General features: G+C 44.9%; 4 protein-coding genes across 8 annotated transcripts; 1 reads left to right on the top strand and 3 right to left on the bottom strand.

Moving 5' to 3' along the window:
• Positions 1–5,939: 5,939 nt before the first annotated feature.
• On the top strand, positions 5,940–59,723 carry MACROH2A2 (macroH2A.2 histone). Its single transcript, XM_066243516.1, has 9 exons — positions 5,940–6,252; positions 27,737–27,967; positions 41,225–41,331; positions 42,589–42,786; positions 44,633–44,743; positions 46,614–46,713; positions 51,714–51,803; positions 57,174–57,348; positions 59,288–59,723. The coding sequence occupies exons 2-9, from the start codon at positions 27,796–27,798 to the stop codon at positions 59,451–59,453; spliced, it is 1,119 nt and encodes a 372-aa protein (XP_066099613.1). The 5' UTR covers positions 5,940–6,252; positions 27,737–27,795; the 3' UTR covers positions 59,454–59,723.
• Positions 59,724–61,372: 1,649 nt separating this feature from the next.
• Positions 61,373–81,328, bottom strand: AIFM2 (apoptosis inducing factor mitochondria associated 2). 2 transcript variants are annotated; one of them, XM_066243515.1, is made up of 9 exons: positions 79,005–81,328; positions 69,424–69,614; positions 68,946–69,061; positions 66,994–67,113; positions 66,146–66,238; positions 64,400–64,508; positions 63,264–63,416; positions 61,898–62,098; positions 61,373–61,690 (listed from the first exon to the last, which is right to left on the bottom strand). In XM_066243515.1, exons 2-9 carry the CDS (start codon positions 69,599–69,601, stop codon positions 61,539–61,541), a joined length of 1,122 nt encoding a protein of 373 aa, XP_066099612.1. In that variant the 5' UTR covers positions 69,602–69,614; positions 79,005–81,328; the 3' UTR covers positions 61,373–61,538. The 2 variants fall into 2 exon arrangements, with proteins under 2 accessions (XP_066099612.1, XP_066099611.1); XM_066243514.1 differs by having other exon boundaries at positions 78,868–81,328.
• A 149-nt stretch (positions 81,329–81,477) lies between these two features.
• On the bottom strand, positions 81,478–92,002 carry TYSND1 (trypsin like peroxisomal matrix peptidase 1). Of its 3 annotated transcripts, none has more exons than XM_066243512.1 (4): positions 90,715–92,002; positions 88,561–88,691; positions 87,313–87,420; positions 81,478–83,572 (listed from the first exon to the last, which is right to left on the bottom strand). In XM_066243512.1, the coding sequence occupies exons 1-4, from the start codon at positions 91,878–91,880 to the stop codon at positions 83,355–83,357; spliced, it is 1,623 nt and encodes a 540-aa protein (XP_066099609.1). In that variant the 5' UTR covers positions 91,881–92,002; the 3' UTR covers positions 81,478–83,354. The 3 variants fall into 3 exon arrangements, with proteins under 3 accessions (XP_066099609.1, XP_066099608.1, XP_066099610.1); XM_066243511.1 differs by having other exon boundaries at positions 87,313–87,498; XM_066243513.1 differs by lacking the exon at positions 87,313–87,420.
• A 4,186-nt stretch (positions 92,003–96,188) lies between these two features.
• Positions 96,189–117,687, bottom strand: SAR1A (secretion associated Ras related GTPase 1A). 2 transcript variants are annotated; one of them, XM_066242753.1, is made up of 7 exons: positions 117,536–117,687; positions 110,208–110,281; positions 109,963–110,082; positions 109,470–109,535; positions 105,194–105,297; positions 100,207–100,338; positions 96,189–98,608 (listed from the first exon to the last, which is right to left on the bottom strand). In XM_066242753.1, the coding sequence occupies exons 2-7, from the start codon at positions 110,263–110,265 to the stop codon at positions 98,492–98,494; spliced, it is 597 nt and encodes a 198-aa protein (XP_066098850.1). In that variant the 5' UTR covers positions 110,266–110,281; positions 117,536–117,687; the 3' UTR covers positions 96,189–98,491. The 2 variants fall into 2 exon arrangements, with proteins under 2 accessions (XP_066098850.1, XP_066098851.1); XM_066242754.1 differs by lacking the exon at positions 117,536–117,687 and adding an exon at positions 117,216–117,286.
• Positions 117,688–143,042: the final 25,355 nt, after the last annotated feature.

Raw genomic sequence — 143,042 nt, forward strand, 5'->3', positions numbered from 1 at the left:
GTACCAGGAATTTCATCAGTAAATGAGTGACGATGCAATATAACAGTCATAAATAGCAAATATATCTTGAGATTCTAGATAGGTCTATTTAATATGCCTCTTTAAAGAGCATCTTTGTATGAAAATAAACATGTGTAAATAAAAAGACTGGGCAATTTTTATCTCTCCACATAAAACCAATTCCAAAAATTCTTATGATGAATATAATAAAATACTTGGGAGTCATTCCAGCTTAGGATATGATGATATGATATGATATGATATGATATAATATGTATATATACACACACACACAGTGATGGTGAGATCAACTGGGGCAGTGAGGTGGAATGAAAAGAACCTTAGTCTCTCTATCACAAAGCCCCAGTTCTGATGCCTGCCAGGCCACAAACTGGCTGTGTCACTTGGGCCCACAAGACAAGGTTAGAAGACTAGTCTCTCTGAGGCTGTGAAGTGCCTGTGCCCTTGCCGGAGGCATTCTCAGAGAAGGCTGGAAGAGGGAGGGAAGAAGGAAGAAGGTGTCCTAGGCATATTGGGACGTCGCTCTAACCCAGTGGTCCCCAGCCTTTTTTGGCATATGGGCCGGTTTAATGTCAGAAAATATTTTCACGGACCAGCCTTTAGGGTGGGACGGATAAATGTATCACGTGACCAAGACAAGCGTCAAGAGTGAGTCTTAGACGGATGTAACAGAGGGAATCTGGTCATTTTTTAAAAGTAAAACATCGTTCAGACTTAAATATAAATAAAACGGAAATAATGTAAGTTATTTATTCTTTCTCTGCGGACCGGTACCAAATGGCCCATGGACCAGTACTGGTCCACGGCCCAGGGGTTGGGGACACTGCTCTAACCAACTGAGATACACGGCCAGGGCCACTGTTAACTTCAAGGTGATTTCTATACCTATTGCCATGTCCTGAGTTATTAGGCAGATTGCAAGTTTCCTGAAAGAGGAAAACATGCCTCTTTGTACCTCTCACGTGACCTAGCTTGGTTTCTTAAGGAGAGTACATGTTAAGAAATATTTGATTTCATTCCAAAATAAATATTAAAAAAGAAACAAACATCACTCGATGTCTCATTTGTGTGTAGGAGGATTGGAATGGGGGGTTTCCCCTCTCTTCCATTTCTGTTTCTTCCAGCCTAGAGATCTTTGTCTTTTAGCATTAATGGTAAGCTCTAATTCTTAATAAGGACCATCAGTGAGGCCTAGAGATCAAATGGCCAGGGTCATTCAATAGTGATTTGTCTTCTTGTCCTCCAAAAGTGAATTCAGGACTTGAGTTCAAGCACATGCTCCTATCTCTACCCATCAGAACACTGAGCTATAATGTGGCCAAAGTTCTCTGAATGCTTTTATTTGGGTATTTTTTCCAGAAGAAACATGTTTCTCTTGCAGCAATCTTAATAAATGCAACTGAGTTCTATTTCTTGGCTTTGAGGTAATGAAAAATTAATTACCATACTTTACAAGCAATAGTTTCCATTCACAGCACTCCCTTAGAAGTAAATATATCATAAATAGTTACTATTATGCCAATGTGTGGTGTATTGGGCAGCCTGTTGTCCATAAATCCTTTTTCAACAGACATGTTATTTCTTCTGGGGAACAAACAGATTTGTTTTAGATCAGAGAGTCAACTGACAGATGGCCATTGTAAAAACACACCATTTGTATAAATAAATCATAGTTTTACTATGGTATTCTGTTTTTGTAGATTTGGAAAATCAATGCCCCCATTCTCTAGAATTACTCTAAATTGTAAAGAGCAATTTTGTTTAGGTGTGAGGCTACATTGCACAGATCTCCCACCACAGATGGTAAGGTCCACACTCTCTAGAAGCATGCTGCCACTTCCCACCGCAGTTGTTGCAAAGAGCTCTGCCTAGAAGTCACAGGATGGTCTTCCAGAGAGCTCCCGCACCAGACAGACCCAGACCCCAACTGGCACAGTCCTCTTAGCTCCAGGTTCTGCTTCCACTAAATTTAATGACACCATGTGCCTTATTTCCCTAACCACAACTTTGTACAATTAGGGCTGACAATATATTTCTCTTACAAACCTGAAACATTTTATTTTTCTTTACAAAATAGCTTATCAGTTAAACATGAAACATTTGGTAGATTCCTTTAAAATCCAACTGAGCCTTAACTCTGAGCCTACTACAATCTGAGTCACTACCCATCTTATAATGTACACACATGTAACACACACATCAAATATTTATTCATATATAGATGTATATACATAGATATGCATCTATACATACATTCTCACTTAAATCCCCTTTTCTAGAATCAAAGAGTCAGGACTTAGTATCTAAAGGGAAATATTTTGTTGTTGTTTTTAAGAACCAAGACTAGTAAAGTCTTGTTAGAGAGGAAGATGTTCATTTAGCCAGAGATTCTAACAATGAGCTTTGTTGGCATACGATTGCCTATGTGTCCTTTCTTTAAGGACATTATTCCTTTCCACAAATGATTAAAATGCTAAAGCCACCCGTTCTGATCAAGAAAATAAATGTTGAGCATTAATCATGTTCACTATTTAAAATATAGTGAATAGGAAAGACTTCACATATTTCTAGCTAATAAAAAATTTTTAAGTCAGATTGCCTAGTATTTTCCAGGCCATAAGGTGCATTTAGAAACTGTATTTATTTCTTAGAATAAAGGAGTACCATTTAGCTTGGTGCTTTGTCTGTATCATAACCTCAGGCCTCCAACTTGCTATTTAGAGTTATGCCAGTTGGTGCCTTGATGGAATTAATACAGCATCTAGAATTGCCTAACTTACATTGAAAGAAGAGCTTAAACCAATGATCTCCATCTGCTTTTATAATACTCCCAGGGAATCTCAGGTTACTTCAAAGAAGATCAGAAATATCAAATAAAATTAATCTGGATATATAAATCTTAGACACATATGTCAGATATAAATATATACCTGCATGACATAGTCCTTCTGGAAGAGGCAAGGGTCAGAAAATTAACAAGGTAATTATATACCAAGATTTCAGAAGGGTAAAATGATCACAAGTTATAATTGGTGTCATAAACTAGATTAGCACCAATCATGGAAAATAAAAACCCACTCAATTCATACATCATCATAAATTTGGATCATGAGAAAGTATAGTAAAAAGGTTTGGAAGGACAAAATCATGAAGCTACTTTCCAAACAGATGATTTCGTGAATGAATGACTAGAAGACTTAATAGAATATGAATATAGCTGCATGGTTGATCATTTTTTTTTCATATCTAAATCATGCTACATGCCTGTCTCTAAGTGGAGTGCATCTCAATAAAATGTTTACTAGGCATCTTTGTTCCTAATGGAATCAACACAAAATTATTACCTTTATTCATAATATTATGCACACATACAGGTCAAAAGTTAAGAAAATATTTTCAACACAAAAGTAATCAACCAAACCCTGTAATTAGGCTTTTTGGCTGACTCTTTGAGAATACATATTAGGAATGATCCAAGGGACTTTTGACAATATGACTAATCACAAAAGTCCTTTGTTTAAATAGAATAAACACATCCATACCACCAGACTAAGGCAAGGATTAAGAGCATGAACCTGCTACTTCTTAACTTTGTAACTATGAGCAAGTTTCTCATCTGTTCTTTGCCTGTTTTTCCATCTGTAAAAGGAAAGTAGTGCCCACCCCATAAAGTTGTTGTAAGGATTGAGTCAGTAAGGGGAAAACTCAGTGCCTTAGTATTTAATAAGTATAAATTCTTATCACTATTATTCACCTTGTCAGAGGTTCCCTGAGCTGGAAGCCACTGCAGAACTCAAGATTACTGATGAATTTATAGTTATGTTGACTATTTTTAATGCATCCTAACTACACATCATCTGTGTTAAATTTTTGTTCATGTGTTAAATGTTCAATATTAAATAGCTATAATTTAACTATACATCTGCATATTAGGTTGCATATTTGGCCCCAATGCATCTGGAGAAGTTTGGAGTTGGCAGAAACTACATTAGGCTGGGTATATGAAAATGCACTGCAGTCTCTGCCACTAAGTACGCACATGGCCTTGGGTGAGTCACTTCTCCCAACTGAATACCAGATTTCCTCCCATAACTGAAAGCGTTTGAACTCTGTGATCCCTTCTATTCTAAGAACAAGAGTATCATGAAGCTGACATTCCCTTTGATTCTCTTGAGTTGTGACTACAGATCTATTTGAAGAAACCAACCCATAGGAAATGAGAGAATCCAGACAAGTCTCTCTCATCTTTTTTCAGAACAGCACATAACAAAATGCTAGAATGAAAAGAGATCCATAAAATGCACATAAAAATTACCACACCTGCCATTTTATTAGGAAGTTACAGGGAGAATGTGAATCTAATATATATTAATCAATTATTAAACTACATCTCAGTGAGCCTGGCTGATTTGATCACAGGGTAGGAATAGTTTTTAAGCACTCCCATAAAGGTCCTGCCTCCTCCTGAATTTTGGCCTTGAGGCTATTGCTGACCAAGAACAGACACCAGAAATCTCTTTGAGGGAGACAGGCACTTCCTATAGGAAGAGGAAATTGAAATCATTATGACATGTCCCATGGGATCATTTGAAACCCTTTAAATATATGACTTGGGAAAGAGGACTTTATCCAGACTAGATTTCTAACCTAGAGAGTACCTTCAAAGACAAAGAACAGTGAGGTCATATAGAGAAAGTAAGAAGAGTCTGAAGAGTGAAGGAATCCCCAATAACCTGAGACCACTGAGTCCAGGAGAGTTTGAGAAGCCATATGAGATATAAACAAAGAGAGTTTAGTTATACCTTTATGATACATCTGTGACCTTTTGGGAAGTCAGCTGACTTCTCAAACATTTGTTTAAAAGGCACATAGTCTAAAGCACTACCTGCTAAATACATCAACAGCCCTGATTAACTAGTATAAAGCCAGAAGGCATTGGGCATTTGAGTTTTTCCCACTCAAGCAATTAGAGGCTCTCAGTCACCCCAAGATTCCTCATTACCTAAACATTTATAAATTTACAGTAGCAAATATATACAATACTACCAAATGGAGAAGCTTTGAAACACATCCATGTGGACAATGCTGGAGAATTGTGGGTTTCGCTTTTGTGGAAAGATCAAAATTTTGCCTCTCCCAATCCTTTGAGTCATCAGGAAGAAATCAGAGGAAGCGTGGATGACCTAAACCAAGTTAGTATCCCCCACTGAAATTAAACAAATTCCTTCCACTCGCCCCCAAGCCATCAAGCCCTGGCCAACATCTCTGGTTACAAAGGACAGCGCTGGCTCCCAGTAGGAACAGAGTCACATTAATCCCATTATCACACCTGATACAGTATTGCCCACCACACTAACCTAAAAATATTTTTTCTAGAAACTAATAAAAATTGGTCCTTAAGACAACAGCCTCATGTTAATCTTAATAAGAGCTGAGCTGTTACAAATTAACATACTGTAAAGCAACTGAATTAAAAATTATGTCCATGCATAGTCTTAACCACCAAAACATGCATCTGCTACTCCAAATATTACGCAACTCTGGATTGTAAATCGGTCTTAATTTATAAAAAGCCCACAGACACGGATATAGATTCTCAGTTCTATGGCTGTGGCCACCCTATGCCATCGACCCAGTAGTGGACACAAACGTTAATGTATATAATATTATTTAAGGCCACGAGACCATCGAAGGTGGCATTTTTTCGCTTTCACCTTCTAAGGCTTTTCCCAGAACTGCCCGATGATCGCCCACGCCTTCTTCCACCAAAGGTGGATTCTGCAGACTCTGGATCACGACCATAGCGCCTCTGTCCCCAGCTCAAGGAAAAGCCTGATCCTAGCAAGTGGTCCTCAGTGCATCCAGCAGATCCGCCAGCTACGCAGAGGCCGCGCAGTTTCATCATTAACGCTCCTGAAGGACAATAGCTCATCAAGCCCCACCGAAAGCCCTGGACCCGTCGCGGAGCCTGGGCTGGCGGGGGATGAGGCTGAGCAACTCCTCCTAGAGGTGGTTATGTGGAGAAGGAGCAATCCCTTCTCCCTCCTCCTCCTCCCCCCGCTACTATCCGCGGCCCGGAGAACTGCTGCTTGCCGCCATTGACACGCACAGATAGAACCTAAAGAAAGGCAAAGAGTCCTGCGGGGCACCGGTGCCGAGCGAGCCGAACCTGCGCGCGGGCAGCGGCGCGCAGAGGGCACCGGGCGCCGGGAGCAGGCGGCGCAGCACCAGGTGAGCCCGCCATGGCGATGGCATTATTGTTCGGGGGTCTTTGGGGTCTGGAAAACAAAACCGGCTGCAGGAACAGTGCAGGGGCCGGAGAGAAGCCCCCGCCGCCCAACCCCTGCGGGTGCACCCGGGATAGTCGACCGTCCCCGCAAAAAGAAAAAAGAAAAATTAAGAAATCAAGCTGCCCAACTTGCTTCCTCGTGAAATAAAGGGGGAGTGCTAAAGAAGCTCTAAAATTCCTGCGGCCGGTGAGGAGCAGGGGCATCTTGGGCGAAGAGGGAGGGAGGAGTAGGGATGCGGGTCTAGCGGCGGGCCCCAGGAAAGGCTGGACCCGGAGGGAGCGGAGGGCTCCTAGGGATGCGGAGTTTGGGGCGCAGAAGAGGGAGGAGGGAGGCGCCCAGCGCCGAGGGGGAGTGGTACAGAGGCAGTGGGCTGCGCAGGAGCCGCAGGGCCGCTCGGGGACCTCGCGGGTGCCCGGGTGGGCGCCGGCTGTTCCCGGCTGACAATGAAAGGAGCGCGGAGGCGCCAGGCGGAGGGAAGGGACCGTGGCCCCGGGGGCGAGGACGCGGGGAGCCGAGCGCCGCGGGCGGCCGTGAGCCCGGCGGACGCGGAGGAGGGCTCGGGGCCGGGCACTCCCCTCCGGTTCCCTTTCCGGGGCGCCCGGTGCCGACGCGCGACACGCTTTCCCCGGGAAATGGCGGCCCCTGCGCCACTTGCTTGGGCAGACCTGGGTTTCGGCTTTGCGCGGGAAAAAAATAATAATAATAATAAGGAAAGGGGGTTTAAAAGTAAAGTGGCTGCGACGCAGGAAAGGGCTGCGCCAGGCGCGGTGCGAACAGCGTGCGGGGCGCAGCGGGTGGGACCGACCCTGCCTCCGCGGGCTCCCAGCCCGCTCTCCGGGAGCACCCTAGTTACAGTCTCGCCCGCCTCCTAAATCGCGCCCGTGAGTGTCTTTCCCCGCCTTTCCTCGTGGGGGCGCCCTCCGCTCCTGCCCTCTTTGTTCCACACAACAATGACCAAAAGGGCAATGAGCTCCCAAAGGGCCAAATGCGCCTCTTGCAAGAATTTACAATCGTTGATATGGGCCACCACGGGCTTGACTTAGGGACGTCCACTGCTGGGGTTTATTGGTAACAGCTAACAAAATGGGCGAGAAGAAATAGGCTGAGAAACCAAAACGCTGGCCTATGTGTGTTTGAGCGGGTGCAGCGGCAGGACGCCTCCCAGACCCGACGCTAAAGGCGGTTCCGGTGTTCAGATGCCCTGGTAACTGAGGTTTATCAGTCCAGCGAAAGGCGAAACAGGGCACAGGTCTAAATCCCCAGACCTCAGGAGCTCACTTCCTTTAGGGGCAGTCGAACCACCTCATTTGTGCTTGTGACCAAATGCAATTGTACCTTCACTGGGGTGCACAAGTGATGAGAGAAAAAGAAACATTCTTAAGACCAAAAATGTGTCTTCGTTTATGTTGTTTCTTATCTAGAACCAGTCCCTTTGTGAAATACAAATTAAGCTACACATAACTCTCAATTTTTTCATGTTTAACTAAAAGTTACCTCTTATTTACAAATGACGTTCACAGTGCCATGATTTGGAACCACATTCATGGATTTTTTTTTTAGAAATGCTTTAGCCCAAGATTATCATATAAACAGGTAAAGGCACTGCCTGGAGAAAAATTATTTTGTATCCTGAATTATCTTGAATCCTGTTATTCACACATTTTAAAACCTCTCTTTCCTGTTTCTAAACTTCCTTTAAAAATATGACCAATTCTCCAGTTTTTCCTACCCTGTCACAGATCCTCCTCACCTGGATCCATTTATTGCCATGTTTTAGCCATTATTAATGGTTTCCTCCATTTCAAAACTCTGTAAAAGAATTTATTCCTTGGATCCAGAATGTTTCAAAGATTCTGACCTTACTCCGGGATCATGCTATCTTCTGTCTAGTTCCCAGGAATTCTAAGGCGCCTTTAGTCTGCTCTTTCCCAGTGGGTGGGACACCCTGCTAGCTATTGTCTGAGACAGCCAGGTCTGTTTTCACTGCCTCCTGCCTGCAAAGCAGGAGGGAATTTTGTCTTAGGCAACTTTAAATGAAAGCTATTTGTAACTTTCTCTGGGGAGGAATTTTTTGATGCAAAAATCCAACCAACTTTCTTAAGAATGTTTTTCATTCTAAGGTTTCAGAACCCCCCGCGATAGGCAAAAATCCGCGAAGTAAGAACCTTATATTTATTTTATTATTTATATATATTTTAAGGCTTTATAAACCCTCCCTACACTCTTATAAACACTTTCTATGCTCTTAAACACTTTCTACACTCTTAAACCTATGTAATTTTAACAACATAATAAACTCTATATGGGTACTCACCAGTGAAGATATTGTATACCGTAAAATCCCGCGATATAGTGAAAAATCCGCAATACAAAATTAGATACTGTAACCTCAAAGTTCGATGCAGTCTTGGTAAGTGCTTTTTGAAATGTGTGTATTTCACAGGGATGAGCAAAAACTCATGGTTAGAGATAATTCAACAACCAAACATCAATTATTAAACATCTCTGAATGAGGGAAGATATGCAAATATGAAGTAATCATGGCCCTGCTCTTAGAGAGCTTTCAACTCCAAACCTAGGACATAAAATATACATGCAAGTAAAACAAGGTAAAAAGTTATTAATATTAGCAAACTAGTGGGAGAATGAGTACTTTCATATACTGCTGACACATGTGTAATTTGATATAGCTAATTTGGAGGGCAGTTTGGCACTAGAAAATTAATTATGTTCTCATTCTGTGGCCTGGCAATTCCATTTCTTGGTATGCATCCTGGAGAAGCAGGCATACATGTGTACAGATTATGTAATTCCCTTTCATTGAGGAGTTTTGGTAGTTCTGAAATTGAAATGGCCATCAATAGGGAAGGCTAAGTAAACTGGTACATCTATCTCCTGGAAAATTAGGTAGTAGCTAAAACGAATGAATTAAGTCTGTCTATACTGAGACAGAAAGGTCATCAAGACACAAAGTATTAATGAAAAAAGCACTTTGCAGAATGATGTATACTGTATGGTACCATTTTAAAAACAATAAAACTATGCATTTCTATAAGTAAAAATGCATACATAAACGGATAGGGAGTGTGTAGAACAGGGAGGGATCCCCAAACTTTTTACACAGGGGGCCAGTTCACTGTCCCTCAGACCGTTGGAGGGCCAGACTATAAAAAAAACTATGAACAAATCCCTATGCACACTGCACATATCTTATTTTAAAGTAAAAAAAACAAAACGGGAACAAATACAATATTTAAAATAAAGAACAAGTAAATTTAAATCAACAAACTGACCAATATTTCAATGGGAACTATGCTCCTCTCACTGACCACCAATGAAAGAGGTGCCTCTTCTGGAAGTGCGGTGGGGGCCGGATAAATGGCCTCAGGGGGCCGCATGCGTAGTTTGGGGACCCCTGGTGTAGAACAAGACACCCACTAAGAGACAAGAATTGGAAGAATTGTTAAGTAGACATTTAGTCATCATTCATATCCATTCATAACCATGGTTATATTTAAAATCTGCATTTAGAAGTTGATTGGGTAACAAAATACAATTTACATTTTAAAAGTGACTGATAATGTGTAATGAAAGTCACAAAATGCTACAATTTTTAAAGGGAGAAGAATTCTAGGCTGCAAGGGAGGACTTGCTCTAGACTTCATAGAGAATGCAGTGGGGTTTGGAGGGAGAAGGGGAAAGGGCATAAGGCAGGTAAAGGGAAGTCTGATTCGCACTCAGAGCTCTATCTGAGAGCTCTGTCGCACTCAGAGCTCCTCCTCTGTCTTCAACAGGTTTATGTAAATTGCCTTGCAAAGCTGATTTCTGCCCTGCCCTGCCAAGGTTCTCAATGAGGTGTGAACTAAATGCACAGTTCACAGGTCCCTTCATTGCTATGATTCTATGAATGTCTTAAACTAGATTTAGAAGAAAAAAATAAAGTGAGCCAGTTGATATTGAACTATATATAACAATGATATTGGAAGGTGTTGAGTTTTAAAAGAAATGCAGTGAAAACTTGCGCATGGGGATTTTTTTTCTCCTGGATGCACACTGGGATGTATATTGGAAATTAGGCTGGAGAGAAAGATAAATGTTGGGAAGATAATTCATTTTTCTAAAGAAAAACAAAAACAAAAAAATTCTCAAAAGGAACCCAGAACTGTTTTTGAAACAAATATTTAAGGCTGGTTTTATTTATTCATTCACTTGCTTAAGGAATATTTATCACTCTCCTAGGAGCCATGGGAGAGTGAAACCTGCAACAGAGTATAAAAAAAAAACAAAAAAAAAAACAGCCCCAGACCTAGCAAAAGTAAGGGTGCTGGTTCTAGGTCTGATCTCACACACGTGTGTGGCCATTGGCAAGTCGTTGAATGACTGCCCTCCCACACCATGCCTTCTATTATGGCTAAATTAGGAGGGAACTACCCCATTGATACTCCCTTTCAACACTGGCTTATGATTTTGTGAAATCCTATGATTCTAACATTGTGATGATTGGGAATTCTCAGGCAGATGGAATTTAAGGAATATAGGATTAGATGAGGAAGGGCCCAAAAATGCCCGGCCTTGGGAAAAACCAAAGTATTCGCTGTCATCAAGGTTCTCAGTAGATTATGTGTCTCTTAGAGTTATTCTAGGGTCAATACTTCATTTCACTCCTTTACACCAGTTCCTAAGATCACTGATGTAGAAAGATGTTGCTGAGTTGTAAGTCTCATGTTATCATCCACACAACGTCAAGCACTATGTGTCATCACTGTACCGTCCACCCTTGAACAACACTGGTTTGAACTGCGAGCATCCACTTATACACAGATTTTTTTCAATAAATACTGTAAATGTATTTTCTCTTCTGTTGACATAAGAACATCCAAAACTGTAGAGAATTTTTATAAGAGTTTATTTGAGCCAAACAGAGGACATGCCTGGAAGCAAGACCTCACAGACTAAGAAAATGCTCTGGTTGCACTTCCTGACTGTTTTCTTAGTAACATTTTCTTTTCTCTAGCTTACTTTATTGTAACAATATAGTATGTACTATTTATGACATACAAAACGTGTTAATTGACTGTTGAATGTTATCAGTAAGGCTTTGGTCAACAGTAGGCTAATAGTAATTAAGTTTTGGGGGAATAAAAGTTGTATGTAGTTCTCGACAGTGCTGGGAGGTGAGTATCCCTAACCCTGGATTCAAGGGTCAACTGTAGTGGCTTTTGAAATGGAGGAGCAATTTTAAAATTTCATAAAAATAATTCTCTAAAACTTTCTTTTGTGGAAATAATTTATAATAGTCAATGTTTATTAAATGCCTGCTACCTGCCAGGTACTGTTCCAAGCACTTTATATATATTAACCTATTTAATTCTTATTAAATGTATTAAATAAGGAACTTTTTAATTAATACCTAGTCCTATAGGTAGATACTTTTATACCCATTTTACAGAAGAGAGGTTAAGAACATGCCCAAGATCACCCACCACACAACGGGGCAGTAAAGTTAGGACTTCAGCCACGGCCACCTTACTTCTCGGCCCTATATCCTTACACCCATGTGGTGAGAACAAGAAGCTACTAACATTCTAGTGACTCTGATTACATCTATTTTAATATTACACAAACTTTTATTTTAAAATTCCTTATTCGCATCACTATTTTGCCTGACTATGTCAAGTGCAAGATAAAGAGCATCAGATTGAGCCACATAAAGCTGTACTTTAAACTATCCTGTCACAAAGTATTAAATAAGATAAATTTGTTGGTTTCTCTGAAGCTTTTAATGTTCATTTATCCATCTCACCATCCATCATACTTTGCCCGATTTATTTGACTGACATTGCCAATTTGGACTTGGAATAGAGTAAGTAATTCAAGTCAGAATTCTCATACTCTGACAGAAATGTGTGTGCAAACATGGGTAGGACCACCGGGGTCAGTGCAGGGAAGCTTGCTTCAGCTGATTCTGTGATGTCAGAAGTAACTACAGCGATCATATTGTTTATTTCAAAATCACAACATATGGGTCTGACCAAAGATTTGAGGGTTGTCTCTATATAAGAGGCAGTCCTGATGATATAGTTTAGATGCCTAAAGTTGGGATGTTTCCATGACTACAGGACAAGATTATAACAAAATAAAGTCAAACTTACCCTGGAAAACCCAGGCCCTGTGTCTACTGGCCTGGCGCTGCCTATGGTATATACACAGAATTATGGAACTTAGATTTTGTATTGCCTTCGCTGTTCCATTAAAATTAAACAATGGTGGTAGACTACAAAAAGGTTAAAATATACAATATAAACTTTTAGATCAGATGATAATTAACCGGGTTCCCCACCAGAGTGCTAAACTTACAAATTGATCAGCTTAAGTCTTGTCCCCTTGCTCCTAAAGTGGATTTTTCCTCAGCTGTTCTAGAGTAAACAAGGTAGATTCTTGTCTTTGAGTAAAGAAGAGGCAGTCCCATCAACAAAATAAAGCAGAGTTTTTAGGCCCAGTTTTTCTTTTCTATGGTTATCATAGGTGATGAAATATGACTTCAAAGGAGAGTTCACCTGGGCCCTGGCCGGTTGGCTCGGTGGTAGAGCGTCGGCCTGGCATGCAGAAGTCCCGGTTCGATTCCCGGCCAGGGCACACAGGGGAAGCGCCCATCTGCTTCTCCACCCCTCCCCCTCTCCTTCCTCTCTCTCTCTCTCTCTTCCCCTCCCGCAGCCAAGGCTCCATTGGAGCAAGTATGGCCCGGGCGCTGGGGATGGCTCCTTGGCCTCTGCCCCAGGCGCTAGAGTGGCTCTGGTCGCGACATAGCGACGCCCTGGAGGGGCAGAGCGTCGCCCCCTGGTGGGCGTGCCGGGTGGACCCCCGGTCGGGCGCATGCGGGAGTCTGTCTGGCTGTCTCCCCGTTTCCAGCTTCAGAAAAATGGGGGAAAAAAAAAAAAAAGGATAGTTCACCTGGATGTGACTTAATTCTACCCAGTTGTTCCACCTCTATGAATGTAAGTGACAGCAGGTGGGGGGGTGACATTTTGATCATCTCTGTAGGAAAGCATCATCTCACAGGTTGGAAAGGCCCTCAGCGGTCAGCTGATGCAGTGGTTCAGGCGAGCGCACAGAGCTCCGGATTCCTCAGAGCCCCTGGCAGGAAAGGTAGGGACCGAGCCAGGAGGTTCCAGACACCTCCCTATTCCAACCAGCACTGCTCCTCTTCCTTCCATCTGTTTTATACAGTGCGTCCGTAAAGTCATGGTGCACTTTTGACCGGTCACAGGAAAGCAACAAAAGACGATAGAAATGTGAAATCTGCACCAAATAAAAGGAAAACCCTCCCAGTTTCTGTAGGATGATGTGGCAGCATGTGCGCATGTGCAGATGATGACGTAACACCGTGTATACAGCGGAGCAGCCCACGGCCATGCCAGTCGAGATGTGGACGGTACAGAGGAAAGTTCAGTGTGTTCTGTGGCTCGCTAAATTCGAATCCGTGACCAAAGTGCAACGTGAATATCGGCGCGTTTATAACAAAGCGCCACCACATAGGACTAACATTACTTGGTGGGATAAGCAGTTGAAGGAAACCGGCAGTTTGGTGGAGAAACCCCGTTCTGGTAGGCCATCAGTCAGTGACGAGTCTGTAGAGGCTATACGGGATAGCTACCTAAGGAGCCCTAAGAAATCTGTGCGTGAGCCCACATCGAACTCACTGAATAGGTATGAAACTGGGAGAGTTTTCCTTTTATTTGGTGCAGATTTCACATTTCTATCGTCTTTTGTTGCTTTCTTGTGACCGGTCAAAAGTGCACCATGACTTTACGGACACACTGTATATTAGAGCTCCTGAAAGGTTTTGTTTGAACAAAGGGAAGGTCTGTAAAGTCAGCTGATTTGCTGGTCAGTGCAGAGCTGGACCCCTCGCCTCACCCATATATATACTCCGGTCCACAGCATCTTCCCTTCTGCCACCATGATGCCCTTGACGTCTAGCCAGTTCCACAGCAAAGAAAACCGGGTAGGTTTCTTTGGAGAAAGGGGCAGGTGCCTCTGCTTAGAGCACAGTGTGTTCTAGCTATGAGAGCCCACACTGGGCCCCCACAGTACTCAGTTGCCCAGTAGTCATGGGTGTCTGTGGACTGCATCCCACCTGCTCCCTGGTCTGGTACACTCACTCCCACCCCTGAAGGGAGCTCCTGTATCCCTTCACTTCCACCTGAAAAGCTCCGCTTGGCTCAACAAAGCCAGTCCTTAGCTCAGAGAAGCAAGACAGACCACTATTTATAACAATGAACCTCACTACTCACAGGAAACTTAGATTTTGAGAAAACAGTATACCTTGCTCACGGTTCCTATTTGCCAATTCCCAAAAAGAAAAGACACAACAGACCAGGCTGAACCTAGTAAAGGGTTTTGTTTTTATTTTGTTTTCCATGAATACATAGATTCTGGAAGGCAAATCAGTGTATTTTCTCCCAGGATGCACTACTATAACTCAGATTCAAGGAGAACTAAAGTTATTTTTATTCATTCATTTATATTCATTTCTTATCCAACTAGTACCACAGGTGGCCAAATATTTTTATATTAGAAAATACTGTAAGGCTCATAAAAAGGAAAACAATGTATATCAACACAACTTTTACTTTTCTGAAAAAAAAAACAACCAACCAACACTTTAGCTCAGGTTCAAGAAGACAGACATGTGAAAAGTCATTGCATAACACAGTAGCCGCAAACAGCCTGAATCCACCCCACGTCATGTGTTCCCAGCCTGTGCCCTCTGCCCTCTACAATTCCTGTCCCCTCTAAAGGCCCAAGACAGCCACACATTCTCTGCCTCTGTATTTGAACGAACATGCTGGCAGTTGAGCTTCCTGCTAGGTTATTCCAGGACATGACTTGAAATACTTTTTAAAAAGGGAATGATTTGTAATCCAATGGTATAATTTAAATAAATTGGGTTAATGCTTGGTTCTAATGTTCATGGATGGTTAATTTGGTTAATTTGATCTGTGTGTCATTTTGATGAAATTGCATTTGATAGAGCTCTTTACATTATAAATTGTTAATGTGCTTTAACAGATATGACGATAAAATTATTGACTATTCTCATTCACTTAAAGGTGGCCTTGGAAGAAAATGGTTTGGAAAGTATTACTTGTGCAGTAATGATTTGCCCTTGGAGTTCATAAATGGAAGTGTAATAGAGCAAGTGATTTAGCTAGAATTACTGAAAATGGTTTTTACAGCTTACAAAATAACACTAACAAACTATTATTATTTTAATACAGCATTTGGGTAACACACCAAAATATATAAGAATTCTGTTAGTTGTGAGGCTAAGACATTTTTCATACCCTTTAAAAATATATTTCTACATATAGCTAATATATTTATATTGAATTCCCTTATGCCCTACCTAGTTTTATTTTATCTCATTTTATTCTCCCAAAGGATAATTTTCATCTCACAGAGTAAAGATACTTCGTTGCAGTATCTATTTCACTTTTTCATAAGTATTTGCAGTATAAAATATTCTGAAGCACAATGCTATACAGATTAGGGAAATATCATGGGGACTAAAAGTGAATAAATTGAATAAATTCAACAATTTTAAAACAGTACATGAATCCATTAGGGGATAACACTACGAATTTCATGTTTATATACATTTCAGAAAGCAATAAAGTTCTTTCTAAATTCATTACATTAAAAAGCTGTAAGACCTGTTATTTCTAGATTTAAGATAATGTGTATATGAAAGCCTTTTGATCTGTATACTTCTGAAGAGAATGATCTCAAAGAGAACTTTAAAATAAGCCGTCTTGTAATTGCAGAGCCTTCGTCAAGGTGGACCATCAGCCCAACTAAACCTCCCAACCCTCGCCTATGACACGCTGGCCTAGAGTCCTGGCGCCCAGTCTCAAATGACTGCTCTTTTCCTTTTTCTTTTTTTAAAGCCACTTTGCAGAAGCTTGTCATTTAAATCAAGATTGCTAGCAGCTTCTAATAAAGCATCTTGCTGATTGGCTAGAGTTTATCAAGTTTCTCATCAGTTAACATATAATAAAATTTTCAAGAAGTTGTTTGAGGGCATAAGAAATGGTTTACTCTTTATCAGCTCTTTATGCTTGAGAAAGAATTTATTTAAATTAAAAGAAAATATTGGTCTAAAAAACAGACTCCTTTGTCTTTGCATGCTGTTTCCCACCAACAGCGATTCATTTAATCAAGACAAATGCTGAAGATTTTTCCTTTTCTTTCACTCCTCCCTTCTGAGATTACAGTATAATTTTAAATATTGTTTATAAGAATACCATACGCTATAATAATACAAACCCAGAGACACTGAATTTTATTCTATTATATTAATGAGTCTTACACTATGTCTTGATACAAAGTTTTATATTTAATTATCTCAAGACCAATTAGTTTCCAATGACTCACCTGGTAATGAAAGTGATCTAAATTTTTTAATATGACATTATTACTCAATTATAAAACAGTTGAGCTTTTTCTCTTTGCCAGCATACTCATTTCTAGGCTAATTCCCAAATGATGTTTGTTAAGATGTTAAATTAAAATGACGCTTTCAGTTTCCAGTTCAAAATGATGGATGGAACACGTGTGCTTTCCATCTCCAGAACATCCCAAAATAATGGTAAAGAAGCACAAAGAAAATAAATACTTAAAAGGGGGCAGAGGCTGGCGTTGGTCATCTGCAGATGGGAGATTTCAGCAAACCTCTGAGAGACTGAGAGTACACGGAACCGTGAGATGCTATCACAGGGAAGCCACAACCAAGAATAAAAGCCAGAGGAGCTACACTGAGGAAGGGCAGGGTGGAAATGGGGTCACTGAAGGTCTGTCTGTCTCCAGAATAGCTAGCTGAATTGGCCTCTCTCTCTCCCCCCGATAGACTTGCTTTGACAATCTGGCATATTTGGCATTTATGCCCCAAACTAACAGTCTGAGGTCTAAAGAAATCAAACAACTCCAGAGCAGGTGCAGAATTTCTAGGATGGATAAGGCTTGACTAAGTAAAGCTCTCTCATTCTGGTGTTTGGGCTCTCCGTTCCTAACGGGGCACTCTAAGGGGAGGCCTGCTCATCAGCATGCCTTCCGTAAGCCCCAGAGGTCCCAGATGGGAACCATGCCTTCCAAACAACAGGAGAGGAAAGCTTCTCTCTCTGCTTGTCATAATCAACTTTGACTTTCATTCTTAACTATGAATGCATGACCAAACGTCACCAGACATTTAAGGAAAGCCAACATGAAAGAAAAAGATGAGAATAAATACATAGGGTGGTGGTACAGTGGATAGAGCCTCAACCTGGGACACTGAGGTCCCGGTTCGAAACCCCAAGGTCACCAGCTTGATTGCAGGTTCATCCAGCTTGAGTGCAGGGTCACTGGCTTGAGCATGGGATCATCAACATATGATCCCAAGGTCACCGGCTCTGCTGGAGCTCCCTGGTCAAGGCATGTATGAGAAGCAATCAGTGAACAACTAAAGTGCCACAACTACAAGTTGATGCTTCTCATCTCTCCCTTCCTGTCTCTCTCTCTCAAAAAAAATGCATAGGCCAACTGACTGGGTAAAATAGTTTATAGAGACCAGAGGGTAACATACATATAACTAGTTTCACAGAGAGTGGAAGATATGGAGTATTCATAAAAGAACAGGATGCTTTGAAAATTAATAAATAAATGACTACTAAACTTAGATATTAAAAGGACTGAAAAAAAAATAGAAAAGCATGAGATTTGGAGGAACAATCCAGAACATCCGCCACCTGGTTTACAGGCATCCCAGTAAGAGGCCAGGAGAGGGAGAAGTGTGAAAAATGAAGGAACACAATCAAATACAAAAACAGAAAATCCCCGTGTTAAAAAAGAAATGAATCTTTAGATTAAACAGGGCTATTACCAAGTGCTGAGCAGGATGAACATGATAGGGGTATGGGGAGGACCCACACCTAGACATGCCCTTGTGAAATTATAGAACGTTAAGAGAAACTGAAAGCTTGGTTGGGTAAGGGCACCACACTTCTCTGTAGTGCAGGATAGATACTAATAATAGGTCAATGGCTTCAAAATATTGAAGTAATATGATTTTGATGCTAAAGATTATATTCCACCAAACTATAATCTAAACATTGTTCAATAAAGACGGTTCTCTTTTGTGAGAAAACAAACTTTACTGCTCTGGACTATCTCATGAAGTGGATACCAAGAAAACAACAGAAAAAGCCAAGAAAGTAGAAGTCGATGGGATCAGGGAAAACAGATCCAGGATGACCACAGGGTAACACACCATTCCACCCGGTAGCCGGAGGTCAGAGGGCTTCCGGGTAAATGTCTGGGAACAAAGTGGCCCCTGCAAAAACAATGAGATTGGGAAGCTGTGTGGTGATATCTGCGATATGGTAAAGGCACATTTCTCTTTTGTCAACCAGAACAAAGAAAAATACATTTGATCCTCATTATTCGTGGATTCCATATTTGCAAATTCACCTACTTGCTAAAATTTATTTGTGACCCCCAATCAATATGTTACCCGTGGTACTTCTGTCATTCAAGGACAGGCACAGAGCAGCAAAGACCTGGAGCCATCCATTGCGCACCTTCCCAGCTGAGGTCGAACCAGGCCCCTCTGCCTTCTTGTTTCTCTTTCACACTGTAAACAGGTCCTTTTCGTGGCTTATCTAATGACATGTTTTTCATATTTGTGTGCTTTCTGTTGGTGATGTCCCTGTTTAAAATGGCCCGAGTCTAGTACTGAGGTGCTGTCTAGTGTCCTAAGCACAGAAGGTTATCATGTGCCTCCTGGAGAAAAAAACGTGTGTTCGAGAAGGTTTACTCAGGCATAAGTTATAGTGCTATTTACCATGAGTTGAATGTTATGAATCAATAATACACATTAAGTAAGGTGTCTTTAAATAGAAATACACATAAAACAAGTTTATGCATTAGTTCGTTGATGAAAGAATTGTGACCAGAGGCTCCTGGCAACCTAACCCTGTTTCTCTTAGGAGCAGTAGTTCACTATTCACTAACCCAGTGTTTCTGGCTAATTTGTTAACTAGAACTACAGTAGTCCCCACTTATCAACAGAAGAAACATTTTAAGGCCCAGTGGATGCCTGATAACCGTATATAGTACCGAACTCTATACATACAATAAGTCTCACGTAAGATTGTCATAAAGTTCTTGGAAACTACCACTTTAAGGGCAATGACATAAAATCAAACCAATTTCATTATAGGCTTCTCAATACAAACAAGAGTTAAGTTCCTATGGCATCCCTCTGGTGACAAAAACATCACCAAACTTCTAAATAAAGACCCAAGACACTTCTAATATGAAACATTGAAGTAAATGTGAGTTCTACAGACATTTAAGAAAACAAGGAAGGTAATTTTCCCACCAGTTCAGGGTCGCATGTGGTGGGGTCTCTCCCATCAGCTCAGGGGCACAAGGCAGGCACCCTCTGTCACAGGTTTGTCACACCCGTACTCACTCAAACTGGGACAACCTAGACATGCCAATTGCACATCTTTGACATGTGGGAAGAAACCAGAGTCTCCTGAGAAAATCCACACAGAAATGGGGAGAATTTGCAAACTCTACACAAACAGTGGCCTGGGGCCAGGAATTGATTTTGTTTTTCTCATCAGCGGTAACAATGATACAACGTTGAATGAAATGGCATTATTCAGGGACCTGCTGTACTATCTTTTTTCCCTATACATTAATACCTTTGCTGAAGACTTGGTGTAAGCTCAATGCTTTCTGACACAACATGTTGCCGTTGGTCAGGACATGTTTTCTGTTCACATCTTCCACCCACAAATTTAATACCTTTTCTATGGAAAAGATATTAAACTAACTAAGCAGTTATGACACACTGTGGCCATAACTTTTGTAGTCTGAGGTATGACAGCAAAACTGGCACAAATTTCTTTTTCCTTCACAATTTCACTGATAAACGATTCATTCTTGCCATAGATGTTAGCTGCCTTGGTATACAATTTTTTTTCTCTCTGTAAGTTGAGAATTTTTACCTTTTCACTTAAAGGAAGCACTTTACAGCTTCTCTTTGGCATATCCCAATTGCCAGCATCTCTGCCCTTGCACTTTAGGGCCATTACTAAGTAAAATAAGAGATACTTAGCCACAAGCACTGTGACCCTGTGACAGTGGATCTGACAACCAAGATGGTGGCTGCTACATAACTAGCAGGTGAGCAGTTGTATATACACCTGGGACACTGGACAAAGGGATGGTTCCCAGGCAGAAAGGCAAGAAATGGCAGATTTCATCACACTACTAAGAATAGCACACAATTTAAAACCTATAAATTGTTTATTTCTGAAAATTTCCATTTAATATTTTCAGACAGAGGTTGACCACAAGCAACAAAATGTAGAAAGTAAGGGGGGGGTGCCCACTGTATTACACATAATGTAAATCAACTATTATAATTAGTAACTTGGAAGTGGGGTGTTATACAAGAAAGACATGAAGCCAAGTAAAATGTGGAATGATTTTGAACAATATGTTTTCAGAACAAAGAGAGTCTACTTCTTGATGCTAAGACAGAAGGGTCTGCATGTTGGACCACAGAGGAGGAAATGTGAGGCTAGCACCCCACACAGTCCTGAAGGGTACAGTATTTGCAAAGTCCTAATCATATAAATGCTGCTTGTGGGCATTTAATTTCCAACATAACCCTAGAGACAATAATGAAGATTTCATTGTGATTACAGAACAAAATATAAATGTTATAAATTGGGACAATTGAAAGTATATAGATGACAGAGGTAGAAATAAGGAGGTAGAACAGAGAGGAGTGGGCCAGGAAAAGATTAGGGCACACATCTGCATTTTATGTAACAGTGACGAGTTTAATACCTAGCCCTGGCCGGTGCTCAGTGGATAAAGTGTCGACCTAGCATACCAGAGGTCAGGTTTGACTCCTGATTGAGGCACATGTGAGAAGAAATCAATGATTGCACAACTAAATGAAACAACTAAGTTTCTCTCTCAAATCAATGGAAAAAAATTTTAAGAGATAATACCTAAGGTTGGTGGAGTCAGAAATAGAGATTAAAGCGTATTATTTAACATTTCCAAGGTAATCAGTGAATAAAAATATACTGTCAACAATTGGAAAAGGGAGGAAAAAAGTGAATTAAGTTCTCATCCTTAGCATTGATACTCTAAAAATAAAAATAAATGAGGAAGAAGAGGTATAAACATTAGAGTTTTGGAGGTAAATACCAGAACTAAAATTAAAAATTGTTACATGATAGGCCTTGGCCGATTGCCTCAGCAGTAGAGCCTCAGCCTGGCAAGTGGAAGTCCCGAGTTCAGTTCCCAGTCAGGACACACAGGAGAAGCAGCCATCTACTTCTCCAACCCTCTCCCTTCTCTGTCTCTCTGTCTCGCTCTCTCTCTTCTTCTCCCACAGCCATGGCTCAAATGGTTTGAGCAAGTTGGCCCTGGCTGCTGAAGATGACTTCATGGCCTCGCCTCAGATACTAAAATAGCTCCGTTGCCTGAGCAACAGAGCAGTGGCTCCAGATGGGCAGAGCATCACCCATAGGGGGCTTGCTGGGTGGATCCCGGTTGGGGACATGTGAGAGCCTATCTGTCTGCCTCCGTGCCTCTCACTTAATTTTTTTTAAAAATTGTTACATGAAATGGCCTCTAGAAATTACATTGGGGGTAGAAAGAGTGAAGTGAGAGACTGTTGCTTTACATTTTATGCATTTCTTTACCTTTTTTATTCACTTTGCTATATGCAAGTATTACTTAGTCTTAAAGATAAAATAAACTCGAAAATTTAAATAACTTTTTAACTTTTTTGTTTTTCTTGCTTCACAGTGAGTTTAAGCAAGTAGTAATTACTTGTTTTAGCTTGGTGGTGGGCACTAACAAAGAAGTTTCCAACTTTCTCAGTCCACAGAGAATTAAGTTTCTTGGGCATTTTTTCTGAAGTTCCCAGGCCAGAAGAAATGCCTATTAGTTCTGTTTAGTAAGTGGTTAGGTCCAAACAACTTAATAACCGTGTATGTCCTAACAATTTAGTAGTTGTTTAAAATAATATTAACACATGAATTAGAGGAAAGAAGAATATTTATACCCCATTTTTTGTGACAGAAAGAGGGACAGATAGGGACAGACAGGAAGGGAGGGAGTTGAGTAGCATCAGTTCTTCATTGCAGCACCTTAGTTGTTCATTGATTGCTTTCTCATATGTGCCTTGACCTGGGGACTACAGAAGAGCGAGTGACCTCGTGCTCAAGCCAGTGACCTTTGGGCTCAAGCCAGCGACCATGGGGTCATGTCTATGATCCCACACTCAAGCCAGCAACCCCACGCTCAAGCCAGTGACCTCGGGGTTTTGAACCTGGATCTTCTGTGTCCAGTCTGATGCTCTATCCACTGTGCCACTGCCTGGTCAGGTTTAAATACCCCATTCTTAAATAACCACAATGAATTACAAATTGGATGTGTGCACCTGTGGAAGAGTGCACAATTTATCAAACCTGAAGGATCGGATTGGACACTGCCACTCATTTTCTGTTCCACATTGATTTACACCCGGCCCTTGCTTCTAATCAGAGCAACAGCCAAAAACTCAGCTTTGCAAAGGTATGGCATCATCAAAACGTAGATAGTGCAAACTACCATGAACCACTGTAGAACCACTATAAGCTGGTAGTTATGAGGTCCAACAGAGGTCGAGTATCACTGTATTCTCTTTGAAAGCTTTAACACTCACTGATGTGTCCCAGGGTGCCTTGACACACAGTTTGGGAACCATGTCTCATATATTTGAAATTGTATTATAGTCTGTCATAAAACGTTATTGGAAAACATCTGAGGACAAGAGCTAGATATCTAATGTAGTTTCTTGTTCAATAATAAATGCTTCATAAATATTTTTATTGAATGGATGATGTCATAGATTGCAAGATGCATACTGATTTCTAGAGATAGTAAAAAAATTTTTTTAAAGCATTGTAAAATGAAATGAAATACAGTAGTTATTTGAATAGGCTAATGTGAGTTTATTGCCCATGTCTGAGTCAGTGCTGCAACTTACTGTTTACCCTTCTGATATATCATTGGTGTGTCTATGGTCTTAAAACACAATCATAGAAATAAATCGTAAAACAGGGGAGTTGGAATACGCTTTCTCTCCCAGCACACACAAAACCAGTCTTTTCTTCCAACTGCAATCCTCCTGGAGGTGAAAAGGGAGGAGCAATCATTACTGCCTTCTCCCCCCTTTTCCTTAAATTTTGAGTTTTAAGGAAACTTGTCTGTCCCCTATTGTTAATATGCTTAACATCTCTCATTCGCTTTGAAAGTAATTACGAGACTTTATACCTTGGTATTCTTGGTCTCTCAGATATGAAAGGACAGGTTGTATTTTTCTGGTCGTGTTCCCAATTCCTCTAAAAATCTCAGAGCCACCTGGAGAATGGAGCCACTCGAGCATCGCCACATGGCCTCCAGGGGGCGCTCACATAGTGCCTGTAACCAATCAAAGATCCTACACTTCCAACATGCAAACAAACATAATCAACTCAAGTCCTTAAGCTATACCTAATTAGAGTAAATTTTTGTTTTAGAGCAGAAAGCTAATAAATTTAAACATCTAAATATTAACATTTCGATGGAAAGAAATGTCTGATGCCAAGAAATTTCACATTGCAATAGTTCTTTTCTCTTTAGATAAGGGGCCCTACAGATTCAAATCCACAGGAAGGAGATAAAAACCATTCAAGTTTTTATCACCTGACTTCCCAAGAATGGAGAGAGTCAGGGGAAAGGGTGGCCTGGAAAAGAAGGAAGTCGGGGATTACAACTCCAGGCAGAGTCCAGCTCAGGCTGGAGGGCAGGAGTGGTCTGTCAGAGTCTTCTCCTGAGGGGCCCAGAAGGCGAAGGGGCACAGTACTTCCTTCCCTCTGTGAGTTCAATAGGAGGGATATAGCAGCTCCCACCAGCTTCCTCCCTGCTTCCCTAGAGATTCTTTGATATGGCCCAGTTCTACAATTGTACAGGGACCTTCCAGCTGTTTGGGGCCCAGGAGTTAAATGCCAAGCCGCTTAAACTCAGCACAATGTCTGAAAAGATGGGCTCCCCAGGTACAAAGATCTCTCCATTGCTATTAAAATACATAAAACAGTCAGTGTCGCACTTAGTTCAAATGGAGCTGCACCTTCAGCTCTCTTACAAGGCCCTAACATACAGGGAACTCTGGAAGCCGAAGAAGGAAAGTCTTGTTACAAATGTGCTTGGGGTGATCCCTACATTTTATACTATTCAGGTGATGCGTTTGTTTGCTCTAACCCTGGTTTTCCATACCTGGCGATTTTATCTTCATGAGTGTTTTAGGCATCGATTCCCTGAGGCCACCTGTTTTACTTTTACTGATCCTAATTTCCAATTTTTAGAGAAATTTGTGACACCTCTTGGCTGACATTGGTAAAGTTCCTAGAATAGCTTTATCCTGCACACCTTCTCACTTTCTGGCTATTTTTGTTTGAGAAAAATGGAGGCAGGGATGAGAGGTCCTGCTCCTCTGTGCAAGGTTATCTCTGTGGGTAGGAGAGATTGTGACCAGCATACATTTGTCCATGGGGCGTGTCCACATTGGGATGGGCTTTTTAGGTAGTTTCCTTGGCACTAGACCTACTAATTCTCCCCCATCCCTCCACTTATCAGTAACTGAAAAAAGCACATAATTGGCTTACTGGAGTCACCAATACTAATACATTTTTATAAATATGCATAGGCTCTTAATGCTTTAAAACTCGTTTCTTAAACGGACTAAACTTATTTTCCAGAACCATTTGAAAGTTGAAAAAAATTGGAATGTTTAAGACAAGAAGGACCTTTAGGATCTATTAGTCACTGTCCTATTTTACAGATCAGGTCCACACCAATGACACCCAGAGCTCACATAGCTGGTCATGTAGGAGGGAGACCATATCCTGGGTTCCTGTTTCCAGTCCTGGGCTCTTTCCACTCTACCAGAAACCACCTCCATTTTGTACACCACCTCTGGCTAGCAAACATATGCCACGTAGCTCGTGTAGCCATGTAGGACAAAGACCATTATTTCACATTGCTTTATGTGTCCCCTGTCCCCTGGGCCAGGGATGACCCATAACAGGCACTCACAACATTTACTGAGGCCTGACCTAAGTTTCCTTAACATGAATTGATGGTTGTGATTCTGATATGCAGTTGCTTGCTTCCTCAGAGAGAGGACATCTGTAGGTCCATTTATTGAGAGTCAGCAGCCTTGGACAGCAGAAGCATGGGAAATGTAGCTCTAAAAACAGTGATATTGCCTGACCTGTGGTGGCACAGTGGATAAAGCATTGACCTGGCACTCTGAGGTCACTGGTTCAAAACCCTTGGCTTGTCCAGTCAGGGCACATACCTTCTCCTCCACCACCTTCCCCCCCTCAAATCAATAAATAAAATCTTTTAAAAATAAGTAAATAAATAAAAATGGTGATATTGTTTTATCCCTGTGCCTTACTGTGAAAGAAATTATATTCTAAGGCTATCTGCACATCTTTGTTTGTACTTAACTTTGATGAGTACCTACGTCTTTGGGTGGCAAAGTTTATGTATGTGAGGTACATAACAAAATGCCTCAAACTTGCATTCTTCACCTCAGGGATAGGAGGGTGTTGAGAATGGGCTTTGTTGCTAATTCCATAGTTTTATATAAAACTCCTCAGTCATACATACATAATCAGATACTTTAGAAAATTAAACTCTGTGTCATTCTTCCATCCAGATTAAAGAAATCACAGTTTTGTATCTTTCACATTAGCCATGCATTCATTTAGCACTTTCTTCCGTTGTATTTTTAGCTGCTCTCTTAGGCCTTGTCATTGCCACCTTGGTTGTTGGAAAGTGGACCTAGCTAGAATCTGAAATGGCTGCCTCAACAGGCAGAACCCTTTCAGTTCACTTATTTATTTTTTATTGATTGATTTTAGAGAATGAAAGACAGGAACACAGATCTGTTCCTGTCTGTGCCCTGCCTGGGGATCAAACCAGCAACCTCTGTGCTACAGGAGGATGCTGACCAAACAAGCCATCCAGCCAGGGCCATTTCAGTTTATTTTTTACTTTCTCACTTTCCAGTCCTGACACTGCCTTTGGAGTAGAGAGCTTTGATTCATTAACATATTTCCTAGAAATATTCTGGTTCCTTTTCTTTGGTCCTGCTTGCTTGTCCTTTGCAATTTGCTTTTATTTATTCTGAATTATATTCCTCTTTTTGGTCACAATACTCCCTTAACCAACAAGTTGAGCTCTATTACAATTCTCCAAATTACTTCTAGCCTTACAGAGACTCTTTCAGAAGTGTATAATTATTTCATCTTCACACAGAAGATAGCTCCCTGAACTAACAATGAGTGATATGCACATTTCTTGGTGCACTGTATGACATCACCTCCTCGTGCTGATTCTGGAGTTTCTCCTCCTGATCAACCTGGATTCCCCATTCCAAGGAACAGAATCCTGGGTCACATTCTAACTTCTCATTTGCTCTGTTTGGTTACTGTGCATTAGTATATTCAATAAAACTGTCTCTCCTGACACATCTGTTTTTAAGAATTATTGGAATTTTAGGAAAGCGTTTCCCTCTGAGAGATCAGCTGTGAGCTGTAGGTTAAAGCTAATAATAAAATACTATGTATTAAAACAGACAGAAGCAAATCAGAGAAAAAAGAAATTGTGTTAGTTTTCTTGTTGCTGCCGTAGCAAATTACCCTCAAATGTAGTGGCTTAAAACTCCCACGGTCTGGAAATCAGAAGTCCAAAATCAGTTACCCTGTGCCAAAATGAAGGTGTCAGCAGGGCTGGTTCTTCCGGGAGGCTCTGAATCCATTTTCTTCAGTCATGTTACTGCTCACTCTGATCTCTACCTCCCTCTTAGAAGGACCTTTACAATTACATTAGAACTCCCCAGATAATCCAGGATAATCTCCCCATCTCAGGATCCTGAATTAATCACATCCGCAAAGTCTCCTTTGCCATATAAGGTTACACATGCTCAAATGGTTCTGAGGACGATGAAGTGGACATCTTTGGAAGCCATTATTCAGCTGACTAAAAGACCATGACTTCTCTTTCTAGTGAGTCATGGCCTCTCCTACTGATGATGGGGCTGGTTTCATGGGGTGGGGGGATGTTTGTGGGTAGGCCTGCCCATGGCCTGCAGAGACCCCATGCCAGCCTCCTGCCTGCAGCACCCTGTGATGGCAGCCAGGTCTCGCTGCCGCCATGGGACTAGCCGGCATGTCACATCGTGCTCTAGGGTCACACCACTGTTCCCTAGGTGTTTGCCAGCCGCCCTTCCTCACCCTGTTTTCTTTCCTTTCCAGCATTGTGTTAGTGCCTGGAGGCCACTGTGTCAGCAAGCTGAGAGGGAAACTGAGGCAAGATGTCGGGCCGGAGCGGGAAGAAAAAAATGTCCAAGCTGTCCCGTTCAGCCAGGGCAGGTGTCATCTTCCCAGTGGGGAGGCTGATGCGTTACCTGAAGAAGGGGACATTCAAGTACCGGATCAGCGTGGGTGCCCCCGTGTACATGGCGGCAGTCATCGAGTACCTGGCAGGTAATGTGACCTCGAGGGTCCGGTAGTCACTCCCAGGTTGCACCTTCCCCTCAGTAGCTCTCATGCAGCTGGGACGGGTGCTGGCTAAGGCTCCTGTGGGAGGTAACTGGGTTCCAGCTTGCCTGAAGGCTAAAATCAATTTCTGCAGGCTTCAGGGAGAGAAGAGGGCATAAGAGGAACAGATGATCTACACAGGAGGGAACCCACAATAAAGTGGCTTTTCCAGACCAGCCCTGAGGAAGATGTGTCTTGCTTTAGGCAAATTCAATGTGTAAAAATCTGCGTTTCCAAAAAGGTGGAACTACAGGAAGTCTGGGGGGTTGCTCTTCATGTTGTTAAAGTCAGTCTTCACGTCACATCAAAGTCCTTCTTAAATATCGGTTCTCCTGGTATGTTCAAACTAAGCCTCAGGCCCTGGCCAGTTGGCTCAGTGGTAGAGTGTCAGCGTGGCGTGCAGGAGTCCCAGGTTCGATTCCGACCAGAGCACACAGGAGAAGTGCCCATCTGCTTCTCCACCCCTCCCCCTCTCCTTCCTCTCTGTCTTTCTCTTCCCCTCCCACAGCCAATGCTTCATTGGAGCAAAAGATGGCCCGGGCACTGGGGATGGCTCTGTGGCCTCCGCCTCAGGCGCTAGAATGGCTCTGGTTGCAACAGAGTGATGCCCCAGATGGGCAGAGCATCGCCCCCTGGTGGGAGTGCCAGGTGGATCCCAGTCGGGCGCATGTGGGAGTCTGTCTGACTGCCTCCCTGTTTCCAACTTCAGAAAAATACAAAAAACACACAAAAAACTAAGACTCAGTGTCCATAAATAGTGTTGATCAGAGCATCAAAAGCATCTTCAGTTGGTTCCATGAAGCCAATAATGTTCTCATTTTGCCCCTTTACAGTGCTGGTTCTCTATCTCTATTTTGGAAATACTTTCCTATATTGGTGGTTAAAATTATTTTTTTGTTAAGAGATAAGAGTTTTGCTGTGTGTCTGTTCTTTATATATTTGAGTAACTTTTTTTCGTTTTTGTTGTTTTTGTCCTCTTATGTCCTAGTTAAACAGAAACCATACCTCACAATTTCAAGGATGCTTTAAAATATATATATATAAATATATAAAATATATAAAAATCAAAACCTATATACAGTGCTCACAGAAATTAGGGGATATTTCAAAATGAATATGAATAAAATATCCCCTAATGTTTGTGAGCAGTATAAATAAGTATGATTAGTTCATTAAAGGGTTTTTTTAGCCATTAGCAACAGTGTCTCCAATGCTGCCCATGATTAGCAAATTCCCCAGATATCAGGGTTAAATCCCTTGAGAACACCACCTGGGCAGTTGGGGGGAAAAAGCAAACCACCCCGAACTGTCTACCCAAAAGCTGAACCCCTTGCAGCCACAGCATGAAAACCCCAGGTCCCTCTCCCCCTCCTGCTTCTCCCTCGAGATCAGTCTCTTCTTCCTCTTTAAATGCACGGTCCTACTCTGCCCTCTTGGTCCCCTGCCACTCAGCAAGCAACGTTACTGACGAAACTTTTGCCTTGGTGCAGCCATGGGAACCTTCTTCTCACCGGACCTTCTCTCAGGCAGACAGACCTTGGCACCATGAGCCTGGCCCTATTCCTTATTGTAAAATAAAAAACTTGTTGCTGGGCTAAAGTTTTTCAGGAGGATCCTTTAGGAAGTTGAAGAGAAGGGTTGGAAGGTTCTGAAAGTCGATAGTCTGCATGAAATGTGATAGAGCAGCACTTTTCAAAATGGGATCGCTCTGGAGACCTTGTTGTAGCCTGAGACTCTGCATTTCTAACGAGGTCTCAGGGGATGCTGATGCTGCTGGTTCAAGGACTGCTCAGAAAAGCAAGATTCTAGCCAGTCTTTTAGCAGCAAGCCTGGAGGCTTGGGGAATGCTTGTTTAAAATGCAAGTTCCTGGCTGCACCCCTCCCCCAGTGGTCTGATTCACTGGGTCTGGGGTAGAACCCAGTAATCTAATGGAAAAATCTGCTGGCTCTGGGATGAAGAGGAGGGACTTTGAGAAAGGTGAACAAAACTTTAAAACAACCTGTTAGGCCTGTATCACCCACTGAGACTGGAAACCACTTGAGATATCACAGAAACCACCCAGAGATATCACAGCCTCCAAGCAGGAAGCTGGGCTTCCCTGATGACCTTTGACCCCAAGCCATGCCCTTTCTGCTACACTACACTGCCCATTATAATATGTGTATAATCAAAGTAATTAAATACTTCCTGTGTCTCCACTTAACCAACGTTTAAACTGTGTGCATAATAAAACAAAAATGTGGACTTTGAATCTCTGTTCTGCTTTGGTTCAGATAAACACTTACATTTTCCTATTTATTTATTCAAAAAATATCTGTTAAGCAGCTACATGGCAGCGCACACATTATGCCCTCAGACTACTCTCTGGTAATAGAATTAGATCATCAATATTTCTAATTGTCTTGGATTCTAGCCCCCAGCCTCCATAGCAATACCTAGTCTAGCTTGAGATTACTCTCTGTGAGCCAGCTGGTTTTTAAAGACTTATAGTATCTCCCAAAGTAGAACGTCATCCTATTTCTCATAATCCTCCATTTACTCTTCAAACAATTATTGAACACCTATCATGTGCCAGGTGTTCTACATGCTGAGGATAGAGCCTAAACAAGGCAGACAGAATTCCCTACCCAAGGGAGACTGGGCCAGTGAAGGGATAGGAGCTGGGGACTGGCGCTCTGCAGGCGGAAGTGATCCAATCTTGGGCGGGGCTACAGGGCGGAAGCAGGGAAAGCAGCTGGAAGGCTGTTGCGGACACCCAGTGAGAGACATGGTGAAGGGCGGTGAAGGCACTGAGAAGTGATCAGAGTGCTGATCACTTGTTTTGAAGGCAAAGCCAACAGGATTTGCTAATGGGTTGCACATGAACTAGAAGAGAGAAATGAGCACCTGGAAGGATGCCATAGCCATTAATATTCCCCCGCCCCAGCCAGTCCCAGCTTCTAGCACCTTCCCTGGTCAAATGGAGAAGGTAAGTTGGCCTTCTGAGGCCCAGGCCTGTCTTCTCTATGTCCCTTCCCTCCCTTTTGTGCATTTTCTCCCCTCCAAGCTCAGCTGGAGTTGAGAGAACACAGGCTTAGTTAGATGTCAGTTTCAGTCTGGTTTATCAGTTTACCAGCCCCATCACCTTGGGCTAATTCCTGACTGACTGAGCTGCAAGCCTGGTGCACGCAGATACACTCAATAAATGGTGATTTTTCTCTCCCTTTGATTAAGAGCTGATGAAATCATTCAAGGCAAACTATAATGACTGTTTCTGTTAAGGTGTTGTATTTTGGGGCTGTATTTGCATTTTAATTAAACAAGGAGTTTTAAGCCAAACAAGTGAATATTATTAGTGGTGTTGCAGGCTATTGTTGCTTGCTTCTTTTGTTGTTTTGGAGGAGGCATCAATTGATTTTGTTTAGGAAAGGGTGTTCACAATGTGAACGCCTCCTCTTTCCCTTGAAATGACCTTCAACATTCATGACACAGATATTGACTGAGTTTCTCCTTTGGATCAGGCCTTAAAGATACAACAGAAAACAGACAGACAGGGTCTTGCCTTCACCAGGCTTACATTCTAGCCAGGCGACGAGCACTGAATGCAGCACAGGAAACATGCATGTTGGGCAGAGAAGTGAGAGGAGCTTTGGGAAGTGGGGATGGAGCAGGCACAGGGAAGGCTTTCCGCGAGGCTCTGAAGACCTAAGCACTGGGTTTTTTCTCAAATTGATTGATTTAAAATCCTGATGTCTGGCCCTGGCAGGTTGGCTCAGCGGTAGAGCGTCGGCCTGGCGTGCGGGGGACCTGGGTTCGATTCCCGGCCAGGGCACATAGGAGAAGCGCCCACTTGCTTCTCCACCCCTCTCCCCCTCCTTCCTCTCTGTCTCTCTCTTCCCCTCCCGCAGCCGGGGCTCCACTGGAGCAAAGATGGCCCGGGCGCTGGGGATGGCTCCTTGGCCTCTGCCCCAGCCGCTAGAGTGGCTCTGGTTGCGACAGAGCGACGCCCCCAGGGGCAGAGCATCGCCCCCTGGTGGGCAGAGCATCGCCCCTGGTGGGCGTGCCGGGTGGATCCCGGTCGGGCGCATGCGGGAGTCTGTCTGACTGTCTCTCCCCGTTTCCAGCTTCAGAAAAAAAATACAAAAAAAAAAAAAAAAAAAGGGAAAAAATCCTGATGTCTGGGTCTCACCCCCAGAGATTCTAGCTGATGTTCTGGGCATCAGGATTTTTAAAAGCTCCTCCAAATGATTCTGATGGGCAGCAAAGTGGGGAATTTGTAGGAATGACTAGATTGAGATGGGGTGTTGGGCTAGGGGGAAATTGTTGGGCTGGGGAGGAACAAGGGTGAAGACCCGATGCTTAGAGGAAGTGTGTGGCCCTGCCTGAAACTGGAGGAAGTTCTGTGTACCTGGAAAGCTGGGCAATGGCAGGGCTGGGGCATGGGGTGGGAGTGGGATGAGGTGGCAGGTCCTTGAGGGCCGCAATGAGAACACACACATTCTCACACTCACCAGGGGAAGTCAAGTGGGGAGGTGATATTCTAGGGCCATCACTGGGCTTTAGGCAGAGGAGACTTGGCAGGAAATAAAATAAGATCAGTGTCCAGGAAACTGGTAGGGCTTTTTTAGTGTCACTTTTGAAAAGTGACAGTGGCCAGGACTAGGGGTGCACTGTGGGGATGATGAGAAGAAATGGACTAATTTGGGCACTATCTGGAGGGTAGGGTCAGCTCTGCTCAATAATGGATTGGATAAGGGGTAAGGGGTGTCAAGGTCGGCACCAGTCTTTCAGCATCGTCTGGCCACTTCCTTTCTGGGTGGGTTGAGGCGTGGAGATGTGCACTTGGAGACAAGAGGATGGAGAATATGTGTAAGGAGTCCAGCCAAGAGGAAGAGAAGAAAGGGAAGTAGCTAGTGTGTGGAGAATGGTACCTACAGCGGATTTAGGAAACAGTGGAGGAGCAACAGGATGCAGGGTAAGGGCTTCGGCTGGGAACTGGAGGGTTTTGATGTCTACAAAATGCCCAGGAAGGCAGAGTGGTTAGGGACACTGGATTCTGGTTCTGCCCCTTGTCATCTAAGAACCATTAGGCATGTTACTTTACTCTCCTGGTGTCATTGTGAGGATTATGTAAGATACTGCATGAAAAGTGCTTAGCACCGCTCCAGGCACATGGTAGCAATTTAGTCCATGCAGCTGTTGCTGCAATTGAGTGAAAACCTACTAGGCATGTGCGGAACCCAGGAGGGAGCTGTAGGCTGGAACTATAGATGGGGCTTCTTGGGTGGACTGCACTAAAGGTTATGGGAATGAGTAGGTCACCTAGAGAGAGCATGAGGACAAGACTGGAGAGTTCAGGACCAGCCTGAAGAGCACGAACATGCCTGGATGAATGGGGCAGGTATAGGGGAATGGGTGTTGAAGGAGGCTGAGATGGGCAGCCAGAGGTTAAGGTGAAAGGCATGAGACCCAGTGCCCTACAGACCAAAGGAAGGAGAGGGAATCAGAACCCTCAAGGGTCACGCCAATAAAACCAGGCAAGTACAACAGCTCCAGCCACCTCAAGGTCATGGCAACTTTGGCAAGGATGGTGTGTATGGTCAAAGCTAAACTGCAATGGGTTGAAGAGTAAGAGGTGTCCTTCTGGGGAGTTTGGCCCAAAAGAAGGGAAATGGGAGGGGACAACAGCTGGTGGGGTGGGAGAGGGTGTGACACAGGAGAGGCTTTAACCTGGGGTCCTCAGAGTCTATCTTTAGTTTCACTAACTGGACCTGAAATTTAGCATTTCCTTCCTTATGAATGTGGACAACAAACCACAATAGTGTCAGTAACAGCTGGGACTTTTCCACCAGTTGAAATCACTGACATTTTCTTACTTTCATTGTTGTAAGTATCTAGAGCATCATTTATCATTACTTCAGAAGCACAGTAGTAGTTCATTAGACTTGCCACTAGATCTCATTATTTAATGTGTATAGAAGCATACAGCCTACTGTATCCCATATGTTTTAATACTTTGAAAACTATATTTCAGTGTAATCAGTTCTTTTGTTATCCTATGTATTTTATGCATTTAAAACTGTATCTCATGTTGGCAAGGATGTAGAGAAATTGGAACCCTTGTGCATGACTGGTGGAAATAAAAATGGTATAGCGGCTGCAGAAAACAGCCTGATGGGTCCTTAGAAAGTTAAAAGAATTATCATATGACCTGGCAATTTGCTTGTAGGTATATGCCCCAAAAGGACTTAAATCAGAAACTGAAACAGGTATTTATACACAAATGTTTGGCCCTGGCCAGTTGGCTCAGTGGTAGAGCATCATCCTGGCATATGGAAGTCCTGGGTTCGATTCCCAGCCAAGGCACACAGGAGAAGCAACCATCTGCTTCTCCACCCTTCCCCCTCTCCTTTCTCTCTCTCTCTCTCCCTCTCTCTCTTCCCCTCCCCCAGCCAAGGCTCCATGGGAGCAAAGTTGGCCTGGGCGCTAAGGATGGTTCCATGGCCTCCACCTCAGGCACTAGAATGGCTCTGGTTGCAATGAAGCAACTCCCCAGATGGGCAGAACAACGCCCCCTAGTGGGCATGCCTGGTGGATCCCAGTCAGGCGCATGCAGGAGTGTGTGTCTCTGCCTCCCTGCTTCTCACTTCAGAAAAATACAAAAAAATGAAATATATATATATACACAAATGTTTATAAGCCTCATACACAATAACCAAAATATGGGAACAACCCAAGTGTTTAACCCAGTTTAGCTCTCCAATGTCAGTGAGGAAAAACGGGCTGAAAAGCAAGCCCCAAACTCTGGAAGAGAATTTTATATTCATGCACAATACAGATAACAAAAATATGAGATCTTGAGAATGAATAATTTACCACTTTTATGATAAGGAAATGTCTTAAAATATATTTTTAATGAGAGGACAAACAGGTCTTAAGACAGGGGTGAGTTTCAGGGAACCTCATGAAATCATTGTGTAACAGAGGAACTCATCACTTACACATCATTTCTAGACAATTGGGTCAATCCACTTAACACCAAGCATTTCTTATCTAGTGATTTTCATTTATTACATTTGTGTTTTGAAAAGATCACTTTGGCATCCAGGACTATAGGTGTGGTTGTGCAGGTTGAACACTGCACAAGAGCTCACAGTTAGGGAGCACCATTCACATCATTGACCTCAAAGAACTGTATATTTACTATGAGCATTTCCAGCAGGTGGCAGTAAAAGGTCTTGTTCAAAAAAATAGGGAAGTGTCTTGAGGAAGGGGCATCTTTTTCTAATTTGCACAAAAACACCTATGGCCTAGATAGAGGTGGCCTTGTTGACATGGATATGAAGAAGGACAAAACTAAGGGCAGGGAAATCATTTAGACAACCTGGAAGAGAAGAGAGCTTTAACTCAGATAATGGCAAGAAGCATGGAGTAGAGGGGCAAAGATGTGTGAGACCGATGAGGCCAGGAGAAAGCAGGGGGAGGGGGGAAATGACTCCCAGGTCTGTGTGTGGATGGAGCTGTCAGTCCCAAGGGTGATGGCGGGAGCAGGTCTGGGAAGGAGGTGATTTGGATTTGGGGAGTTTGATTTACCTGTGGGACACCCAGGTGAGGAATCCCAGGTAACATCACAGCAGAGCTAGAGATGCAGATCTGACCACATGGACAAGTAGGTGGAAGCTAAAGCCATGAATGGATGGGTTCCCCCAACAGACTGCATGACCTAAGCAGAGCAAAGGGCCTAGACAGAGCCCCAAGGCCACCATCACCTAGTGGGCAAGTGTACAATTACCAGGAGTCCGGGGAAAGAGACAGTCTTGGAAGAGTGGCCACACCATGCCCTCTGTTTCAGCCTCCACAATGTGGTATTTCCCATCTGCTGGGGACTGGGATAGCTGGTGTTGGTTCAGATCATGTACAAAATGTGAGGACACAGGTTCTTTTGAAATACTGTGCATGGTGAGTTTTCCAACATCCCTTTTGGCGACAAAGATCATTTGTTTACTACCAGAGACTCAGCAGCATTCCAGATGGTTAGTTACTGTTGCTGGAAGTGAGACTTCTAAGCAGTCAGAGGTTTGCTGTGGAAATCTATATATTTCCACAGAAGTCTCCACCACTTAACAGAACAATGATTTTCCCACAGAATTTCCAGCAAAACAAATGTATGCTATATAAATCCAGTTTTCCTATTGATTGCCAATAAAAGGATACTTGTGTTCCTAAGATCAATAAAATCATTCAGGAATGCAGCAACGATAATGTGCAAAAAATGTGAGAATGAACTTGCAGTGATGGAGCACTTCTCATTATGGAAATGCCATATAGATATTTAACTCTTATCTTATAGTTCACATGAATGCATTTGTTGGAACAGAATTTGAAAATATTAATAGTGGTTAATGTCATTTCCACATATAACATTTAAATGGTGATGTCTCTGTCCCAGGGAATGTTCAGACTAAAATTCAACACAGAAAAAGACTCCTTGGTCTGGATTTTCTGCTGTGTATCATTAAGTTTTTCTCTTTAAAGAAAAAACAAAAGCTCTACTTCTGGTTTTGCATGAGAACACATGATCAGGATTTTCTTTTTTCTTTTTTTTTTTACAGAGACAGAGAGAGAGAGTCAGAGAGAGGGATAGATAGGGACAGACAGACAGGAACAGAGAGAGATGAAAAGCATCAATCATTAGTTTTTTGTTGGGACATCTTAGTTGTTCATTGATTGCTTTCTCATATGTGCCTTGACCGTGGGCCTGCAGCAGACTGAGCTAGCGACCTTGGGTCCAAGCTGGTGAGCTTTGCTCAAACCAGATGAGCCCACGCTCAAACCGGTGAGCTTAGAGTTTCGAACCTGGGTCCTCCTCATCCCAGTTCGATGCTCTATCCACTGTGCCACCACCTGGTCAGGCCAGGATTTTCCTTCTTATACCTGATTTTAGAAGGGCTCGTCTGAGAGCTCAGCTGCACGCGAGCCTCACCTTGCCCCTTGCTTCCTGCCGCCTGATGAGTCACTGCCCCTGTGCTGCATTTTATCCCAGTAGATTTTCTGTCTGTGAATCGCGTGTCTGTGCATCTGTCTGTCAAGCTAAAAATAATGTGACCATTAGGGGCTTCCCATTAGCTCTGCTTCTCATGCTGACAGTTAAGTTAATGAACTTGGGAGGATGCTTAACTTCTTCCTCTAAATGCAGGTGACAGAGGCAGGAGAGTGATGGTCCAAGATGCTAAATTAAATTTGATTGCTCAGAAGCTTAAAATGGGAAGCTCCCTTGGCCCCTACACCCATCTAGAAAAAAGGGTGAGTGGAGTGGCCTTCCTTCCTGATCTGGGGTCCCTGAGATGAGTATGTGCAGAAAACTCCTTTTTATTACATACAATGGGAAGCTGCACATTTTAACCTAGAGTTATACAGTGAGCCTATTAGTAGAAGCTTTATAACTACGTTTCTCTTTTTTTTCTTTTTTTGGTATTTTTCCAAAGTTAGAAGCAGGGAGGAGGTCAGACAGACTCCTGCATGTGCCCTACCGGGATCCACCTGGCATGCCCACCAGGGAGTGATGCTCTGCCCATCTGGGGTGTTGCTCCATTTTGGCCAGAGCCATTCTAGTGCCTGAGGTGGAGGCCATGGAGCCATCCTCAGCGCCCAGGCCAACCTTGCTCCAATGGAACCTTGGCTGTGGGAGAAGAAGAGAGAGATAAAGAGGAAGGAGAGGGGGAGGGGTGGAGAAGCGGATGGGCAGTTCTCTTGTGTGCCTGACCAGGAATCAAACCCAGGACTTCCACACACTGGGCTGACACTTTACCGCTGAGCCAACTGGCCAGGGCTGATACCTTTCATTTTGATGGCTACATTTTTTTTTTTAATTTTTCTTAAGTGAGAAGTGGCAGAGAGACAGACCCACATGTGCTCCAACTGGGATCCACCTGGCAAACCCACTGTTGGACGATGCTTGCCCACCTGGGGCCATTGCTCCATTGCTCAACAACCGAGCTATTTTTAGCACATGAGGTGAGCCCATGGAGCCATCCTTAGTGCCCGGGACCAACTTTGCTCCAACCAAGCCATGGCTGAGGAAGGAAAAGAGAGAGATAGTGAGAAAGGAGAGGGAGGTGGAGAAGCAGATGGTCACTTTTCCTGTGTGCCCTAACTGGGAATTGAACCCAGGACATCCACACGCAGGACCAACACTCTACCACTGAGCCAACCAGCCAGGGCCTTGATGGGCACACTTTTTAAGATAAAGTGTTGCTTGACCAGGAGTTGGCGCAGTGGATAGAGCATCGGACTGGGAGACAGAGGATCTAGGTTCGAAACCTCAAGGTTGCCAGAGGATCTAGGTTCGAAACCTCAAGGTTGCCGGCTTGAGTGTGGGCTTGTCCAGCTTGAGCGCAGGCTCACCAGCTTAAGCATGGGGTCACTGGCTTGAGCATGGGATCATAAACATGACCCCATGGTCACTGGCTGGAACCCAAAGGTCGCTGGCTTGAAGCCCAAGGTCACTGGCTTGAGCCCAAGGTCACTGACTTGAGCAAGGTGTCACTGCTCTGCTGTAGCCCCCCAATCAAGGTACATATGAGAAAGCAAACAATGAACAACTAAGGTGCTGCAACAAAGAATTAATGCTTCTCATCTCTCTCCCTTCCTGTCTATCTATCCCTATCTGTCTCTCTCTTTGTCCCTGTCAACAAAAGAAAAAAAAAGGATAAAGAAAAGAAAGTGTTGTTGGGCAACAGCATGGATGCAGCAAACAAATTATCTAATATGGCATTAACATGGCATATAACAAATATGCTCATACTTCTCAAACTACAGTGCCCATTTTTGGTTCAGAAAACATGACCACTGTATAAATGAATTGTTGGTAAACACAATATTCATTGCTTAATAAATATCATCTGTATATTTATTGGTTCAGAAAACATGACCACTGTATAAATGAATTGTTGGTAAACACAATATTCATTGCTTAATAACCCAGAAAGGATGTGTGAGGTGAATTTGCAGTGATGTAGCACTTTCCATTATGGAAATGCCATATAAATATTTAACTCTAATGCTTATTTTATTCTAATTTTTGTTAATTACATTTGCTTATTAATAAGACATACTTATGCCAAGTTTTTATTTTATTGCCATAGATTTTATAAATGATGGCAGTTTCATGTGTTATTTTATTTGAAATTGGGTTGATTATAAAGACATACAGAATTATATGTTAATTTTAGGGTTTAGTATTTATGCCATTGCACCAACAAATCGCTAACACACACACACACACATGCACATGGGTGTCTTTGCAACACATCACACAATAAATTTATGCACACATGCACATGCCCACATTTTCCCCCTCATAATAATTCATTGGCACATTGCCTTTAGCTTTCTAAGGGAAGGAATTTTTCTTTATAGGTTCATTCACAGTTTTGAAGGGAGACAGTTTTGATTTAACAGAACATCATTCTAAAATTGAGGAAGAAGGAAAAATGGAAGAAAAAATCATACAGATGATATAAAACAATTCTACAGATTAAATATATTTTGGACTCAAAAATTTTGGTAGCATGTGAAGTCATGAGAAGAGTTAGGGTTAGGGTTAGGGAAAGGGTTAGGGTTAGGACAGTGGTTGGCAAACTCATTAGTCAACAGAGCCAAATATCAACAGTACAACGATTGAAATTTCTTTTGAGAACCAAATTTTTTAAACTTAAACTATATAGGTAGGTACATTCCTTATCGAGGTAGCGCCCACTCATGGTATTTTGTGGAAGAGCCACACTCAAGGAGCTGCATGTGTTAGGGTTAGGGTTAGGATTAGGGTTAAGGTTAGGAAAATTCCTTCCTATCAATTCTTTCACATTTACCAAATGATATGTTTGTTAAACTCAGAGCCATGCTTAGGTTCTGAGTGGTATGTGGAAAACCCCTGGGCCCCAACATCCCTTCCATCACAGGCCTCGTAGTGAGAATTCACTTCTCGGGTTAAACATTTCCTCACTCCGTAGTATAAGTCAGTTCTTCCCAATCACTTTCCTTTAGTACAAGAGGGACCTGAGCATCAAGGAAAGAGGAGCCCTGGCCGGTTGGCTCAGCGGTAGAGCGTCGGCCTGGCGTGTGGGGGACCTGGGTTCGATTCCCGGCCAGGGCACATAGGAGAAGCGCCCATTTGCTTCTCCACCCCCACCCCCTCCTTCCTCTCTGTCTCTCTCTTCCCCTCCCACAGCCAAGGCTCCATTGGAGCAAGGATGGCCTGGGCGCTGGGGATGGCTCCTTGGCCTTTGCCCCAGGCGCTAGAGTGGCTCTGGTCTTAGCAGAGCATCACCCCCTGGTGGGCAGAGCATCGCCCCTGGTGGGCGTGCCGGGTGGATCCCGGTCGGGTGCATGCGGGAGTCTGTCTGACTGTCTCTCCCTGTTTCCAGCTTCAGAAAAATACAAAAAAAAAAAAAAAAGGAAAGAGGAAAGGAGATTCTGAAAGGGCTCCCAGTGGGCACCAAGATAGACTCTACCTACATCGCTGTTCTCTTCAGAGATAGCCCTGCTGTCTTTAGGCCAAAATAAGCTCAGTTCCAATGTTAGGGTTTTGTTTTGGTCAGGATTAATTTCTGCTGACAGTAGCTTAAATAAGAGTTTATTTCTTTCTCATACAAAATAAGTCTATAGAACATAATCCAGGTTGGTAAGGAACCTCCACTGCCATAAGACACCTCAGTTTCTTCTCTCTTGTTACTTATCATCCTCAACTTCTTCCTCTTGGTCAAAGATGGCTGCTCACATTCCAGCCATCATGTCCTCAGTCTACTGGTAGAAAAGGAAGGAGCACTAGACACCACAACTGCTTGGCTTTCATTAGTCAGAACTTAGTCACATGACCACACTTATCAACAAGGGGGTTAGGAAAAACTGTCTTCATTCCTTTCTATGGTTATGGTCTCAGCAAAAAATTTAGCGAGGTTCATATACTAAGGGGGATGGGGAAGAATTAATGTCGAGGGACAACTTAGAAAACTGTTACAGGACCATATATCAGGTCTCACTAAAATATCTTACTTGTCAATAACCTGAATTCTTTTCAGCTTTCTGGATTTCTTTCCAGACCCAGATATAAAAATCACAAATGAATAAATGTGATCAAACTTGAAGACCATTCCCAAAGAAAAGCTTTAGAAAGCTCAGACCCCATTCTGTAATTGCCTATTAACTCTCCCATGTAATTTCAGCGGAAATTCTAGAATTGGCTGGGAACGCGGCGAGGGACAACAAGAAGGCCCGGATAGCCCCAAGACACATCCTGCTGGCAGTTGCCAATGATGAGGAGCTCAATCAGGTATGTCTGCAGCACAAACACATGCCACCAAATGAGTTTGCCAAACACACTACTGCTGTGGGCCTGGCTAGCGGATCATTGCTGCTAGTTTCCAGTCGCATTTACACCAAAAATTTAGATCAAATCAGAGAAGGACCAATCCTGCTAGTCATACCATTCAGCTTCAAAGTAAAATTGCATCTGGAATAGATCCCTTCTATCTATTCTGGACCTGGCCAGACCTTCTTTTCCTCTTTGAAAGCAAGCTCAGTGTATTGCTGGGAAAGGTGTAGGGCAGATGTGTTATTCTCTTCACAATTTCTTCTCCCAAACTTTGTTAACAATGTATGCTGATGAGGGCAGGAGAGCCCTTCTTTGTAAATTAAAGCTGACCTCTTAAATTTTAGAACTGACTCCCAAGTGGCATGAATGTACAAGGTGGCAGGTCGATAGTATAAGAATTTTTATTTGTGTTTATTTTCTAATCCCATTTTATCAAACTGTCTGTGGTGAAGTGGTTATTTCCAATTTATCATGGACTGAGAATTTCCAAAACTACAGTAAGAAATAATTACTAGGAAAATTAAAAAATAGAAACTATATATAAACCACCATTTTTTTTTTTATCAAATCCAATAGATAGACAATAACGCCATCAATTTAGTATAAAAGTTTCTCAGCTCCTCCTTGTGATTTCTGTGCTTTGTCACAAATGGGTAACTAACAGTGTGTGCACCAGCCCTGCCTACAGACCACACTTGGATAGAGCTGCTTTAGAGTGTGCAGAAAGTATCACGGAGCAGCTCATGCTGATTAAAGTAAACAGGTATCAGCTGGGAGGTGCCTGGTCAAACACATTTTACTGATGGACTACATGATCAGAGTGTGGAGACCGCTGGTCTGTTGCTAACTGGCTCTAGCCCTAGCATTGACCTTTGCACCTTATTGTGTCAAGCTGTGCTCCCTGTGTGTGAAGCTCTTTATCCTATGTTATGTCTGAAATTCCAGAGACCAGGGCAACATCATGGTTTCAACTTCTATACCCTTTCCTTTTGCTTTGCTTGTCTTCTTTTCTGTGCAACACAGTGGGAGGCCTCGACACCTACAGAGACACACTCTGCTAGTGGAACAGGGAACGCCAGTTAAACTGTGTATTATGCAATTTATTTGGGAAAGCAAAGGCCAGATTTAGATTTTGTTTTGCCAACAGTTGGAACAGTATTAAGTCCAGAATCAACAAGTTCTTAGCTGTCTGAACTCAAGCATTTCTCTCTTCAGCTGCTGAAAGGAGTGACCATTGCCAGCGGAGGCGTCCTGCCCAGGATTCACCCTGAACTGCTGGCCAAAAAGCGAGGGACCAAAGGCAAGTCAGAAACTATCCTCTCCCCACCCCCAGAGAAAAGAGGAAGGAAGGCCACGTCAGGCAAGAAGGGGGGCAAGAAATCCAAGGCTGCCAAACCTCGGACATCCAAAAAGGTGAGCCAGGGTGCCTCTGTGAGCCAGGGCCTCTCAGAACAGGAGGGAAGTTGAAAACTCAAAAGATAAAGGTGTAGCCACATCACCAAAGAGCTGAGGACTCTGCACAGCGTGGTGCTGGGAGAAAGTGAGAAGACTGTCTATGGAGAAGAATAGGGGCCCTTGAGACTGAGCTCAAAACACCAGGCAGAGTCTCCTAGACGTTTCCAAACCCAAAGCGTGGGTGGTTTTCATGCTTCCAGATCCCTCCCACTAATATCTCATGTGAAAGCTGATAGCCTGGAACTCTGCTTTCTATTTTTCCAGAGCTCCATGTTGCACATTAAACATCTCTAGTCTCCCCTTGACAGTCACCTAAGTCCAGCCAATGGGACTTCAGGTGTTTCGGATAACCTGATATGCTAAACAGCTACAGTTCAGAGATGCAATTTGCAGAGCAATGCTTTCCTATGCTGCCCAGCACAGTAACCGCTATCCACATGTGGCTATTTCAATTTGAATATAACTCAATTAAAACTAAATCAAATGTAAAATTTTTCCTCACCTGACCCAGCAGTGGTGCTATGGATAGAACATCAAACTGGGATGCAGAGGACTCAGGTTTGAAACCCTAAGGTTGCTGCCTTGAGCACGGGCTCATCTGGCTTGAGCGTAGGCTCACCAGCTTGAGCGTGGGGTCACTGGCTTGAGCCCAAAGGTCTCAGGCTTGAAGCCCAAGGTGACTGGCTTGAGCAAGGAGTCACTCACTCTGCTGTAGCCCCCTGGTCAAGGCATATATGAGAAAACAATCAATTAGCAACTAAGGTGCTGCAACGAAGAATTAGTGCTCCTCATCTCTCTCCCTTCCTGTCTGTCTGTCCCCATCTGTCCCTCTCTCTGTCTCTGTCTCTTTCTTTGTCTCTGTCACACACAAAAATATAAATAAATTAATTAATTAAAATACATTCCTCTGTTGCTCTGAGCAGCAGAGACCTGGGACATTGCCATGATCACAGGAAGTTATATTGGACAGAGCAGTCTCAGAGATTGTCAGTTTTACTCCACAGACCTCTGTGACAATACAAGAGAGTATATAAGAGCCTACTTCCCTGCCATAGTGCCCCAGGGAAATCCCAGGGAGAAGGGAGGTTGAGCATTGTGCTAGAATGACCTCACTTGGTTCTGATTCTTTATTTTTTTTTGGATTTTTCTGAAGTTGGAAACAGGGAGGCAGTCAGAGAGACTCCCACATACGCCCGACCGGAATCCACCCGGCATGCCCACCAGGGGGCAATGCTCTGCCCATCTGGGCGTTGCTCTGTTGCAACTAGAGGCATTCTAGCGCCTGAGGCAGAGGCCATGGAGCCATCCCCAGCGCCCGGGCCATCTTTGTTCCAATGGAGCCTTGGCTGCGGGAGGGGAAGAGAGAGACAGAGAGGAAGGAGAGGGGGAGGGGTGGAGAAGCAGATGGGCGCTTCTCCTGTGTGCCCTGGCCGGGAATTGAACCCGGGACTCCTGCACGCCAGGCTGATGCTCTACCACTGAACCAGCTGGCCAGGGCCGGTTCTGATTCTTATTATCATAAGCTGGAGGCATTGAAAAGAGCAAGAATAACATATCTGTGTCGGGTTTGAGTGACAACTACAGGTACACATGAACACTTTAGCATACTGTATTTTGGCAATCTCCTTTTCTTTCTCTTATATTGATGTCCCTTGCTTCCCTCCATCAAGAACAGCAGAACATAATGCCTAACCACTGCCTTTTTCATATCCACCCTGGTGGTAGCCACAGGAAGAGATTTATCAAGCCACTTTGGACTTTTTCCAAATAATTTCCCACCTGTCTTTCTGATTTCTACCCACAGTCCAAACCAAAGGACAGCGATAAAGAAGGAACTTCAAATTCCACCTCTGAAGATGGGCCTGGGGATGGATTCACCATCCTATCTTCCAAGAGCCTTGTTCTAGGGCAGAAGGTAAGAAAAAGAGTATACTGTGCTATAGTAAAATAATATTGCATTTTTAATTGAATTTTTAGAGAGAGAGAGACAGGACGAGAGAAAAACGGAGGGAGGAGAGAGATGAGAAGCATCAACTTATAGTTGCTTCATTTTAGTTGTTCATTGATTGCTTCATACGTGTCTTGATTGGGGGGTTCCAGCTAAGCTAGTGACCCCTTGCTCAAGCCAGCAACATTGGGCTCAAGTCAGTGACTTTGGGATCATGTTAATGATGCCACAACAAAGCCAGTGACCCCACACTCAAGCTGGAGAACCCACGCTCAAGCTGATGACCTCAGGATTTTGAACCAGGAACCTCAGCATCCCAGGTCAACTCTGTCCACTCACTATACCACCACTGGTCATGCCAAAACATAATTGCATTTTTATAACATACTGTTTACACGCAATGATGCCTCCTTCATCCCTGGCTCCCCTAATCTGACTTTGATTCTGGTCTTGCATTATTTATTTTTTAAACTAAAGAGCTAGGGCAATGTCTGCATTGTGAGAGTAAACAAGCTCTTTAATGCTGAGAATTTTTCATGCTGACATTGGTCAGTGCGGAGAATCCTTCTGGGCAGTAGATAAGACGGTATTACTAGTTTTTCTGGAAATTCCCCATGCCCCAGCAATTTCTGTGCTCACCATGATTCTCTTAGCTAACTTTCTCAAACAGACTTCGGGAGGTCCATTTTCTATGGCTCAATGTAATGTATCAAAGAAAGAAAACAGAAATATGTTTCCTGAAAATCCCCGGAAACATATTTTTTCCAGCCACACATCAGCAGCCCAGCCAGACATGCACGTAATTCATTCCCACCGCATAAAATTTACCAACTGGAGGATTTAGCTATCAACTCAACTGGGGCTGAAAATCCACAAAGAAACAGTTAATCACATCTCTAGTAGCCTGACAATGGTACAGTATGAACCTCAGTTGAAGCCATTGGGAAGAGCATGTTATAATAAGAGTGTAAATGTGGCAGTTTCCTAATTCATCACTGATGAAAGCCCAGAAGTAAAGAGGTGGAATTTATGTCCCCTCTAGGAGCTATGGACAGTAGTTCCATGATGATTCACTGTCTCTCGCTGCTCTAGAACAGGAGTTCTTGCTCACAGCGGGTAGTGCCTCCATGCCACTAAGCTCTGAGCACATAGGGCAGCATTTCACAAGTGCAGCCCCAAGAATGTAGTCCCATAAAGGCAAGGCGGCCAGACAGAGGCCCAAGGCAGGGCCCTGGAGCCCATCACTTCTCTCGAGCAAGGTTGTCAGCTTTGTATCCCTGCCCCGAAAGTCTGTGCTGCTCTGGGAAGAATACAGGATACAGAAGTCATAGACCAAAAAGCAAGCCCTGGGTTTCCCTTGCAAGAGCTACTCAGATAATATGTCACTGAACACTGAGGCTGCCAGGATTGGGGAATGAATGCATAGGCTATAGAGAAAGAGCTATTGAAAGGCCATCACCATAGCCTGACCTCTGGTGGCACAGTGGATAAGGCATCGACCTGGAATGCTGATGAAGTCACCAGTTCAAGACCTTGGGCTTGCCTGGTCAAGGCTCTTACGGAAGCAAGTTGATGCTTCCTGTCCCCCCGCTCCCATCCTTCCTCTCTCTTCCTCTCCTCTCTCTAAAATCAATAAATGAAATCTTTAAAAAATTAAATTAAAAAATAAAAGAAAGCCCAACACCTGGGAAACTTGAGACAGTTGCTCCATGTACACCCCTTTGTGTTGACATTCAGTATTAATAATTGAGAGAATTAACAGATAAGATGTGGGATATGAAGATTTTTAATAGAATGTAATCTCTCCCACACTCTCCATCTTCTTTTCCTAATGCAGCTGTCCCTGACCCAGAGTGACATCAGCCATATTGGCTCCATGAGAGTGGAGGGCATTGTCCACCCAACCACAGCTGAAATTGACCTCAAGGAAGATATAGGTAAGGTCCTGAGACTTTAATAGAAGTGCCATAGTATAGCCTACTATTTGGGCAAGTTCTTGTGAAATGGGTCACTGTCAACGGGACATCCCCTGCTTGGGGAACCACGTCAAACTCCACCTTTGTCTGTAGCTGAACAGCATTATTAGAAAGTAGCTAATTTTGTTTTAAATCTGCATACATATTTGAGATTTTAATGAAATGTTATATAAAAATAGATCATTAGTGCACAGCTTAGTGAATTCTTCTCAAAGTGAACACATCTTTGTAACCAGCACCTTGATCATGAAGCAGAACCTTACCAGCACCTCAGAAGTCCCCCTCCTCCCTGTACCCAGTCACCATTCCCTCCATGGGTGACCCCTGTCTTATCCTCTAACAGCACAGATGGTGTCATCTGCTTTGGAGTTTATATAAATGAAATCATGCAGTATGTCTTCTTTTGTGTTTGGCTTCTTTAACTCAACTTTGTGTTTGTGAAATCCACCCATATTGTTGAATATGGTTATAAGCCATTCCTTTTCTTTGCTGTATAGTAGTCCACTTCAGGAATATACCACAATTTGTTGATCCATTCTACAATTGGTTGCATTTGGGTAGTTTCTAATTTAGACCACAATGAGTAATCCTGCTATAAACTTTATTGTACATGTTTTGGGTAAAACTCTATGTATATTTTAAACTTAAATATTGAGAACACCATTGGTAAAAAGGAAATGGACATCTAGGAGAAGTTAGTTGTCTTTAAGGCTGGAAATGTTACCAGACTAGGTGGAAGAGCTTGGGAATGTAAGCTATCAAAGGCACAAGAAATAATGGCATACTAAATGGTCACCATCTTAGCCATTTTCACAAGGCAGAAGTGCCTTATTAAGCTCTCCATTGAAAGAGTAAAGTGAGAGGCCTGACCTGTGGTGGCGCAGTGGATAAAGCATCAACCTGGAACGCTGAAGTCACCAGTTCCAAACCCTGAGCTTGCCTGGTCAAAGCACATATGGGAGTTGATGCTTCCTGCTCCTCCCCCTCCTCTCTTTCTCTAAAATGAATAAATAAATAAATAGTTTTTTAAATGGAAAGCGTAAACTGAACAAAGAAAGGGCTTTGTCTGTGGGATGCAGGGCTCACTTCTGAGTTAGGCGATTTGGGGCAAGCTAGCACTTCAGCCCTGGGGCCCCAGGCTGCTGGGCTCACTTATGTTCCCGCTTTGGCATCAGACGCCACTGGCTTTACTGAAAAGGGGATAGGATAGCACTGGTGGGAGAAAGAGAAATTTGATACAGAGAAGCAGGACTTCTCTTGCATAGGAACAGAGATGGTGACAATCTCTTCTCCATTCTTCAAACCCAGCTCAGGCCCCGCTAACGGCCACTTCCCCACCTCTATGGAAAGACTCCCCTAGTGACTTTAATCTTGAGCTCTGTTTGGAAGTGTGCCCTAGCTTCCCACAAACAAAACAAGTGGTAGTGTTCCACTTTATCTTTTCTATGTTTTGCATTTTTATGTTAGGAAAACGATAAAAATTCCAACTGTTAAGTGGCAGAGTAGGAGGTAGAATGGAGAGAGCGCTGGTATTGGAGGAAAAACTCATACTCAGCTCCCAGCAGTAGAGGTTCTGAGATCAGCCTGGGTCTGTGTCCTGGGCTTTACGAATCACTTCTTAACTCTGTGACTTTAGGCAGGTTTCTTAACACTCTGAACCTCAGTTCCCTCACCTGTCAGTGAGGGTAACAGTTCCTGATTCCTGAGGGTGCTGTGAATATAAATAAGATAATACCTAGACGGGGATTAGCTCAGGACTGGGCTCATAAGCATTTGATAAATCATATTCTTCATATTGCGATGTTGTTAGAAGGCATTTCCCCCATTGTGTTCCATACTCCACTACCATCAGCCAAACCAATAAACCCAGACAGATAAGACCCTGATTTATTCTTTTTAAAACACTGTTTGCACTTGACCGATGGTAGCACAGTGGATAGAGCATTGACCCAGAATGCTGAAGTTCTGGGTTCAAAACCCAGGGGTCTCTAGCTTAAACATAGGATCACTGGCTTGAGCACAAGATCATCAACATGACCCCAAGGTTGCTGGCTTGAAGCCCAGAGTCACTGGCTTGAGCAAGGGGTCACTGGCTCTGCTGGAGCCCCCAGTCAAGGCATGTATGAGAAGCAATCAATGAACAACTAAGGTGCTGCAACTATGAGTTGATGCTTCTCATCTTTCCTCCCTCTCTTTCCTTTCCTGTCTCTGTCTCTAAAACAAAAACAAAACAAAAAAACATTGTTTGCTATTACAGAAAAGTTCAAGCATATATAAAATAGCAGAAAAGTGTCATGAAACCCTGTGCACCCAGTTGCATGATCATCAAGCCATGATCCTTTGTTTCAATTCTGCCCCCACCTGCATCTCTCCAGATATCATATCATTTTATCTGTGAATATTTCAGAAGGAGGACTTTTTACATTTTTGATTGATTGATTGATTGATTTTAGAGGAAGAGGAAGGCAGAGAGGGAGGGAGAGAAACATTGATTTGTTGTTCCATTCATTTACGCATTCATTGGTTGATTCTTATATATGTAACCGTGGCATACCAGGATAACACTCCAACCAATTGAGCTATCTGGCCAAAGCAATGAGGGCTTTTAAAAAATACGTAACTTTAATATATCACTACTAAAAAATTTAACTTAATATCAAATATCATTGTTTGAATTCCAGTTGGATTATAAATGTCAATTGATTTTTTAAATTTGTTTACTTAAGGATCCAAATAAGCCCACATATTGCAATTGGATGATAAGTCTCTTATAGCCCGTAAGTTGCTCTTTCAGTCTGTCTGTCTGTCTGTCTGTCTCTCTCTCTCTCTCTCTCTCTCTCGTTTTTGTAATTTATTTGTGGAGGAAAGTGGGCCGTTTGTTCTGAAGGGTTTCCCACAGTCTGGATCTTGCTGACTGCATACTCCTGGTGTCATCAATCATGTTTCTTTGTCTTTTTTATAAGTTGGTAGTTGATCTAGAGGCCTAAGATTCGGGTTCAAAAATGTGAGCAAGCCTGCTTGGTCGGCGGAGTTTCTCCCATCGGGAGGCACTCAGTGCCTGGTTGGCTGTCTCCCACTGGCATCCTTTTCCAGTCTGAACGTCCCAGGGGCTACAAAATGCAGATGCTCTATTCGAGCACTCTTTCATTTCTGCCCTGGAACACTTTAACAGAGAAGGTCTGCTCATCAGCCCCCGCTGCTTTGTTCTTAGAAGTCCTCGGAGAAGAGGGTGGCCTCCCCTTTCCTTTCACACATTCCCACCTGTTCCTGGCCTGACTGCAGAGTGCAGCAGCTTAGACCGGCTTCCCCTGCTTCCAGCATGAACTTGCTGGCCAGCTTCGGTTACCTGACCTTCTCCAGGTTTCTATGACCCAGATCAACACTGGCCAGGATTCCGAGGGCAAGAAAGGAGATTTAGAGGCACTTGAGAAAGCCCATGTTCACTGTATCCAAATTGTATCACTGAAACCAAGTACATTAATGAAGAAACCCCCTCTCCACCCCCTCCCCAGTGAAGAGTGACCGCCGGGGTGACATTTTTCAAAACTGATCTGTACAATGCACGGTGTCCCTCCAAATCCACTTGAGTGTGTGAATGTGGAGTGAGGAGATTCCCTCATCCCACCTCTAGGGAAGCCTCGGAACTGAATAATAATAATTACTAATAACCATAAAGAGAGAGAGTTGAGACTTGCCGCAGACATTCAGATCACCAAATGCCCTAGAAAAGGGACGTGTGTGAGGGGAAATGCCTCCTCTCCAGCCTGAGAGCAGCAGCCGTCTTGGCCTGGACGAAACACCCGTATGTCACCTCAGAGTCGTGAGGATCCCTGGGACACGTAGGTCGGGTTCCTAGTGGCAAGAGGGAGAATCCTGCCATCTCCTGGAGGTTCCACTTGGCCTCTGGAGAAGCACATCCTGAAATATTGAGTCGGGAATTGTCCCGGCAGCAAGGACTTAAGGATCTCCCAGTGGAAAGCTCTGATTTTCCATTGAAAATCAGTGCCTATGTTAGGAAGTAACATTCCCGCCTGGACTTGACCTGTGTCTGTCTTTTTATACCAACGAGTTACAACACACTGATGGTAGTGAGAGAGGAGCAGGACCCCAGTGCTCTACGCAGAGGCTTCTGCTGAGCCATTGGCCACCTCAGGCCAGGACTCCCCTTTGTGGCTGCATCCCCATGGGTGGCTCTGGGACCAGGTTTAGAAGCTGGTGACAAGGGGGTCTGAGAGAAGCCCCCCAGTATGGAGTGCTGCCTTAAATCAACACATTGAATTTAACCAACATAACAGGTACTTAGCCCAGAGAACAAAACGCTGGAGCCTCAATTTATTTTTTAATCATCTTCAGGATTCATGTCATGAGACACTTTATGGCCAAATCACTCCCTAAAGAGGTCCTTTAAGAGTTTGTTAGGCTCGCCTGACCAGGTGGTGGCGCAGTGGATAGAGCATCGGACTGGGATGTGGAAGGACCCAGGTTCAAGACCTCAAGGTCGCCAGTTTGAGCATGGGCTCATCTGGCTTGAGCAAAAAGCTCACCGGCTTGGACCCAAGGTCACTGGCTCCAGCGAGGGGTTACTCGGTCTTCTGAAGGCCCGCGGTCAAGGCACATATGAGAAAGCAATCAATGAACAACTAAGAAGTCGCAACGTGCAAGAAAAACTAATGATTGATGCTTCTCATCTCTCTTCGTTCCTGTCTGTCTGTCCCTGTCTATCTCTGCCTCTGTAAAAAAAAAAAAAAAAAGAGTTTGTTAGGCTCTGAGTCCTAATGGACAGAAGCTAGGGACCCTTGCCATGGACCACTGGCAAAACCAGGATTTCAGTTGCAAAGTTTTATTCCAGAAAACTTTCTAGTATGGTTTGCTTTTTCTGGCCTAGTAAAAGTATGTCAAACAGGGGAACTACTGACATTGAACAGAACAACTACAATGGCTTCCCCTTGTTTCCTTCACAGGTAAGGCCTTGGAAAAGGCAGGGGGGAAGGAGTTCCTGGAAACAGTAAAGGAGCTCCGCAAGTCCCAAGGCCCTTTGGAGGTTGCTGAAGGTGAGTGTGGAATCGGGCCCTACTCCCAGCATGGCCTCCCCACCTCCCTCTCCACCACCGCGTGTTCACACATGCTCATTCTGCAAAGCTGAGTGTTCTATAACTAATTAGGAAGCTATTTTTAATTTGAACAGCCCTGTGTAGACCATTTCCTATGCTTTGGGAGCTGTAAAGTATCTGGACAATCCAAGTCAGTTTGCATCGGGTCACCCAGAATGGTCTGGAGCCATTGGGTAACTTTATTTTAAGCAGTTCATTCTCCTCCTTGGCAACTACCAATCCAATCTGCCTCTGTCTCTGTGGAGTTGCCTGTTCTGGGCATGTCATATAAATGAAATTGTATAACATGTGATCTTTGTGTCTGACTTCTTTCACATAACAATTTCTTTAAGATTCATCATGCAGCATGTATCAGAACTCTGTTCCTTTTTTTGGCTGAATGGTATTCCATTTTGTTTATTCATTCATCACTTGAGTTGTTCATACCTTTAGCTATTGTGAATAGAGCTTCTATAAACATTTGTGTACAAGTTTTTGTTTGAACATCTGTTCACAAGACTGTTGGTTAACTTTTGATGAGCAGGTCTAACTTGAGATCTGTGTCCCCACCCACACCACCCCCAGTGACCAGCTAGCCAGTGCCGGGTGCTGCCCAGATACTAGGGCTCTAGAAGCAATAAGCCGGCCCTGGCTGGTTGGCTCAGTAGTAGAGCATCGGCCTGGCGTGCAGGAGTCCCAGGTTCAATTCCTGGCCAGGGCACACAGGAGAGGCGCCCATCTGCTTCTCCACTCCTCCCCCTCTCCTTCCTCACTGTCTCTCTCTTCCCCTCCCACAGCCCAGGCTCCATTGGAGCAAAGATGGCCCGGGCGCTGGGGATGGCTCCATGGCCTCTGCCTCAGGCGCTAGAGTGGCTCTGGTCGCGACAGAGCGATGCCCCGATGGGCAGAGCATCACCCCCTGGTGGGCATGCTGGGTGGATCCCGGTCAGGCGCATGCCGGAGTCTGTCTGACTGCCTCCCTGTTTCCAACTTCAGGAAAAAAAAAAAGTAAAAAAGAAATAATAATAAAATAAAATAAAAAAGCAATAAGCCCCTCCTGCCCTCGAGCACCGGACAGACTAGGAGGAAAGACGGACACAATAATGGGGTGTAGCAAGATGGGAATAAGACTACGGAACTCACCCCGTGCTGATGGCAGAAGGGGGACTCCACGAGGGTATAAGACCCACTTGAGGGCAGGGACATCATGGCCATCAGGGCATTGTGTGTGGTAAGGCTCAGGTCATGAGCCAGCAGAGAGTGGCATGTTGGAGACCCTGTATAGACGAGAGGGGCACCGTTGAATGTTTAAACTGGGGACTGTCTTGGTCAGATAAGACTGCTGGAGACGTAATGGGGGCTTCCAGTCAAGAAAGAATGTGAGCCTGACCAGGCAGTGGCACAGTGAGTAGAGCATTGGACTGGAACACAGAGGACCCAGGTTTGAAACTGCGAGGTCGCCGGCTTGAGCACAGGCTCATCCAGCTTGAGCGCGGGGTCACCGGCTTGAGCAAGGGCTTACTGGCTTGAGTGTAGGATCATAGACATGACCCCATGGTCGCTGGCTTGAGCCCAAATGTCACTGGCTTGAAGCCCAAGGTCACTGGCTCAGCTGGAGCATCCCCGTCAAGGCACGTATGAGAAAGCAATCAATGAACAACTAAGGTGCCACAATGAAGAAATGATGCTTTCATCTCTCTCCCTTCCTGTCTGTCTGTCCCTCTCTCTGTCTCTGTCAAAAAAAAGAAAAGAATATAAGTCCACATCTTGCAGTCTACACATATCACTCCCCATACATATAGTAATGAAAGAATTTCTATTTTTAGTTTTAAAACAGAACCACACTGAATATAAGACATCCATGTGGGCAGGGGTGAGAGAGATGTGTGCAGCAGCAGGGGAAGATCCGCGCTGCAGGTGCTGGGCTCCGGTCTGGAAATACACAAAACCTTCAGAAGGCTGACTCTTACATGCTGCTGAGAGCAGAGTCACTTCACCTTGGACAGAACCAAAGCCGGGATCAGTGCAGAAAGCAAGGTCTGGATAAAACCCTCCTGGCCTTTAGCTCTGACCGCCACCCAGGGCTTGGTGTGCGTGAAATCTGTGTTCTAAGGCAGCCAGGAAAAGCTAGGAGCCCCTCACCCAGGCCCCGCTGCCCATGCACTCAGTGTCTGGACCTGCCACACCCCTCCATGACCATGAGATGGAGCCCCTCCATGACCATGAGAATCTGCCACAATCGGGGGTGGGGTCTAGGGAGGCACGTAGCAAACTGCCTGTCAGGTGGGAAGGACGAGAGAACAAAACAGCCGCTGTAAGAGAACGAGAGGCTCCATATGCTCAAGAGTTCCAGAGGCAGAAAATAGAATGTGGAGAAGCAGTGTTTTAAAAGATCATGGCTGAGAATTTTCCGAAATAAAACCCATGAGTCTTCAGGTTGAAAATATTGGATCAATGAAAATCATGGTGACACTTCAGAAATTCAAAACTCAAGAGAAACTAAAAAGCAGCTCACCGGGAAAGGAAGAACATTTGTAAAGACAGTTCTGACAGCAGACTTCTTGTCAGCAACAAAGGATGCTTGGAGGTGGGAAAGAATCATCCTCAGAGTGTTGAGCGGGGAAAGCTGTCAACCAGGAATTCCACATGCTACTTTGTTATTATTCAAAAGGGAAGGCCAAGAATGCACAATTTCAGACATTCAAGAAATCCACAGATGCTCACTGAAAGGACTCCTGTGACCTGACTCAGAACAAGCGAGTCAGGGGAGGGCTGCAGAGAACATATCTGTTGGGTCTAAGTATCTGTGGCCAGGGAGTGGCATCTCCCTGGGAAGAAGGGGCTGGTGGGGTGAGTCTGGGAAGGGGGAGGCAGTTCATCAAGTTCTAACATCATATTTCATTTAGTTTCAAAACACCATCAGTTTTAAGGTATGCCCTGTTGTGTATTACATTAAGAAAGTAGCCGGCCCTGGCCGGTTGGCTCAGCGGTAGAGCGTCGGCCTGGCGTACGGGGGACCCGGGTTCGATTCCCGGCCAGGGCACATAGGAGAAGCGCCCATTTGCTCCTCCACCCCCACCCCCTCCTTCCTCTCTGTCTCTCTCTTCCCCTCCTGCAGCCAAGGCTCCATTGGGCACTGGGGATGGCTCCTTGGCCTCTGCCCCAGGTGCTAGAGTGGCTCTGGTCACGGCAAAGCGACGCCCCGGAGGGGCAGAGCATCGCCCCCTGGTGGGCAGAGCGTGGCCCCTGGTGGGCGTGCCGGGTGGATCCCGGTCGGGCGCATGCGGGAGTCTGTCTGACTGTCTCTCCTCATTTCCAGCTTCAGAAAAATACAAAAAAAAAAAAAAAAAAATAAGAAGAAAAGAAAAGAAAGTAGCCTGACCAGGCAGTGGTGCAGTGAATAGAGCATCAGGCTGGGATGCAGAGGACCCAGGTTCGAAACCTTGAGGTTGCCAGCTTGAGTGCAAGCTCACTGGCTTGAACACTGGAGTCACTGGCTTGAGTGAGAGGTCGCTGGCTTGAGCGTAGGATCCTAGACATGATCCCAAGGTCACTGGCTTGAGCAAGAGGTCACTTGCTCTGCTCTAGCCCCCCCCCCCCCCCCCCGTCAAGGCACATATGAGAAAGCAATCATTGAACAACTAAGGTGCCGCAACAAAGAATTGATGCGGGGGGGGGGGGGGAGGAGGGGGCATAGAGGGGGAGAGGGAGAGGGGAGAGGGAGAGTGAGGAATAGATTTCCAAGATGGTATATCTAGTAGGCCAATGGTTTTCAACTCCCAGTTCACCAGAAATTTTATGCCAGTTCATGAAAGACTTAACCACTCTGATATTGTATGAAAACTGGAGTCTATAATCATTGGTCCACGGACTGACGGTTGAAAATCACTGGTAGGAGACCTCACATAGAGCCAGGACACAATCAGTGTAAGAGCAAGCAAGACATAAACCCACCATGCACTAGGGGCAGCAAGTATGTATCTTGACCTTGGCACTGAGTTGACCAAGGGGAGAAAAGCCTCACTAGAGAATCTGAACCATAAGCCAGTACTCCTGCCGATTTGCCGACAGATGCAGGACAGCCCAAAAACCTCAGGCAGGGAAGTTAGTGAGACGTGCCCCTGGTGACATAGAAGCGAATGCAGCTTCTTCTCTGAAAGAACTAAGCTCGGTCCAGGCTGGCTGGTTGTAAGGTGCATCTGGAAATGAGCCAGGAAGCTGGAGGGCACAGGGAGGGAGGTGTCAGTAGAAATGAAGCAGATGGGCTTCATTTGAATGCGACAAGTCTGAGGGAACCGACTGGTGTTCCAGTGACAGAGAGAGAAAGGGAACCGGGCTTCCAGAGTGAATGTTTTTGTTGGGCACACATTGAACCTGGGGCACTGTCACAAGCCATGTGAGCAGCTACTCCCAGCAGGTTCCTCAGAGATGATCACAGGGACAGTCACTGTCTGAGGGAATGTATGGCCAAGAGCAGTGGCTCTCTGCTTATGAGGATCCTAAGTCACTAGCACAAGCCCTGCACTAGTCCTGCTGAGTCAGGATCTCCAGTTGGGGGAGGGGAACACGTCTACTTGTTAAATCTAAAAGCCATTGTATGCGTCATTTCCTATGGTTGCTGTAACAGATTATCACAAATGTGGTTGCTTCAAACAATAGGGCTTTATTCTCTTATGAGTTCTGGAGGTCAAAAGTTCACAAGCAGTGTTTAAAAAACTAAAACCAGGGTGCTGGCAGGGCTGGTTCCTTCTCAAAGAAGCTGCTCCCTGCCTCTTCCAGTTCTTGGCTGTGACGTTCCTTGGCTCCTAGATGTATCTGTCCTGTCTCTGCTTCGTCACATCATCCACCTTGACCTTCTTGCCTCCCTCTTAGAAGGATAATCTCCCATCTCAAAATCCCTCATTGAATCACATCTGCGAAGTCCCTGATGCCATATAAGGCATCATTCACAGGTTCCAGGGTTGGACATTTTGGGGAGGCCATTCCTCAGCCTACCACAGCCACCAGATTATTCAGATGTGCACCTTCCATTAGGAACCGTGGTGAATAGCTAGCCCAACCTAGTGACTAGTAGGCAGAACACATGAAAGTCATATGCTGTCACATCAGCTTTTAAAAAAGCTTGTGCCAACTGTCCAAAGCATTTCTGACATAGCTCCTGCTCTCTGTAAAAGTACAGTCCCCATCGAAAGCACTGAACATTGTCCAGTCAACTCCTCCATTGCCTCCTTGTCCCCACACGTCTAGCAGGTACGTGTGAGTTCGGCCTAACCCCCGGGCTTTAGGTGAAGACTAGGAAATGACCTGCAGTGTTTCTCTCCCATGTCCCAGCTGCCATCAGCCAATCCAGCGGACTTGCAGCCAAATTTGTCATCCACTGTCACATCCCTCAGTGGGGCTCTGACAAATGTGAAGAGCAACTTGAAGAGACCATCAAAAACTGCCTGTCAGCGGCAGAGGACAAGAAGCTCAAGTCCGTGGCCTTCCCGCCCTTCCCCAGTGGCAGGTAAGAGACACTTCCCGGCGGGCGGGCAGCGGAGGCTCTGAGTCCAGCCCTCCCTGGGAACCAGCGCTCTCCCTCTTCTTCACCTCCACTCTGGCCATTCCAGATGACACGAACAGGGGTTGCCCATGTAGCCAACCATGCTGACCAGGTGACAGGGCAAGAAACCAGTCTCCATCCTTCAGAACACTTGAAGAGAGGCAGCTTTGGGGAGGAGCAAGAGGCAGAGTTCTTTTCTGAGAATTCAAAGCCCACCTTCCCACCTGTGGTCCCTGTCTAGAACACATGATCAGAAAACACTAGGCTTTAAAGGCCTTGCTACTCAAAGTGTAGTCCACAGCCCAGAGCAGCGACCTCAGCATGTTAGAACTCAGAATCTCAGACCACCCCAGACCTACTGCCTCAGAATCCCCAGGGGATTCCTGTGCTACTCCTGGGAGCAGGAGGGCCAGGAGGCTGAGGCTCTGACATGCACACCCAGAGAAATGAAAGGCTCTCACTTAGGATTTGCTTTTGGGGGATATGAGAAATGATTGTTCTAATTGTCACAGACTCCAACTGGGCACAAGAACAGTGTTTCAGGTAAATAATGAGCATATCTGTCCTCCTAGTCCGTATGTCCTCTTCCTTCGCACCTATTGCCAAAGCAAGTTATTGCCCTAATTTTGAACTCCTTCTCTCTTGGAAGATGCCCTGTGACATAGATAGGATTTACCCTCTAAAGACATTCTGTATGGGATGGCTAAGGGGAAAACAGAGGCCTAGCTTCTTGCTGAAATCCTATCCCACATAAGCAAGCAGAGCTGGGAATCCAAAGCTCAGCTCAGCCCAGAGGCTACGGGCTGAATTCTTTGCATAGCTAGGACCATGTGCCATTTTGCCTGGACTGGGACACTACATGAGTCAGAATTTATATTAGGTCCATCCTGGACCCACCCAAGAGGAATTGGTGGCCCACATGACCATGAGGCTATGTCCCTGGACTCTGGTGCCATGGCCCACCCTGGCAGACAGCACCATCATGGCTTCCTGGTGCTTGTGGCCCTGCCCAGAGTTCCAGCTGCTGAAATGACATTCATACATCTATGGGGCTTGATGAGAGGAACATTAAATATAGAAAAAGAAATCGTAGAGACAAGCTTTTGAGCATATATTTTTGCCCCTTAATAAATAATTTATTTATCGCATAAACCAGTTTTGAGGGAACTGATTAAAAAAAACCTTTATGCTCTCTTTTTTTTTTTTCCTGAGGTTGGAAACAGGGAGGCAGACTCCCACATGCACCCGACCGGGATCCACCCAGCATGCCCACCAGGGGGCGATACTCTGCCCATCTGGGGCGTTGCTCTGTTGCGACCAGACCCATTCTAGCGCCTGGGGCAGAGGCCATGGAGCCATCCTCAGCGCCCGGGCCAACTTTGTTCCGATGGAGCCTTGGCTGCGGGAGGGGAAGAGAGAGACAGAGAGGAAGGAGAGGGGGAGGGGTGGAGAAGCAGATGGGCGCTTCTCCTGTGTGCCCTGGCCAGGAATCAAACCCGGGACTCCTGCAGGCCAGGCTGACGCTCTACCACTGAGCCAACCGGCCAGGGCCCCTTTATGCATTTTTTTGAAGACCAAGTAATTAGTAGTGTTTTTAAAGCCAAGCTTGACTTAACTCAGGCTACAGATTCAAGCACAGGGTACCACTTGCTGGCCAGCTCCGTGACCTGGGCTAAAACCACTGTGCCTGAGTCAGTCTAGCACCTGTATAGTGAGGTCCCCTGCTTGTCCCCCTGCCTGGGCTGTCCTTCTGCCTAGCAGCAAAGGAGATCATGCACGGACCAGGCTGCACACAGGGAGACCCCATGCAATAGGAACCAGGGCCACATCGCCCCCACCCCGGGCTGAGTTACTCCATGGGTCCCGGGGACCAAAGTGACATGGGCTTTCTCCTTTGGCACAGAAACTGCTTCCCCAAACAGACGGCCGCCCAGGTGACCCTCAAAGCCATCTCCGCCCACTTCGACGACTCCAGCGCCTCCTCGCTGAAGAACGTCTACTTCCTGCTCTTCGACAGCGAGAGCATCGGCATCTACGTGCAGGAGATGGCCAAGCTCGACACCAAGTAGCTGCGCGGCTGCGCTTTCCAGCAGTGGCTGCAGGAGGAGCGAAGTCACAGGAGTGGGTTTCATTTTTTAATAGGAGAAAGGAAAGGTGACGCAGGGGAGCGTTGGGCGCTGACGGAAGTGGGTGGCAGAGGCAGAGGCGGAGGGAGCGGGTCCCGCCCATGGAAGGAGCCCCCTGCATTTTATATTCTCGTTAAAAAGAGCCTCAGTCCTAGAATCCAGGTCTCCACGAGGGGTTCTTTCCATGTGTTTTCTTCCTGTTGTTTTAGAACTTTTTAAAAAAACAGACTTCATTTTAGATTTATAGCATTGACTTTTACACACACAAGAAAAATCCTTTCAAAATTCTTGTCTTCTGTTTCTCCTTTTTGCAAGGGAGGAGGGCATAAAAGTGACTCGGGCTTGCTGGCTGTCTGTACTCAGTGATGGAGAGAAGAAAATTAGGAAGGCATCTCACTGGTGCTTTATCTTCTGTTTTAGTGCCCCACCCACCCCTATAATATCTGTAACTACTCCTAAGAAGGTTTTGCTTCAGGCTTTTTTCTGTTTTGTTTTGTTTTTTAAAGAAAAAGAAAATGAAAGCAAAAAAATAAAATAAAAGATCCAGTGTCTTTCTTACAACATATTCTTTTATTATATTTTACTTGGTTTGGAAAACTTCCCCATGGGTGGGCACATCTAGTATGTCAGAGACAAGACCTGTCTCTAACTGGCCGAGACACCTGCTGTGCCAGGCCCTGGGTCAGACAGCACAGAATAGCCTGTGTTTCTCAGGCATCAGGTCCTGCTTCCAGAAGCAGGGCCTGGTTGGCCTTGGTCCACAGGAGCCACGCTCCGGTGGGTGGCCAGGCTTTGGGGGAGAGGCACACGTCTCACTCGGGCCCAGGCCACGGCCCAGATGGGATGGAATGAGAACCCCAGTTAGGCTGGTATCCGTGGACTCTGGCCAAGTATCTAGAGGCCACCATCAAAAGTAGGCAGGGAGGAGAGGGTGGACAGAGGGTGGGGCAGAAACAGAGTTTACTCAGATGAATTCATTAACCACTTCTGCTGCAGAGAGTTAACTTATGTGGCCCAAGTAGGCTCCTTCAGATGGGGAAGCTTCTCCAAAATAGAAGAGTCATTTATATACCTTAACCTAGCTGTGCCAGGCATTACTGTCACATGGCTAAGTCTCCAGATAAGTGATATTAGGGTTGGCCAAGAAACCAGAAGCACAAAACCACAGAGGGTGCCCAGCATCAGAGCTTTGTCACTGATAAATCTGCCCATAATGGCAGCCTAGAAGCACATGGGGGTTCACCTGCTGAACCTCCCATGTGCTCCCTGAGTGTTAACCAGACAGCGACCCCTCTAAAGGCCACAGTAGCTCAGCTGCCTTTTCTTAAACACCCCTAGCAGCTGGCAGGCCAGGTTTCCATCTTAACTCTGGCTGGCTCTGTAAAAATTCAGAATGAACTAACCAAGAGGGAAATTTGTATCTCTCTTCTTAAACAGCCTATGACAAATAATCAGGGTCTAAAGTTGGAACTATAGAGAGTTTCATTAAGACTAAAGACTGTAGGGACTCCCAGGCTCCTGTTAACAACCTGAGTGTCGCAGGATGTGCGGGCTTCCCCACCCTCTGGATGATGGGAGAGACCAGGGTGCAGATCCCCTTCCTCAGCGGGTCTCGCTCGGCAGGCCCTCCTTCCTGCCCTTGCAGACAGGATGCCAGCCACCAAGAGACCCAGCTCTCTCCCCTATCCTGAGAGCTCTGCACGCCACACGCCACGTGCACATGCACACACAGCCACGAGGAGCCTGTGGCAGAGAGCTGGCTTTGCCCTTCCAGGACCAAGTGGAACACTCAGCCGGCACATGGCAAGCAGATCTTTCCAAACCCAGAAAGAATCCTCGGGGGCCAGGGAGTCTTTTTAATGTCTGTCTCCCTCTTCGTTTTTGGTTTTCTGTAAGATATTTCTGGTGAGTGCATCACTGGCATCTTACTCTAGAAAGAGTGCCCTTTGACACCTGTCAGGCGGGTACCACTTGTCAAGCAATCCCTTCAGTGGCGATGGTGGTATCTCGTCCCGCCCAGCCTCCTCATCATGGTGGAGACTGCCGCATGGTTTTCCAGCTGGTGGAGATGAACAGGTCCCGGCTCTTGGCCAGCCGGACCATGAAGCGCCCCACATAGAAGCCGCTGATCTGGCCCACGCCGTCATTCCTCCCCATGGCCAGGAGAAAGGTCAGCGCCCCTGTGGAGCAGAGGCACAAACTACAATCCTGCTCATCCTCTGTGGGCCTGCAATTCCCAGATTTAGTTATTCTCATTACTCAAGCACTCCAGAAGACACTTTTGTTACCATCTTTGAAAGTCTGTGCTAGTGGTCAGTGATCGCAAAGGTTTCACCATGTCTAACCCCAACTCTCTTAAAACTGTGAAGCACACAGGGCCCCCTTACCTGGTGTATAGGCCTTCAGGGGCCTCTGTTTCATGGAGTTGACAATGTTGGCCACGGCGATGTTGGCATGGAGGCCAGCATGATAGGCCATCTTGGGCTCATTCACATCAGCACAGTCGCCAATGGCATAGACGTGGGTGCAGCCCTCCACCTGGAGGCACTCGTTCACCCTCAGGGCACCGCTGCTGGCCAGCTGACTCTCTGCCAGGCAAAACCGACAAGACACCGAGACTCTAAGCTGCCACGTTACGGGGCCTCCTGAACACAGTGAAGAGGAGCTCTGGTGCTGGCCAAGCCCCCCCCCAAATGCACACCCTCCAGAGGCAAGCTTCCCCCTAATGTGTTTCTGCCTGAAGTCCCCACCTCAGAACTCCTCCTCCAAAGGCAAGGTTGCTATCGCAGATGGAAACTGGTCAGAAAGACAGCAGGTATCATTTCATGTAACGGGCATAACTCTGTAAGCTACCATGATTAATTTAGAGTGCTTAAGTTTACGACTTGGCCAAGTCTTGAATTTTCTTTTGAACGTGGGTTAGATCTTTTAAATAAATGAAGGACTTTAATAAATGATAGAACTTTTCATTTTAAGGGACTTAAAGAGTTTACCTTTGAAGTATAACATTAGGACAGTTAGGTGTTAAACTTTGGGATCTCTGTCCATTCCAACCCATGCTAGCATGGACTAACTTCCTTCCTCTGGTTTTGGATAAGCGCAGGGCACAAAATAGGAGCTCCTTGTACAGGAATGGCCCTTAGGAATAAGTGATGGGAACCTGGGGACACCACAACCATAGAGCTTGAGAAGGAGCCACTGAGTCTCCAGCTCACACATGGAGGCCATCAGTCCTCCTGCTCTACCTTCTGGTTAACTAGATTATTCAAGATAGAGCTTTAAGAATGTGAAGCCACAATATTGCCCCCACTTCCCAAAGGGTTGTTCCAAGTTCAAGTGGCCAAACATCTGGATCAGGGTTTGGGGAAAGCAGCACACCTGTGAATAGAGAAAGACCTGACCCCAGAATTTCCTCTGCGTAGGTCATCCTAGGAAAGGAATAGGAAATGGATGAAACCCATTCTCATCTCTCACCACTAGGGGGCAGCCCCCAATTTTGGAAGATTCTGGTCACTTTGGACATCTTGAGCTAAGTCATCATCGTCACAGCTGAGGAAAAGACAGCAAGAGTGAATCTGAACTTCAATCTAAAGTCTGGTGTCACCATTCAAAAGAGACAAGCTTCTGGGATGAAGGGGGAAGTTAAGGGGGTGCCGATTCCTGGGGAGAAGGCCTGAGGGGCCGGCCTTCTTGGATGGCTGGACAGTGAGGAGGCAACCAGGGTAACGGACAATGGCTCAGCCTCCTGCTTACCAAAAGCACTGTGGTAGGCAAAGCTGTTGACCTTGATACCGTTGCAGACAATCACCAGGTTGGTGGCCACCTCTGTGCCTTTGTCCGTCCGCACACTGATGCTCTCTTGGTACTCGTTGAAAGGCAGTTCCTCCAGGTTGTTCACCCGCTCGCCTGTCAAGGAAGGTGTGACCAGGAGGCTGGCAGAGTGGAGACAGGCTGGGGCCCAGGCCAAGGCTGAACCGGGGAAGACTGAGGACCCGTGAAGGCCTAGGGAAGGCGTGGACGCTGCAGCCCCCCCAGACAACGACTACACTACCCCCTCCCCTCCCTGCCCCTCTCCCAGTCCATCTGCTGCCCCAAAAAGCACAATCTGGGCCCCAAGGGATCCAGTGGGGGGACAGTTCCAGGAAGCAATTTGAGGCTGTTTCCCAAGAAGTTCTGGGAAAAGCCACTTGAGGAGGACCTCCGGCATGTTCCCCGTCAGCTACAGCAACCCGACCAGGCAGGACAAGCCTCCAGACACACTGACAGAGGTGAACGAAGAGAAGTCAAGCTGCCAGCCTACTCTCCTCACTGCCTAAAAATAGAGGCGATCACAGTACTGCAGAGCCAGCTACAGGAAGACCAAGGGCCAGGATGGGTTTCATAGAGCAGAGGCCTCACCCCTTCCTGAAAATACAGAGAGGCTGAGCCCCTTGAAATGTGTGGGACAGCACTGGGGCTAGAGCCCCACTCTCCAGCATGCTTGGTTCTCTTCCCTCCTGCTCTGGACAAACACCAGACTTCTCACCACCCTCAAAATACAAGCCAAAAAAAAACTATTCACTTTACCATAGAGACATCATAATTCAGGTCAAATCCTAGATGATATGTTAAATCATTCAACAATAGGTACCATCTGCACTTTGTCCAAAGCCATAGCCAGGACACTGCTGCCTCTCTGTGACATGGAAATCCCATAAATACGAGGGCCTCTGCCCTGCCCGGGGGCAGATACAACCTCCAGATGGACCACAGGGCTCAAATGGTCTCTGATGCTCAACCCCAGGACACAGAGAGAGCATGGCCCCCTCAAGCTGGGAGCAGGGACCAAGCCTCTGAGCCCAGTCCGCTAGGCCAGGGGGAGGGCAGGCCGGCGGAGGACTTGCACGCACTCAGCAGCAGCCGCACGCCTTTCCGGAGCAGGATCTCCTTCGCTTCCTGCCGGACACAGGGCAAGAGCTCCTTGTCGGCCAGGGCCACTTGGGAGTGAATAAGAGTGACCTGGGGACAAATGACCAGAGGACAGAGAAGGAGCCACTGAGTCTCCTGCTCAAAAAAAGTTTATAAACACATCAGTCTGTCTCCCCACCTCCTCCCATACCCCCAGTTTACAGGCTTAGGAACCGAGGCCCAAGTGAAGTCATTTTCCCCGCACTGGAACCAGTGAACGGCAGACTAGGCCGGAGCCCACGTGTCCTAGTCTAGGACCCCACAACCCACACCTAGCACCACATGGAAATCATTTCCAAGCATCCTTGGGCACTATGGTTATAAGTCACTGGCATTCTAGCTAAACCAGGCTGATATTTACATTAAAGCTGGTACATAAAATGGGCACTTCCAGGCATGTCTACTTGCTGTCCAGGTCAGCACAGTAAAGTGGGAGGCCACCTGGAATGGTGTGCAAAGCTACCATTGACTTTGAAATCAAACTGCCTGAGGTGAAATCGCATCTCGGACACTCACTTGGACACTGCCTGACAAGACAGTGAGGGTCAGAGTCCCACTCACAGAAATTTTGTAATGATGAAAAAGAACGTGTATAAAACACTCAGCTCTGCAGGGTGGCTCTTGTTTGTCTACTGGTTATAAACATAAGGAAGTTACACTGAGCTACTTCCTACTTCAGACTGGTCTTTACCCCATAAATCAAAATTAATGAACTTTTACATCAATTACTCATAATAATTTCCTACAATTTGTCAGAGAACCACCATATAATTAAATTAGTCTGTATTGATCTCACTTTTCAAAACCAACCTGCCTTTCCCTAGAGATGAGGAACCAGCCACAGAAGCTGATCTGGCAGCAGCTGTGAAGTACTCCTGCCTCCATAATTACCGATCAGCTCTCAGCCCTCAGCTGAGCCTCCCCAGCGTGCCAGGGTGTTTTTTCCTCTCCAGGATGCCAGGCAGGCTCCCTATCCCTCCTTCATTAAAAGGGAACGGGGCCACCCTCCCGTGGGCCAAACTGCAGGCTCCTCCATGTGGCTGTCCAGGTCAAGGGCTTTAGTTTCTTACAGACCAAAAAAGCCACTACCTGCCCCAAACAAAACAGTATCTAAGGGCGCCTTTGACTAAGCTACTTGTCAGCAAGAAGAGTCATTCAAAGTCTACGTTTAGATCATAAAGCCGGGACACTGATGGGAACGCCAGAGTTAATACTTTGTACGGTGTCTCCCCTGGGCTTGATCCTCCCAGTTGGACTAGAAGGCGGGACTCCTACTGAACTGGGATACACCCTGACTCTCCAGAAAAACTCCCAGCAGAAAGGGACTTCAGGGCAGTGTCTTTTAACTGCCGGTCTGTGGACTGATCTGCTAGAAATTTTGTGCCAGTCCATGAAAGAGTTCACCACCCTGATGTTGCATGAAGATTATAGAACCAATGATCTTACTCAAATTCACTGAAGCTCGGGTGATTTCTGCCTTTGCAGTCCCCAAAATAATTCTATTTTCACCAGTCCCAAGTGTAAAAAGGTTAAAAATCACTGCTTAGGGGATCCCTCAGTGCAGAGAGCAGGAGATGGGAAACACAGGCTCCTACTTTATATTAAGAAAGCTGCACCTCCCAGGCCTTGAGCATATTCCTGATTTTCCTTAGACCACTGAGAGCTCAAAACCAATGCTGCTTTCCCACCTCTTTCTCGGGGTATTCTGTTTTAATCTCAGCTGCCATCTCCACACCAGCAGAGCCTCCACCCACCACCACGATGGACTGTGAGCGCTGGACCTGGAGCAGAAGCAAATATGAAAACACATTTTCAATCTCACCCTGCCTCGTGGGTCAGCAGGGGGCGAGTCATTGCCAAAAAGAATAGAGAACTCCTTCCAAATTCAGGGTCCAAATGTGCTTCCTTGGGGCCTGGCACTTGCTGGGGGTCATCCTGCATTTCCCCATTTGATCCTCACTACAGCCCCAAAAGGCAGGTATCCCTCCTGCCCACCTTTCAGGTGACCATGGCTCAGGTCTGTCTGAGTTCAAATCTGGGCTCCTAACCTCACGAACACCCATTCTCCCAGCTTCTTAGAAGCTCTGCAGAGAGGGAAAGCCCTGGCTTAGTCGTGTAGCAGCACTCACCTTCAGATCCCTCTCTGGGTGTCCACACCTCATCAGTTCAATGGTGACAGACCCGTCCCGCCCGCCTCCCAGGATTGCTGTGAAAGCGGACTGAGGTCATGGATCCAACCCTGCTCTATGAATCACAAGGCCTTGTGCCACCAGGAGCCCCAAGGAAGAGAAGCTGGGGACTCATCAATTGCTACATGAGCAGGTCTGGGTGCTCATGTTCAGATGTTGATGACAAAGTCAAAGGTCTCCCAAGGGTCTCTTTCTAATAACCCTCCATCTTTACAGCCATAGTCCCAGACCCGAACACCTCCCAGAGTCTCCCTGCTGAGCCCTTACTGTCCCCATAGCCATTTCTCTCTTCTGGGGGCCATCCTGGCTGTCCTTGCTGCCCTGCCCTTGGTCAGGGGGTAGCTCACCTGCTTCACCATGTTCTCATAGGCCTGGATGGCATCCTGCTGGCTGGAAACCTGGCTGAACTTGCCAGGGAAGAGCCCGGTGCTGCCCGTGGCCAGGATAAGATGTGAGAAGGGTAGTGCCTGTGAGGGGCAGGAAAAGAAAGGTGAGAGCAGGCCTGGGGTCTCCATCCAGCCCCAGGCCCACGGGCAAGGAGCCCCTGGTGGTGAAGCCTCCCTGGGCAGTCTCGGCAGCCCTCCTTAAAGGGGAGCAAAACTATCACATGGTTAGACCACTAGGTGGCACTGGAATGCAGAAATTCCCAAGAAAGCAGATTTTACCTCCGGCCACAGGCACCCACCATGGAAATGAGAGGGGTGAGCTCCCCACAGTGGAGGCAGGTAAGCAGGAAATAGGAAACTACTTATGGGGAAAAAGTAGGATTCTAGCTTCTAATGTGGACATCATTTAGAATTTCCTATGCATTTCAGAAGTTACCCCTGCACCCACAAAAACAGAAAGGGGAGAGGGAGGTAGTTCCTGTTGGAGCCTAAATACATAAAGTTGACAAAGCCAGTGCTGCTCTGATGGGAGGAGGGCCAGGAGGTCTGTGTCCCACTCAGCCCCACTTATCCCTGGAGGCCTAAGATGCCTCATGGACCCTTCCAGGGCTCCAAAAGTCTGCCCGGAAATCACAGAACTGACTGGACAGGTTAGCTCACTTAGTTAGAGCATTGTGCCAATGCACAGAGGTTGCCAGTTCGATCCCCAGTCAGGGCACATACAGGAGCAGATTGATGTTTCCATATTTCTCTCTCTTTCACCCTTCCTCTCACTCTAAAAATTAATAAATAAAATTATTTTAAAATCTGAAATCACAAAAAAGATTGATGTTTCTGTCTTTCTCTCTCATCCTTCCTCTCACTCTAAAAATTAAAAAATTAAATTTAAAAAAAAAGAAATCCAAAATCACAGAACAAGGAGACTCAGTAATCTTTCCAACCAAGATTCCTCAGCCCTAAAATTAATTCAAGGAATATTGATTTACATTAAATCACATACTCACTGAGAACAGAAATTATGTCCCCTTTCCAATCCCCCCTTAGCTTCTTTTTTAATTTTTATTTATTGATTGATTTTAGAATGAGAGAGGAAAAGAGAGAGAGAGACCGAAACATCGATTTGCTGTTTCACTTATTTATACATTCATTGGTTGACTCTTATATGGGTACTGACCAGGGATCGAACCTGCAACCTTAGCATATCAGGGACAATGCTCTAACCAACTGATCTACTCAGTCAGGGCTCCCCCCTTAGCTCTGGTTAGAGGGCCAGGCTGGATGACCCTCAGTGTGGCGAGCAGGCTAGTGGCAGCTCACGGAGGGGGCTCACATCACTGCAGCTACACCCCAGGGCTGTGCTACATATCAGGGCAGAGGAGAGCAGAGGATGAAGAAAATCTCTCCCCCCATGACTTCCCGATCTAGGGACTGGGTCCTATGTGTGCCAACCCTTTGATTCTGTGGCCATGCAGGGCCCCCTCAGCTGGCCAGGCCTGGGGCTGGTCCAGGGCACTGGCTTTCAGAGGATGGGCTCTGGGCTGAAAATGCCTGAGTTCGCATCCCGGCTGAGTCTCTTCCCAGCTGGAGGACCCTGGGCAAGCCACTTATCCTCTCAGTAAAATGAGGTTACACTCCCACCCTCACAGAGTCATGGTGGGCGCTAAATGAGATTACATAAGGCTTAAGACAGTGCTGCACACAGGAAAGGCTCAAGGAGTGTCAGCCACTACTCTCCTGTGTCTGCCGCAGTCAGGCCTTGGCTTACGAGGAAGCTGCTATCTGCCCAGCAGCAGGCAGAAGTTGGGGGCCACAGGGCTCTCTCCACCCAGCAGCCCTGCCCAGGTCTCCCCCCACCGCAGCCTGTCCTCCAGGGGCCCCCGAGGCCGACTAACCGGTAGGTTGGCCCTGCTCACCGTGCCATCCTCCAGCAGCACCCTCTGATTCGTGAGATCGATCCCAACCACCACGCCCTGCCGGAAGCTTTCCTTGAAGCTCGTCGAGTAGGAAATGAATGTCTTCTTGGCAAAGCCTGGGGAGTGGACACAGGAAGTCACATGTAAAACTGGGTTGCCCACAGGAGGCCAGAATAACTTAGAACCTTTCCTGAGCGCACACCAACAGGGGTGCCCTGGGCCAAACAGCCAACCAGTGGCATACCCGGAGTACCCACCCCCCTAAGATGCCAGCCTGAGCCTCAAGTCCTCAGGGAAGCTCAAGCTCTGACTTCTGGGGCCTTGATATGGCAACTGCTTAGGTCAGTGACCATAAGAGTCTCCAGAATTTGTCTAGAGGTAGAATTTAGGCCTCTTGCCTAAGCTGAGAAAACCACCCCCAGACCCACAGCATGACAAGACAACTCCCACCAAGAAAGCCTCAGAAAGGATCTGTTACCACTCTCCACAGAGGCCCGCAGGGCTGCCACGTTGTGGTGAAAGGAGTCCTTCATGTCCACCAGCACGAAGGGGATGTTCAGGGCCTGCAACTGGCTGGCAGCCGCAATCCCGCCAAAGCCCCCGCCCACGATCACCACACGCATGCTTCTCAGGTCCACTGAGACCTGGGAGCCCATCTCGAAGCCGGCACTGTCAAGATAGAAGAGGAGACCACATCAAAGTTTAGGGGGGCTCAAGGCTGGGAGAGCAGAGGTGAGCCCACAGCAAGGAAGGCCTCAAATACCAAGACTTGATCTTTTTTATTTTATGTAATCATCTATTAAGATTTTAATTGTAAGATCTGAATTCCAAAGCAACATGGGTATCCTAACTCCATCCATCACCCAACCACCCAGTTCAAGGCTTCCACTGTTAGTTACCAAGTTTATATGAATCTTCCAGAGATAATCTGTGCACCTATAATTATAACTATTTTTGCACACATTAAACTGTTCTGCACTTTTTTCCCACTCAATATATTTGCTCACTCATCAACATAACTTAATTGAGCACCGGCTCTTTGATGTGCCCTGTGCAGTGGGTCCCGTGGTCAGAGACAGACAGACACGGTCCCTGCCCTTGCAAAAGAGGGTCTTACAAACTCCGAGAGACAGGTGGATGATGAGGAGATGGGGGAGGGGCTGGGCAGGCACAGGAACAGAAATGTGGACACCCCTGCGGGGAGCTGCACGCACAGGCCCTATCAAAGGAGCCCAACAAAGTTCTTTTTTTCTTTTTTTTTTCTTTTTTTTTATTTTTATTTTTTACAGAGACAGAGAGTGAGTCAGAGAGAGGGATTGATAGGGACAGACAGACAGGAACAGAGAGAGATGAGAAGCATCGATCATTAGTTTTTCATTGTGTGTTGCAACACCTTAGTTGTTCATTGATTGCTTTCTCATATGTGCCTTGACCGTGGGCCTTCAGCAGACTGAGTAACCCCTTGCTGGAGCCAGCGACCTTGAGTTCAAGCTGGTGGGCTTTGCTCAAACCAGATGAGCCCGCGTTCAAGCTGGCGACCTCGGGGTCTCGAACCTGGGTCCTCAGCATCCCAGTCTGACGCTCTATCCACTGCGCCACCGCCTGGTCAGGACAAACAAAGTTCTTTAAACTCTACATTAGGCAAACACTGCAACCAGACTGCCATGCACAGGCCACCAGCTTCAGCCCCAGGTCTAAGGAAACCAACTGACGGGTTATGACAATCAACCTGCAAAACAGGATGCAGTGTGACCAAGGCCATGACAGTGGGGTGGGGAGGAGAGGTCTGAAATTGGGCAGACCATTCCCCTGAGCATTCCTGGGATAATGGAGGTGCACTGGGACTGCCAGCAACATCCCCCAGGAGACATGGGGCAAGAAGAAATGTCTGCGGTAAGAAGAAACAGCGCTGGTTAAAGACCAAGAGGGAATGCCTGCCAGCAAGATGGTGGAGAGAAGGACTGATCACACAGGCTTGGCGTGGGGAGTGGAGGGGGAAGGTCCTACTTGATGCCAGGGACAGGGGAGCCAGGGTGGAGGGCCAGGACCGCAGGCCAAGTGTGCCCCAGGCTCACACTCACACATGGACTGGTGCAGCCTGACTGTTTCCCAGCAATCTGAACAAACCTTGACTGAGTTCCTGAGAAGCTAAAATCCAAACACCCTTGGCCCAGATGGACACTGGAGGACACCTGAGGCAGAGGACAGTGTTGGGCTGGATCACTAGGTGCTGGACTGCGGAGCACAGAAGAAAAGAAAGGAGGCAAAGCTTGCCCGGGCTCCCCCAGCCAGTCTGAGAAGCTATCTGCCAGGCTCATCCTTCACAGGGCCTGGGTCACCTGGCACATCCCAGAGCCTGTCCCTTTTGATAGCTGAAGGACTGGCCTAGGGCTGCAGTCAGAGGCCTTGTCCTAGCCCAACTTAACACCAAAGAAGGGTGCTCATGGCACAGAACCTCAGGGCTCTCCAGTGAGGGAGCCCAGCTCTCTGAGATGCAACTGATTGCAGCTGACATCCTGAGGGCAGTGAGGGGTCTGGGAGATGCTGGTTAGAGGCGACAGGCCATCAAACTTCCTCTTTGCCTGTGCCAAGCTCTAAGGAGAGGCAATAATAAACCAGGCTGCCAAGGAGAGACACTAAAGAAAGAAGCAAAGCTCAAACTGCACAGAAAGCAGCAAGAGAGGCCCAACATTGGCTGTGGGCTTCAGAAAGGGAGGTTCACAGTGGGGGATGGCAAGGCATGGGGGTGGCAAGGAAGGAGGAACTGGACTCAGATCAACCTTGAGGGACAGACAGCAAGCTGCCCAAAAGCTTAATGGAAAGTGTGTTCCAGCCCCCTTGGGGCCATCTCAGGCAGCACCACAAGCAGCTGAAGACCACCACTCTATCCTGCATCATCTATGTGGCTAACCGGGCCTCCATTTACCCCCTGCAATGGAGGGGACACCCTAAGATGTCCTTGCACACATAGTTTTCCATCACATGGTGGTCAGATCTTCCCTCACTTATGGGGGCAGCTTATAATTGGACCTCCAGACACTGTTCTCATTGGCATTCTAATGCCTACTGCCTAACTTCTCCCCTAGGGGAAGGAGAACCCAGAAGGGAAGGGAGAACCAGGTGAGGAGGGTAGATCTGGGCAGAGAAGACTGGAGGGGATTTGATCTTGTTTCTCACTGGCTAACTGGTCCCCAACTCATTGAAACTTGTACATTCTATCCATTACAGATGAGGCAACAGCCTTCAGCAGGGCTGGGACCAGGACAAGTCCCCAGCAGGTAGTGTCCCTTCATTGCTCCAGCCCTCAGAAAGGTTGTCCAGAGCCAGCCCCCTGAGTGTTCATTAGGCTGAATCTGCCAACTGGGCCAGAAGGAGAATGTCTCCCAGGAACCAAAAGCTAAGACGGCCCAGGACCCAACCAGAGGTCAGGAGTAAACACCAGGAGCTGAGCAGAGCCTGGGACTACAGCAGGCAAAGAAGCAGGCTGTGGGAGGGGTATATTCCATCTGCCCCTTCAGCATGGCTCCCTCTGTGCCAACCCGCCCTTGGGTCCAGCAGCCAGCGAGGAGATCAAGGAAATACCCAGAGATCTCTGCTTTCAAGCTGGTTGGGCATGGGCCCAAGAGAGGCTACATAGTTTGTTGGGCAGAAGGGGTCCACCGTGGGGCAGGTAACACTAGACCACCCAGGAAAGCCCAAGGAGGACCCTTAGAAAATACCTGGGGCCTGACCAGGCGGTGGTGCAGTGGATATAGAGCGTCGGACTGGGACGCAGAAGACCCAGGTTCGAAACCCTGAGGTCACAAGCTTAAGTGCAGGGTTCATCTGGCTTCAGCAAGGCTCACCAGCTTGAGCCCAAGGTCGCTGGCTTGAGCAAGGGGTCACTTGGTCTGCTGTAGCCCCCCAGTCAAGGCACATATGAGAAAGCAATCAATGAACAACTAAGGTGCCGCAACGAAGAATTGATGCTTCCCATCTCTCTCCCTTCCTGTCTGTCCCTCTCTGTGCCTCTCTCTCTGTCTCTGTCACACACACAAAAAAAATTAAAAAATTAAAAAATAAAAGAAATACCTGGGGCCAGGGACCTTCTCCACAGAGACACAGCCTGGGCCAAGAAGTGCAGTGGCAGAAAGGGAACAAGGTAGATTGATTAGGACAGGTGATAGGGGCCAGCACACAAAGGGTGCTTGTCATGCCAGGGCAGAGTTCTGGCCCATATGCTCACCAGTTCTAACTACCAGGCCTGCCCTGGGCCCCTCAAAGGGTCCCCTTGCTGGGAAAGAAAGTAAGCCCTATAACCCCAGCAGGCCTGAAGGGCAGTGAGTTGGCCCTGGATCAACTTGTTTCCCCAAAGGGCAAACCCTGGCCTACCCAACCAGGCACACTCTCAGTGAAGGCAAATGGCTTCTTTGGAGTTCCAGTGGTGGGTCTGGGGCCCGAAGGCACACCCGAGTGAGAGAAGGGGAGGTCCTTCTGTACCCCAATCTGCCTGAAGCCTTTCCTGGAATCTACTCTTCTCTCTCCTCTACTAACCTCTGATGCTCCCACTTGGGGAACGGTGCACTGGCGGCTCTCCAGCCTACTCCACCCTTCCAGCTCAGCAGCCTCCCTTACCCAACACTCTTGCACACACGGACTCTTCCTTGGCTCTACCACTGCCAATTCTTGCTTGGCCCCAGAGGACAGTTGGACTGCCTCCTGCTAGGCCATGAACCACTATGCCAAATACCTAAACCACAGGCTTAAGCCATAGACCAGCTTCCCAGTCACACACCCTGTAGGTGCTCAAAAAGCACATGTGCAATTGATGATGTTGAATTATGTGTTCTTGTTGGTGGGAATGTAAAGTAGTACAACCATTATGGAGGAAAGTATGGTGGTTCCTCAAAAAACTGCAAATAGAACTACCTTATGACCCAGCAATCCCTCTACTGGGTATATACCCCAAAACCTCAGAATCATTGATACGTAAAGACACATGTAACCCCATGTTCATTGCAGCACTGTTCACAGTGGCCAAGACATGGAAACAACCAAAAAGCCCTTCAATAGAAGACTGGATAAAGAAGATGTGGCACATATACACTATGGAATACTACTCAGCCATAAGAAATGATGACATCAGATCATTTACAGCAAAATGGTGGGATCTTGATAACATTATACAGAGTGAAATAAGTAAATCAGAAAAAAAACAAGAACTACATGATTCCATACATTGGTGGAACATAAAAACGAGACTAAGAGACATGGACAAGAGAGTGGTGGTTACCAGGGGTGGGGGGAGGGAGGATGCAGGAGGGAGGGAGGGAGAGAGTTAGGGGGAGGGGGAGGGGCACAGAGAAAACTAGACAGAGGGTGACAGAGGACAATCTGACTCTGGGTGAGGGGTATGCAACATAATTTAATGACAAGATAACCTAGACATGTTTTCTTTGAATATATGTACCCTGAATTATTAATGTCATTCCATTAACATTAATAAAAATTTATAAAAAAAAAAAGAATTATGTGTTCTAACGTAGCAGTAGTGATGGGCAACTGGCTTCAGTCAATGAGACACTATCAGTGGAGACTACATGATAACGCTGTTTTGAACCTATACTATGGAATATTCCGGAGCCAGTCACTCATTTTTAGAGTGGATAATTTTTATAAGAAAAAGTTTATCCATGATTTATCCACACCCATAGAATGTACATGACCAAGAGTGAATCTTAATGTAAATTATGGTCTCTGGGTGATTGTGTCAATGCAAGTTTATCAACTGTAACAAATGTACTACTCTGGTGAGGAATGTTGATAATGGAGGAAGCTATGCATGTGTGAAAACAGGGGCCATATTTAAAAACCTCTATACCTTCCCCTCAATTTTGCTGTAAACTTAAAACTACTCCACAAAATAAAGTCCTGAAAAAAGAAAGTTTACCCATGGATAAGTCAGGTAATAGAACAGCATGTAGAAGCCTAATCACACTTATGAGTGATCAGACATGTGTACCTAGCTACATATATATACATACATGTAATGACTACAATAGCTAGCATTCATTGCACTTTTACTCATATCTCTGCATTGAATAGGTGTTTTTTCTCCCATTTTAGAAAGAACATCAGTAACTGGCCCAAGTTCAGTCCTCAGTCTGACAGACCTGTGTACTAAACCAAAATGTTCATAGTGGTCCAAAAATTAGCTTTTACTTTCTACTTTGAGCTTTTATTTTTTGTATTGTTTAAATATCTTTAAATGAGTGTGTCATTTTTACATAAAAAAGCTTTAAATAATAAAGCTTTAAAAACAGGACAGCCTGACCAGGTGGTGGCGCAGTGAATAGAGCGTCGAACTGGGATGTGGAAGGGCCCAGGTTCGAGACCCCAAGGTTGCCAGCTTGAGCGCAGGCTCATCTGGCTTGAGCCAAAAAAGGCTCACCAGCTTGGACCCAAGGTCACTGGCTCAAGCAGAGGGTTGCTCGGTCTGCTGAAGGCCCACGGCCAAGGCACATATGAGAAAGCAATCAATGAACAACTAAGGAGTCCCAACGAAAAACTAATGATTGATGCTTCTCATCTCTCTCCGTTCCTGTCTGTCTGTCCCTGTCTATCCCTCTCTCTGACTCTCTCTCTGTCCCTGTAAAAAAATAAATAAATAAACATTAAAAAAATTTTAAAAAATTAAAAAAAAAAAAAACCAAGACAGACCTCCTACCATCTAATTCTTTTTCATTGACATATTAGTCATAGCCCTGTCTGGTTAGCTCAGTGGATAGAGTGTCAGCCCGGCATGCAGACATCCCGGGTTCAATGCCCAGTTTAGGGCATACATGAAAAGTAACCATCTGCTTCTCTTTCCCTCCCTCTCTCCCTTTTCTCTCTCTTCCCTTCCCACAACCAGTCACTCAATTGGTTTAAACATTGGCCCTGGGCACTGAGAATAGCTCAGTTGGTCCAAGCATCAGCCTCAGGCACTGAGGACAGCTTTGTTGATTCGAGCATTGGCCACAGACAGGGGTTGCCAAGTGAATCCCAGTTGGGGCACGTGCAGGAGTTTGTCTTTTTATCTCCCCTCCTCTCACTTAAAAAAAAGAGAGAGATTAGTCATATAAAATTCACTCTTTTAAAATGTACAATTCAGCCTGACCAGGCGGTGGCGCAGTGGATGGAGCGTCGCACTGGGATACAGAGGACCCAGGTTCGAGACCTCGAGGTTGCCAGCTTGAGCGCAGGCTCTTCTGGTTTGAGCAAAAAAAGCCCACCAGCTTGAACCCAAGGTCGCTGGCTCCAGCAAGGGGTTGCTCGGTCTGCTGAAGGCCAACGGTCAAGGCACATATGAGAAAGCAATCAATGAACAACTAAGGTGTTGCAACACGCAATGAAAAACTAATGATTGATGCTTCTCATCTCTCTTCGTTCCTGTCTGTCTGTCCCTGTCTATCCCTCTCTCTGACTCACTCTCTCTCTCTGTGAAAAATAAAAAAATTTTTTAAAAAAATGTACAATTCAGTGGTCCCTAGTATACTCATAAAGTTGTTCAACAATCACCACGATGTAATACCAGGACATTTTCATCATACTAAAGAAAGAAAAATTACATTCATTAGCAATCATTCACCATTCCATCTTCCCTAGAGCCCCTGGCAACCATTAATCTCCTGTCTCTACATATTTTCCCATTCCTTATCTAATATAACTGATTTCTTTCACTTAGCATAGTGTTTTCAAGATTCATCCAAGCTGCCTGACCAGTGGTGGTGCAGTGGATAAAGCATAGACCCTGAGATTGCTGGCTTGAGTGCAGGCTCACTGGCTTGAGCCCAAGGTCACTGGCTTGAGCCCAAGGTTGCTAGCTTGAGTCCAAGGTCACTGGCTTGAGCCCAAGGTCACTGGCTTGATCAAGGGGTCACTGGCTTGGCTGGAGCCCCCCAGTCAAGGCACATATAAGAAGCAATCAAGAAACAACTAAAAGTGCCGCAACAATGAGTTGATGCTTCTCATCTCTCTCCCTTCCTGTCTGCCTGTCTTTCTCTCTTCATCTCTCTCTCAGAATAAAAATATAAAAAAAGATTCATCCAATCTGTATTATGTATCAGTATTTCATTCATTTTTGTGACTAATATGCCACTGTACGAAGATACCACATTTTGTTTCTCCTTTTGTTAGCTGGTGTGCGTTTGGGTTGTTTCTACCTTTTGACTATTGTGAATAATGCTGCTATGCATTCATGCACAAGTTTTTCTGTGAACATATGTTTTTAATTCTCTTGAGTATATACCATTGGTGTGGAATTGTTGCATTCTATGGTAACTCTGGATTTAACTTTTTGAAGAACCACCAAACCCTCCCTCTGATTTTAAACTGAATATCAAACCAAGGGAGAGAGCACAGGGAATCAACTAAATCTGCTTAGATTCAGGAAGGTTAGCATAAAAAAAGGTCCAAGAGAACAAATTCTAAATGCCCAGGAACCCCTAAGGAAATTTACCTCTGCCCCTCTTTCTCCCCAGCATGTGTGTGTGTGTGCGCGCACACACACACACACACACACACAGATCTGGTTCACACTGGAATTTCTCATAAATCCTGTTTTCTCTACCAAGGACACCCAGCCTGACCCCAGGGGAATTCTCTAATACAGACAGAGACTTTTAGGAATCTGCTGAAAAACAAGGACGTTACATTTATGCCAAAGTTGTAGAGAGTTCATGCCTCAGAAGACATACAGTAGGAGCCATGTGGGCTCTCATCAATTCAAGGACATAGTCCAAGATTGCTTCACAGAAATCACTAATAAAATACACAGCTTTTTGAATCTTCACTGGTTACACCCAGGGTAGACTTCGACATCTGTGTTTCCACAGTGGCCATCCTGAATGAGAGGGCCACTAGTGAGACTCCAAGCACCACGAATGTCCCCCTATCCACCTGGGGGGAGCGGGGGTGGAAGCTCTCTGCCTCACTCACTGGACACCAGGGGATAGGTTGAGAGTAGGCATTTCATGGCCAGTTCCCCAAGGGAAACTATGCTAAATATAACCCAAAAGAAGACCAATTTCTGAAAGGGCTCAGTCTGACAAAGGAGCTATCCTTTCACGCCCCAGGAGAGGGCAGCTCTGGGAAGACAGGTTCATTCCAGTGTCACACATACTCCTGTACCCAAAACCTGGGCCACAACACTGGTACCTTCTTTGAGAGTCAGTCACTTTGTGGTTCCCATAACATGCCACGTCTGCTCACTGCCTGTGCAGGATTCTGGCGTTTTCATTTCACCACCAGCCTAAGGCTGGTCTGGCCCTGGGGTGCACCACCCCTGGTAAGCTCTACCACTTAACGCTGGGCAGTCCTGAACAAGGCCAGGCCCAAGAGGGCGGTAGTCCCCCCCTTGAAATGGAGACTCTCCTGATTTGGGGTTATACACAGTGCCCTTAAGGGGCCTCTTCTAGGTGCTGGGGTGATGGTGGGTGGCGTCTGAGAGCTGGGGCTTGCACACGGGGCATAGGCGAGTACACACACAAGAATCTGAGCAGGTCTCCTTTATATTTTACACATTTACATGTTTTACAACTGGACTTTGAACACAGGACACACAACTGGGATGTCTGGAAGCCCTTCCACAAACTATTGCATGTCTGACCTCTGCCCTGTGCCCGTCCTACTGTGAGATCGTGGGCTCCCAAGTGCCTCTCCCTTCCCCACCCTCCCGGTGCATCCAGGGCCGGCTGCCCTTTGTCCCTGCGGAACATGGGGCTTCGTGAAGAGGCGAAGTGGGCCTCCTGGTGCAATCCAGAGCCTGGGGACGCTGAGTAACCTGGGAAGTTCCCTACTAGAGACGGAGCTTTCCTCTTTTCCTATGACACCAGTTTCCAACCAGCGGCGGGGTGGGGGGTGGAGATGAGGGGTGGGAGGTGAATGGGGGAGCCCGTTTTACCTGGGAAGACTTAGCAGTAATCGCGGGCAGCGGGCGGGGAGAGTCGCCTTTATCTCGCCGGGAGTAAACCTCCCTGTTGCGTCTGTGTCCTGGACCACCGTCCCCTCCTCCCACGGGCACGACTCCTGCGCACCAACCTCCGATTCTGTCCGTTGAGTTTTCCAGGACCCGGCGCGTCCCCGTTTGGGGAGCCTGCGGGCTCTGTGGGCTCAGGGGACCCCGAGAGCACGCCCGGAGCGGTGCGACACTTGAACCGCAGGACTCCTCCACCGCCGCGCGGCTCTAGCGGAATGCTCTGGTAGCGGAAGCTGGGCGGTCCCTTCTGGCCCGTGTGACTCGGCGCCACCTCTGGCTACACCCCCACTCCTGCCCGGTACGACTGCTGCAAGCGTTCCCCGCCTGCGCTCTGGCGAGTGGTAACGGTCCCAGCTGTGAAACAGACGCTCCTTAACGTTGTTGTTGCCTGGCCGTGCGCGACACGCTTGGACTCCGTTCCAAGTTTGGCCCGACTTTCTGCCAGAAGCCGCCAGGACTTCAGAGCACGGGCTCCCGGGCATGGCCGTGCCACCTCGGGCGGTTTAACAACCGCTTGCCTTTCCTCATGTAAATAATAATCTCACAAACTCAGGAGAGCACCTCTGTACTCCTGGCCCTGTGAGATACAATGGAGAACAAAACAGGCCTGGTTTCTGCTTTCTGTCTTGTGAGGTGATAGTCTGGGGAAAGACAATATATTAAACACGTAACACTCATTAAAGTAAGAAAAACTGGGAGCAGAGGAAGGGTGCCAAGGCCTCCCTCCAAGGATGAGGAGTTAGGTGCTGGGCTGAGAGGAAGCAAGCATGCTCGGGTGAGCTGAGAGCAGGGTCATCGCAGAGGCCAGCGTGGGCAGGGGACACAGGCTGCAGGCCCTGGTGAAGACTGCCCTATCACCCAAGGGCAGTGGGATTTGCCACTGCAGGATTTTAAGCAGAAGAGTGACAGGTCTGAGTTCTGTTCAGGAGTGAAAAGATGGGGGAGTGGAAGGGCTGCCTAAAATTGGAGGAACCAGCTAGGAAACAAACAGAAAAGGAAGTTGGATTAAGAAGGATATGTAAAGAAATGCAGATTTGAGCTACAATGTAGCAGTAGGATCAAGCTAACCTAGTGACAGATAAGACATCTTCATCTATTCAATAATAGCACCTACCCTAAGAGATTTGAAAAAGATTCAGTGAGATGTGTCAGTGCTTCAGTGCGGTGTCAGGCACACAGCAGCAGAGCGCACAGTGGCCAGCTTGCCCCAGGCTACACAGTGCTGTGGCAGCTTCCTAGCTTCCACCCCAATGCTCTTTGACTACTGCTCTTTGTCTCCCCAGTTTTCACAGATATTTATACTAGTGGCCCTTTCTGCACCTCTTCCAAAAGCTGTGGTAAAAGACCTTATAAACAATACCCCTGGCACAGGGAGCGTTGTGATCAATTCCATACAGGGGTCCCCAAACTTTTTACACAGAGGGCCAGTTCACTGTTCCTCAGACCGTTGGAGGGCCGCCACATACAGTGCTCCTCTCACTGACCACCAATGAAAGAGGTGGCCCTTACGGAAGTGCGGTGGGGGCCGGATAAATGGCCTCAGGGGGCTGCATGCGGCCTGCGGGCTGTAGTTTGGGGATGCCTGAAGATCAGCTCAAGCTGGGAGAGAATCTGGTGTGCTCCTGTGAGTACCACAATCTTGTTATTAGCCTCCAAAGCCCAGGCACCATCTTCCACATCTCTGCAATCCTTACCTCTTCTCCTATCCTAGCTGGCACTCTGCCCCATAAACATAGGCTGAAGGAGGGAACACAGTGAGAGGCGTAGGAGTCTCCACCTCCTTCTCTCAGCCCCAGGGGACATAGAAGAGCAATGATGCCAGAGTGTGGGTGCAGAGAACCCATGGGCCCTGCCCATCCTAAACAGTCTCACACGGAATCATCAGAGAGCCATGAGTTGGATAATGATGCTTCAGGCACAAGCCTTGCATTTGGCCTGGACCTTGCAACTTCCAAATAGTTTTTGTTTCTTTTTTTCCCACCTGAAACCCCCCCCAAAAAGTAGGGTGGGGAGATATTTAACTCTGACACTGGAGTGAGCAACAACCACCCTTGACCAATTATTTGGGGCAGAGACCTCACTCTGCTAGACTTTGGGCTGCCAGCACCTGGTTCTTAGGTGTTCACTAATATTTGCGTACCACAGCCTGACCTGTGGTGGCACAATGGATAAAGCATCGACCTGGAACGCTGAGGTCACTGGTTTGAAAACTTGGGCTTTCCTGGTCAAGGTACATGTGGGAGTTGATGCTTCCTGCTCCTCCCCCCTTCTCTTTTTCTCTCTCCTCTCTAAAATGAATAAATAAAATCTTTAAAAAAAATATTTGCTTACCATAAAGCTCACTCTTATAAAGTGTATAATTCAGTTGATGTGATAGTTGTGCAACCATCACCATTATCTAACTCCAGGACATCACTCCCTATTCACCCCTCCACTCAGCCCTGGCAATCAGAACGATACATTTCTGATGTAACAATCCTACCAGTAGTCTAAAAAAATAAGAGCTAATGTTTACTGAAAACAAACTGCTTTGGATGACTTCTCAAATTTACTTTTCACATAGGTCCTCCAAGGTAAGTTTTAATCTCCATTTCATCGATGAGCAAACAGGCTCCTAGGCTAAGAACTTGGGCAAATTCACACAGCTAGTAAAGCCAAGGAGCTTGCCCCTGACCTTAAAGACAGGAAACCCCTCAGCCGGGCATCATTCCTAAGGGAGCCAGAGGTCACTGAGCAGGTACAGGAGAGTGTCAACTGTGAGTCAAACATCAGAAATTTACGGGGCACATGCCCTGGCCATGTGGGGGACAGCAGTGAACAGAGTGCTACAGCCTGCCCTGGGGCTTGGGAAGGTCAAGGAAGATTTCTTGGAAGCTCTGAGCCAAAGATAAAGAGGATTCCAATGGGCAGGGTACAAGGGCAGGGCCAGAGATCCCCAAACTTTTTACACAGGGGGCCAGTTCACTGTCCCTCAGACTGTTGAAGGGCCAGACTATAAAAAAAACTATGAACAAATCCCTATGCACACTGCATATATCTTATTTTAAAGTAAAAAAAACAAAATGGGAACAAGTAAATTTAAATCAACTGACCAGTATTTCAATGGGAACTATGCTCCTCTCACTGACCACCAATGAAAGAGGTGCCCCTTCCGGAAGTGCAGCGGGGGCGGATAAATGGCTTCAGGGGGCCACATGTGGCCCGCGGGCCATAGTTTGGGGACCCCTGGGCAGGACTCTAAAAATCACAGCACAAACCTGAAGCCAAGAGGGAGGATAGAACAGTGTGCAGTGGCCCTACACCAGGCTTGGAACACAGCCTATCAGAGCTGGTGTCCCATCTCCAAAGACCAACCCCAAACCACAAAAATCAGGGAAGATGTCAGACTGCCATTCAACACCTTGGCAACCAGAGGACACCTTGATCCAAGAGGGAAGGTCTTGTGCAATCTCTGTTGTGCCCTTTCTGAGGCCGTTCACCCCACATCACTCCTCTCTTCTTACTCAACAGAGCCCATAGTTTGCAACTGAACTTGAGGGCTCCTTGCCTAACAAAGGACTTTTGTCTAAATTTCCAGGGGCCAGAGGCAGTAGAAGGACCAGTTTGTCATGAGAATATCCTATGAGGTCAAACTCTGCTGAGAAAGTGGGGCTTGCTTATTCCCAATTCAACTCTCAAAAAAAGGGGGCGAAAGAAAAAGAATCTGATTCATACAAGTATAGAGGTCCTCCTATAGGTCCTGGTTATTCCCAAACCCCACCAAGATCCCCAAGTCCCACTGTACGAACTGGAAAATTAAGGCACCGCATCAGAGTGGCCCCGTGGTCAGTAACACCGAACAATGAAGACCCAGGAGTACTGACTTGTGGAGCTTCTGCCTCCCTAGAGGTCTGGCCCAACAGGAACACGCTCCCTCCCCTTGTCTCTGGTCTTCAGAGCAGGCTGTCTGCCGAGGTCTTCTGAGGAAGCACCCATGCTCTGTCAGGTCATTCTGACAGACAGCAGAGGAGCCGAAGCCCCAGCAAAGCAGCTGCTCCAGGTGGCCAGTGGCCATCAGGACACAGGGAACAAACTTGAGACCTGGGCTGGGCCTGCCTGCCAGCCAGTGTGTCTGCCAGGACCAGGACTGTTGTACAGCTGTGCTGGGCTCTCCAGATGGGGAATAACAGAGCTGAGTCTAGTGCCAGGAGACTGAGAGAGGTGGGGGCTGAGAAATTACCCCAAAATGGGCTACCAGCTTGAAGCCCCATAGGGCTAAGGAGTTTGATCCAGACTCCAGAGCCAAACAAGGTGGTGGTGATGGTGAGGCTGCCCAGCTGGGGTGTACCATGTGAGGATCCAAGGACTATCATCACCTTAGCACTTCCCATGGCATAAAATGGTCGCTCTTCTCTCCAGAGGGTGACACAGACTCAGAGCTTGCTCCGCAGGGCCTCTGCCAGGGGCCGCTGCAGCCGCCACACCACCCTCACTGGTTCAGCGGTGTGGTCCAGCTCTCGGAGGCCGGCCAAGTCACCTGTCTGACTGTACTGCTGCAGGGCCGGCTGGAGCACCGTGATGGGAATGCTGAAGTTCAGGTGCGGGTAGGTGGCCCCCGTGTTCTTGTCCCTGGTGTTACTGGCAACAATGCCTGTTGAGTCAGAAAGGAAAAGAGAATATGAGCCAGGACACAACAGGATGGAAAGGGAGGCTCTAGGCCTAGTGGGGACTTAAAGCCTCCTCCTAGTAACAGATGCCAGGCTTTCTTTTATGGACACCAGCTCCCCAAACCCGTCCCCCTTCCTGCCTTAACTTTCTCCTTAACACTATCAGTATCTAACCCACTCTATGTTTCACTTATTTTGTTATCTTTCTCTCCAACTGGTGTCAGGTCTACAAGGGCAGGCCTTATAGTCTTGTTCATGCAGTCTCCCGAGACCTTGGACAGTGCCCAGCACAGAGGACACACTCATAAATACTTGTTGAGTGGATGAATAAATGAATAAACCCACAGACACATTTTGTTTGGCCTGCTTAGTGCACACGTGTATGCATGTATTCAGACGATTTTAGACTTACAGAAGCCTTACCAAAATTGTAGAGTTCCTGTATATCCTTCATGTAGCTTTCCCTTCTGTTAATATCTTATGTCACCATAAAACATTGATCCAAACCAACAAATTCACCAATGTTGTTAACTAAAGCAGAGAACTCAGCTGGATTGCACCAATGTTTCCATTAATGCTCCTTTTCTGTTCTAAGATGCAATCCAGTATCCCACACGGCATTCAGTTGTCATGTCTCCTAAGTCTCCTCCAACCTGGGCCAGTTCCACAGTCTTTCCTTATCTTTCATGGCCTTGACATTTTGAAGAGTACAGGTCAGTTATTTTGTAGAATGTCCCTCAATATGGGTTTTACCTGTTGTTTTCTCAGGATAAGATTGAGGTTATAGCCTGACCAGGTGGTGGCGCAGTGGGGAGAGCGTCGGACTGGGATGCGAAGGGCCCAGGTTCGAGACCTCGAGGTCACCAGCTTGAGCGTGGGCTCATCTGCTTTGAGCAAAGCTCGCCAGCTTGAACCCAAGGTTGCTGACTTGAGCAAGGGGTTACTCGGTCTGCTGAAGGCCCACGGTGAAGGCACATATGAGAAAGCAATCAATGAACAACTAAGGTGTTGCAACGAAAAACTGATTGATGCTTCTCATCTCTCTCCATTCCTATCTGTCTGTCCCTGTCTATCCCTCTCTCTGACTCTCTCTGTCTCTGTAAGAAAAAATAAAATAAAATAATTAAAAAGAAGGCTCTGGCCGGTTGGCTCAGTGGTAGAGCATCGGCCTGACGTGCAGTAGTCCCGGGTTCGATTCCCAGCCAGGGCACACAGGAGAAGCGCCCATCTGCTTCTCCACCCCTCCCCCTCTCCTTCCTCTCTGTCTCTCTCTTCCCCTCTCGCAGCCAAGGCTCCACTGGAGCAAAGTTGGCCCTGGGCGCTGAGGATGGCTCTGTGGCCTCTGCCTCAGGCACTAGAATGGCTCTGGTTATAACAGAGCGACACCCCAGATGGGCAGAGCATCGCCCCCTGGTGGGCATGCCGGGTGGATCCTGGTCGGACGCATGTGGGAGTCTGACTGCCTCCCCATTTCCAACTTCCGAAAAATACCAAAAAAAAAAAAAGAAAGAAGGAGCTGCTGCTTATCTCCATTTAAAATTTTATTTGGTTATTTATTTATAGCTTGTGGATACATAGATATTCACTGTTTTCCTTGGGTTATAATCCAATATTGCTATTTGTTTTGTTGCTCAAATTGTTCCAATGGGAACTCCTTCAAGTTGGCTCTTGGTTCTTTCAACATTTGATATGCACCATCATTTCACTGTTGTTGTTAGCATTTCCCCACTTTCCAGCACCACAAGGTGTACCAAATTCATCTTAGATTTTCCCTGCCCCTTTCCTGGTATCAACCAGTTCCCATTTCCGTTTATTAGACAGTGGCTCTTAGAAACCAAGATCTGGGCTTTCAGTGTGCTCATTGCAACTGGGGGTGTCACAGCAGTCACAGCTGGGATATATGTATTGATATTAACTCATGCACATATACACATAAATATTTATTTCTGTATGCACTTATCTGTATATATATATATATTTTTTTGTATTTTTCTGAAGCTGGAAATGGGGAGGGACAGTCAGACAGACTCCCGCATGCGCCCGACCGGGATCCACCTGGCACGCCCACCAGGGGCGATGCTCTGCCCACCAGGGGGCAATGCTCTGCCCCACCGGGGCATCGCTCTGCCGCGACCAGAGCCACTCTAGCACCTGGGGCAGAGGCCAAGGAGCCATCCCCAGCGCCCGGGCCATCTTTGCTCTAATGGAGCCTCGGCTGCGGGAGGGGAAGAGAGAGACAGAGAGGAAGGAGGGACCGCTGAGCCAACCGGCCAGGGCTGAACCATGATTTTTAAAAAATATATACAGAGGCCCTGGCCGGTTGGCTCAGTGGTAGAGCGTTGGCCTGGCATGCGGGGGACCCGGCTTCGATTCCCGGCCAGGGCACATAGGAGAAGCGCCCATTTGCTTCTCCACCCCTCCGCCGCGCCTTTCTCTCTGTCTCTCTCTTCCCCTCCCGCAGCCAAGGCTCCATTGGAGCAAAGATGCCCGGGCGCTGGGGATGGCTCCTTGGCCTCTGCCCCAGGCGCTAGAGTGGCTCTGGTCGCAACATGGTGACACCCAGGATGGGCAGAGCATCGCCCCCTGGTGGGCAGAGCGTCGCCCCATGGTGGGCGTGCCGGGTGGATCTCCGTCAGGCGCATGTGGGAGTCTGTCTGACTGTCTCTCCCCGTTTCCAGCTTCAGAAAAATGCAAAAATAAAAAATAAAAATAAAAATAATAAAAAAAAAATCATGGTTCAGCCTGACCTGTGGTGGCGCAGTGGATAAAGCATCGACCTGGAAATGCTGAGGTCGCTCGTTTGAAACCCTGGGCTTGCCTGGTCAAGGCACATATGGGAGCTGATGCTTCCAGCTCCTCCCCCCTTCTCTCTCTCTGTCTCTCCTCTCTCTCCTTCTCTGTCTCTCTCTCCTCTCTAAAAATAAATAAATAAATAAATAATTTTTAAAAAATCATGGTTCACTGACTTTATTTGTACACTATGCTTGAAGAAATAAGTAAATTTATTGTAGCTAGCAAGAACACGGTCTCTCGCAATGGTTAAAAGCAGAGATTAGAGAGAAGGAAGCACACATGAGCCCTGTAAGCTGACTACAGCTGGGCAGTTGGAGGTATCCATATGTATTCATGTTGGCCTTTTAAAAAAAATAATAATAAATAAACCTTAAAAAAAAACCCAAGTTACCAAAATTTAAAAACTGAAAGATTTAACAATCAATCACATGTAAAAAAAAAAAAAAAAAAGATCCACAGCTTCTTGTGAAAACATGGGAGATCAGGCCGTTAGCTCACATTCCTCCATAATATGGCAACACTGTGTTGGAGTTGAGTGGTGTTCACCCCGGTTCATCCTTGACCCTCCACTCCCTACTGTCTTCACTCACGCACTCATTCCCTTTATTTGCCCAGCCTCTGTAAGCTTTGGAGTTTGAACTAATCCAACTCCTGAGTTTCACAGACTGAATGAGATTAGGTGAGTTACCTAAGGTCGCACTGTGGCTTAGCAGCAGAGAAGGAACTAGAAACCAGATCAGATGTCTTCCCTCACAGTGTAGCATCTGTCCCTTCCCACCTTCAGGAGCAGAATGGCCTGAAAACCTTGGCTTACTACTTCCTGGGCATAATGACACCATCTTCCGGGAGAGAGGAGGACACCAAGTACTCACTAGATGGGGCTGAGGCTCTGACAAGGGGAAGGCTGGGAGAGGCCCAAAGAGCTGCTTACCCAGGAGGTCCCCTGAGCAGGTGGAGAAGAGGGGTCCCCCACTGGAGCCGCCATGCACAGCACACGTGGTCTGCAGCATCACTGCTGTGTCATCCACCTGTACCACAGCTGACAGGATGCCCGAGGTCACTGAGGGCCCGCAAGCCCAGCCAAATACGCCGAAGCCCACCACACTGACAGCCTCGCCTGCCAAAGGGAAGGAGAATGCAGCTGCAAAGCCTCCTCCTCTGTCTGGTGGGATTCATCCTCCCTAACCCCCTAACCCCATCCCTCCCTCTCCAATATCCCCAACACTCTGCCCTTCAAGTTTTCGCTCAGATACTTCTACCTTCAGAGAGCCTCCCTAGGTCCCTACAGGAAGAGCTGGGAGCTCTGCTGAGCTCCCACACTGCACCTGCTCGGCCACCTCTCAGCCTCAAGCTGTTCCCAAATGCCCTGTCCCCTGCTAGACTGGACAGTCATGTTTTGGAGTTCCTACCACCTAAGAGCTCAATAAATGCTTATAAAAATAACATCCATCTCCTCCTGGGACTAAAAAGTCTCTTGGTGAAAAAATGGTGATGATGACTCCAAAATCTCCCTTTACCAAGTGTTTGAACACATGGGGCGTGGGGCTGAGTGCTTTGCAGGCGACATCTCATCCATGCCTCACAACACTCAGGAGTAGGAAGCTATCTCCATTTACAGATGGAAAACTGAGGCAGAGAGCGTTAAGGTGCCTGTCCAAGGACACAGGGCTAGTACATGACAGAAGAGATGCCAGCCCAGACAGCTTGTGCTCTTCATGGTTATATCACACTGCATGCACAAAGGGAGACTGCTAGTACTTCTGTGGCAACATCACAAAGCCCTTTACTCAAATTATGCCACTGCAACCTTCAAAGAACAACACCTCTCTGACCAGCCTGCAGCATTATAAGGAGACTGTAAGTCTGCACCTCCATGCTACACTGCCACAGGGCTGTAGGACAGAGGTGTGCCTTATCCTTCGCCAGGGATGTGACCTGCCTCCAAGCACCTTGGGCATGCTGGGCACAAGGAGGGAAGCCTCCAAGAACATCCCTGGCCAAAGCACTGTGACCAGGATAATTTTATGCCAATCTGATGTCACCCTCACTTACTAGTCCAGCAGAGGTGAGAAGGGAGTTGGCCTGAAGGACTGGCTCCCTGACCTGCAGGGTGTAAGTGTCCAACACTGACTTTCCTTCCTAAGGTCACCGCAAATCAGAGGGCCCCTCTGTCCTTTACCTTCGTGGAAATGCTTAGTGGGCACAGGCATGTGGACACCCTTTAGTTCTTCCTCCAGGCTCACCACTGCTATGTCATATGGAGATGTCTCCTGAGTGGCAAACACCACATGTCCCCAGATCTTGGCAGTCCTGCAAGCGAGGGAAACAAAATGACAGGCTAGCTTTCTGACCTTTTAGTGTTGGGAGGAAGCAAGGGCATGAGTGACAGTAAAAGTCATGGACTTGGGGAGTCAAAAGATCTGGTGTCAACCCTGAAACCAACCAGGCCGGAAACTCTGTGTCATTTAACTGTTCTGTGGTATTTCCAAACATGCTTTTCCAATTGCAAAGCTTCTTGCACCTCACCATGGTCATAAACACCTGACACCTAGGGAGCACTGTGGGCCAGGCCTAGTCTCGTGCTCTGTGAGTATCATTCATTCAACTCTCAAGCATCCCTATGAACTAGGCACTGATATTATCTCCTTTTTAGATGGTGCATTTGAGAGCCTGAGAGGTTGAGTAACTTTCCCAACATCAGATAATAAGCGGTAGGCATCAGAGCAAACATACCCAGCGTTTTTCTTCACTGATTCATTTTATATGGACAATCCTGTCAATTGGTTGGGCATGCATGATATGGATTTCATCCCTCTAGGTCCTCGTTTACATAAATGTTAGCACTTCTATAGCACTTACTATGTGCCAGGCTCTGTTCTGACTGTAAATGGTAACTCAAGGCAAGACAGCTTAGACAGATTGTGACTTGCCCAAGATCTCAAAGGGGCTTCCTGCTGCACACACACTCCGAAGAGATAGCTTCTGGTAGACATGGTGGTTTTCTTAGAAGCAAGAGTGGGGATGGGGGGTGAGGTATCTGGGACCACACAGACAGGGAAATTCTCATCAGCCTTGGTTATCCTGTCGGTCACTAGTGGGTAACCTCTATGGCAAAGCCAGGTTGGGTTAACCCTGAAAATTCAGTAGAAGGATTTTAAAAGGCTTGGGCTGCATTGAGCCAAGTACGGAAGAACATCAGACATTAACACCAAAGTGCTATAGTGCTTTGCTTTGGCCTAAGTTAAGCACCTAAACTACAGAGGAAATATAAAGAACATGTACTAGAAAATCAAGCCAGGAAGCTAAGGCCACTGTCCCCACTGACAAAGCAAGTGGAAGGAGGGCAAAAGTGCTTTTCCCTGCAGAAAGGAAACAATGACTGTTTCAAGTCCCAACCCGGCTGCACACCAGGATCACCCTAAGACTGTTCAAAATCTATCTGCCTGGGCCTCACTCCCACATTCTAATTAGGTGGAATCCTGCATCTATAATTTTGATCCAGATGGGAAGCTCTGGTTAAGGTCTACAACAGTGGTAGTCAACCTGGTCCCTACCACCCACTAGTGGGCGTTCCAGCTTTCATGGTGGGCGGTAGTGGAGCAACCAAAGTATAAATAAAAAGATAGATTTAACTATAGTAAGTTGTTTTATAAAGACTTATTCTGCCAAACAGCGAAAATCCGACATAAAGTACTTGGTAAGTAATTATTATTATATGCTTTAACTTGCTGTAACTCTGCTTTATAAATTTTATAAAGTAAAGTTACTTCCCTACTTTATAAATCACCATTACTGTGGAACCGGTGGGCGGTTAGAAAATTTTACTACTAACAGAGATACAAAAGTGGGCGGTAGGTATAACAAGGTTGACTACCCCAGGTCTACAAGATAAATAAGACGAACAGACCCAACTCATTATCCCAGGAGAACAGCATCCTGGGCTGCTAGGATAGTCACTACCACCTTCAGGGAACTGGGGGACAGGGTTAGAAAGTCTCCACTCAAAGGACCCAGTGGTGTGTGGGTGCAGGGGTATGAGAGAAACAACTTGCCCGGAAGGAAACCAGAATGGGGGAGGGAGGTCAGAGATGCCCAGGCAGGGGTGCAGGTGCACTTCATAGTTTCAAAATTCACAGTTGTTTGGCATCTTGCCCAAGCCCCATTCAGCCCCTGCCAGGAGGCCCATAAACCCCTACACTGGGAATCTGGGTGCCAAGGATGAGGGGAGGGTCCCAAATCATCAGCATGACCCTGACCTCAGGTCTATAATCCTGAGGTTTAATACCTGAGACCTGATGAGGGGATAGAATAAGACCACACTTATGGGCCTTACTTGGGGGTGGTGGGGCGCACCAGGACTCTGGCCGTCTCACGGGGGGCAACATGCCGGCAGGTCACCAGGAGACGGGGCGCCACGACCACTCCGGAGCCCCAGACGGTGCCACACTCCACCAGCACGGCCGCGGCTGCCCACGGGGGCCCGGAGTCTCGGAGGGGCAAGCCCCACGGGGCACCCACCTCGGGCGGCAGGAGGGCGGCCAGGGAAGCGGCGTCGGGGCTCAGGCGGCCGAGCGCGGCACGGGCGGCGCGGAGGAGAGGTGCAGCCGCACAGAGTAGCGTTAGGCCCACCCACTCCCGGGCCTTCCAGCAGAGGGGCGCCACCACCAGCGCCACCAGCTCCCCGCCTGGTCGCACCGCGAACACGCCGCCGCCCTCGGTGCCGGGCAGGCAGCGCGCATCGGTGAGCAGTAGCGGGCCCGCCGCGTTACTGAGCACACCGCGGCTGAGCGTATTGAGAAAGATATCCGGGCAGAAGGACCCGAACGGGGTGCCGCAGGCCAGCAGCGGCGCGCCCTTAGGTACGGCCCCGAGAGGCGCCACGGCCGCGGCCGGCCCGCACTCGTCCGCCTCCTCCTCCCGGCCGTGCTTCACACGCAGCAGCGCGAACCAGCCCAGTGCTCTCAGCTGATCCTCCTCCTCGTCCTCCGACACTTCGTCGTCCGGCGCCGCTCTCGCGAAGCGCCACTGTTCGGCCGCCTCGCTTCCAAAGAGGCGCGCGAAGTGGGCCTGGAACGCCGGGCAGCTCAGCAGCAGCAGCAGCTCCGCAGGGTGTGGGGGCAGCAGGGGCCGCCCGTGGGGTCCGGCCGGGGGACTCGGCTTCAAGGCCGCGCAATGGGGTGTGCACAACCCGGGGCGGGCCCGCTCCGCGCAGCCTGCGGGACTTCCAGCCGTTGGGCCCCACTGCACGTGCAGCCGCAGGTCATCGCAGCAACTGTCGCCGGGCAGGAAGGCGGCGCCGGCCGCAGTAAGGGCTCCACTGCCGGCCCGCAGGAAAGGGGTGAAGATGCCCCCGTGGCACAGCACAAGGCCGGGGCTGCGGCTCAAGATCACCCCGCTGCAGCTCCACGAATCCGCCTCAGGCTGCCCGGACCAGGAGGCGCTCACCACGCAGCCCACCTGCTCGGCTACCCTCATGGCGGGCCCCCAGTGTCGCCCCATGCTTCTGGGACTGTGCTCCCGGACTTCCTGGAGAACCAGGGAGCCAGTGAGAAACCCAACAAACACCAGCGGAACCCACACAGCGCCACTGTGAGCTGGACGCGAGCAGCGTCATCACTGACTCCGGTCTTCCTTGTCCGGCCCGGACATGGGGCCAAGCGAGCCCCGATTGGCTGCTGAAGCTGACCCCTCCTTTTCCCCCGCCCCTGTTGGTTCCTCCCACTTGTGCGGTATAGAGGGCGCCGCAGTACCGGAGGATGAACCCCCAGTGGAGTGACAGACGTGCTGCTTTATCCGGAGATTGAGTGGTGGGGCAGGGGACGCACCCCTCCGAGCCTTAGTCTCGTCTTAGTTCGTTGGGCTGCAGAAATGGGAATAGAAATGAGCGCTGACGTGGCTATGCTTGCCTAAGCCATGAGTTACCTGTCAGCATCTGCCTAGGTCTAGGTGACATTTGACCTCTGACGGGATAATGAAACAAAGTAATCTTTGGCCGTTTTAATATTGATATTTTAAATTTTTGTTAAGTAAACCCCACAGCAAACCACTAGGGGAGTATGAAGCTCACAAGATAAACCTCCAGTCTTTTGATGCCAAAGCCAAACAAGACAAATCCCATGAAAACTGGATTTGCTCCAAAGAAAATAGTCTTTTAAAATGGACTATGAACAGTGAAGTAAAAAACTGTTGCCCTGGCCGGTTAGCTCAGCGGTAGAGCCTCGGCCTAGCGTGCGGAGGACCCGGGTTCGATTCCCGGCCAGGGCACACAGGAGAAGCGCCCATTTGCTTCTCCACCCCTCCGCCGCGCTTTCCTCTCTGTCTCTCTCTTCCCCTCCCACAGCCAAGGCTCCATTGGAGCAAAGATGGCCCGGGCGCTGGGCATGGCTCTGTGGCCTCTGCCTCAGGCGCTAGAGTGGCTCTGGTCGCAACATGGCGACGTCCAGGATGGGCAGAGCATCGCCCCCTGGTGGGCAGAGCGTCGCCCCTGGTGGGCGTGCCGGGTGGATCCCGGTCGGGCGCATGCGGGAGTCTGTCTGCTGTCTCTCCCTGTTTCCAGCTTAAGAAAAAAAAAACAAAAAAACTGTTTATTATACAAGCCTATATCTTGCAGTGTGCACATTTCACATAATGACACCCCCCACCCCACCCCCACCCCCACACACACCCCGCCCCGGATTTATCTAGGTCAGGGCCCAAAGGCTTTTTCTGTAAAGAGCCAGAGTGTAGTTTTTGCGGACCATACATTGTCTAACAACACAACTCTGCAGTTGTAGCATGCAAAAGCCAAAGAAATAGGATGGCTGTGTTCCAAAAAACTTTATAGACACTAAAATTTGAATTTCATATGATTTTCATGTCAAAAAATAAGTTGGTTTTTTTTTTCCTCATAGGCCATAAACAGGCAGCAAGCCAGATTTAGCCCAGGAGGTATAGTTCGCCATCCCTGATCTAAGCAAACATAACACATCCCCAATTTTTCAAATAAATATCCTTGCAGAGAAGCATGAATAAGCATGTGTTGGGGGGCTTCAAGATATCCCCAAAGCTGCCTGACCAGGCGATGGTGCAGTAGATAGGACCCAGGTTCCAGACCCCGAGATCGCCAGCTTGAGTGTGGGCTCATCTGGTTTGAGCAAAGCTCACCAGCTTTGACCCAAGGTCACTGGCTCGAGCAAGGGGTTACTCAATCTGCTGAAGGCCCACAGTCAAGGCACATATGAGAAAGCAATCAATGAACTAAGGTGTTGCAACGAAAAACTGATGACTGATGTTTCTCATCTCTCTCCATTCCTGTCTGTCCCTATCTATCCCTCTCTCTGACTCTCTCTCTGTAAAAAAAAAAAAAAAAAAAAGATATCCTCAAAGCAGTCACAAGCTAAATTTATCACTATACCACAAAAATATGCGTGTGGCTTGACCTGTGGTGGCACAGTGGATAAAGCATCGACCTGGAAATGCTGAGGTCGCTGGTTCGAAACCCTGGGCTTGCCTGGTCAAGGCACATATGGGAGTTGATGCTTCCAGCTCCTCCCCCCTTCTGTCTCTCCTCTCTCTCTCCTCTCTAAAATGAATAAAAAATTTAAAAAAATTTATAAAAAAAATATGCGTGTGTATGTGTTTGTGTGTGTGTGTATGGGTTACAGAGACAGAGAGAGGGACAGATAGGGAGAGACCAAAAGGGAGAGAGATGAGAAGCATCAATTCTTCATTGCAGCACATTAACTGTTCACTGACTGCTTTCTCATATGTGCCTGACTGGGGGGCTACAGCAGAGTAAGTGACCCCTTTCTCAATCAAGCCAGCAACCTTGAGCTCAAGCCAGCGAAACCCAGCGACCATGGGGTCATGTCTATGACTCCACGCTCAAGCTGATGACCTCAGGGTTTCAAACCTGGGTCCTCCACTTCACAGTCCAATGCTCTATCCACTGCGCCACCGCCTGGTCAAGCTAAAATACATATTTTTAGTAAGAGATTTTAAAGTATATATTTTAAAAAAAATTTTCTATTGCTTTGAAAGAGGAAGGGAGAGACAGGAAAGGAGAGAGAGGGAAGAAAAGAGGGAGAAGAAAGGAAAGAGAGGAAGAGAGAGGGAAAAAGAGAGAGAGAAGCATCAACTCGCTGCTCCACTTAGTGATCACCTCTTGTAGGTACCCTGACCCAAGATCAAACCCACAACCTTGATGTGCAGAGATGTTTTATCCACTGAGCAACCCCGCCAGGACTATAATAATAGTAAGATTATTTTAATATTATTAAAATAATTTTAATATTAGAATTTTAATATTTTAAGATTAATAAAATAATAGTAAGATTATTTTAGTACATATTTGTCAGCATTAATGAAAAATATTCAAATACTAAAATTATACTACTTTTCTGCCTCCAAGTTTTGAATAAACTAATGTTGGTTGATTTATCTCCAGCACAACACAGGGTGATGCTCACAGCTCAGTGTTACCAGTAACAAACCTGTTTGACAAAGGGGAATGATGATCCATCTTAGTATGAGGCAGGAATGAAATTAATTAGCAGTCTCTATATCAGGCAGGCTGTTTGTTTTGGTTCTGTGACACAGATGGCTTAAGCAAGGTAAAATCTCTCAACTTCCTAACTTGCTAGCAATTAGTTTCTTTCTCTCCAGAGGCCAGTGATTCTCCCTTAATGACACTCAAGCCTCCAGCACGTTACATGTCAGCTTTTTGTTTATGGTACACTACCGTATAGAAAGTTCCAAGTCACAGCCAACAGCCAAGGTGAGGCCCTTTGAGTATTGGACTCATTGCCTCAGCCTTTAATTATCATGTTCCACCTGACCTGTGGTGGAGCAATTGATAGAGCATTGACCTGGAATGCTGAGGTGGCTGGTAGGAAACCTGGGATTGCCAGGTCAAACCAGTGAACAGCTAGAATAAAGCAACTACTTCTCGTCCCCAACCCTCTTTTTGTAAAATCAATAAAGATAATTTTTAAAAAAATTAGATAAAAATTCTCATGTTCCACTCTAACTCAAACAACACAAATGTATATGAACATAGAACTCACAGCCTCCTTTCATAGTAACAGACATGAGTTTCAATCTCAGGATGCTTCGAATATTTTTTTTAATTTATTCATTTTAGAGAGGGGAGAGAGAAAGAGAGAGAGAAAGAGAGAGAGAGAGAAAGGGGGGGAAGAGCAGGAAGCATCAACTTCCATATGTGCCCTGACCAGACAAATGCAGGGTTTCAAACCAGCTACCCCAGTGTTCCAGGTCAATGCTTTATCCACTGCTCCACCAAAGGTCAACTTCCAGTATTTTAATACTCAGTCAAAAAGAACCTGTTACATTTCACTTCCCATTCTATTTGTTCCAGTACTTTAGTTCTTCTAAAAGCAGATCTTCCTACAAGTTTAGTAAATGCACAAGCATAGGTTTCTTTCATTCTATCTTTGCCAAATGTAGCATTCAACTGGATCTCTCCAATTTGTATAAAATGAAACACAGCTACACTGGGTCCTGTCCTTGCTAGCATATAAATAAAAGATCTTGTTCAAAAGTCTGCCATATCTACACTGCCGCAGAGGCAACCACCGATCCTAGGACCACTGCATGTTCCAAGGTTCTCAAACAGTACTAAATCTAATACTTCTATGTGGAATGTATAAATTGGCTTGGCACTTTTTTTTTCCTAGTAGCAAAACTGAAGTCTCTCACATCCATTATATACATTTATTCCCATAAATAGGGAAGAACTTTTGCTTCCCCCAGCAAAACAAATGTCGTGCTATGTTTAAACTCAGAACCAATGTAAAAAGGAGCAAGACAGTGTTTTAACTTTTTATTAAAATGCTTAGGTTACAGATTGACTTTCTTTTGTAAATGACTGTTTACTTTTCCTGAAATAGGACATATATGCACTCTGATAAAACAGAATGAAAAGTCTCGATTCAAGGGAGTTCCCGTACAAAGCTCTAATCCTCACTGTTAGAAGCCAAGCTGCTCACAGCAGCTTCTTTCTGCTATGTTATTATTGGAACAGTATTTTCTGTGGGGCAACAAATAGACTGGTGCTACTTGACTTTTCAATCCCCTCTTTCTCCGGTGGCCAAAATAAACCACTTTCACAAAAAGCTGCCCTGCGCAGAATCCAGTTTTCTAGCTTGCTACAAAATGATTAAGGGAAAATAAGAAAACTAACACTGAAGCAATCATACTTTTTATGTCTCTAGATAGAGAAGTACAGGTTACCGTTAGCCAAAGTAAATGAAAAGTATGCAAGTTAACTAATTCACCGTTAGCTAGACTTGTTCACTTAAGGCTTTAAACCCTTTCCACACCAACAACTGTCTTAATCCCACTATGCTTCTCATAAATGAAAGTCATGCCTGTCCCAGACTTATACTCCACTGAACCTCTGCATTTAGTACCTGGCAGTGGAAAAGTATACTTTCCTAATAGTACTGAAGACATTGTTAACAAGAAATCCAACTAAAGAACAATACTCTATCACCCCCAAAATATGTTATCCACACTTTCCCTACCCTCACATTAGAAGCAAGATCTACTGAATTCAATCCTCTGCAAATAAGCATCATCACCATTTTCAATTTTGAGGAAACTACCTCCCTGTAATTTTTTATTAAAGGAAGAATGAATGAAGATATCTTAAAGCCCATCTTAAGATAAAGATATCTCCCATCTTAAAGCCACCTCCTATCCTGTCATCTTTAGCTGCAAGCATAGAAAATTGATTAAGATAATGAAAATCCAATTTCAAAATGGCATTAAGAAAATGGAAAGCTATAAAAATAATCCTCAGCTCACTACTGGGGATGTGGCAGCTTTTGTACTGGATGTTCACTGACAGTGAGTGATGCTGGCTCAAAAGCAACAGCTCTCCACAAAGTTCTTGGGTTAGAGTTTCTCCAGCTTCTTCTTGAATGGGGAAAGGCAATGTCACACACAATCTGGAAAAGCTACAGATGTTAACCTTTAAACACAAAAAAAATTGACAATTAAAAAAAAAAAAAAAAAGCTCATGAGCTGTTCCATAAAGAGACCAAATTCTGCAAGTCTACTGAGTAAATCTTTCAGATTCAACAAAATGCTACAATACCAGATTTTTAAGTTTGCAAATCAGATTTAAGAGTCCTTAAGTTAACATTGTCCTGTATAACTCTCCTATTCAGAAAAATCCCCCCTAAAATCTGTGCAAAAGTAACTGACACACTTGCTGTCTATGATGACATGGGAGATGTTCTCAATTCTTCTATGAGGCGAAAGTCACTTCTTATAACTGAAAATGAAAAAGGTGCTATATAAAGAGAAATGAAACTTCACAACAGAAGCAAAGACTGGCTGAAATTTGTAACTTTATAAGTAATAATAATAACCATATCCACTCTATAATTATATCCTCTGCAGCGAACAATCTACGATACACTCCGTGATGAGGAACAACCCTCGCTTGCCACAGTGGGAACCAGCTGCAACTGCGAGGCCAGGGCTCGGCCCCTTCCTAGTTCTCTGAGCACAAGCGACACCACTAACTCCAAGGCAGTTAGACAGATGGGGAGCTTTATTCACCAGCCCACAAACTCAACAGGAGTCAGTTCACTTGACTGAGCTCTGGCCTCCAACATGTATCTGTGCATAATTCTTTATGAAGTATCTAAATGCAATTCACTAGATTAAAAAAAAAAAGGAATAGAAAACTCTGGACCAAGTAAATTGTAAACTCAAAAAGTTGGAAGGGAAACCAATTACATTAACAACACTTTCTTTAAAAAATAGAATCACTTTCTTTTGAAATCAACCACAGTGGTGATATGTGTTTTTCTTTTCAGGTACCCCATGATGGCACACAGCTTTACCCGGCATTCCCTGCCAGCTTCCAAGTCCCGGGACGCTGACCTGCACCAGCACATGGGGCAGCCTGACCTCCCGACAGTGTAGAGAAGAGCACATGTCACCACTGGGCGATGAGACAGCTGACAGAGACTCTTGGCTTCTCAACGCCAGACATGGTTGTGGAGAGCTTTCCTTGTTCTATTAGAAAAGTTCATGAGGAAGCTGTGAATAGGATCAGTCCAGAGAAGTAGAACTCTTTTATTTTCACTGTCCAAACATCAGTCAATATACTGGGAGAGCCAGCGGAAGCCCTCGCCGTAGCCTTGCCTCTTGAGCACACTGCACATGAACACTTCCATGGGGCGGGCATTCAGCTCCTTCAGGGTCACATTCCCCTAAGGAGACAAAACCAAGAAAGGCATGTTAGCACCTGCACTGTGGAAAAGTCTGAAAGGGTGATCACCAAAATGATCTCCATTCCTCAAAAGCAAATCGAAAGAGAGATTAATTACAAATATGTGGTCAAGGCCATAAAAATGACTTCCCCAGGGCTTCATACCTGCAGAACAGGGTAAGCAGCACAGTCTTGTTCCCAGCCTCCCTCTCTCTGTGAAGAGCATTTGCTTTCAACACACCAACATTCAGCGGCCAGTTATGGCAGCAAACCAAGAAAAAGGCCACGGAGACACAATGACCCAGGCAACACGCTTCTTGATGGACAAAAGAAATCTGGGACTTTGTAGAAATAAAGATATCCTCGGCCCTGGCCAGTTGGCTCAGTGGTAGAGTGTTGGCCTGGCGTGTGGGAGTCCCGGGTTCAATTCCCGGCCAGGGCACACAGGAGAAGTGCCCATCTGCTTCGCCACCCCTCCCCTTCTCCTTCCTCTCTGTCTCTCTCTTCCCTTCCCGCAGCCAAGGCTCCATTGGAACAGCATTTGCCCGGGCGCTGGGGATGGCTCTGTGGCCTCTGCCTCAGGCGCTAGAATGGCTCTGATTGTGGCAGAGTGATGCCCCAAGATGGGCAGAGCATCACCCCCTGGTGGGCGTGCCGGGTGGATCTCGGTCGGGCGCATGCGGGAGTCTGTCTGACTGCCTCCGTTTCCAATTTCAGAGAAATACAAAAAAAAAAAAAAAAAAAAGGGAAAAACAAAAAAGATATCCTCATAAATTCAAATATTCAGAAATACATATTAATAACATCACACTAAAGAAATTAAGAATTCATATGTGCATAACACTCATGCTGAAGAGGGGAAACTAAAAAAGTAAGGAAGCATTTCTAGGGAGAAACAGATAACCAAGAGACAGGACTAAGGAACTATATAAAAAAGTAAAAAGTTATTACAGACCCCAGAAAAAAATGTTAAATGAAATACGCTAAAATGATCAGGATTCCTGCTTAATTATAGCTGACTTAAATTTTCACTCTCACAAGCATACTTTTCTGCACTAGTCTTTCAAACTGGAGACAACATGACCTATTGACCTGGAAGGTGTGGGTTCTTTTCCTGGTTTGATTACTGACTTGCATGTGGACCTGAACAAATTATGAATTTTCTCAGCTTCACATGGAAATGACAATCCAACCTCCCTCAGCAAGGAGCACTGAAAACAATCCAGAATTCTGTGATTTCAACGCTTGGAAAGTGATATAATAAATGATCACTTTTCCTCATAGCCTGAAATCTCTAGACAAAAATATTAATTTCTGGCTAAAAAAGATTCTTTTCAAAGAGATTTCTTAAGTGTTGAATTTGAAAAATGGTCAAAAAATTCTTAAGATGTTAATTTTGCCTTCTGTACCGCCTCCCTCCCTGCTGTGCACCACGTCTGAAAACAGTTACAGAACACGTTCCAGCCTCAGGGAGGCTGCACATCACCGAGAATGCAGCAAATCTTCAGCCCAGCTAAACTTCAAAGAGACAAGTAAAATCTAGATAGCAAGGCATGTGAATTTCCTTTAGAATATGTCCCCTGAAGATTTTTCTCTCACCTTTCCTGTGGTCTGTCCATAAAGTCCAAATATCTCCCGGAGTTTTTCTTCACTGATTGCATCTGTTCTGTCAATTTTGTTCCCCAAGATCAGGATTGGCACATTAGATATTGTTTCGTCAGTCATTAAAGCCTAGAGACAAGACAGAAAAGAGTAAAGGAAGGAGGAGGGAACACATATATGGTGTGCAGAGCTGTGTTGTAGAACTGGGCTCCTGAAACCGGTGTAATTATGCTAGCCAGTGTCACCACAATAAATTCAATTTTTAATTTTTATTTTATTTATTCATTTTAGAGAGAAGAGAGAGAGAGAGAGAGAGAGAGAGAGAGAGAGAGAGAGAGACAGGGGGGAGGAGCTGGAGCATCAACTCCCACATGTGCCTTGACCAGGCAAGCCCAGGGTTTTGAACCGACGACCTCAGTATTTCCAGGTCAACGCTTTATCCACTGTGCCACCACAGGTCAGGCAATAAATTCAATTTTTAAAAAAGTGTAAATGAGGAGTCTATAAAAACCCATGAGATAATAAAAATCACCTTAACTTTTACTTGTCTATAAGATATCAAAAATAAAGTGAAAAATCTAATCATCTTTTTACTTGAGTGACACTCCATTTTTTAAAATTGAATTTATTGAGTGACACTGGTTAACAAATTATACAAGTTTCAGGAGCACAATTCTATAGCACATCTTGTGTACACTGCATTGTATTTTCGCACTCCCCCCAACTATAACACTCTTAATATTAGGTAAAAAGCCCCTACAAATACCTTGACACTAGGCAAAAATCTCTCAATAGCAGCTCAAGGCTATGTCTATTTACAAGTCTGCAGAACTGTCCCAAGTCCCTGAGCCACAGATCCTCCTCAGGCCACCCACTGAGCACAGTCCTAGGAGCGTGCAGAGCCTCAGAAATGACAGGAACTCCCCAAGTAGTCACTGAGTGCCCAATGTGTGCCAATGCTACCTCAGGGACAACAGGGACACAAAAGGAGGGTAAAACACATGCCTAGCCTCACTCCACGTTCCTACATCTATTAACAAAGCAAGGCAGGTGGGTGACTAAGTGTCCCAATGAACAGGGGCAGAATGTTAATACTAAAGGCAATCAGGGAAATAAAATGCCGATGTGGGCTTGAGGAAAGTCTCGGCAAAGACACAGAATCTAGACTCTGGAGGGAAACAGGATTTGGACAGGTGGAAAAGAGGAGAAAGAACACAGCAATGGCTTTAGAGTAGGGTAAGAATTCAGGAAGCTGCATGGAGCATCGCCTGGCTGGATTAAAGCATTATGTTGACATACAGTGACAGTAAATGAGATGGTAAGGGATGACCAACAGTATGGTGTCAGTCTGAGAGGTTAGCTGCAATAGATCCTAAAGACCCCACATCCAGACGTTGCAGGAGAGAATCTATACACTTTCAGTACAGTGAATTCACAAATAGTACCTAGCTGCAGTGCTCAGGTAAGGGATGGTGATCTAGCCTAAGATGACAGCACAGAATGAATAGTGCAGCAGACATTTTGGAGTAAAGAAGAGACTAGGTTTAAATTACAAGACTTACAAAAGAGGAGTCAAAGCTGGCAGATTTCAAGCCTGGGTTACTTGGTTCTAGTACTAATTCCAATTTTATGGTGAGATTCTCCTGTCCAGAAGCAACTCTCAAGATACTAGCTGGGTATCCGACAATTCCACTCAACTCAATACTATCTACCTGGAGATGAGCATCAGACTCCACAGGTTCGGTCCTACAGGACTCCTGCTCCTCTTCAGATGCCAGAGCAAGTCCAGGTTATCACTGTACTTCTGATCAAATAGGTACAAATCAGATGTTCCCAAAACACCCTCCCTGAGTTTAATTTGTTAGAATGACTCACAGAACTCAATAGAAACATCTTCCTTCCAAGGTATTGGTTATGAAAGGCTGTGACAGGCGCAACAGCCGGATGGAAGAGATACAAAGGGGAAGGTACGGGAAATGCATGGGCATACACCTCCTCTCCGGGCACACCACCTCTCCAAATCATGTGTGCAGCAGCCCAGACGCTCTCTGAATGTGGTCTTCTGGGGTTTTATGGAGGCTTTATTCCACTGCATGATCAATTAAATCCTTGGCCACTGGCAACTGATTCAACCACCAGGCCCTCTCTCCTCCCTGGGGGTCAGGAGATGGGGCTGAAGGTTCCAACCTCTAAGTGTTTGGGTCTCCTAGCTAGCAGCCCCTATCCTTAGGTGAGGTCGAAAAGCTCCCTTATTAACAAAACAAAGGACACCAATGTGGCTCCTTCCTTTAGGACATTCCAGGAACTGCATGCCAGGAGCCATGGATAAAGACCCACCATATGTGAGAAATATACTTTGATCATCTGAATGACCGAATATATATTTCATATATATTTCAATATTGCACTGGGAATCTAGTTCTCACTGCCTGGAAAACCTAGGAAAGAAAACTAGAGTTGAACAGATAAAGAGGAACATACTTTGACAATGTCAAATTCCAGGAAATGACAAAATCAGATTAAGGAAGTCACTTATTCATAATAACAAAGAGCTTACTATGTATCCAATGTTTTGTAGGCACAGGGGTTTTGCAAAGAAATAAGAAACGGTTCCTACCCTCTAAGTTCCTAGTATGGTGGGAGAGACTTATGAAAAACAACCAGTAAAGATGACACAGATAAGTTGGAGAGGCTAACAATCTGTGAGGTCAGAGAATTCTTAGAAGTGGTCACATCTGAACTCAGTCCTCTTAAAGGACATTATGAAATTTACCAGCCAAAGGGAGTAGGGGGTCATGTGACAAAGACAGGCAGGGATAGCCACTTCTTGTGTTCTCTGTTTCAAATGTAATTCAAGGTAAGCAACAGAAAAGAAGCTGTAGAAATAGAGAGGCATGCTCATGAAATAGCTTATGTGCTATGTAGATTTGTGGATTTTATATGAAGATAATAGAGATCTATTAATGGACATTAAGTAAGGCAATAACAAGTCTGAGACAATTCCTTCTAGCATTACTACAGAATGTGACAGGGTGCTGGTAGAATCTATAGTATTCAGAGGGTTCCAGATTGCGTGTCCAGCTGGATGGTGGGGAAGAGCAATAGTTCCATCCTGGGAGAACAGAAATGGTAGGTGGAATTGTCGAGCAGGCAGCACTATGTATGAGGCTGAAGCTCAAGAGAGGTACAGACAAGAGAAATGCATTTGGGAGTCACTAACGTGTGTGGCAGATGAAGAAATGGGAGTAGCCTGGACCAGCCTAGGAGAAAGAATAGACCCTGGGGTGGGGAACAACAAGATTTAAGGGCTGTCTGACCAGGTGGTGGCACAGTGGATAGTGTCGGACTGGGATGCAGAAGACCCAGGCTCGAGACCCCCGAGGTTGCCAGCTTGAGCATGGACTCATCTGGTTTGAGCAGAGCTCACCAGCTTTGATCCAAGCTCGCTGGCTCGAGCAAGGGCTTACTCGGTCTGCTGTAGCCCCATGGTGAAGGCACATATGAGAAAGCAATCAATGAACAACTAAGGTGTCGCAACAAAAAACTAATGATTGATGCTTCTCATCTCTCTCCGTTCCTGTCTGTCCCTATCTATCCCTCTCTCTCTCTGTCTCTCTCTCTCAAAAAAAAAAAAAAAAAAAAAAAAAAATTTAAGGGCTAAGCAGAGGAGGTACTTGTGAAAGAGTCTGAGCAGTATCAGCCAGAGAGCACCAAAACCAAGAATGTAAAGAGTTTAAAGAAAGAGAGAATGGACACTGCTAAGGGGTCATATAAGTGAAGAACTTCCCTGTAGACCATTCTACATGAGACAAGAATAGAGATTCAAGAAATATACTTACAAATAAATTTGAGACATGTTCAAAGTACCAGGAACAAGAACATAGATAGTTATTAAATAAAAGAGAAAGAGGCACAGGGCAAAGCAGTATAAAGGCAACATTATAGAAATTGTCAAGCCAAGAAAATGCAATGCTGAAAAAGGAGAAAACTGGCCCTGGCCAGTTGGCTCAGTGGTAGAGCGTCGGCCAGGCATACAGGAGTCCTGGGTTCGATTCCCCGCCAAGGCACACAGGAGAAGTGCCCATCTGCTTCTCCACCCCTCCCCCTCTCCTTCCTCTCTGTCTCTCTCTTCCTCTCCCGCAGCCAAGGCTCCATTGGAGCAAAGGTGGCCCAGGCCCTGAGGATGGCTCTGTGGCCTCTGCCTCAGGCGCTAGAATGGTTCTGATTGCAGCAGAACGACGCCCCAGATGGGCAGAGCATCGCCCCCTGGTGGGCGTGCTGGGTGGATCCCGGTAGGGCGCATGCAGGAGTCTGTCTGTCTCCCTGTTTCCAACTTCAGAAAAATACAAAAAAAAAAGAGAAAACTTGAAATGAGTCCTTGAGACTATCAAACCCTGCAAGTCACCAAAAGAGAGAGAGGAATGGGGAGAGAGGGAGAGACAGACAGAAACACCAATCCGTTCCTGTACGTGCCTTGACCAGGAATCAAATCAGCAACCTTTGTGCTTCGGGACGACGCTCTAACCAACCGAGCTATCTGGCCAAAGCAACACAACAGACTCTTAAGGTCTGGAAAGTCATCCAAGCACAAGGGTGGGCAGGTTCAATCTAAAAAGGCATATTAAAAACATAAAGAACTCTCTTTAAAGGTTCCACTATGCCAACATTTCATAGAGTGACCCCATGTGATGTGTAAAAGGGAAAGATGTTAATTATGCTTGGACAACAGGCATAAACTGGGGAGTCTCCTGAGCAAACTGGACACAGATTCACCCCGTTATATAAATAAGCAAAGTTAATTTACTCCAGTTCAAGCTGAATTTCCTCAGGACGTTGAAAAGCAATGTTGTAGATTTGAAAACACTTTCTTCCCATAACTAGGACCTTCCTCAAATGTTAATTAGAATGACTGAGTATTGGCACTACTAAGCTGTATTCCTTAAAAGAAATACAGGCCAAGAAAGGAAAAAAAACATAACCGTACATTAAGTTCAACTTTGGACTCCATGAGGCGAGGATGATCTGCACAATCCACCAGAAAGACAATCCCATTAATGGCTGGGAGGTAATTTTTCCAAACCCGACGTGCTAAAAAGACAAAGTTTGTTGTTGCATCAATAAAAAATATATACTTTGAAAATTAATAACCTGATGGTCTATGAAATAGTCAAATCTTGGTCAGGTTTCAACAGCATTAAACTTCGTATGATTTTCCAACTCATCAGAACAGAGGTATAAACTGATGGTCCACGAACTGAATCTGATTTTTTTTAAACTTGAAAATCAGGGGTTTTTGCCTGATTTTCTAAAAATTGCAACATCTGGCAATCCCATGCCTACTTACCCATGTGTTCCTTTGGATGAGGTCTGGGCTGTTCAGTTTGTCAGTTTCCAACAGTCCTTACCTTCTTACACTCAGCCAATTTCACTCACTTAAATCACTTTCCTTATCCCTGGTGCCATTTTAGTTTTCAACCTCTGAGTTAAAATATCATGATGCAAATTACCTGACTATATAACTTTTAATACCAAGCTAGTTCCTAACTAACTGATGTATCCGTGCACTGACACACTCATCCGCGCAGCCCTCTGGGAGACAAGACAGAAGTGTTGAAGGCCCATCAGCTTGCTCTTCCTTATTCAACCCAGTGTGCCCTACACATTTTATTTTTTTGTTTATCACAAATGATAATGGTTCAGGAAGCACTGCTTTAATTGTATTATAATTTCTAAACCATTCATTTCTAGTTCTTTTAATGGGATAACTGAAGAAGCAAGTATCTTTACATCAAACTGTTAATAATTAAGGGTAGGGCTGGGAAGAGGTTGGGGAAACTTTTACTTTCCAGATTTGTATACTGAATTTTGTTACAGAGTCTAGACTAATTTTATAAGTGAAAAATTTTAAGTTATATATATAAAAAATGAAACTTCTAGCCTGACCAGGTGATAGTGCAGTGGATAGAGTGTAGGACTGGGACGCAGAGGACCCAGGTTCAAAACCTAAGGTCGCCGGCTTGAGCAAGGGGTCACTAGCTCTGCTGTAGCCCCTCCCCTTCAAGGCACATAGTATGAGAAAGCAATCAATGAACAACTAAGGTGCTGCAACAAAGAACTGATGCTTCTCATCTCTCTCCCTTCCTATCTGTCCCTATCTGTCCCTCTCTCTGTCTCTGTCACACATACACACACAAAAAAAGGAAACTTTTAAATGTATTTCAGTAACTTCTATATAATAGTGGTTATTATGAAAAACTGTTTCTGTTAAGTAAAATGTTCTCAGTCAAACAAAACTATGTACATGAACAGATTTACTTTCTTATTCTATCAAAACCTGGAAGTTAAATGATCACACCAAATAATACACAATTCCCAGTTCAGGTGTCTAAAAACACCTACTGCTCTGCATTCTCTAAATGGTCTCAGGTCAGCTTATAACTGAATTACCTCTGAATTTAAATTTGGAAGTGGTTACAAATCTTTCTCAAAGAAGCAGAAAGATACCATATATCCTCCTTTTCCTTCCCAAATAAAAATAATACAAGCTCATCATAGAAAAATAAAAAACAAGATAATCTATAGCCTAACCAGGCGGTGGTGCAGTGCAAAGAGCGTCAGACTGGGATGCGGAAGGTCCCAGGTTCGAGACCCCGAGGTCGTCAGCCTGAGGTGGGCTCATCTGGTGTGAGCAAAAGCTCACCAGCTTGGACCCAAGGTCACTGGCTCGAGCAAGGGGTTATTTGGTCTGCTGAAGGCCCATGGTCAAGGCACATATGAAAAAGCAATCAATGAACAACTAAGGTGTCCCAATACACAACGAAAAACTAATGATTGATGCTTCTCATCTCTCCATTCCTGTCTGTCTGTCCCTGTCTATCCCTCTCTCTGACTCTCTCTGTCCCTTAAAAAAAAAAAAAAAAAAAGATAATCTATAATCCTCCATCAAAACACACATACTGTTTACATTTTATATTATTTTCTTTCAGTATTTTTTTTCTGTACAGGTATTTTATAAGATTGTGATATTACATATATGATTATGTAACATATAAATAGTAAAGAAAATAAACGTAATTATATGCTAAGGAAATCAATGACTATAAAATTATTTAGATCAATTCCCAGCTTTCTGGCTAAAAATTTTTGACTGAACAATTAAAATTACTAGTATCTATTTAAAAATTTTTTTAATTTATTACTTTTAGTGAGAGAGGGAGAGAGAGAAGACAGGAACGTCAATCTGTTCCTATATGTGCCTTGATGGGGTATTGAATCCACAACCTAACTATCTGGCAAAGGCCCAATACTTTATTTTGTAACTAAACTTTTAAAAAGCTATGGTAGAGCTTGACCAGGTGGTGGCGCAGTGGATAGAGCATCGGACTAGGATGTGGAGGACCCAGGTTCGAGACCCTGAGGTTGCCTGCTTGAGTGCAGGTTCATCTGGTTTGAACAAAGCTCATCAGCTTGGACCCAAGGTCGCTGGCTCAATCAGGAGGTTGCTTGGTCTGCTGAAGGCCCGCGGTCAAGGCACATATGAGAAAGCAATCAATGAACAACTAAGGTGTCACAACGAAAAACTGATGATTGATGCTTCTCATCTCTCTCCGTTCCTGTCTGTCCCTGTCTATCCCTCTCTCTGACTCTCTCTTTGTTTCTTTAAAAAATTGAAAAAATAAAAATAAATAAATAAATAAATAAAAGCTATAGTAGAGTCTACCTAAATAATGCTACAAAAGGATCTCAACTCAATTTGATAACAAATGAGTAAATCCGAAAGAATCTCAAAGGTTCTCTCTTCTAGCTTCCCAGAATATTTTTTTTTTGACAGAGACAGAGAGAGAGTCAGAGACAGGGACAGATAGGAACAGTCAGGAAGGGAGAGAGATGAGAAGCATCAATTATTCGTTGCATCACCTTAGTTGTTCATTAACTGCTTTTTCATATGTGCCTTGACCGGGGGAGCTACAGCAGACTGAGTGACCCCTTGCTCAAGCCAGCAACCTTGGGCTCAAGCCGGTGAGCCTTGTCAAACCAGATGAACCTGCGCTCAAGCTGGCAACCTCCAGGTTTCTTTCTTTTTTCTTTTTTTTTTTAAAGCCATGGGTTGTTGTTGTTTTTTTTAAAGACTTTATTTATTCAATTTTTAGAGAGGAGAGAAAGAGAGAGAGAGAGACAAGGGGGAGGAGCAGGAAGCATCAACTCCCATTATGTGCCTTGACCAGGCAAGCCCAGGGTTTCGAACCAGCAACCTCAGTGTTCCAGGTCGGCGCTTTATCCCACTGCACCACCACAGGTCAGGCAACCTCTGGGTTTCGAATCTGGGTCCCAGTCCAATGCTCTATCCACTGTACTACCACCTGGTCATGCTTCCCAGAATATTTATTTGCACATCTTAAATGTTTTGCTGCTAAGCGTAGAGTCTTGCCAAATGTAAAGCAAGTGTGTATCAGATAAAGATGCCCTATTCCTATATTTCTAAAACACATACAAGACACTTGACAGGAACCTGGGAACCAAACAGATGAAGCCTGAGTAAGGCTTTTACATTTTTGTAGAAAGAACAAGAAGGAAGAAAAATATGTTCCAAATTGATCCAAATGGGTAAAGTATACAAAATATCAATTTAGATCATAGTGGTCACAAGCAGTCATTGTATTATTTTACAACTTTTGACTAGCCTGAAATTACTTACAAATAATAACTTAATTTTCTATATACTTACGCTCCATTGAAAAAGGGATACAAAAGAGACATGACTAAATACAATGTGATACTATATTAGATCAAGTTTAAAAGGAAAGATGCTATAAAGGAGATAATGGACAATTGACAAAAAAAAGGAATATACAACACTATAGACTAGATAAAAATAAAACTTCTTGGGTTTGATAACTATTAAGATCAAGTAAGGGAAAATTCTTGTTTTTAGAAAATATGCATTAAATATTAAGGAATAAAAGAGCATGATGAACTCAAACAGCTCAAGGAAAATAAATATTAACATGTATTACACAGAGACGGAGAACAATAAATCTGAACATAAGGTACAAAGAAAGTGAAGTTCTCTATTATTTATGAAACTTTTGACAATTTAGAAATTACTTAAAAATAATTGAATAAACCAACTTCATTAAAGTAATAAGACCTCAATCTTAAATGCAAGCAATTTAAAAGATCAGAATGACACAATGCTTTAAAAAAAGGGGTACAAATTGAATAATAAGTTAATAGCATCCTTCCACTGAGTTATTTCTTACCTTGCTCATGCCCACCAAGATCAAAAGTTGTAAAAGTCATTCCAGCAATCGTCAGCTCTTCTGATGCTGAAAAATTATCAAGAGGAAAATAATTAACTTCTCTCTCCAAACAAGGCCCAGCTTATAATATAAGCCAATATAAATACAAAACTTAATAGTTTTCACCTTGTAAAAAAAAAATACAAGTGTGAAAACATTCTTTAATTATTTTAAAAAGCCAAACTTCTTTTTCTCCAATGTGTCTGCACCCTTCTTAGAAGTAGATCCAAGAGCTGTGTCCTGTCACAGGACTAGTGAGACAGAGAGTGACAAAATTCCAGAGGCTTAGATTTATGAGTATGTGACCTGAGTGTGTCCTACAGGGAAATTTTTTCAAGTGAGCTGTCTGTTGGTACCTCAGTTAAGAAAAGAACTACATCAATTGGGGATTCATCCTCCAAACCTGACAGTGACCCTTAAATATCAAAAGGTCACCTGGTATTTTCAAACCTACTCGGATGTAATGTTGGAACATGTTGACCCAATCTGTCATCTTTGAGCATGTGTAGAAGAGTGGTTTTGCCTGCATTGTCCAAACCCAAGAATACAAGTTTTCCAGATTTCTTGTAGAGTCCTAAAAGAGAAAAAATAATTAACAAAATTTTGCTCTCGACATACCAAAGGCTGCTTGTATTTAAGTTGTTGGAGGAAATAGAGAAAGTTTGAAACCTCATATATTTCAAGGAAAATTGGCTTTACCTAGAAACTGGAGCACACTGCTGAAGCCATTGTAGATCCACTCAAAGATGAAAGACATTATTAATGTTTACTACCTGTATAAAATATGAAAGCAACAAACATTAGCTTTCTGAATGCTTATAGTTCTAGAGAAGTTAACTCTCATTCCCTGGCCCTGATACATGTTTACAGTCCTACGTTTGAGGGCATAAGAAAAAAGATTTTGCACTCTTGAGGGAAGTCTCTGGGGTCTTCAGATCTGCACAAACTCCTGATTTTCTAAGTTTTCAACCTACGATACTCAGGGGACGAGGACTTGAAGATATACCTTTCTCTTTTACCTGTGACTCACTTGCCAGGAAGCTGCTCATTCACATTCCCTAGATACACCGCTGCTGTCTCAGTTAACAAAACCTCTAGGAAATCAGTCCCATAAAGTATCTGTGTTAAAACTTCACATTAATTCATTAAATAGAAAATAATTTTTTTTTTAAAAAAGGCATATTAACACTGGAATGAAAAGCATATTAAGCCATCCTTGTAAACCGCTCTAAAAAAGTCACCATTTGCCCTGCGGCATTTATCAATGCTATCTGTTCTTTTTTTTTTTTTTTTTTTCTGTATTTTTCTGAAGCTGGAAACGGGGAGAGACAGTCAGACAGACTCCCACATACGCCCGACCAGGATCCACCTGGCACGCCCACCAGGGGGCGACGCTCTGCCCCTCCAGGGCGTCGCTCTGTCGCAACCAGAGCCACTCTAGCGCCTGGGGCAGAGGGCAGAGGAGCCATCCTCAGTGCCCGGGCCAACTTTGCTCCAATGGAGCCTCAGCTGCGGGAGGGGAAGAGAGAGACAGAGAGGAAGGAGAGGGGAAGGGGTGGAGAAGCAGATGGGCGCTTCTCCTGTGTGCCCTGGCCGGGAATTGAACCCGGGACTTCTGCACGCCAGGCCGACGCTCTACCACTGAGCCAACAGGGCCAATGCTATCTGTCCTTAAACAAGTTTGTTTAGCCCCTCTTGCAGATCTAAGTGTCTCAACTTAGAGATGATACCACTATTTGGAGAGCCATGAAGCAGTAAGAAGAGAATCCTTCCATAATGTGAATAATCAATACCTAAACACTTTATAAATTCAGATTTTCTTAAAACAAGAATACTTGTTCAGGCCCTGGCTGGTTTGCTCAGTGGATAGAGCACCAGCCTGGCGTATGAACATCCCAGGTTCAATTCTCAGTCAGGGCACACAAAAGAAGCAACCATCTGCTTCTCTTCCCCTCCCTCTTCCCCTTCTCTCCCTTGTCCCCTCCTACAGCTAGTGGCTTGACTGGTTCGAACGTTGGCCCCCAGCAATCAGGATAGCTCAGTTGGTCAGAGTATGTCAACCTCAGGTGCCAAAAATAGCTCAACTGGTTCGAGCATCAGCCCCAGACATGGGTTACCTGTGGATCCGTCACTATCTCCCCTCCTCTCACTTAAAAAACATTTTTTTAAATTAAAAAAAAAAAAAAAAAGAATACTTGTTCAGCCTGACCTCTGGTGGTACAGTGGATAGAGTGGTGACTTGGAACACTGAGGTCGCTGGTTCGAAACCCCAGGCTTACCTGGTCAAAGCACATATGAGAAGCAACCAATGAACAACTAAAGTAAAGCAACTATGAGAGTTGATGCTTCTCTCTTTAAAAAAAAAAAAAAATCAATAATCTTTTTTTTAAAAAAACAAATAGCCTGGCCTGTGGTGGTGCAGTGGAAAAAGAATCAACCTGGAATGCTGAGGTCGCCAGTTCAAAACCCTGGGCTTGCCCAGTCAAGGCACATACAAGAAGCAACTACTATTAAGTTGATGCTTCCCACTCCTCCCCCAACCCCATTTCTCTCTCTAAAAAAAAATCAATAAATAAAATCTTTTAAAAGGTTAATTTCTAAAAAAATAAAAATAAAATATATTTTTAAAAAGAATACTTATTCAGGACACTGTAGTTCCCAGCCAAGTACATATCTTAATTAGTACTGTCAATAACATCACTTTTTCTTTTTTTGTATTTTTCTGAAGTTGGAAATGGGGAGGCAGTCAGACAGACTCCCACATGCGCCCGACCGGGATCCACCTGGCATGCCCACCAGGGGGTGATGCTCTGCCCAACTGGGGTGTTGCTCTGTTGCAACCAGAGCCATTCTAGCACCTGAGGCAGAAGCCATAGAGCCATCCTCAGCACCCAGGCCAACTTTGCTCCAATGGAGCCTCGGCTGCGGCAGGGGAAGAGAGAGACAGAGAGGAAGGAGAGGGGGAGGTGTGGAGAAGCAGATGGGCACTTCTGTGTGCCCTGGCCGGGAATCGAACCTGGGACTCCTGCACGCCAGGCTGACGCTCTACCACTGAGCCAACCGGCCAGGGCCCTTTTTATAGCTTTGAATCATCTTTTGTTTTGTCTAGGCCTATGGGAATCAGTAGAAAAAGTTATGTTGGCCGGGTGGATCCCGGTCGGGCGCATGCGGGAGTCTGTCTGACTGCCTCCCCGTTTCCAGCTTCGGAAAAGTGCAAAAGAAAAAAAAAAAGCTATAAAAAGGTCTGCCTACATGGTTAATAAGCAAGAGAACCTCTGAATGAAGTTAAGAGAAGAGGCTCTAGCCTGGCCGAATGGCTAGATTGGTTTAGAGCAGTGGTCCCCAACCCCCGGACCGGTACCGGTCCGCAGAGAAAGAATAAATAACTTACATTATTTCCATTTTATTTATATTTAAGTCTGAACGATGTTTTATTTTTAAAAAATGACCGGATTCCCTCTGTTACATCCATCTAAGACTCACTCTTGACGCTTGTCTCGGTCATGTGATACATTTATCCGTCCCATCCTAAAGACCAGTCCAGGAAAATATTTTCTGACATTAAACCGGTCCATGGCCCAAAAAAGGTTGGGGACCACTGGTTTAGAGCATCGTTCTGAAGCGCAGAAGTTGCCAGTTCGATTCCCGGTCAGAGTACATAGAATACATACAGATCTATGTTCCTGTCTCTCTCTAAAATAAAAAAAAATAAACATTTAATAAACAAACAAACAAATAAAATGAGAGAAGGATTTTGAGTCAAAGGTAAGTGTTAGGGTTTCTCTGAATCAGCATTTCCTGGTCAGCCTGAACTTTTGCCTCAATATCACAGTTTTGGTTAAAAAAAAAAAAGAAGAAAGAGGCCTGGCCTGCAGTGGTGCAGTGGATGTAGTGTTGACATGGAATGCTGAGGCCGCTGCTTCAAAGCCCTGGGCTTGCCCAGTCAAAGCAAACACAACAAACAACAAGCAACAAGCAAGCAATGAACAACTGAAGTGAAGCACTATGAGTCAATATTTGTTGCTGCATCCCCCTTTCTCTCATTATAAAACCAATAAATAAAAAAAACTGAGAAAAAAAAGGAAAGCCCTCCCACAACCTTCACTCCTGTCCAAGAGCATCTGAACACAAGGTTTATACTAGACGTGACCAATAACTTCCAAGTAAAACTTTCATAACGTTTTGTTTTTTCAAAAAAGTAAACAGTTTAGTTTGTTACTTTTACAAGTAACTTGTAAAAGGTTATCCATAAAAACCTACCTATATTCTTCATTCAAAAAATGCTAGATAAGAAAAAAATTGGGAAATGGAGACAATGTATGTTAACTTCCTTTTTCACACAAGTACTGTGGCCTCACCTATAAACTTTAGGGCAGTGTTTTCAACCACAGTGCGGGTAGGCAAAAGAGGTAACCACTCTGACGTATGATGATTATAGACCCAATGATCTTAGTCGAATTCACTTATGCTCAGGGTGCTTTCTGCCTCAGCAGTCCCTGAAATAATTCTACTTTCACGGGTCCCCAATTATAAAAAGGCTGAAAACCACTGCTTTAGGGACTGCTTAATGCTTACGTTCTATGGCTCATAACCACAGAGGGCCAAATTAAGTATGGGAGTGTGAGGATGGAGACTAAAGACAAAAACTTTTCTAAAAAGATACTAAATAAGCTTTTTTCTTTACAGTAACATCAAAATACTTTTTGGCCTGACCAGGCGGTGGCGCAGTGCATAGAGTGTTGGACTGGGATGTGGAAGACCCAGGTTCGAGACCCCGAGGTCACCAGCTTGAGCATGGGCTCATCTGGTTTGAGCAAAAATTCACCAGCTTGGACCCAAGGTCGCTGGCTCAAGCAAGGGGTTACTCGGTCTGCTGAAGGCCCACGGTCATGGCACATATGAGAAAGCAATCAATGAACAACTAAGGTGCTGCAATGTGCAACAAAAAACTAATGATTGATGCTTCTCATCTCTCCATCCCGGTCTGTCTGTCCCTGTCTGTCCCTCACTCTGACTCTCTCTCTGTCTCTGTAAAAAAATTAAAAAAATTAAAAAAAATTTTGGCAGAAAGAACAAATTTAGCATGTTAAATAACAGTTTTGACTGGAAAGTTGTCCCACACTAAATTTAAGAAGGCCAGTGACTTAAATATACTTACACAGTTCCTGTGCTTAACTCTCTACTGTAGGTTAGTAAAAGAACAATGTCATCCTTCCTACTTTTCTCAGTCTACCACCTGGACAAGTGCAGTCACCTTCAGAAAGCACCTCTCATTTAGGTCACTTCCACTCTGATCACTCCTTTAAAACCCAACACATGCGCATTTATCCACACTACACTGGTTTGCAGTTAGTACTTTACAGACTCTTTGTAAAGTTTTACCACATCCTTTTAGAAGTATTCCCAACTAGATGAATTCTAAGAAAGTGACAAGGGAAAAACCCCATTTTAAGAAAATTTTCATGATAAATGAACCACTTTGATTTTTCCAATTTATTTTCCCTTAACATAACCTGCTTTAAAGGTCCTATAATTCTTCCCATCAGAATGACCTATAGAGAAGTGCTTGAAGAAACTCATCAGGTAATGTTTAAAAATAATAATAAAGCCCTTTATTGGACACAAAGAGTTGTATTGTATTGCTATCCTAATTTCATGGCACCTCCATCCTTGAGATCTTAGGATCTGGACATGTTTTTGTTTTCCTACATGTATACAATGTGGTTTTACAGTTTATGCAGCGTCTGCACATACAGCTCATTTCAATCTCACACCAACCCTACTGGGCAGGAAACCTTGGCCTCATTTAACATAATGAGGATTCTGATACTCCTAGGTTAACTGGCTTAACAAAGACTGCTCAGCTGAAAAAGTAACAGTGTCAGAACTTAAACCTTCCTCTTTTAGTGCCAAAGACACAGCTCTTCTTGTTAATATCACATAAAATTCAAATCAAAATCACAAGCCTGCTTTTTTTTTTTTCCAGAGACAGAAAGAAAGTCAGAGAGAGGGACAGACGGACAGGAACGGAGAGAAATGAGAAGCATCAATCATCAGTTTTTCCTTGTGACACCTTAGTTGTTCATTGATTGCTTTCTCATATGTGCCTTGACCGCAGGCCTTCAGCAGACCGAGTAACCCCTTGCTCGAGCCAGCGACCTTGGGTCCAAGCTGGTTAGCTTTTGCTCAAACCAGTTGAGCCCGCACTCAAGCTGGCGACCTCGGGGTCTGGAACCTGGGTCCTTCCGTATCCCAGTCCGACGCTCTATCCATTGCGCCACCGCCTGGTCAGGCCACAAACCGGCTTTTGAAAAAACCATAAAACTTTCTTAGCCTACCAACTACACTCTACTACAGGGGTCCCCAAACTTTTTACACAGGGGGTCAACTCACTGTCCCTCAGACCGTTGGAGGGCCGGACTATAAAAAAAACTATGAACAGGCCTGACCTGTGGTGGCGCAGTGGATAAAGCGTCCATCTGGAAATGCTGAGGTCGCTGGTTCGAAACCCTAGACTTGCCTGGTCAAGGCACATATGGGAGTTGATGCTTCCTGCTCTTCCCCCCTTCTCTCTCAGTCTCTCTCTCCTCCCCCCCTCCTTTCTAAAATGAATAAAAAACAAAACAAAACAAAAAAAACTATGAACAAATCCCTATGCACACTGCACTTATTTTAAAGTAAAAAAACAAAATGGGAACAAATACAATATTTAAAATAAAGAACAAGTAAATTTAAATCAACAAACTGACCAGTATTTCAATGGGAACTATGGGCCTGCTTTCGGCTAATGAGATGGTCAATGTGCTCCTCTCACTGACCACCAATGAAAGAGGTGCCCCTTCCGGAAGTGCGGCGGGCCGGATAAATGGCCTCAGGGGGCCGCATGCGGTCTGCGGGCCATAGTTTGGGGACCCCTGCTCTACTACTTTATGGCATCTTATGGCAACTTAGGGTTGTCAAAAATTTAAAGGCTCTGAACTAGAAACAAAAGCACTGCCAAAGTACCCAAAAGTATAATTTGCAAGTTTCAAGACTGACTGATATATAAATAAAAAGCAAAAGCACTGGACTGACCATTAGCCAATCAGGAATCTATGCATCTCTTCTTATATATACTCATTACTTCTACACATACTCAGAGCAACTTTGAGACACCATTCCAGACAGATTTGGGGTAGCAGGCCAGCTGGCTTTTAGCTAAGAAAACTGCAGGGCATATACATCATAGGCCAGACCCACTGCAAAGCTCCATAAGTCCCCTGTCACAACCTAAGCAGGTGGATCAAGGAAAAGGAGAAATGACAAGAGCAAGAGAGAATACTAACAAGACAATTTAGTGTCGACGCTCATAAGTATGCTCTTGATCTCCGGGCTAGAATCGTGAAGTAAATAATCTGTACCAATCTAACATGAAGTCATCTTTGCATGAACTGAAGACAGAGGAGGGAAAAAACAGGAAGGTGGAAGGAGAAAATATGGGGTTCGATCAAGGACATCAGATGGTAACAGAGCTGAAGTGTGTGGGGTGAGTGTTAAGGAGCCCAGGACGAGAAGGCAGGAGAACTAGTTCCAACGCTCACACTTGCTATCTCTGGGGCCTTGGCCAATTGACTGTGCCTGGAGAGCCTTAGTCCCCGAGTCTGTAAAACAAGGATAACCATCAAGGACTCTCACCCGCCTCACCGAGGGCTATAATGTAAGGCTCACCTGAGAAAGGGGATGTGAAGCTGTTTCGTGAACCAGCCGCACAGCACAGACAAGAAAAATGTTAGCCCGCCCAGCAGCTGCAAGGCCCCCGAGAGGAATGCAGATCGACCCGATACCCTAGAGGCAGGCACAAGACCGAACAGACCCAGCCCAGTCGGCCCATCCCCGCCCAGAACCAGTCCCGCAGCCCCACAAAATCGCCTGCGTGTCACTACCCCCCCCCCCAACCCCGCCTGCGCCGGCCTCCGCCCTGGCCCTCCTGCAGTTCGTCTAGGCCGTCCAACCCCGGCTCCCTCCCTCGCCGCGGCCGCCCGACTTACAGCCCGATGGGCTCCTCCGGCGGCTGCAGGCGGCTTCGAACCTGCTCTGAGCACACAGCCCAGCAGCAACCGGGACCGCCAGCTACTCGCCGGATATACGTAACACCCCACCCCCGGGACTTCCGGGCGCGTGCTCGTCCTCGCCCCTTCGTAGCGCCGCGGCGCTCTGCTACCGCGGGGCGCCCTACCAGCAGTTCGGGACGCGGAGAGGCGGGCCTCAGGCGCGGCGGATGCGCTCGGGGCGGGCCCGGCGTGGCCACGCCTCTACCCACAGGGATCGCCGGCCGCGCGAGACGTGGCAGCGCGACGGCCAGGGTGGAAGTGGCATCCTGGAGTCTCGCGGTGGACCCGGTTGACTGGCGTCGCGGCTTCAAGTCTGACTGCTTTCCCAGGGGCAAGGGAAAAATTGTAACGGGCGACTGATGGCTAGGTAGGTTCTCAGAAAGAAGAATTGGCCTGAGAGTTATCAACTTAAGGTGGATCCCTGCAAGCTTTTGTTTTAACCCACATTGCCCTGTGATAGCCTGTTCTTTTGAAGAACAGCTCATGTTTTTGAGAACTTATGTTCCATGCAATGCATTGAGTACTTCTAGGCCTCATCTCATTTGACCCTCATTACAGCCCCTGAAGCAGATACCGTTATTATCCCGAGCTTACAAATAAGAGAACTGAAGCAACCAAGCCCAAATTCATAGCTAGGAAGCGGCAAAGCATCCCATCTTTCCTTCACGTACATTGTCTCATTCAGGGGTCTCAAACTCGCGGCCTGCGGAACAATTTTGTGCGGCCCGCAGACTAATCCACGAAGTTCAAAATATTTTGGATAAAATTAAGTAAGCCCGCCTGACCTGTGGTGGCGCAGTGGATAAAGCATCAACCTGGAAATGCTGAGGTTGCCGGTTCAAAACCCTGGGCTTGCCTGGTCAAGGCACATATGGGAGTTGATGCTTCCTGCTCCTCCCCCCTTCCCTCCCTCTCTCTCTCTCTCTCTCTCTCTCCTCTCTATAATGAATAAATAAAATCTTTAAAAAAAAAAAAAAAGTGGAAAAAAAATTAAGTAAGCCTGTGGATTAGTCTGCGGGCCGCACAAAATTGTTCGGCGGGCCGCGAGTTTGAGACCCCTGGCATTTAATTCTATGAGATTGGTATTAACACTCCCACTTTACAAATAAAACTGAGTCCAATGGAAAGATGAATGATATTTTGGGGGAGGAACACTCAGCATCACAAAGATCTCCATTTTCTGAGTAAAATTATAATTTTAATGTAATTCATATAAAAGTATAATAGGTACGTTATAAAGTACCACACCCCAGATTCTGAAAGGCACTGCACCTCATTTCATCGAGTTCACATAGAGACACCCAGTCCAGATAAATTTTGAAGAGTTTTATTAGAGGAGGAGATTTATTAGTATGCAGGACGCATTTGGCTGACACGGGCATCTGCAAGCCCAAATCATGCAGTGCCAAGGCCCTGGCTGGTTATCTCAGTGGCAGAGCATCGGCCTGGTGTGCAGGAGTCCCAGATTCGATTCCCAGGGCACACAGGAGAGTTGCCCATCTGCTTCTCCACCCCTCCCCCTCTCCTTCCTCTCTGTCTCTCTCTTCGCCTCCTGCAGCGAGGCTCCCTTGGAGCAGAGATGGCCCGGGCACTGAGGATGGCTCTGTGGCCTCTGCCTCAGGCGCTAGAATGGCTCTGGTTGCAACAGAGCGGCGTCCCAGATGGGCAGAGCATCGCCCCTTGGTGGGCATGCCAGGTGGATCCCGGTGGGGCACGTGCGGGAGTCTGTCTGACTGCCTCCCCGTTTCTAACTTCAGAAAAATACAAAAAAAAAAAAAATGTTTCAGGCTGACTGCAGAGCATGTGCAAAGACCCGGAGGCAGGAGAGTGTGGCAGGTTCCAGGAACAGCTGGTAAGCCAGGGTGGGCAAGGATGACAAGGGGAAGAGTAGCATATGAGGTGAGGGAGGTGTGGCGGTAGGCAGTTAATAACTGGGAAGATTCTGAGGTTTTACCTGGCTGCCAGCTAACCATTTAGTTAGTACATTTACGTGATACTGACAGACATGAGACTGCTAGGGCAGAGACAAAGGATTTTATTACCTCAAGCAAAGCAAGTAGCATGAGTTCATGTTGTGTCTTTTCCACTTGCCTCCCCCCACCCAAGTTCTCTGGGAGTGACACAGAGCAGCCCAGGTGGATGTTACCCATATAGTGTCCAGAGCTTAGGGAACTAAAAATAAAATATTATTCAGAAATTCAATTTAATGGGTGACATTGATCAACAAGAGTACATAGGTTTGAGGTGAACCTATATCATTTGAACTGTTGATTGTGTTGTGTGCCCATGACCCAAAGTCAAATCATTTTCCTTCACCATATATTTGTCCCTCTTTATTCCCCTCCCTCTAACTCCCCACCCCTTTGTAACCACTTCACTTTTATCTGTGTCCCTGAGTGTCCATTTATATCCCACCAATGTGGGAACTCAAATCGTTTATAATGGACTGCAAGAAAAGCTCCTGACCTTTTACCCAGAGGGAGATAAGACACTGGGCAGTAAACAGACCTGTCTCCTGCAGCTGAGGAAGAGTCTGTCTCTAAAACTGTTCCTTACAAAGTTGGGACTATCTTTTCAAGGGAAATGCTTTATCATATGTGCCTTGACAGCCAGTACCTCTGCTCCAAGAAGAGCAGAAATGGAAGATATTCATGGAGAATTGTCTCTCAATAGGAGGCAAAGCTTTATAGCCTTGTAGGCCACTGTGAGGATTTTAGCTTTTTTTTTTTTTGGTTTTATTTTTATTTTTAATGGGGTGATATCAATAAATCAGGGTACATATATTCAAAGAAAACATGTCCAGGTTATCTTGTCATTCAATTATGTTGCATACCCATCACCCAAAGTCAGATTGTCCTCCATCACCTTCTATCTAGTTTTCTTTGTGCCCCTCCCCCTCCCCCTCCCCCAGGATTTTAGCTTTTATTGTGAGTAATCTGGAGAGCCAATAGAGGGTCTAAACCAGTGTTTCCCAACCTTTTTTGTGCCGTGCCCCACCTTAACCTTTCTAAATTTTTTATGTCCCCCCCTATGTAACATACATAATTTTTAACATTAAAAAATTGATTTGTTCACTTAATAAACATAAATGATAGGTTCTAGGAAGAAATCACTATGAAATTGTTAACAAAACATAGTAAGTAAAATTTCAAAACATATAATGAAAAACAGAAATTTAAATTCCAAATAATTTTAATACAGATTTTTCTATATTAATTTATTATTTTAATTTAGTGTGATCCTTGCACTTGATGCTTGCTGCACAGAGATTTTATATTAGGTTCCAATTTGGTTAGCTTTAGTCTCAAGTCTCCACGTTGTGTTATATCCAGCCGTTCTTTTTTTTACCAGTAAATCATTTACAGCACTAAATCCACATTCAGCTAAAAATGAAGATGGAAACGGTAGCAATAGTTTTCTTGCACATTTGGTTGAATTTGGGTATTTGATTTCTGTTTCCTCACAAAGCCATGCCATCGCTCCTTTAATATTAAATTTAATTAAATATTAAATGCAAAGCTTTAACTGACTCATCATTTTGCAATTCTGCGAGTTCTTCTTGATACTGCATATTTGATATATCAGACAAATCCACTAACATTGGCTGCATCATCCATGTTGGGAAATCAATTTGTTTTAAATCAGAAAATCTTTCTTTTAAATCAGCCGATAGAATATTCAAATGATTGACAATAACAAGTAAAGCGGTATCAGTTACTTCACATTTTTGGAGCCAATGAAACTGTTTAAAGTTTTTGTTGTTAATATGTTTCTGACATAACTCAATATTGGTAATGAAACCAAATATCTTTGCTTTTGCATCGACAAGAGTTTCATTTGTTCCTTGAAGTTGCTTATTTAATATATTTAGTTTTTCAAAGATATCGGCTAAATAACTCACAAATGCTTTACCATCTATTGTTAACAGATACTTCATTTCAGGTTTGTCGCTTAAAAAATCACTAAGAGTATCAAACAGTTCCATAAATCTTTTCAAACAGTTTCCTTTAGATAGCCATCTGACTTCAGTATGAAGTAAAAGTCTCACATGGTCTTCATTTTGTTCTTCACAAAATAGCTTGAAAAGACGCTCACATTTGGCACTAGCTTTAATAGCATTAACAGGCGAGATGTTTTTAGCTACCAAGTTTTCCCTATGAATAACACAATGCACAAGAATCATTTCTGGATTCGCATCTTTCATCAATTTTAAGCAGCCATTTTTCTTGCCCATCATATTGGGAGCACCATCTGCATCACAAGATGTTATATTTTTCATTGGTATATCATTGACATCTAAGTAGTTTTTTAGCTTATTATATATATCTTTGGAGGTAGTGGTGCTTTCTAATCTTTTACAGAACAACATTTCTTCAGCAAAATTCCTTTATCAATATATCTTATGTAAGTTATCAATACTGCCTCACTGTCTCTCAAAGTTGATTCATCCATTTGCAAGGAGAATTTTCTTGTTTTCAGCTTTTCAATAAGTTGTTTTTCAATATCCTCACTCATTTCGTCTATTCTTCTGCTAACAGAATTGTTACTGAGTGGCATAGCTTTTACATCTTTGTCATCTTTTTCAAGAACCGTTTTAAGAAATGCTGATATTGACGGTTTTATTAAATTCTCTCCTATAGTGTGATTTTCTCCAGTTTTAGCGATGAATAAAGAAATTTAATAACTAGCCTCAAGAACACGATTATTAGTTGAAGTATGAGCAGTAAATAGAGACTTTAATGTTGTTCTTTTTTCAAAATTTTTCTTTAAAGTTTTAAAGTAACTCAAATCTGAATTAATATGAGCACTATGTTTCGCCTTCAAATGCGCCTCAAGACGACCTCGTTTCATTGATTCGTTGGTCAAGCATTGCTGGCATAAAAGACAAAAAGGAATCCACTCATCGTGAACAGCGGGTATGAACCCAAATTTTAAATATTCCTCTGAATATTGACGAGTTTTTTCTTGCTTGCACCACTCATTTTACTATGGGCTATAATAAAAATAAGATCAATTAAAAACTAATATTGTCTGACCTGTGGTGGCGCAGTGGATAAAGCGTCGACCTGGAAATGCTGAGGTCGCCGGTTTGAAACCCTGGGCTTGCCTGGTTAAGGCACATATGGGAGTTGATGCTTCCTGCTCCTCCCCCTTCTCTCTCTCTGTTTCCCTCTCTCTCTCTTTTCTAAAATGAATAAATAAAATAAAAAAATAAAAAAACCTAATATTAAAATATGTGTTAAAATATATTCAATGTGACATAGAGTAAACGTATACTAAAAATTCATATTTATTTAAATGTATATAACACATTTACTACACTACCACCGCAAATCAAAAGGTATCTATATTTTTTTCACTTGACAAAATTTTCTGGAAAGTTATGCTTCTAAAATTAAAATTGTCATGCATGCACTATTATAGCCCCAATAATATTTATAAAATATTATTGCTTTCTAGCCCCGATGCAAGAAGTATTTAATGAAGAGTTTAATATTGATAAAAATAAAATCACTTACCAATTATATCTATGCAATATATATATATGTATATTTATTAAATCAACGAGCTTTTACAACAGTTTTGACTGACACTTGTTTCAAATTAACACCAACTGGGCCCTGGCCGGTTGGCTCAGCGGTAGAGCGTCGGCCTGGTGTGTGGGGGACCCGGGTTCGATTCCCGGCCAGAGCACACAGGAGAAGCGCCCATTTGATTCTCCACCCCCCACCCCCTCCTTCCTCTCTGTCTCTCTCTTCCCCTCCGCAGCCAAGGCTCCATTGGAGCAAAGATGGCCCGGGCGCTGGGGATGGCTCCTTGGCCTCTGCCCCAGGCGCTAGAGTGGCTCTGGTCGTGGCAGAGCGACACCCCTGAGGGGCAGAGCATCACCCCCTGGTGGGCAGAGCATTGCCCCTGGTGGGTGTGCCGGGTGGATCCCGGTCGGGCGCATGCGGGAGTCTGTCTGACTGTCTCTCCCCGTTTCCAGCTTCAGAAAAAAAAAAAAAATTAACACCAACTGAATGATGTGAAACACTACAGAAGTTGCGATGGGCCAATTAGGTGAGAATAACTGCGTTGTTTAGCGAGTTTTTAAAACGTCCGGGGTTCCCCGCGGCAGACGGCACGCTCCGCAGTGAACCCAGGATGAAGTTTACTTGACGACGCCAATCACCCAGTTGATATTTTGGTCTCGTCAAACGAAATTATACTTAATAATTATTTACCGCAATTATTTAAGAATTGCATTTTTTGTTAAATTTGGCACCGATATCTAGCATTGCATTTAAATGGCCCGGGGCGAAAGAGTTAAAGTCGTGTCCAGTCCATTTTCAAATTGCCCCCCTTGTTGGCTCAGTGGTAGAGCGTCGGCCGGGCGTACAGAAGTCCCAGGTTCGATTCCCGGCCAGGGCACACAGGAGAAGCGCCCATCTGCTTCTCCACCCCTCCCCCTCTCCTTCCTTTCTGTCTCTCTCTTCCCCTCCCGCAGGGCCCGGGCGCTGGGGATGGCTCCTTGGCCTCTGCCCCAGGCGCTAGAGTGGCTCTAGTCTTGACAGAGCGACGCCCCTGAGGGGCAGAGCATCGCCCCCTGGTGGGCGTGCCAGGTGGATCCCGGTCGGGCGCATGCAGGAGTCTGTCTGACTGTCTCTCCCCATTTCCAGCTTCAGAAAAATATGAAAAAAAATAAAATAAAATAAATTGCCCCCCTTAACTATCGAATTGCCCCCCTGTGGGGCGTGGGCCCCACGTTGGGAAACACTGGGTTTTATGCTAGTGTTTTCTCCACTGTATTCTTATTTCCCTACACATGCTCAACATTAGCTAGACATGCACTCAGAAATTAAAACAGAGACTGAAAATCAACTGTGTTAATCACGGTCCTACAGACAAACAGAACCAATAGGATCTATACGGAATTGGCTCACACAGTTATGGAGGCCAAGAGGCCCCGAGATCTGCTGTCTGCAAGCTGGAGAACCGGGAAAGTTGGTATAATGTAGTCCAAATCTGAAGTCCTGGAAAACTATGGGCTGCTGGTTTAAGTCCTGGAGTCAGAATGAGAACCAGGAGCTCTGATGTCTAAGGGCAGGAAAGGTGGATGTCTAAGAGAGAGAGAGAGAGAGAGAGAATTTGCCTTTTTTGTGTGTTTGACAGAGAGAGGGACAGATAGGGGACAGACAGGAAGGGAGAGAGATGAAAAGTATCAATTCTTCATTGCGGCACCTTGGTTGTTCATTGATTCCTTCTCATATGTGCCTTGATGGGGGGGGGGGGCAATAGCAGACCCAGTGACCCCTTGCTGAAGCCAGCAATCTTGGGTTCAAGCTGGTGAGTTGTGCTCAAATCAGATGAGCCCATGCTCAAGCTGGCAAACTTGGGGTTTCAAACCTAGGTCCTCTGTGTCCCAATCCGAAGCTCTGTCCACTGCGCCACCACCTGGTCAGGCAAATTTGCCTTTCTTTTGTGTTTTTGTTCCATTTAGGCCCACAGCAGAGTGGGTGAGGCCCACCGACATTGCTGAAGGCTGATCTCTTTACTCAGTCTACTGAATCAAATGCTAATCTCTTCCAGAAACACACTCACAGTATCTTTGCTATAAGCATCTTTGTTGTAGACATCTCTGTTGCAAGCATTTTTGCCATGTTTTCACTGCATAACTAATAGGCCATAAGGCAGTTTTGCCATAAGAAAAATAAAAATCATAGAAATAGCCTGACCAGGCGGTGGCGCAGTGGATGGAGCGTCGGACTGGGATGCGGAAGGACCCAAGTTCGAGACCCCGAGGTCGCCGGCTTGAGCGCGGGCTCATCTGATGTGACCAAAAAGCTCACCAGCTTGGACCAAAGGTCGCTGACTCAAGCAGGGGGTTACTTGGTCTGCTGAAGGCCCATGGTCAAGGCACATATGAGAAGGCAATCGATAAGCAACTAAGGTGTTGCAACGAAAAACTGATGATTGATGCTTCTCATCTCTTTCCGTTCCTGTCTGTCTGTCCCTGTCTATCCCTCTCTCTGACTTTCGCTCTGTCTCTGAAATAAATAGATTTTAAAAAATCATAGAAATAAAAAAGGGACAATAAAAAGGACTTAGCAAACCTAAAAAGACTTTATTATTGTAAGAATGAGATGGCACTCGATCACCAGATGTGCAGGCTTTATTAGAGGAGAAAGACCTGCTGGGGCACCCCTCCAGGAGAAGTGCACCGGGTTACAGACTAGCGGCGAGTTATGTAGTGTTTGGGAGAGCCTGAGGGGATACTGAGGCAAAAGTCCTGGTGTGTCGGAATGCTTCTCCTTGGGGGGCTTCGAGCATGTGGGTGTTGAATCAATAGTCCTGGTATGTCCGGAGCCCCTCCTTGGGGCGGCTTCTCAGCTTTTTTGGAATTCCTCTGTCTCAGGGTCATTAGTCCAGTAAAGGTGAGGTCTGACAGATAAGTGGAACATCAAGAGGGCAGTTTGGAATTCATGTATCTATCAATTATAAAATACAAAATATTTGAATTCATTTAAAATGTATGTTGGCCTGACCTGTGGTGGCGCAGTGGATAAAGTGTCGACCTGGAAATGCTAAGGTCGCCGGTTCAAAACCCTGGGCTTGTCTGGTCAAGTCACATATGGGAGTTGATGCTTCCAGCTCCTACCCCCTGTCTCTCTCTCCTCTCTGTCTGTCTCTCCTCTCTAAAATGAAAAAAAAAAAAAAAAAGTGTGTTGCCTGACCAGACGGGGGTGCAGTGGATAGAGCATCAGACTGCGATGCGGAGGACCCAGGTTCAAGACCCCGAGGTCGCCACCTTGAGCGTGGGCTCATCTGGTTTGAGCAAAGCTCACCAGCTTGGACCTAAGGTCGCTGGCTGGAGCAAGGCCCGTGGTCAAGGCACATATGAGAAAGCAATCAATGAACAACTAAGGTGTCGCAATGCACAACGAAAAACTAATGATTGATGCTTCTCATCTCTCTCCGTTCCTGTCTGTCTGTCCCTATATATCCCACTCTCTAACTCTCTCTCTGTCTCTAAAAAATAAATAAATAAATAAATAAAAAAAAATAAAATGTGTGTAAATTCATGACAATACTGCCCAAATAGCTGATTTTATTGTAGATTGTACCTAAGCACTTGTCTTCATTCTATGGGAAACCCGAGTTCAGCTGTTCAACTCTGCACCCTCAAAGAAGGACCTTAGCCTCTCTTTCTACTCCTAATGTGGTGTGTTTCAAAATAAGACAACTGCTGCAATAAATCATCATCATCTGGAAGAACTAATTATTTTAAGACCACCACCACATTTAGTTGTCACTATATAAACCATTGTGAGGACTAGCTAAGATTTATATATAATAACAAAAATGAGAGTAACTGTGAGAAGTTCATAGTAGAGAAGTGAAACCAAACTGGCAACTAGCTTAAATACTATATGTTAAATCTGTTGGAGGTCATTGATTCATCAACAGAAAAATGAAACCTAACCGAAATCTGACTTGATTTTTTTTTTTTTTACAGAGACAGAGAGAGAGTCAGAGAGAGGGATAGACAGGGACAGACAGGAATGGAGAGAGATGAGAAGCATCAATCATTAGCTTTTCATTACGTGTTGCAATATCTTAGTTGTTCATTGATTGCTTTCTCATATGTGCCTTGACCACAAGCCTTCAGCAGACCGAGTAACCCCTGGCTGGAACCAGAGACTTTGGGTTCAAGCTGGTGGGCTTTTTGCTCGAACCAGATGAGCCTACGCTCAAGCTGGCGACCTCTGGGTCTCGAACCTGGGTCCTCTGCATCCCAGTTCAATGCTCTATCCACTGCACCACCGCCTGGTCAGGCGATTAAATATGTTAAGTCTGCTAAAGGAAGTTGATAAGTCAGTAGAGAAATGAAATCAAACAAAAAACCAGCTGTCAACCATTTATTTTTATCTTTTTTCCCCCTTCTTTTCCAAATGAGAGGAAGGGAGATAGACTCCCACATGTGCCCCAACCGGTATCCACCTGGCAACCCCCATCTGAGGTCAATTCTCTGACTATCTTGGGCCCAAGCTCACAATCCAGCTACTTTTAGCACTTGAGGCTGAGGCTCCAGGAAACCATCCTCAACACCCCTGGCTGATGTGCTCCAATCAATTGAGCCATGGCTGCGGGAGGGGAAGAGAGAGAAGAGGGAAGGGGAAGGTTGGAGAAGCAGTTTGTTACTACTCCTGTGGACCCTGACCAGGAATGAAACCCAGGACATCCACACACCAGGCCAACACACTACCACTGAGCCAACAGGCCAGGGCCAATTTTATCTTTTTTACAGCAACACTGCCTCACGACCAATTAGTTATGTGGCTAAAATGTCTATGGCAAAGATGCTGTGGTGAAAGTACCTAGAACCCTCAGCCAGGTGATCAAGCTTAACATCAACAGTGATACATCACATTGATAGTATGTGCCCTAGTTGGTCAGATAAGTTTGTAAATATGATATACAGTGGTACCTTGAGATACAAATTTAATTCATTCTGTAACCAAGCTCGTAAGTCAGTTAACTTGTATATCAAACTGCTGGTACTGGACCTGTGTGCCAATGCGCCAACTAGCGGCAGCTTCCCGAATCACAACTCATATCTCAAAATTTCGCTCGGATCTCGAACAAAAATATGGACCGAGTTGCAGCTTGTATCTTAAAAAAATTCATATGTTGGTCTGTTCATATCTCAAGGTACCACTGTATATATATTTTTTTGTTTTTGTTTTTTGTTTTGTTTTGTTTTGACCAGAGTAACAGGCTTTATGGAAGGGAAGAAAGGAACCCTGCCGGGCACTTCTCCTGGGGAGAAGAGCACCGAAAACAGACTGAGGTAAAACTTTATAAGGTTGGGGATAGCCTCGAGCAAGGATGTGCTGGTATATTCGGCTTTCTGAAATACTCTTCATTGGGGTGATTGACCAGCTTCCTGGAATTCCTTTGTCCCATGGACAATCGTCTGGTAATTAAGGGTGGGGTCAGGCAGCCAAGCTGAACAGCAAAAGGGCAGTTTCATTTCTCAACTCTTTTTGGTCCAGCAGGGGTTCAGGACAGGGTTAGACTGCTGGCCAATCGACCTATAATTACACGTCCAAACAGAATCAGGGAGTAAGCCCGGGATGAGATGCTGCTGCCCATTGTTTCCCTGGTTGTAAGTTTAGACGGCAAAGAGGGATTGTCCAGGCAGTTAGTACCCTGTCCCGGGTTTCAGCACCAAATGTTGGAATCCATGGGAGTCCAAAAAACCAGAGTAACAGGCTTTATTGAAAGGAAGAAAGGAACCCTGCCGGGCACTTCTCCCGGGGAGAAGAGCCCCACTGTATATGTTTGTTCACTTATAGTTTGCATTGGGTTTGGGGGACAGGCTGTAAGCAGGCAGGGTCGTTATAGCCTAAGGCTTAGTTTTAAGACTAAGCCTTTCTCACCCTTTTAATACTAAGATCTTTTCAAAACCAAGCTTTTCCCCCACACCCTTGACTGTTGCATGATGTGGGGTGGTGCACTCTCATGAGGAATCCCATTATGCCTCAGATAACTGAATTTGTATCAGAGACTTCCTTGTTTGTATATTGGATTAAAGGTTTTGATTTCTTTCTTTTTCTTTTTTTTGCATTTTTCTGAAGCTGGAAACAGGGAGGCAGTCAGAGAGACTCCCGCATGCGCTTGACCGGGATCCACCTGGCATGCCCACCAGGGGGCGATGCTCTGCCCATCTGGGGCATCACTCTGCCGCAATCAGAGCCATTCTAGCACCTGAGGCAGAGGCCACAGAGCCATCCTCAGCGCCCGGGGCCAACTTTGCTCCAATGGAGCCTCGGCTGCGGGAGGGGAAGAGAGAGAGAGGAAGGAGAGGGGGAGGGGTGGAGAAGCAGATGGGCACTTCTCCTGTGTGCCCTGGCTGGGAATCAAACCCGGGACTCCTGCATGCCAGGCCGATGCTCTACCACTGAGCCAACCAGCCAGGGCCTAAAGATTTTGATTTCTACACTATAAAATGGGGTAGAGGAGCCCATGCTATAGGAGAGCAGAGAAAGGCCACATGGAGGAGAGGGGAAGCAGCCAAGATGGCGGAGTGCTGAAGGAGAAGCCAGTTTGTGCAGAGAGAAGGAGATGGGGAACAGAGGTGAGTAAGGCTGGTGAGGTAGAAACCTTTGATTCTAGGAAACTTGGATAAGTCAGTGGCTTTGGGAGCCCTGAATGGAAAGGGAAGTGTTTTCCCACTATGTATATTTCTTGCCCACCGGGTACAAGCTAGGATTAAAGCTAATGGCCCACCAGTTCTTGGCTCCATTGTTTCATTACCATCTCTCTGAATCAAATAGGAACCTGCACGGGCCAGGGGGCTGTGATAGTGGCCGCGGCTACTGGCTTTACAGCCCTGCATATGATATAACAATGGCACTTTACCTCTGTGATTATTCCTCCCCAGAACACATTACCCCACTCTTTTGTTTTGACCAGAGTAACAGGCTTTATGGAAGGGAAGAAAGTTTTGTCACTCTAATCATGACAAAAACACCAGACAAATCCCAAGGGAGAGAAATTTTACAAAATACCTGACTAGTTCTGCTGTAAACTGTCAAAGTTATCAAAAACAAGAAGTGTAAGAAATTGTCATAACCAAGAGGAACCTAAGGAGACATGACAAATGTAAATCCTGAGTGGAATCCTGAAACAAAAATATATTAGGTAAAAAGGAAATCTAAATAAAGTGTGAGCCTTAGTTAATAATTATCAATATTGATTCATTAATTATAACAATGTACTATAGTAATTTTTTTTTGTTTTTTTTTTGTTTTGTTTTTTTCAGAGACAGACAGAGAGTCAGAGAGAGGGATAGACAGGGACAGAGAGACAGGAACGGAGAGAGATGAGAAGCATCAATCATTAGTTTTTTGTTGCGACACCTTAGTTGTTCATTGATTGCTTTCTCATATGTGCCTTGACTGTGGGCGTTCAGCAGACTGAGTAACCCCTTGCTTGAGCCAGTGACCTTGGGTCCAAGCTGGTGAGCTTTGCTCAAACCAGATGAGCCTTGGCTCAAGCTGACCACCTTGGGGTCCTCCGCATCCCAGTCCGACACTCTATCCACTGCGCCACCGCCTGGTCAGGCGAGTAATGTAATATGTTAATATGGAAACACTATAGGGTATATGGGAACTTTATGTACTATTTTGCAGTTTTACTGTAAATCTAAAAATATTTTTAAACTAAAATTTTACTTAAAAATAAAACTATTTTAGTCTCACACCTCACCCACAGAAAATCTGAGTTCAGGGGGTGAGGACTGTCAGGGGGAGGGACAGAGGCAGAGGGGTATAGACAAAGAGAATGATGGAAATCAACATGATGCTTCCAGTTCTGTTCTTTCTCAGGACTGCTTTGGCTATTCAGGGTCCTTTTTAGTTCCATACAAATTTTAGGGTTGTTTTTTCTATTTCTATAAAAAATGCCATTGGAATTTTTTTTAATTTTTATTATTTTTATTTATTTATTCATTTTAGAGAAGAAACAGAGAGAGAGAGAGAAGGGGGGAGGAGCAGGAAGCATCAACTCCCATATGTGCCTTGACCAGGCAAGCCCAGGGTTTTGAACCGGTGACCTCAGCATTTCCAGCTTGACGCTTTATCCACTGCGCCACCACAGGTCAGGCTGGAATTTTTTTATTTATTTTATTTTTTATTTTTTGTGGCAGAGACAGAGAGAGTCAGAGAGAGGGACAGACAGACAGGAAGGGAGAGAGGTGAGAAATATCAGTTCTTCGTTGCAGTTTCTTAGTTGTTCACTGATTGATTTCTTATATGTGCCTTGACCAAGGGGCTACAGCAGACCAAGTGACCCCTTGCTTGAGCCAGTGACCCTGGTCTCAAGCTGATGGGCCTTGCTCAAACTGGATGAGCCAGCACTCAAGCTGACGACCTCGGGGTCTCAAACCCAGGCCCTCTGCATCCCAGGCTGACGCTCTATCCACTGCGCCACCACCTGGTCAGGCCAGGCTGGAATTTTGATAGGGATCGCATTGAATTTATAGATGGTTTTGTAAAGTAAGGACAGTTTTACAATATTTTCTTCTGATCCGTGAACACAAAATATTTTATTATGTCTTTCAATTTTTTTTTTTTTTTTTTTTGACAGAGAGAGAGTCAGCGAGAGGGACAGATAGGGGCAGATAGACAGGAAGGGAGAGAGATGAGAAGCATCAGTTCTTTATTGTGGCATCTTAGTTGTTCACTGATTGCTTTCTCATATGTGCCTTGACTGGGGCCTAAAGCAGAGCGAGTTGACCCCTTGCACAAGCCAGCAACCCTGGGCTCAAGCCAGCGACCTTGGGCTTCAAGCCAGCAACCTTTGGGCTCAAGTTAGTGACCATGGGGTCATGTCTATCATCCCATGCTCAAGCTGGTGAGCCCGCACTCAATCCGGGTGAGCCCACACTCAAACTGGCAACCTTGGAGTTTCAAACCTGGGTCTTCTGTTTCCCAGTCCAACACTTTATCCACTGTGCCACCACCTGGTCAAGCTCTTTTTTTCAATTTTTTACATCATAGTCTTATAGTTTTCAGCATACAGATCTTTCACTTCCTTGGTTAAATTTATTCCTAAGTACCTTACTGCTTTTGATGCCGTGGTGAATGGGATTGTTTTCTTTATTTTTCAGATGTTTTGTTGTTAGTGTATAGAAATGCTACTGATTTCTCTGTATTGGTTTTGTATTCTGCAACTTTACTGAACTTGTTGAATGGTTCTAACAGTTTTTGTGGTGGAGTCCTTAGGATTTTCTCTATATAAGATCATATTATCTATAAACAAAGACAATTTTACTGCTTCCTTTCCAATGTAGATGCCTTTTACTTTATTTTTTTCTGATTGCCCTAGCTAGGATTCCCAGTACTATGTTGAATAGGAGTGGTAAGAATAGCCATCCTTGACTTTTTCCTGATCTTAGAGGGAAAGTTTTTCAACCTTTTACCATATAGTATAATGTTGGCTGTCAGTTTTTCATACATGATCTTTATTGTATTGAGATATGTTCCTTCTGTAACCAATCTATTGAGCATTTTTATCATGAAAGGATGTTGTATTTTGTCAAATGCTTTTTCTGCATCTATTCAAATGATCATATGCTTTAAACTATACTGTAAAGCTATACTAATCAAAACTATGTGACTGAGGTAACAATAGAACCAAAGACCAAAAGGACAGAATCAGGAGCCCAATAATAAATCTTCACATGTATGGTCAACTAATATGAAATGGATTAGAGATTTAACCATAGAACTGAAGCTGTAAAACTTACACAAGAAAACATAAAAAAGCTCTTCAACATAGATCTAGATAACAGTTTTTGGATATGGCACCAAAAGCACAAGCAACAGAAGCAAAAATTAGTAACTGGGACTGCATCAAACTAAACAGCTTCTGCACAGCAAAACAATGAAATTAAAAGGCAACCTACTGAGCCTGACCTGTGGTGGCGCAGTGGGATAAAACGTCGACCTGGAACACTGAGGTCGCCGGTTCGAAACCTTGGGCTTGCCTGGTCAAGGCACATATGGGAGTCGAAGCTTCCTGCTCCTCCCCCTTTCTCTCTCTCTCTGTCTCTCTCTCTCACTCCTCTCTCTCTAAAAAATCAATAAATAAAATATTAAAAAAAAAAAAAAAAGAGAGATGACGTCAGAGTAATGGCGGAGTAGGAAGCGATACCGATAAATCTCCCCCAAAACTCAACAAGATCTTCAACCAGAAACAGAAAAACCTATACTTGGAGCTTCCAGATTCTTCACAATACACCCAAAGGTATGATTGAGTGAAAAATTGGCTAAATATATAACCAAACCCCGAAGGAAATAGGGAGTAAGAAATGCTCCGCCTTCCTCACTAACCTAAACAGGGCGGCTTTTTCTGGTAACTGTGAATTTAGAAACTGAGGCGGGCAAAGGGGGTGAATAGATCCAGGCCGCCGCAGCAAAAACGGCCGAACCAGCCTGTGGCTCAGAGATCCAAGCCGAGGAAAATCTGATCCTGTGGCAACCCGGGCAATACAAGCTAACACTCGCGCCAAACCCAAACAAAGAAAGACAAGCGGAGCGGCCATTTTACCCGGTCTCCTGGTCGGTGCGCAGTTAGTGGAAGAGAGATTTCTTCCTAAGCCGCGGAAGTGGGTGCCCGTGTTGCCTCACGGAGAGGCAGGGTCAGAGGCCTTTCTGTGGGCTGAGGGCAGAGTCTCTGGGCAGCCCCAGCGCCCTGGGAAAGCCACGCACGGGAGGGAGTGAGAACTAATCCCAACGGTGGAGATTTTCCGTGCTGGAGGCTGTTTCACTCAGAGGGAACCGAGGCCGGCCTCATATCCTGGTTTGCGCGCACAGATAAGGAGTGAGCGATTCCTCCGAGTGCCTCGGCAGTGCGCGCCCGTGTTATCGCACAGAGGGGCAGAGTCAGGGGCCTTTGTGTGGGCCAAAGCGGAATCTCGGGCCGCCCCAGCGCCTTGCAAAAGCCGCACACGGGGACGGAGTGAGACTCAATTCCAACGCTGCAACTTTTCCCTGCGGTTGGGGGTTTCACTCAGAGCGTGAGACTGCTGGCCTGATATCCTGGTTGCAGACAGTGAGTGAGAGTTTCCTCCAAGCGCCCCGGAAGTGGGCGCCCGCTTGTGTTACCGGATAGAGTGGCAGAGCCAGAGGTCTTCGAGTGGGCGGAAAGCCCGCCTGATTATGCTAGCAGCTCTGACTGACTGAGCCTTACCCAGAGCCCTGTGCTGAGTGGAAATAGAGTGGGGAGTTGCCAGCAATTTGAGCCTCTTACTATCCAGGCAGAGGCAGCAGCAACCCCATACCTGGACTATCAGGCTACTAATTGAGGAAGGAAAGACTAGGAGAAAGGCTCCAGGAACACGAACTCTCTCACTGTCGGAGCCTATAAATGCTAATGAGCCTCGACTCCCAACGAGAATAAAGCACAATACATGACATTGCCATAGAGACTTATCAACTGCAAACCTCTACCTGAGCGTGCCAAAGGGGAAGAACCCGGGGTACAGAGTCACCGACCAGGAAGAGGGAGAGAAAAGAAAAAGCAAGAAGATAACCTCTCAAAATCAAGAATAATCTGCAGACTTTATAACCTATCCCATTTTATTATATTTGTTCGTTTGTTTCTCTTATCTTCATTCTTGAGACTTTTTTTTCCTCCTCCAATTTGGCCAATTAACTCTCTACCGGTCTTACTCTCTCCTCTCCCTGAACTACACTACCCATAAGTGTTACATCTCCCATTATCATTTCTCTTCTCTTCCTTTCTCTCTATGAGGGTTGCACTCCAAAACCCTTAACTCTCTCTCTCTCTCTCCTTTCTTTTTTCTTCTTTTAGTGGTTCCCTCTTTTTTTCTCTCTCTCTCTTTCTTTTCTCCCTCTATATTAGTTTCTTCCTTTCTCCTTTACATCTCCTCTCATTCAAACCTCAATAACAAACAAATTATCTTATCTGGGACTCAAACCTATGTTTGTGGCATTTTGGGGGGTTTTTACTTCACCTTTTTAACTCACTAGCAGTGCTCCCATCCCTGGCTCTCCATATTATCTAGTTCTTGTTCCACTAAATACAATAGTAATTTGTTAATTTGTCCCCCCATTTTTCCATTTTCCTCTTATTCCTCTCATCATAACTCTTAGAAAACCAACACCTAAAAGCAAATCATTTTATTCTTGACCCAAATTTTTTCCTTATTTGCTTTTTGTGGGTCCATACGCTCTTTTTTTTTTTCTTTTTTCTTTTTTTTTTTTTTTTCCTTTTTTTTTTTTTTTTCTTTCTCTCTTTTTTGCCCCTTTATTACTTTTCCCCAATTCAGGCCCTCCATCACAGGCATTGTTTGTTATAACTCACAGTCCACCACAAGATTTTCTCAAGAAAGAGGGGAGAGGAGAGGAGAGGAAAAAAAGAGGGGGGGAATAATTTCCTTTTTTAAAAAATTTTTATTTTATTTTATTTTTCTTTATTTCATTATTAATTTTTTTAAAAAAAAACAACTCTTTTCGATTTGTTATTTTTTTTAACTTTTTATTCTTTATTAAATCTCATTAATACTATCAACAAAACCACCCTCAGATGCCATTAAGGAAGAGAAAATCGAATATCATGGATACAAAAGAAAGAGAGGTAACACAGCTAGATGAGGAAAAATCTATGGAGAAAAAATTTAATATATTGGAAACCTTGGAGCTAAATGACAGAGAATTCAAGATAGAAATCCTAAAAATCCTCCGAGATATACAAGAAAACACAGAAAGGCAATATAGGGAGCTCAGAAAACAACTCCATGAACACAAAGAATATATGTCCAAGGAAATTGAAACTATAAAAACAAATCAAACAGAGATGAAAAACTCAATTCACGAGCTGAAAAATGAAGTAACAAGCTTAGCTAATAGAACAGGTCAGATAGAAGAGAGGATTAGTGAAATAGAAGACAAGCAACTTGAGGCACAACAGAGAGAAGAAGAAAGAGACTCAAAAATTAAAAAAAATGAGATAGCCCTACAAGAATTATCTGACTCCATCAAAAAGAATAACATAAGAATAATAGGTATATCAGAGGGAGAAGAGAGAGAAAATGGAATGGAGAACATACTTAAACAAATAATTGATGAGAACTTCCCAAGCCTGTGGAAAGAACTAAAGCCTCAAGTTCAAGAAGCAAACAGAACTCCAAGTTTTCTTAACCCCAACAAACCCACTCCAAGGCATATCATAATGAAATTGACACAAATCAACAGCAAAGAAAAAATTCTCAAGGCAGCCAGGGAAAAGAAGAATACAACATATAAAGGAAGGCCCATTAGATTATCATCAGATTTCTCAGCAGAAACTCTACAAGCTAGAAGAGAGTGGACCCCAATATTTAAAGTCCTGAAAGAGAGGAACTTTCAGCCACGAATACTATACCCATCAAAGCTATCCTTCAAATACGAAGGAGAAATAAAAACATTCACAGATACAGAAAAGATGAGGGAATTTATCATCAGAAAACCCCCACTCCAGGAATTACTAAAGGGGGTTCTCCAATCAGATACAAAGAACAAAAAAAAACAGAGCCACAAGTAAAAGCTCCAAGAAGAACACAATAAAACCAAATTTAAACTGTGACAACAACAAAAAGAAAGAGGGGGAGAAGACGGAGATTAACAGTAGCAAAGGACGATGGAGTGCAAAAGTACTCACAAAATAGTTTGCTACAATGAACAGGGTAGGGACCCTTTTCATTACTCAAAGGTAACCACCATTGAAAAAACCACCACAGAAGCACATGAGAGAAAAAAGATAGCAACAGAGGAAAGATGTATGGAATACAACCAAATAAAAACAAAAGATAGAAAAACGAAAGAGAAGGATCAAACAAGACACAAAACTAACAGAAAGCAAGATATAAAATGGCAATAGGGAACTCACAAGTATCAATAATTACACTAAATGTAAACGGATTAAACTCACCAATAAAAAGGCACAGAGTAGCAGAATGGATTAAAAAAGAAAATCCAACTGTATGCTGCCTACAGGAAACTCATCTAAGTAACAAGGATAAAAACAAATTCAAAGTGAAAGGCTGGAAAACAATACTCCAAGCAAATAACATCCAAAAAAAAGCAGGTGTAGCAATACTCATATCGGATAATGCTGACTACAAGACAGGAAAAGTACTTAGAGACAAAAATGGCCATTTCATAATGGCTAAGGGGACACTGAATCAAGAAGACATAACAATTCTTAATATATATGCACCAAACCAAGGAGCACCAAAATATATAAGACAGCTACTTATTGATCTTAAAACAAAAACTGACAAAAATACAATCATACTTGGAGACCTCAATACACCGCTGACGGCTCTAGATCGGTCATCCAAACAGAGAATCAACAAAGACATAGTGGCCTTAAACAAAACACTAGAGCACCTGGATATGATAGACATCTACAGGACATTTCATCCCAAAGTGACTGAGTATACATTTTTCTCCAGTGTACATGGATCATTCTCAAGAATTGACCATATGTTGGGCCACAAAAACAATATCAGCAAATTCAGAAAAATTGAAGTTGTACCAAGCATATTTTCTGATCATAAAGCCTTGAAACTAGAATTCAACTGCAAAAAAGAGGAAAAAAATCCCACAAAAATGTGGAAACTAAACAACATACTTTTAAAAAATGAATGGGTCAAAGAAGAAATAAGTGCAGAGATCAAAAGATATATACAGACTAATGAAAATGACAATACGACATATCAGAATCTATGGGATGCAGCAAAAGCAGTGATAAGAGGGAAGTTCATATCGCTTCAGGCATATATGAACAAACAAGAGAGAGCCCAAGTGAACCACTTAACTTCCCACCTTAAGGAACTAGAAAAAGAAGAACAAAGACAACCCAAAACCAGCCGAAGAAAGGAGATAATAAAAATCAGAGCAGAAATAAATGAATTAGAGAACAGAAAAACTATAGAAAAAATTAATAGAACAAGGAGCTGGTTCTTTGAAAAGATCAACAAAATTGACAAACCCTTGGCAAGACTTACCAAGGAAAAAAGAGAAAGAACTCATATAAACAAAATCCAAAATGAAAGAGGAGAAATCACCACGGACACCGTAGATATACAAAGAATTATTGTAGAATACTATGAAAAACTTTATGCCACTAAATTCAACAACCTAGAAGAAATGGATAAATTCCTAGAAAAATACAACCTTCCTAGACTGAGTCAAGAAGAAGCAGAAAGCCTAAACAGACCTATCAGTAGAGAAGAAATAGAAAAAACCATTAAAAACCTCCCCAAAAATAAAAGTCCAGGCCCTGACGGCTATACCAGCGAATTTTATCAAACATTCAAAGAAGACTTGGTTCCTATTCTACTCAAAGTCTTCCAAAAAATTGAAGAAGAAGCAATACTTCCAAACACATTTTATGAGGCCAACATAACCCTCATACCAAAACCAGGCAAGGATGGCACAAAAAAAGAAAACTACAGACCAATATCTCTAATGAATACAGATGCTAAAATACTAAACAAAATACTAGCAAATCGAATACAACAACATATTAAAAAAATAATACATCATGATCAAGTAGGATTCATCCCAGAATCTCAAGGATGGTTCAACATACGTAAAACGGTTAATGTAATACACCATATCAACAAAACAAAGAACAAAAACCACATGATCTTATCAATAGACGCAGAAAAGGCTTTCGATAAAATACAACACAATTTTATGTTTAAGACTCTCAACAAAATGGGTATAGAAGGAAAATATCTCAACATGATAAAGGCCATATATGATAAACCATCAGCTAACATCATATTAAATGGCACTAAACTGAAGGCTTTCCCCCTTAAATCAGGAACAAGACAGGGTTGTCCACTCTCTCCACTCTTATTTAATGTGGTACTAGAGGTTCTAGCCAGAGCAATCAGACAAGACAAAGAAATAAAAGGCATCCATATCGGAAAAGAAGAAGTAAAGGTATCACTTTTTGCAGATGATATGATCCTATACATCGAAAACCCCAAAGAATCCACAAAAAGACTACTAGAAACAATAAGCCAATACAGTAAGGTCGCAGGATACAAAATTAACATACAGAAGTCAATAGCCTTTCTATATGCCAACAATGAAACAACTGAGAAGGAACTCAAAAGAATAATCCCCTTCACGATTGCAACAAAAAAAATAAAATACTTAGGAATAAACATAACAAAGAATGTAAAGGACTTATATAATGAAAACTATAAACCATTGTTAAGGGAAATCGAAAAAGATATAATGAGATGGAAGAATATACCTTGTTCTTGGCTAGGAAGAATAAATATAATCAAGATGGCTATATTACCCAAAGCAATATACAAATTTAATGCAATTCCCATCAAACTTCCAATGACGTTTTTTAAAGAAATAGAGCAAAAAATCATCAGATTTATATGGAACTATAAAAAACCCCGAATAGCCAAAGCAATCCTAAAGAAAAAGAATGAAGCTGGGGGCATAACAATACCTGACTTCAAACTCTATTATAGGGCCACGACAATCAAAACAGCATGGTATTGGCAGAAAAATAGACACTCAGACCAATGGAACAGAATAGAAAGTCCAGAAATAAAACCACATATATATAGTCAAATAATTTTTGATAAAGGGGCCAACAACACACAATGGAGAAAAGAAAGCCTCTTCAATAAATGGTGCTGGGAAAACTGGAAAGCCACATGCAAAAGAATGAAACTGGACTACAGTCTCTCTCCCTGTACAAAAATTAACTCAAAATGGATCAAAGATCTAAACATAAGACCTGAAACAATTAAGTACATAGAAGAAGACATAGGTACTCAACTCATGGACCTGGGTTTTAAAGAGCATTTTATGAATTTGACTCCAATGGCAAGAGAAGTGAAGGCAAAAATTAATGAATGGGACTACATCAGACTAAGAAGTTTTTGCTCAGCAAGGGAAACTGATAACAAAATAAACAGAAAGCCAACTAAATGGGAAATGATATTTTCAAACAACAGCTCAGATAAGGGCCTAATATCCAAAATATACAAAGAACTCATAAAACTCAACAACAAACAATCCAATAAAAAAATGGGAAGAGGATATGAATAGACACTTCTCCCAGGAAGAAATACAAATGGCCAACAGATATATGAAAAGATGCTCATCTTCTTTAGCTATTAGAGAAATGCAAATCAAAACGGCAATGAGATACCACCTCACACCTGTTCGATTAGCTGTTATTAGCAAGTCAGGTAATAGCAAATGTTGGAGAGGCTGTGGAGAAAAAGGAACCCTCATGCACTGTTGGTGGGAATGTAAAGTAGTACAACCATTATGGAAGAAAGTATGGTGGTTCCTCAAAAAACTGAAAATAGAACTACCTTATGACCCAGCAATCCCTCTACTGGGTATATATCCCCAAAACTCAGAAACATTGATACGTAAAGACACATGCAGCCCCATGTTTATTGCAGCATTGTTCACAGTGGCCAGGACATGGAAACAACCAAAAAGCCCATCAATAGATGACTGGATAAAGAAGATGTGGCACATATACACTATGGAATACTACTCAGCCATAAGAAATGATGACATCGGAACATTTACAGCAAAATGGTGGGATCTTGATAACATGATACGAAGCGAAATAAGTAAATCAGAAAAAAACAGGAACTGTATTATTCCATACGTAGGTGGGACATAATAGTGAAACTAAGAGACATTGATAAGAGTGTGGTGGTTACGGGGGGGAGGGGGGAATGGGAGAGGGATAGGGGGTGGGAGGGGCACAAAGAAAACAAGATAGAAGGTGACAGAGGACAATCTGACTTTGGGTGGTGGGTATGCAACATAATTGAACGACAAGATAACCTGGACTTGTTATCTTTGAATATATGTATCCTGATTTATTGATGTCACCCCATTAAAAAAATAAAATTATAAAAAAAAAAAAAAAAAAAAAAAAAAAAGGCAACCTACTGAATGGAAGAAAATATTTGTAAATGTTATATATGATAAGGGATTAACATCCAAAACATATAAAGAACTTATACAACTCAATAGCATAAATATAAAAAAAATTTGATTAAAAATAGGCAGAGGAACTAAATAGGCTTATTTTCCCAAAGAAAACATACAGGCCCGGGCAGGTTGGCTCAGTGGTAGAGCGTTGGCCTGGCATGCAGGAGTCCTGGGTTTGATTCCTGGCCAGGGCACACAGGAGAAGCACCCATCTGATTCTCCACCCTTCCCCGTCTCCTTCCTCTCTGTCTCTCTCTTCCCCTCCCATAGCCAAGGCTCCATTGGAGCAAAGTTGGCCCGGGCACTGAGGATGGCTCTGTGGCCTCTGCCTCAGGTGCTAGAATGGCTCTGGTTGCAACAGAGCGACGCCCCAGATGGGCAGAGCATCGCCCCTAGTGGGCGTGCTGGGTGGATCCCTGTCGGGCGCATGCGGGAGTCTGTCTGACTGCTTCCCCATTTCCAACTTCAGAAAAATACAAAAAAAATTAGGAAAAAAAAACAAAGAAAACATACAAATGGTAACAGGTACATGAAAAGATGCTCAAGACCATTAGTCATCAGGGAAATGCACATCAAAACCACAGTGAGATATTACCTTACACCTGTCAGAATGGTTATTATCAAAAAGCCAAGCTCCTGACCAGGCGGTGGCGCAATGGATAGAGCGTTGGACTGGGATGCAGAGGACCCAGGTTCGAGATCCCAAGGTCGCCAGCTTGAGCACGGGCTCATCTGGCTTGAGCAAAAAGCTCACCAGGTTGGACCCAAGCTCACTGGCTTGAGCAAGGAGTTACTCAGTCTGCTGAAGGCCCGCAGTCAAGGCACATATGAGAAAGCAATCAATGAACAACTAAGGTGTCATAACGAAAAACTGTTGGTTGATGCTTCTCATCTCTCTTCGTTCCTGTCTGTCTGTCCATATCTATCCCTCTCTCTGACTCTCTCTCTGTCCCTAAAAAATAAATAAATAAATATATATATAAAAAAGCCAAGCAATAACAAGTGTGTTGGTAAGTATTCAGAGATAAGGAAACCGTGTACAGTATTGGTAGGAATATAAATTGGTACAGCCACTATAGAAGACAGTATGGAAGTGCCTCAAAAATAAAAAATAGGCCTGACCAGGCGGTGGTGCAGTAGATAGAGCATCGGACTGGGATGCAGAGGACCCAGGTTTGAGACCCCGAGGTCACCAGCTTGAGTTCGGGCTCCTCTGGTTTGAGCAAAAGCCCACCAGCTTGAACCCAAGGTAGTGCTCTGCCTCCAGCAAGGGGTTACTTGGTCTGCTGAAGGCCCGCGGTCAAGGCACATATGAGAAAGCAATCAATGAACAACTAAGGTGTTGCAGTGCGCAATGAAAAACTAATGATTGATGCTTCTCATCTCTCTCCGTTCCTGTCTGTCTGTCCCTGTCTATCCCTCTCTCTGACTCTCTCTCTGTCTCTGTAAAAATAAATTAAAATAAAATAATAAAAAAATAGAACTACAATATGATACAGCAATTCTACTTCTGGGGATATGACCAAAGGAAATAAAATAGGAAATTGAAGACATATCTGTACTCCCACATTCACTGTAGCACTGTTTATAATAGCCAAAAATTGAAACAACCTAAATGTCCATCAACAGATGAATGGATAAAGAAGATGTGGCATGTACAATCAAATATTATTCACCCATAAAAGACAAGGCAGTCTTGCCATTTGCAACAACATAGATGAATTGGAGACATTATGCTAAGTGAAATAAGCCAGACAGAGGAAGACAAATACTATAAGATATCATTTATACAGTAGTGCCCTTTCCTTATCTGCAGTTTTGCTTTTTTTTTTTTTTTTTTTCAGTTTTGCTTTTTGCAGTTTTGGTTACCTGTGGCCAAGCATAGT

Source organism: Saccopteryx bilineata, chromosome 9 (assembly GCF_036850765.1).
Source record: "Saccopteryx bilineata isolate mSacBil1 chromosome 9, mSacBil1_pri_phased_curated, whole genome shotgun sequence".
NCBI classification, from domain to species: Eukaryota; Metazoa; Chordata; class Mammalia; order Chiroptera; family Emballonuridae; genus Saccopteryx; species Saccopteryx bilineata.

What these genes read in the sequence shown, in the direction of transcription:
- TYSND1 (XM_066243511.1), bottom strand. Translation starts at nt 91,880, where the DNA reads ATGGGGCGACACTGGGGGCCCGCCATGAGGGTAGCCGAGCAGGTGGGC. An exon ending in GTGCGCCCCACCACCCCCAA is followed by an intron (nt 88,692 to 90,714) that starts GTAAGGCCCATA and finishes CCTCGCTTGCAG; the next exon opens with GACTGCCAAGATCTGGGGAC. An exon ending in CTGCTCAGGGGACCTCCTGG is followed by an intron (nt 83,573 to 87,312) that starts GTAAGCAGCTCT and finishes CTGACTCAACAG; the next exon opens with GCATTGTTGCCAGTAACACC.
- SAR1A (XM_066242753.1), bottom strand. Translation starts at nt 110,265, where the DNA reads ATGTCTTTCATCTTTGAGTGGATCTACAATGGCTTCAGCAGTGTGCTC. An exon ending in TGTTCCAACATTACATCCGA is followed by an intron (nt 109,536 to 109,962) that starts GTAGGTTTGAAA and finishes ATAATTTTTCAG; the next exon opens with CATCAGAAGAGCTGACGATT. An exon ending in AGTCCAAAGTTGAACTTAAT is followed by an intron (nt 100,339 to 105,193) that starts GTACGGTTATGT and finishes TCTTGTCTCTAG; the next exon opens with GCTTTAATGACTGACGAAAC.
- MACROH2A2 (XM_066243516.1), top strand. Translation starts at nt 27,796, where the DNA reads ATGTCGGGCCGGAGCGGGAAGAAAAAAATGTCCAAGCTGTCCCGTTCA. An exon ending in ATGATGAGGAGCTCAATCAG is followed by an intron (nt 41,332 to 42,588) that starts GTATGTCTGCAG and finishes TTCTCTCTTCAG; the next exon opens with CTGCTGAAAGGAGTGACCAT. An exon ending in GCCTTGTTCTAGGGCAGAAG is followed by an intron (nt 44,744 to 46,613) that starts GTAAGAAAAAGA and finishes TTCCTAATGCAG; the next exon opens with CTGTCCCTGACCCAGAGTGA.
- AIFM2 (XM_066243515.1), bottom strand. Translation starts at nt 69,601, where the DNA reads ATGGGCTCCCAGGTCTCAGTGGACCTGAGAAGCATGCGTGTGGTGATC. An exon ending in TGCTGCTGGAGGATGGCACG is followed by an intron (nt 67,114 to 68,945) that starts GTGAGCAGGGCC and finishes TGCCCCTCACAG; the next exon opens with GCACTACCCTTCTCACATCT. An exon ending in ATGAGAACATGGTGAAGCAG is followed by an intron (nt 66,239 to 66,993) that starts GTGAGCTACCCC and finishes CTTCTGCTCCAG; the next exon opens with GTCCAGCGCTCACAGTCCAT.